General features: G+C 38.2%; 6 protein-coding genes across 22 annotated transcripts; 2 read left to right on the top strand and 4 right to left on the bottom strand.

Moving 5' to 3' along the window:
• Positions 1-18,116: 18,116 nt before the first annotated feature.
• Positions 18,117-23,220, bottom strand: LOC311067305 (uncharacterized protein). 2 transcript variants are annotated; one of them, XM_084089067.1, is made up of 3 exons: positions 22,889-23,220; positions 21,827-22,322; positions 18,134-20,928 (listed from the first exon to the last, which is right to left on the bottom strand). In XM_084089067.1, exons 2-3 carry the CDS (start codon positions 22,305-22,307, stop codon positions 19,526-19,528), a joined length of 1,884 nt encoding a protein of 627 aa, XP_083945193.1. In that variant the 5' UTR covers positions 22,308-22,322; positions 22,889-23,220; the 3' UTR covers positions 18,134-19,525. The 2 variants fall into 2 exon arrangements, with proteins under 2 accessions (XP_083945192.1, XP_083945193.1); XM_084089066.1 differs by having other exon boundaries at positions 18,117-20,928; positions 21,827-23,202.
• A 388-nt stretch (positions 23,221-23,608) lies between these two features.
• Positions 23,609-54,051, bottom strand: megf8 (multiple EGF-like-domains 8). The gene is made up of 44 exons (XM_084088800.1): positions 53,606-54,051; positions 51,878-52,138; positions 51,163-51,326; positions 50,648-50,863; positions 50,268-50,448; positions 49,627-49,715; positions 49,314-49,527; positions 48,861-49,041; positions 48,228-48,373; positions 48,010-48,120; positions 46,884-47,035; positions 46,212-46,313; positions 45,925-46,072; positions 45,466-45,629; positions 45,035-45,238; positions 44,734-44,937; positions 43,149-43,391; positions 42,896-43,014; positions 42,612-42,743; positions 42,040-42,153; positions 41,852-41,935; positions 41,518-41,775; positions 41,214-41,398; positions 40,910-41,123; positions 37,358-37,598; positions 37,101-37,233; positions 36,347-36,591; positions 36,118-36,228; positions 35,908-36,026; positions 35,586-35,823; positions 35,326-35,497; positions 32,841-33,004; positions 32,562-32,697; positions 32,246-32,477; positions 32,021-32,147; positions 31,477-31,687; positions 30,336-30,550; positions 30,050-30,245; positions 29,352-29,520; positions 29,066-29,258; positions 28,402-28,572; positions 28,176-28,306; positions 27,162-27,294; positions 23,609-27,072 (listed from the first exon to the last, which is right to left on the bottom strand). Exons 2-44 carry the CDS (start codon positions 52,047-52,049, stop codon positions 25,588-25,590), a joined length of 8,619 nt encoding a protein of 2,872 aa, XP_083944926.1. The 5' UTR covers positions 52,050-52,138; positions 53,606-54,051; the 3' UTR covers positions 23,609-25,587.
• Positions 54,052-56,935: 2,884 nt separating this feature from the next.
• Positions 56,936-62,372, top strand: trim35-28 (tripartite motif containing 35-28). Its single transcript, XM_084088556.1, has 6 exons — positions 56,936-58,239; positions 58,386-58,481; positions 58,579-58,809; positions 59,532-59,554; positions 61,131-61,249; positions 61,337-62,372. Exons 1-6 carry the CDS (start codon positions 57,814-57,816, stop codon positions 61,870-61,872), a joined length of 1,431 nt encoding a protein of 476 aa, XP_083944682.1. The 5' UTR covers positions 56,936-57,813; the 3' UTR covers positions 61,873-62,372.
• A 1,144-nt stretch (positions 62,373-63,516) lies between these two features.
• Positions 63,517-77,097, top strand: epb41b (erythrocyte membrane protein band 4.1b). 14 transcript variants are annotated; one of them, XM_084088550.1, is made up of 27 exons: positions 63,517-63,916; positions 64,724-64,841; positions 65,161-65,265; positions 65,377-65,419; positions 65,518-65,593; positions 65,723-65,941; positions 66,031-66,118; positions 66,470-66,622; positions 66,753-66,850; positions 67,085-67,236; positions 67,361-67,462; positions 67,760-67,843; positions 68,788-69,384; positions 69,521-69,646; positions 70,097-70,387; positions 70,475-70,678; positions 71,288-71,518; positions 71,619-71,882; positions 72,808-73,002; positions 73,081-73,344; positions 74,112-74,348; positions 75,011-75,205; positions 75,313-75,485; positions 75,587-75,616; positions 75,713-75,790; positions 75,869-76,057; positions 76,540-77,097. In XM_084088550.1, exons 2-27 carry the CDS (start codon positions 64,785-64,787, stop codon positions 76,594-76,596), a joined length of 4,308 nt encoding a protein of 1,435 aa, XP_083944676.1. In that variant the 5' UTR covers positions 63,517-63,916; positions 64,724-64,784; the 3' UTR covers positions 76,597-77,097. The 14 variants fall into 14 exon arrangements, with proteins under 14 accessions (XP_083944676.1, XP_083944671.1, XP_083944667.1 ...); XM_084088545.1 differs by having other exon boundaries at positions 63,776-63,916; positions 66,756-66,850; positions 72,793-73,002; XM_084088541.1 differs by having other exon boundaries at positions 63,776-63,916; positions 75,713-75,781.
• Positions 77,098-85,701: 8,604 nt separating this feature from the next.
• On the bottom strand, positions 85,702-98,044 carry l3mbtl1b (L3MBTL histone methyl-lysine binding protein 1b). Of its 3 annotated transcripts, XM_084088157.1 has the most exons (22): positions 97,588-97,788; positions 94,602-94,715; positions 94,308-94,497; positions 94,130-94,200; positions 93,990-94,033; positions 93,790-93,904; positions 93,629-93,680; positions 92,843-92,937; positions 92,528-92,632; positions 92,278-92,413; positions 91,744-91,835; positions 91,482-91,633; positions 91,326-91,402; positions 90,893-90,978; positions 90,379-90,489; positions 90,133-90,247; positions 89,943-90,042; positions 89,628-89,864; positions 89,483-89,544; positions 88,453-88,598; positions 88,288-88,350; positions 85,702-87,322 (listed from the first exon to the last, which is right to left on the bottom strand). In XM_084088157.1, exons 2-22 carry the CDS (start codon positions 94,713-94,715, stop codon positions 87,194-87,196), a joined length of 2,292 nt encoding a protein of 763 aa, XP_083944283.1. In that variant the 5' UTR covers positions 97,588-97,788; the 3' UTR covers positions 85,702-87,193. The 3 variants fall into 3 exon arrangements, with proteins under 3 accessions (XP_083944283.1, XP_083944281.1, XP_083944282.1); XM_084088155.1 differs by having other exon boundaries at positions 93,990-94,200; positions 97,588-98,044; XM_084088156.1 differs by having other exon boundaries at positions 85,708-87,322; positions 89,961-90,042; positions 93,990-94,200.
• A 514-nt stretch (positions 98,045-98,558) lies between these two features.
• sgk2b (serum/glucocorticoid regulated kinase 2b) lies at positions 98,559-103,149 on the bottom strand. The gene is made up of 12 exons (XM_084089411.1): positions 102,957-103,149; positions 102,604-102,652; positions 102,203-102,257; positions 101,905-101,945; positions 101,764-101,821; positions 101,593-101,676; positions 101,380-101,511; positions 100,272-100,384; positions 99,919-100,138; positions 99,678-99,833; positions 99,477-99,566; positions 98,559-99,170 (listed from the first exon to the last, which is right to left on the bottom strand). Exons 1-12 carry the CDS (start codon positions 103,021-103,023, stop codon positions 99,021-99,023), a joined length of 1,215 nt encoding a protein of 404 aa, XP_083945537.1. The 5' UTR covers positions 103,024-103,149; the 3' UTR covers positions 98,559-99,020.
• Between the last annotated feature and the right edge of the window lie 448 nt (positions 103,150-103,597).

Genomic DNA, 103,597 nt, shown 5'->3' with positions numbered 1-103,597 from the left:
AACAGGATGACTAATCGATTCTTGGGATTTAAGAATTGATATCGGAATCACCTTGATGTGGTGGGAACTGAGTAGCCTGACTGACAATTGTGAAACTGTGAGTTTAAAGCCCTGTTAACCAACTGGGGTCGAAATGTGGGCATGCAGCTGTGTGCTTGTTTTCAATGGGTAGATCCTTAAACTTTTTTGAAGTACTGTGTAACAAACAAAATGGAAAAAGATTGTTTTCACAGAATGTTGTCAAAATATGGGGGGTGGAAAGGGTTGCCATTAAGTAGTGTGTTTTTTTCTTTTTTTTGGGGGGGTTGTATAAGGTTTTAGTTGTTTAACATAAAATGAAACTGGAGAACTGTTTCATTTCCTGTAAAATGTAACATCCTTGATTCTCCAATAAAAAGATATAATAATAAAATAAAATAAAAGCATTGATATCGGTTCGTAAAAATGAGAATCGATTAAAATCGAGAAATCGATATTTTTTACCCAGCCCTAGTGGAGGCCAGGGCTTGGAGGCCTGAGGTAAAGCTAGAGGATTCTCACACCAAGGCAGAGCTGGAGACCGAAAAGTCAGCAGCAAAGCAGGAGACTTGAGGCTTGGCAGAACCAGTAGCCACGAAGGAGACTTTGGGCTGGGCAGGAACAGCGGCGACGAAGGAGACTTGGGGCTGGACGGAACCAATAGCCCATGAAGAAGACAGGAGCCTGGATAGACATTAAACTCTACTAAAATACCCTCAGGCATAGACGTTGGTGCTGGCTCACACATCTGGTCAGACTCCATGATTGGTTCGGGTTCCTGGACGGAAATGGATTCCGGCATTAACTCGGGCTCTGGCTTTGTGGTAGGTGCGGGCTCTGAGTCTGCAGTGGGATCTGGTTCATAATCCATGATGGGCATGATAGTGGGCTGGCAAGGCTATAGGTCTGAGGTGGGCTCAGGGCCAGTGTTGTCCTCCTCCAATGAGCAAATGGTGAGGGGGATCCACAATGCTCAAGCACCCACTCAACAAATTCAGCACAACTCCCTCAAGGACCATTCATGGGCAGGCGAGCCTTGGACTGGAGTAGCAACAAACATGGAACAATAATGTGGCAATAATGCAACGCCTCCTCTTAAGTTTGTTTAATTGAGTCTTGACATCTGAAGAGGTCCATCGGAAAGTAATCACCTAATTTCACAGATTTAAATGTTATGACAAAACTAGGAAAGGGAGACTTCCAGGTTACAGGAACAACAAAGTTATAAAGGTCAGATCTATCAAGTTTTTTTTCTGTCTCACTTTCATCTTCTTTATTTCTTCAACAACACACTACAACAACAACAACAACAACACACTCTTCCTATCAATCCCTCCCTTTCCACTTTTCCTTCATCTTCACTACCAACCTTCTCATCTTTCACCATCCCTTCATTCTCATTGCTTGTTTCTGTCCAGCCACTTTCCCCTTCACTTATTCCCTGTCCCTCCCTGCAACACACACACACACACACACACACACACTGTCCCTTCCAATCTCCCTCTTCCTCTTGCTCTCCCTCTCCCTCACTCACAGAACGATATTATATATTCCAGTCTGTTCTTTGCATGATTTGGGGAGTAGATGAAGCCATATCCCGCTCTCCTCCTTGGTCTCTCCCTCCCTCCCGCTTCTCGCCTTGTTGTTTAATGTTTCAATTTGGAGGAAGCAAACATTCAATCAGACAGATTAACTGTTTAATGCATGTCATCAGTCAAACTGTCTACAAGAGGGGGACCCTTTGCCTCTCCCCCCCATCCAAACGCACATACATATACACCCCAACACCCGCAGACTGATGCTCTGACCTTCTCACTCCCAGGATTTCTGTGGCCCATGCAGACACTGTCTACTCTAATATAAATACACACACTCAGCAAGACATGCACGGCTCTTCCTCAGTTACTCTTGCATATATAAATTCAGATTAATATAGAAGAGAACTAGAGAGAAAAAATCATGACTGAGAAGGGGGAGTCTTGGTTTATGAAGGTGACATTATGTGGTAGCAAATAATTAGAAATTCATCAAATCAGTCACATTCAGGTTCACTGAGATGCAGTCTGCAATTTATGCATATAAATTGCGCATAATTTTTTATGTCATATGTATAGACCACAACAACAACAGCTGTTTGTGAATACAAACATATTTTAACAGTCTGTCTCTCCTGCTCTCACTTACAGACTCGCACAGACACAAACACAGAGAGCACAGGCCAGTGGATAGGGAAATCAAAGTGACAGGGTGGGAGAAAGAGGAGGGAGTGAGAGATTAAAGGAAATGAAAAGAGTAAAAAGGAAAGAGGGAGAGAAGGAATGAGAGGTAGAGCGTGGAGAAGGTGGAGTGGACTGTAAAACAGGCGCAGATAGAGCTGTGCGCCGTAGAAGTGACGTATATAGGCACACATTGCAAAGGTCACTGCAAATATGTCTGTGAAATCACATATTATTATAAAACCTTGATGGGTTATCACCACTTTTTTGTATAACTCACATTTAATATTCATTGATTAAAAAATATTCTAATAATATAATAAAATAATCACATAAATCCCTCTCTCATTCTTCATTCTCATCCAGCATGTCTTTTTCCCCCACTCTCAGTGTGTCTGCTTGATGACCGCAGCTCTCAGGGTGTCTAAACCAGGTAAGTATTGACAGCTAGCTCAAGTGACTCGCAGTCCAACAGTCAATATGCACACAGAGACGGGGTCCAAAGGTCAATGACAAAAGGAGAACGAGAAGAGGCAGAGAGACACAGGGAGAAAAGACAGCGTTTTGTGTGATTACTGTTATTTCATACTAAACAGTTGAATGAATTGCCTAAAATGCGAATGCTAGATTGAGGTGAGACTACGATACTGAAGAGGAAAATGGCTGTCGAGGGTTTTTCATCACATGTTTTTACAACATGGTTTGGGGGATTCTAAAACATAGTGTTATTTAGAAATATGCACCAAATTAGAGTTTTATTAGATTTAAAGGAGATATAACATATAAATGCACTGAATTAGTTTTTACTGGGCAAATTATATATGTATATATGTATACATATACCCTAAGTTTCAAGTGTATTCAAACATACGGTACAACAATTCTTAGAGACAAGTTACCTAGATAGTGTGCTTAGAGGAGACACGCACACTTTGTATTGACACTGAGGGAGTGTCGGTGTGTATTGAATGAAAGGAGTAAATGAACACCCACCCCACCTTCTTTCTCACTCTGTCCATCTCTCCCACTCCCTCTCTATCGGCTATCAGTCTCTTTTCCTCTAATCATTTCCTTCCTTCTGGCCTTCTTTTCTTTCTAATGCAATTACCTTTCATTCATCTCTTCCTTCTCTCTCTCTCTCTCTCTCTCTCTCTCTCATTCTCAGTCACTTCATCCCCCTCCTTATAATCTGGCTCTCTGTTTGTATTACTTCACCCTATGGGGTATTGGTTTCCTTTACTTACTCTGAAGTGTTTCTCTCTGATTCACTTCTTGTTTTGTGACAGGCACCGCTGAAATTCCGCTGTGTGTGAACGTCTTTGTCTCCCTCTTCACACTTTACTCAACTTTTTCTCCACCTGCACCACAAGGTCCTGAAAACACAAATAAGTGAGATGCTCATTAATCTATCATACTGACATACTGAGTTATTCTATTGCATACAAATCTTTTAAAGAGTATGTTAGAACAGATAGATAGATAGATAGATAGATAGATAGATAGATAGATAGATAGATAGATAGATAGATAGATAGATAGATAGATAGATAGATAGATAGAACTGATTTAGTTGCTCATCAAAGTTTTAAGAGACATCTTGAGGTGGTGTGTCTGCATGACAAATGATAGATCTATCTAAATTATTTCTTTGTGTCAAACTTACACTGAATGATTAAAATGCATTTACTTTTCTTTAGACAAATACATAAAATCTTGTTTGACTTTGTCATGTGGTCATTTAGCACTAATGCATGGAAAGATTTAACATAAATGATTTTCACTAGCTATCAGGAAAGGTGTGTCAAATGTCCAGTCCAGATAATTACGGAGTAAATAGTGCAAAGGCCTGTTAGGTGAATAAGGTGGATTTTGTTTCAAAGAGTGACAAAAAAGAAAAAGTGTTGTGTTAAGACTCGGAATTGCAAAAGGAAGGATCATGGCACTTTGCCAGGAAAGAAAAAAAGGAACAGGAAAATAACATGTATTTTCTTACCTTCTGTTCCTTCTCAAGAAAAGTGGGAGCGAGAATGAAAATAAATAAAGTGGTTCACATCCACGGTAACGACCTTACTGGCTGACAAACACCTTTCCCTCTAAAAATTTGTGAATTCAGCTTCCTGCCCCGTGCGCATAGCTCTGCCAGAAACAGATGGCTGCCGGAATTGTCCTCAAGCAAGTTTCTAAAAGTGTTTGCCAAGAACGTCGCTGATGAGCAGCGAGGGCATCTAGTAGCACGCAATGCATTTTCTGTTGGAAAAAAAACGCAAAAAACAAAGTCGCATGCATGTCATTTGAGAAATATTTTAAAACTTGCAAATGTGAGTGAATGTAAGCTTGTGCTCTGCAAAGAGCACACAGGCTGTTCTGGTGACTACGTAAAAATGACTAACTAAAACTAAAACGACAAAAAATAAAAATAAAAATGAGATGTTTTAGTTTAGGCAAAATGGGTGCGCTGTCCATGGTGCTTAAATTTCCAGGTTAAGCCAGGGCCACTGAAAACCATTTGCAGTCTCTGAAGTTCTTTGATCTGATTTATGTATATACTCAAAAGCTGACTAATTTAAATTGACACATTTTTAAATAAATGTGTAATGTCAAAGTTCAATATTTGATGTGGGAGATGATGCACGGGCAGTGTATGGCCCGGACACATCTCTCGAGTGAACAACAGAAGTATTTGAGGCCTCATTTAGCACTCAGCTTTAGGAGCATCCATTTCAATTAGACTGTTGTAATCTCCAGCACTTTGCGGTTCTGTGCTCTGCTTGTTCTACCATGATGCCAACACTCAATACTTTGATCTGGACTCGGCAACCCTGACGATCCGGCCCTTTGGTAAAAAGCTCATCTGAGTGACCCTGCATGACCTTGACCACCTACACTGCGGCCTTGGGTTTGGACGGCCATGCCCCGGACACAGAGCTTTCCCGCGAGAGGTCTCTGGATCGTTTCATCAAACGCTGTCCATCAGCACGCGCTAACTAACGGACCTCCCACTCCTAACAGCAAGCGCGAGAACATCAATAGGATACAAAGATCATTTACAAACACTGCCAATCAGCATTCATTGAACAAGAACTTCATATTCAACACAGATATTAGGGAAGCATTCACATGAAATGGAGATGAAGGAAGACCCATGTCGATGTGTGGACGGACAGATAAATGGATGAATGGATTTGTCTGCATGGGTGAATAGATAATTGGATAATATAAAGTTTGCATTCTAAAACAAAGGGAGTGCTGAGAACCGGCTACGCTTGTTGTCACTCAGTCATTAATAACTGCAGGCAAATTAAGCTGCTCTTAATTGAGATACTGGGCTTGTATAATTATTTTTGCATACATTGAATAAAATTATGGTATATGAGTAACGATGATGTATAGTTAGCACAAGGGAACTGAAACGCTCCTGATTTAGTGAGTACAGGTAGCCTTAAAGATTGCCTACATAGGGTGCGAATAATGATTTGATCCCTAAGGTGGCTTAAAAGTGTAGGCCTACAGTCTTTTATGAGTAGCTTTTTAGACGCTTCAGCTGGGGTTTCAAATACTTTACTAAAAGTTAACCCAAAGCGCCTCTTTTCACCTGGCGGTAAAAATAAAATAAAAACTATAGTGATCAAGTCACTTTTGTCTGAACCAGATTGCAACCATAGGCCTGCGGAACTTAAGCACTTTTTGGATCATTATCGCATTATTTTTTGCATCATACAATTTTACATTGCCAATATTTATCAACTGATTGCTTAGCTACCACAAAACATTTTATAAAAACTGTTGGGAGAGCCGATTGTAGGCCTACTCCTCTTTTTTTGTTTTGATCCCCCTGAAATCATTGTTTAATTCTCACACTGCCGATACACAAAAACATGAACGAAACAACACAGAGAGACTTACCCCCTCCTCCCGTACACCTCCACCGCTACCTCTCTTCACTCTCTCCACTGGAGAAACGGCAAGGAACCGCGACGCGAAGGGCCGCACATAGCTGATCAATATTCGATTTAGTTGCTAATTTAGGGCCTTTCTATAGCTGTCATCCCGTGATGTATGAGTCCTAACCCGAGGTCGCCGTGGAAAAGAAGAAGGAGGAAAAAAGAAAAAAATATCAAACACCAGTCAACTTTTCACTTAACAATAGACCGACTTGAATATTATTTATGGCCGAAAGCGCCACTTTATGGGTGAATTGCTCCTATCGCGGGCTGAATGATGAAGCGGGCCTGTAAGTAGCCTACAGGACATATAAGCACACACACACACACACACACAGGGGTGAAAATGTATAAGCACGCAGGATTGAATGAGAGCATTTACAGGGGTCGAGGAAATATTAATTTCCAAAGACTTAACCGAGTGGCCTTTGCATAGCTGATAGTGCGTGTGATCTTTCTATTGCAGGCAGCGGCTTCCATCTCGAGAGAGAGAGTCATGTTCACTTTTAGTCGGCGCAGGTCAGGGACAAAATATGTAAGTGATTTCAAGCACTCAATGAGAAACTTTCCGTTAATAGGTTACAAAAATGGATGGCAGAGTAAGAAAATTAGATCTGACAAAAACACACAAGGCATAAAATACAGCGACATTCACACAAACTCTCTCTCTCTCTCTCTCTCTCACACACACACACACACACATACACACACACACACACACACATATCTGCTTTATTTCGCCTCTTAATGTCTTCCCGATCGATCACCGTTCTCAGGATGTTATCAATAATTTGAAAGCTTGATTAACTTCAACGTTTCCATAACAATTCTTCGCGTTCATACTCTCCAGCATTTTTAATTAACACTTGCTTAATTAGCTCGAGATGGTATTGGACTATGATGGGTATTTGTATGGGGGAGGGCGGAAATTAACATAAAACCTCTCCTGATAAATTGATATATTATCAGGAAAGCAATGTTGTAGGAATTTCTAAGCGGAACGAATCATAAACAGACATCAATCAAAAGCAAGTAGCTCAAGACAACGTATAATTCTTTAAGAAAATTATTTAATTATTTCTTGCACAAGGCGTTAATTTCACATGGAGAAAAAGATTAGAACTAAGGCAGAAAAGAGTTTGTCGAGTTACCAGAGTGGAGGAATAAACTCTCAGCAAATAAAACACACATAAAACATTATTGTATAACAAGAAGAAACTAATGTATTACCATAGTATTTGATGTAGGCCTACATGCTTTTGCAAGGTTTTTTTTTTTTTTTTTTTTTTTTTTCTGATACACTGTGGCCTACAGTACACCCATGCAGCCAATGTGTGGGGAAACTCTATGACTAAATGGCCACACTGTCATTGAACCTGAATTGTGATTAAGGTGATCGTCTCATGTTTCTTAATTACAATGTACATCACATTTACAAATCTCCACAAGTGCTCTAATGACTATAGAAGTCCATTCTGAGTGATTAGGATGCCTAGGCAAATCAATGCCAGCTCTGAGTTTTGAAGTTCTCTGCCTGGGTGGAATTTGTGGCTTGTTTTATCAATAACTCTTATGTAAAGACTGGCAAAGGCTAATCCTTATGGGGTTAAGGGGCTATAAATGACCAATACCATATGTTATGCTGGAAAATAATGGCCTGCATATTAAATGAAGCATCAAGGTCTTAATGTCAATAACTACAACTGTTTTTTTTTTTTTTTTTTTTTTTTTTTGCATTGTCATATATGAACATTTTCAAACATGAATGTAATTTAAAAATCAGCTCCAGAATCCATCATTTAAAGTTAAATTATGTATGCGAACACAGTTGGATGATTAGAAGCACTTACTCTGTGTGTATTAATGTGATATCATGTCTCAATATGACAAACAGAACCGATCTCCTGCTTTGCATATGACAGGCCTATAGGGGCCCAGCTGAGGCCTCCTGCATGGCTCATTTGTATAATGACTTGAATGGGGTTAATCTTTCAGTTATTTTAAGCAGTACAAAAATATTTTTTCCCACTGGTCATATAATGGAATCAAAGCAGCATGTCCAACATGTTCCTCGAGTTGAATAAGCCTTATTAATAATAATGTTAATCCATCCCATTTAGTCTAATTTTGCTTTGTTTGTGTATACTTGGATTTCCTTAAGCTTTATTGTAGGCATGTTATTTATCAGACCCTTCGCTAGGTAATTTGTATTTAGTAACATACTATTATGCAAACATATGCAAAAGTTGCAATACTGTGAAATTTTTTATTTTAACAGTAAAATATTAAAAATGCTATGGAAAAAACTGTTAATTGGTTAATGGTAGGCCTAGAAGTTTTCTTATACAGTGAAAATAGATCTATCAGGACATTGCGTGTAATTATACAGTAAACTATTATTAAATACAGTTTTTGGAAGTAAAATGAACACGTCATCTATTTGTGCTTCAAACCAATGTGTTTATAATTATGAAAGTACATCAATAAGAAATACCAGTTTGCAATATTAAGCAGCACAATGAGTTATTTTCTATACAGTTAAAAATAACTGGAAGCGGATGACACCAGAAGACACAATTTACAGTGACAAAATGTAAATCAACATTCCCAGAATTCCCTGGGTGACATTTATTTGATGGTATTTCATTTAAATAATTGTGTTTCTTATTCATTTTTGTTATAAGTTACATTAGGGTTTCATATTACATCTTATGTTGTTTACCTCAGTTTGTAGAAAAGCTACTAATGATGAACTTTGATTATCATTTGGCTTTCTCTTTACCGCCTGTGTTATTATGGTGGTTGTCAGTATGTTAAAGGATCAGATCAGATTTTAGTTGCAGCTTGGTTATGCAACTAAACTTCAACAGAAAAATGCTGTTGGATTTGTCATATTTTACTATTTCCAAACATGTATGACTTTCTTTCTTCTGTGGAACACTTTTACAGTGATGAACGCTTAGTGTTCCTTTACAAACACTAAAAAGTGTTTTAAAAGTATGATCCCCACAATATGACTCGTAGAGAAGTATGGAGGATGAAAAGAGTGAAGAGAAGAAAACCAAGTGGGATATAGAGACTAAAAATGTATAACAATTTACAGTGATGATTATCAGGGTCGACTGACCTCTGAGTCCCGTCTTCTTGACTGACAGCCAGTAAAAGAGCAACAAAAAGAGCATAAAGATGGATACAACAGTGAGAGATAACAGAAGCAAGACAATGAAAAGCACAGAAAACTAAACTTAAAAACCGCACAAGTTGACAAAATCAGACAAAAGGGGATATATGCTGAAGGGAAATATGTAAACACTCATAACAGCTTCTAAATCAGTGGCAAACATTAGAGAGACAAGAAACCAAAGGGCTAACAGGTCCCACCAGACAAATCTGAACGCCCTCTGTGCTGCTCCCTCCCTGATTTCCTCCTAACCTCTCCTTCCCCTCATCTCCCAGTTCTCCACAAACATCGTCCCCCTAAACTAGCTGGGCTCTGGGGACTTCTGAGGGATGACGGGAGCCACGGAAAGCAGGTGAGAGAGTGAGTGCTTGCATGAGAGAGAGAAGAGGGGATAAGGAGATTGAAGCGTTTCTAATTTGAATAAACCCTTCGGCAGACTAAAACTGGCAGCCGGCTTCCCCTCTGTGCACAGGAAAAGAAAGCAAAGCAAAGAAATGGAAAAGGAGGTAGGGCAGGAGGAAAGGAGAGATAGATGGGGGATATAGAGATGTCTCCACATGCATTTGGCTCTGGAGAATGAGAGTTTGGGCTGGAAGGGGGTGGAATTAGAAAGAGATGTTGGAGAACAACAGAACTAGATAAGGGAAAGAGATTGGACCACAACGATGGAAATAAAACATTGAGATGGGACTTTCTAGGAGTACAGGGCAGGGGAGACAAAAAGTGAAACAAATTATGTGATTTAAAAAATTACCGGATCCAAGCCTTTCCCTGTTGGTCAAAAGTCTGTGCGCTACTTCACCTCTCCTCTTTCTACCTCTCTCTTTCTCTCTCACACAAGTACTCTCTTGAAAATAAAGGTTCCAGTTAGATACAAAAAGTGTTTTATACAGCCCAATGCCTGGAAAAAAACTTTTCTCTCCAGTTCTTTAGGCCTATGTGCCAGTAGCCTATTTAAATAACCCCAAAACCAACAGGCGGATTTGTAACCTATAAATGTATAAGAACTTAACCATGAAGAACCAACTCAACCCAAAACAGAAAGGTTCTTTGATGAACCCAACTTCAGAGAACTATTGAAGAACATTGTATGACTCATACAATTTGTTCATAAATTTTAATTGAATATTAGGAGACTTGTGTCTTAGTCTGTATTTTGTTATGCTATTCTGCCTAATTGAATAGATCATTGCAAAAAGGACAAAAATATAAGTAACACAAAATGTTGTAGAAACGTAGGATTTTGACGTCAATGTAAAAGGTTGAGGAATAGCCTACACCGCGCATACTCGCGCAGATGATGACACGATACGATTACCGAGGCGAGAAACGCATTTCTGTTTAACTACACTAGTAGGTCTAACAAAAAAGGAGGAGATAAGGAGGGAGAATGTCTCTCTAACACCTACACACAGCGTAAAACAGAGCGACAGGGAGAGAGAGAGGGAGCGAGGGAGAGAGAAACACACAAGAACTGGCTACGGCTTCAGCGGCGCTGAAGTGAAGCGGCGACGCTGGGAGAACCATAAATCTTCATATAGAGGCTGTTTTGATTAATGCAGCCGAGTCGAGCTAGGGGGCTGGACCTATCCCATTACGCCCTAATGGAAGATGGAGCGCCGCTGTCTCCACCACTAGGCCCCTGTCATTTGTTCCACTTTGCAGTCCATTTGGCCGAGAGACTACAAGCCACTCCATCAAAAATATTTTCAGAGTTAATTTCCGCCCGCTTAATTCGCCTTGATTCGGATTGCGTATCGAATGGCAGGATCGATTTTCGCCTGGCGTCTAAATTAAATAAAAGAGGGGGGTATACTTTAAGACCGCATTTTCTTTCTTTTCTCTTTTCCATTCTTTCTCTCCCCCTTTTCCAGCAATCCTTCACTTTAGTCCATCTCATTCTTTTTCCCTTGTTGCATCTCATTTCCCTCTCTCCTTTGGCTGTTATAGATATTATAGGGGGTGGGGCATGACAGTGTATTACACATAATCCGAGATCGAGGGAAAGACATTTGGAATGGAGTGATAGATATAGGCTATGGATCTTTCCAGAAACTGTAAACTGGTATATCAAGCAGGACAAAATGAAAAAGATGTTTTAAATTGGAACATGCAATAGGCTACAACTTGTGCAAATTATACGGGGTCGATTTTTTTTTAAGGAATGCTTATAGAAAAGTTTGTTATGCAAATGCATATTTAGATAAAATAATGATAAAGCATATTTCATCATGCAAATGAGCGGTTTGCAATGGTTACCTCCAGTCGTGATTTCGCGATTTCGTTAGCACATTACGCGCTAAAGTTCTATATAAACCATATTAAAACGGGTTATTTTAAACAGAATATATAGGCTATTCATTGAAAGGGATTCATTATCGCCATTTCGTTAGCACATTACACGCAAGTTCTATAAAAAACATATTAAAACGGGTTATTTTAAACAGAATATATGGCTATTCATTGAAAGGGGGGGGGGGGGGGGGTCGCGATGTCAAAATTAGAGTTACCTATTAATAATTTAATTGGAACAATAATTATTGTTGGATAACAGATCAAAGAGAGAAAAAACGGGTAGGCTACGTGTTTTGAAGACATGGAAAAAATAATAAAGAAAAAGTCGCCAAAAGAAATGGAGAGAAGGGAAAAAAGCGCGGTGACAAATTGGTCGAGTGTGTCGCGAATTCCCTTTTAGATTTAAAGCCGCATGTAGCCCATCGTCATATCTTTCCAGAGTAATTTATTTTCCCATTTCTCTCTCTTCCTCAGCCCCTCTCTGTGAATTTATCTGTTGGCCCCCGCGCGTGCTCCAGTCACGTGCGAGTGAAGAGGGGGGGAAAGTCAATAAAAGTCTCCAGCGACAACTGTTTCCCCCCTTGGGCTCTTGCACTTCTGTACTCTTTCTTTTCCTTATTTGTTTCTATTTGTTTATCGTCAGAAAACCTTTACAATTTCTTTAGACTCTTACAGACCAATTGGTAAAAATTACATTGAATATAGGGATTCATATATAGGATTAATAATATTACAAATGTCAGAAACACTATTTTCATTCAAATAAAAATGTATGGGACATTTGGGCAAGTTTTCGTCAAAAGCCAAAGTACATTCAACATAATTATGCTGAAACAATTGATCAGTTGATCCTGTAACTAGAAACACCAAATCCCTTCACAGCTGGATCGTTTAAACACACAAAGTAGCCAAAATGTTGAATTATCTGGTACATCTTCCCTGACAAACGTTGACCGTATCTAAGGGCTTGTCAGTGAAACATGAGGTGTTTCAAACCCCATGAAACTACAACAAGGTTTGACTTTGCAGCCACCCCATGGAGACAAAGACGATGGTTAAGACAAACCCAGATGTGACCATATCGACTCGTTTCAGGCCACCAATATACTCTCTCTATCTAAGTCCACACATCAGTTATTGTCTGATTCTTGAGAAAAATGCCCCAACCCAGAATAATGAATAAATACACAACGTACACAGTCAACAGGCCTCTGGTAAGATACACACTGTGTCAATATTAATCTCACTGACAGAAGATCGAAATATAGCAACTGTCACACATCATCTTTCCTCTCTCCTGTCTCTCCATGGAGTGGGGGTTCAGACAGAAAAAGAGTGTGAGAGAAATAGTGAGAAAGATACAAAACATGAAAAAGAGAGAAAAGCCGAAATGTGGTCAACACAGAAAGTAGGAGAGACGGAAAGAGATGTAGGTATTTAAACAGGAGGGAAATTAACACAGCAAAAAAAGAACAGCACTAGGAATTTTAACATGCTAAGAGCTAACTGAGGTGTTGGAGATAAAAAAGGGGGGAAAGAAGGAATGACGAGAGGAAAAGTGGAGAACACACAGCGAGGAAAGAGATATAGAGGGCCCACTAGGGATCGTTTTACGAGCATCCAATTGCTTTCATTGGGGCCCTACTCTCTCTGTCAATTTCCTTATCGTGGCCTTGATTTAATTTATAGACCTGCTTGAAGCCTTTCAGCTCATAACAATGTGTAGCAAGCAGTGGCATAAGTCAACAGAAACTCTGCAGTCGAACTACGAACAGCCTACAGTCCTATCATTCCTATTTCTTATCCCATCTAAGTCAAGAGTCTTCAACCTCTTTCAGCCTAGTACTCCTTGGTGGATATAGAGCAGAGACCCCCGTTGCATAAACTACTGGCCAATAACAACATGAATATAGTACCATAATCATGTACTTTAAATAATTGTATGATGTTTATTTTGTGAAGCCATTAAAATCATTCAAATTGATGGACAGAGTCATCTCTTATATTTTAATTTTGAAACATTTATTTTCCACATTTACTACCATTGTAGTTTCTTAACTTCCTTGATCTAAATTATTAGCAGTCTGTATGTTAGTAAAAAACTATCATTTCTGTATTTGTTGCAGAATTGCATACACGCTCAGTGTTTTCAATAAGCCTTGAGTGTGAAGGGGCAAAAGCTAAATGCAAATATGAATACAATCTGTCCTTTAGTCTTTGGGAACGCAGAGGTCAGACACTGACCATAACGAAGACTAGAGGGCAATGTACACGGTTCTTATTGGCAGACAATTGGCTTTGAGTTAGCAGCTATTAGTGCCAATTATGGGATATTAGTGTACTCAGGCTTAGTTCATTACAGGAGCCTTTAATTACAAGTATTCCAACCCTTTTAAAAGGTGCTATTGAAAAGGATATTATAACTACATGATATAGGCTGTGATTACTGTGATATGCATACAAATTAGTTTAGAATATTGCAGAATAATCTTAGATATTGTTAAGGCTCTGATCCAATAATAAATTAAATTTAAATACGGAAGTTTATTTAAAATGTAATAACATAAAATTGAATTAAATTTAAATACAGAAATGTAAATACTGAAGTTTGTTGCTTCATAACAAAAATATGTACATGTATGTTGTTTAGGCTGAAATCAATAAAGTAGCTGGTGATAAACCACAATAAAATATTAAGTACAGTAAATAAATATGCTTGTGCAGTATTTTATCAAGTGTTTTTAAGACAATCTTAGCAATATAGCATCAAAACATGTCACCGTATGTTGTATGCATGTATGTGGATGGATGGATGGATGGATGGCCCGTTACATAAAAAAAATGTGTGAACTTCAGTACCCAGTTCATACAGCAACACACGCAGGAATGATCATAAACTACTGTGTACTTTTACCTTTAGTGGTTTAATTAAGATAGCGAGTGGTAGTGTCTGACTGAACACAGGCGATAATGACTCTGAAGTCAGCATCTTAAGCTCAGTCACCTTTGGTCTCTGTGGTCAGTACCTGTGTTCAGCACTGAGGATTAAAGCCTTATCAACTGGAGCAGAGTTGTCAAGATCCACACTCACAGCCAGATTACAGGTTGTGATCCGTTAATAAGTTCATTCACTGCAGATCAAAATGAGATTTATTCATTACACCGACCCCAAGCACACCTTTCTGTCCCACTTTCTCCCTATTTCTGCCCTGTTCTCCTATGATCTGCTCAGACCTACACAGAATTATCACAAACACTTTTTGATTTTAAGCACTTCATCTGGTCACACTGTCAGGTCTCTGCTCTCTCTTCTTCACTCACAGTATTTCAAAAGGCCTGCATCTTTTCATTCTTTTGATCCCACTATTTGACTCCTCTAAACATCACGTCTGCTTGTCTTCTTTTTCCTCCCGCACTCGCTCGAGTTGTTGTGTTATTCTTGTCTTCCCCTCCTTACTCTCATCCCCTCACTCTCTTCCTCCTCGCTCAGGCCACATCGTCCTAGCCGGTTATCCCTTTTCCCGCTCTCTCTCCTTCCCTCCCGCGCTCTTTCCCTTGTGATAAATGAGGCTGTCTGTAGGGTGCAGTTCATATTTACTGAGTAGGGGAGCGCACACTGTCAGTCTCCCTCACCCTCCACATCTCTATCCCTGTGCTAAACAGACACCCAAAGCCAAAGGTTAAGATAAGAGGGTGGACTGGGGAGAAGAAGTAAGGAGGAGAAGAAAGGAGCAGTTGTGGATTGTAGATTTGGGGATATAAGGAGAGCTGGTGCTAGAAGCCACACAGCAGATTAAAAGATGTGTGCAGTGACTCTAATCAAAAATGAGAAGCTCCTCATTCTGAGTTTGACAGCACTGACCTAACTCGTTTTCTGTGCTAACCAGCCTCCCCTAAGCAAAACTCACAGCATCATTTCTCCATCTTTTGTGCGCCTGAGTTTTCAGGCACATTTTGTGCACTTAATACGTGCCAAGAAAGTACCATGACCAAAAGAATAAGAAAAAAACCCTAAAATACACAGTTTCATCTACGCCTACATAAACCATCCCTCACGCACGGCTTGTGTTGTTCGCAGGGAGTGGAAAGTGGTGATTTGACCTCTGTTGTAACCCTTTCATGAATGAGAGAAGTGGATTTGGGCTTGGCTGAGCCCAATGGGACACAGACGCAGCCGCCCTAAAGCCCCCTGAAGACCCCGAAAGCCGGCGGCTCTTCCCACACACTGACCTCTGAGGCCAACAAGCACCAAAACCACTGCAGCGAGACGACACTGTGACACCGGCACACCAGAGCCAACAATGTGTTCCTTCAGCAAATTGACAAGAGTATTGAGAGAAAATATGGTGAAAATTGGATTGTTGGAATTACATATAAAAAAATTGGAGATAGGAAAAAAATGTGCAAGAGGGCTCTTATTTAATTCAACATTGTAGTAATTCAATTTCATATTATTCTAGAGATGGTCAGTCAGAGAAAAGCCTGTAAATAAGGGTATTAGAGTTTCAGCACTGACCGTTGATGGAGCATTTTACAAAAGAACATAGGTCATACATAAAAGAGGTTAAAGATCAAACTATGATCTCAGGAAATAAGTCAACACATTTGTTAGCATAGAATGTAGCGAACTAAAGGCTGGACTACACTAAATGACTTTTGCACAGATTTTCACCATGATTTGTCTAGTTGTCGAAAGTCTGCAGATTTTGAGCAGTCGGAAAATCGCGTAGTGTTTCATGGGCACAGACTTCCATCCATTCAGAGGGTCTCAAACATGTTTGATACTGTATATTGAGCTGAGAACACACGTTTTCATCAGTCGCATGTTTCTGCGTGAGTTTTTTTTTTGCATTTGGAACTAGCCTACTCGAAAGTCTGGTAGTGTGTAACCTCAGTCGTTTAGTGTTTGATGTTCAGTTTTTATGTAACCATTTACAATATCGACAAGTGTATGATGCCTATGTTTTAAAATCTCTTCAGATTTTAAAAGTCGTGTAGTTTCTGTTTCCAGCTTTAAAGTTGGCATGAAACGGAAGTTTGAAATAGTATTTTCTTTCATATTGTGATATGTATATGAAAAACGTAGGGTGGGACATGATTTCGTCTATCAGGAATGAACTGGATCATTGGATCATTGTGGTTTGCTATTGCAGTGATCTCATTTGAGTGACAGGTTGTCCCGCCCTCGCGCCAGTAAACAAGTCATCAGAGAAGAGATGTCACTGCAAGAGGGACGGGGGAGTTATTTTGATTAAAGATTACAAGATTTTAAATTTTTAAAAAATAATGATCTGCATGGATAAATCATTTATAATAAAAATACGCCAATATTCTATAAAAAACAAGAATTGTCTATTTTGATTTCATGGTGACTTTAAGAGCTAGCTGGTCACATAAACAACGGTCTTTCATTTAAAAACGTGAGACGCAGCGCAAGAAAAAGAAAAAGAAAAGAGTCGTGACAGCCAAAGAGGTCTGTCTAGCACATGTTTACATACAAAAAAATATGTAAAAGCAGCACAGCGAAACACAAATTCTGTTTGGAAAAAGTTTGATTTTATAATCACAATTTGACACGGAGACAAGGGAGTAGCGCAAACATAATTACATGTTACGCATTAGAAGCCGTTATGATTTTTCACTTGTTTGTGTGAAATAACCCAGGAGGCAGTGTGAAGAGTGAGAAACACAGGAGACAGATGGCACCAAAGCACATCCTAATTCCCAAAAGCACACATTGACAGATATCTGTTTCCCCCTGGTGCCCCAAAGGAGGAACTGCTACCAAATTGAAATGTTTGTTGCAATTTATAAAAATGTACAGTTTCTATTGTGGGACTTACAAAGCCAGTACCATTCAAAAGCAGTATTTGGAGAGTGTATTCAAAAACTCAAAAATGTTACCCATGTTACAGTCTCCAATGGTCATTTCTCTCCGTACCCTGTAAGACAAGAAAATCATGTGAGGGGGAAAAAAACCTGTCACATAATCTGTCTCAATTTTCAAAATCTATTAATTTTGTGCGTGGCTCACCTCCCTATCAGCCGATCTTTAGGAGCCGTGCTTGTTCTGACAACTATTATTATACTACAGCAACAGAGAGAATTAAAACACGCTCCCTTCCATACATCTCCCTGACCCTCCTCTCAGACAAGAGGCTTGCTAAATGAAAAATGGACATGCTTTAAGAAGTATTGATTCCAGCTTTAAACAAAGGTAGACTCAATATTATTTAGCCCTAAATACATCTTTGTTATCTGTGTTGGTGCACCAGTCACGCTGTTGTCCTCGTAATCGCAGACATAAAAATAATAGGGCTATTCCCCCAACATTGACTGAAGCAGACCTGTTCGGGCCCTTTGACCATGTGATCCATCTATTGGCTTTAAGCGTTTGCACAGACTGCGCCAATGCTTTGGTAGTTTCTGCACAAGCTGAGAAGGAAAGACAAAAAGACAATGTTTTAGACAAAATGGCCATGGTTAGTATATTGTATTTTACTCTTTATTTAAGATAAGACGAATACAGTTTAAGATGCACAGTTCAAGCCAATACAATGACGAAACCACTGAGTAAATTTTAGCGAACAGTCACAAGTCATATATTTCTAAATTAACAGAAAAATCATGAACTTATATCATAGAGCTTCATACTGATTTTTATATTACATCAGTATGACCAAGTTATCAGTGCTTCAGGCCATTAAATCATCTTAACTAGCCACAATAATAATTATTAAATTATCTTACATTATCTTACTTTGGCATTGAACAGTAACAATAAATGGAAGGATTTTAGGATCAACTACAACAATAGACTGTAAAATAACCCACTCATTACAGTATTTACTTGATGAAAATTCAACACACAAAGGTAGATATACAGTGCCCTCCGTAAAGCATTAGGATAGTAAAGACAAAATTGCTTTTTTTGCTTTACACAAGGTATCTGAACATATTAAAAGATGAATACGAGGCAAAAGTGCATGTCACTTTTATATTAACACAACTGCTTTTACACTTAGTTGGCAACAACATGTGCCTCATTCATCTTTTAATCATATTTTCAGATGATTCGAGTGTTGAGCAAAAAGAGAAATGTTGACTTCAATTTATAGATGATGAAGCCTTTAAATGCTTCCATCATAAAGCTCATAGATTATTATTATGCCACAGCAGTTTTTTTAATATATATATTCTTGTTCATTATTATGAACCAACAGTGTCTTCAAATGGTTAAATATGAACTTTAAATAATTTTACAATTTAATCTACAGTGCTGCCAACACCTTTAAATAGATACATTGAAGCCAAAGCACTGTTTTTCTGGTTCTTTTTTTCCAGACTTAATTCCCAAACTAACAAAAATAAATGTAAGGCATTAATTCTATTCATTTAATGTCTCCAATGGAGTTGAGCATGCAAAATAACTATATGCTAAACCTTTAAAGGAATAGTTCACCCAAAAATGAAAATTCTGTCATCCTTTACTCACCCTCATATCATTCCAAACCTGTATGAATTTCTATTTCTGCTAAATATAAAATAAGATATTTTGAAGAATGTCAGTAACCAAACAGTTGATGGGTCCCATTGACTTCCATAATCAATGGAGCCCATTAACTGTTTGGTTACATATAATCTTCAAAATATCTACTTTTGTGTTCAGCAGAAATAGAAATTCATACAGGTTTGGAACAACTTGAGGGTGAGAATTTTCAATTTTCATGAACTATCCCTTTAAGGGCAGTACAGAAAGGAAGACTATGCACCTGGATTCAGATACTTTTAAGAAGTAAACTAATGTCCGATTCATCAATAAACACCCAATCCATTTCCCCAAATGAAACAGAAATGGTGCAGACTCCTTATCCTCATATATGCTTTTCCATGTGTTGAGAAAGATGGTGTGAGCGAGTGAAGGTGCGGAGACACCGCGGGCAGCTGTAAGGCCTCTCGCCCGTGTGCGTTTGCTTGTGTAACTTCAGGTGCTGGGGCAGAAGAAAACTTTTCCCACACTCCGTACACTTGTAGGGTCTGTGGCCCGTGTGGCTGCGCCTGTGCTTGCTGAGGTCGCCTGAGTTGTTGAAGCGACGGTCGCAGTCAGAACAGGCGTAGGGTTTTTCCCCCGTGTGTCTCCTCATGTGTTTGGTCAAATCGCCGGATTGGGCGTAGCTGGAGCCGCACTGCTCGCAGCGGTATGGTTTCTCGCCGGTGTGCGTGCGCATGTGGTTCTTCAGGTGTTGGATACGGACGAAACGCTTGCTGCAGACGTTACAGTAGTACGGCCGCTCGCCCGTGTGAATGCGCAGGTGTTTCTTGAGCACGTCCTCCCGTGTAAATGTCTTTGTGCACTCTCTGCACTGCAGCATTCGCTCGGAGTTGTGCGCTCTTTGGTGGACCTTCACGTACCTCAGAGCAGAGAACGTTTTGCCGCAGTCGGGGCACGGAAATGCTTTTTCTTTGGAGTGAACGTCTTGGTGGATCCGAAGCGTCGATCGGTGGCTGAAACTCATCCCGCATTGGGGGCACTGGTACGGCCTTTCCCCCGTGTGGGTTCGCAGATGGCATCTAAGGTGACCCATCCTGGCGAACTCTTTATCGCATTCGGGGCACTTGAACGGCCGGATCCCTGTGTGGATGACTTGGTGCTTCCGCAGGCTCCCCATATCAATGAACCTACGGCCGCAGTCTCCGCAGACGCACGGCTTCTCGCCCGTGTGAGTACGTTTGTGTATCGTCAGACATTGAAGCGTGGAGCAGTTCTTTCCACAATCTCGGCACAAGTAGCCACGGTCCGTGCAAACGGGTTCGTCGACACCCACTGTGGGTTTCTTCTCGTCCTCTTCGTGGCAGTGATGTGGTCCGAGACCCCAGACTCCGGCAAAGCTTTTACCGCATGCGGCACAGCTGATATGTCCATCTTTACACACCGTGGCTAAGCCATGGCATCGGCGGCAGTGGTTTTGCAGGTTACCGATGTAATCGAAGCTCCGATCACACTGCGGGCAGGTGTAACGCTTTCGGGTGGGTTTGGGCGTGGGAAGGTGGGCCTTGCGCATGTGGGTCTCCAGCTGCCTCTGAGAGAAGAACCGATAGTGACATGACGAGCAGCTGAGCATCCCAGAGGATATTTTAGAGCAGTTGTAGACTTTGTGTTTTTTTACCCAAGCCAGATATTCACCTTGATGGCACCATTTGAGGTGTTTGTCCAGGTAGGTAAACTCAGTGAAAGTCACAGTGCAATGGGGGCAAGGAAAAATCAGAGAGGAAGAAGCTGTGAAGGGAAAAAGAGACAGAAAAAAGAACTCGAAAGTCAAATGTCAAGTCTTCTTAGGTTTAGGTTATGATCTCAAATCAATTAACAGGCAGTGTTATTAATATTAATGAAAACAACAACAAAAACATAGACTGAAATCAACGCATATATAACTGGAAGAACTGAAACTAAATCCAATACATTTTCTTAACTCAAAAACTATCTAAAATAGCACTACATTTTTTGTCTATATTTTTTAAATAAATGTTACATTTATTTATTTTTATTCATTGTCCAATTATTGTTTAACTTCATTATAAAACGTTTATACAGTCGGTATCCATTTTTGATTCGGGGCAAATTGTATAACCCACCTTCATTAAGCCATATGTCACTAACAGGAAGGGTTCACTGTCAGAAACTCAATGAAAATGTAGATTGAAATAAAAACTTGCATAATTGAAGGAACTGAAAAAAAATTGAAATACATTCATTAACTTTTATTTAAAAAATCAAATCTAAATAAAATGTAAATTTCAGTAATAATCAGTTGTTATTTAATTTCATTATATAAAATTAAATATTTACATTATTAGTTTATTACTTATTGATGGGCAAATTGTATAACCAGCCTTCATCAAACACAAATATGCCACCAGATAACACTATGTAAATTATACAATTTACCACACACTAACTTTGGCAGCATAAAAATACTAAAATAATTACTATTAAAATTAAAATACTAAATAAAAAAATAGATAAGCTCTAAAAAACACTTGAAGAACATTAAACTATACTATCACCCAAACTAAACTAAAATGAAAGGACAAAAAAAAAAAAAAAGACGCATGTCTCCACATTTTGTAAATTTTTGTAAATTATAAGACCAGGGCTTATTAAATAAATCAATTACCTGTGTTTTTCTCCAGGCCAGAAGCACCCACAGAGATTTCATCTGGTGTCTCAAGCTTCACTTCCTTCCAACTCTCATTTTCCTCCTTCACAATCAAGGCAGACTCTCTCTGCAGCACTTCATAAATGCCAGGCTCAGTTTTGACCTGAAAACTGGGTGGGTTTAAGGGGACATAGTCTGGTTCTGTCTTTGGAACGAATGCTCTGAAAGCAGGAGGATGAGGCTGTTGCTTCTGTTGTTCAGATGACACCGTTAGGACTCCCAAAGCCTCCAGCTCCTCTTGTTCTGGTCTCATCTGTGTGACCTCAGGACAGGTGTCCATAACACAGTCCTGAGTGTCATTAGATGTTTTGGTTTTATCCGTGTCGATACTGATGCCATCACTATTTGATGGCAATGGCTCTTTATCAACATTTTGCAGCTGTTTGGCTATTTTCTTTTGTCTGGATAACATTCTTTTCTTTAACATGTTAGCTTTCATCTTCTTGTGCACAACCTAAAGAAATATTTGGGAAGGACAATAATATAGTCTATAGCTTTACTTACAAGAAATACCTGGAATAGCATAAATACTATGATATTATTACTATTATAAGTACAATTTCTACTTTTAAATTATCACCCAAACTGATAGGTTGATGTTTCTGTTCTCCAATCTCAAATTCCAGCAGGAAGTAAAGCATCTGGATTTGAACAGAATTTAGCTGAAAAATCTATGTTTTGGAACATGGTAGCTGGTTAAAGGTGGTCTAACAGTCTGTACAAACTGGTCTGTCTGGTTTCTCATATGGCCAAGCATGTGTTTACTGGTCTCTCAGTCAGACCAGCTGAAAAGTGTGCAAGACTCCTCTAAAACCAGCCAAGAAGACTGCCTAACCAGGCTGGGACACCTGCTACTAAAACCAGGAAACCACCTCAGGCTAGTTTATGTTTATTAGCAGGCATATTTAATCATGGAGGTTCATATAGCTAATGTGACAGTGACAGTATTAGCTGGTTGCAGACATGCAGATGTAAACATGAGGGTCGTATTGACTCAAGTAAAGCACAAAATCATCTTACCGCAATTACTAAACCTTTAGTTAATCGGTTGCATTTAGGCGGCAATGAAAATCCGATTGTACTGAAGATTGTGTTGGTTGTCTAAAGGATTTTGACACTGACACCCTTTAGTGTACAGCATCCTAACTGTTACACCTTAAACAGGCGTCTTGTACATCCATCCACCCCTAAAATGACACCACCAACACGTCTAATTATACTAGGAGATTAGGAGTTTAGCTCTCAGGGACATAACGCAGTTTGCGATTGAGTCCAGGTCTGAAATACGTTAAAACGATACTGGTTATAGATAATATCAATGTAAAGCCAGCAACGATGATACATTTCAAAATAAGGTAAACGCGGTAGCGGTTTTCAAAATAAAAGTTCGTGAACGCTTGTTTTGTATTTATTCTCTCTTTAAATAAAAAAAGACATTTAAAAGACTTATTCCCAAATAAAATAGATTTTAAACTTAATAAAATAAAAAATGATGATAAAAAATGCTTTGAGGTCAGTTTTCACACCGTTTTCTATGCATCTGATCATAATAGAACCTAATCAATATATTACAGGAAAGATCACTGTGTAAGAGACCCAAGTTTAATCATACCGAAAATTTTATCAAATGTGCAGTTACTGTTTTTTCTTCCACACAGCGAGTCATTATTTTTTATAGCACATCAAATTTTTATAAGGAGAAAGTTTTAAGTCAGGAATAAAAACCAACACAACAAACCCTGTTAATTAATGGATGATATTTTATTATGGACAAACTGCTGTTAAGCATCAAAGGCATGTGCATCAACCACAGAAAAAGCTGCAAAAGCATTTGAAAGTGACTGAATAGAACACAAAACTTTCAAACCTGATTTAATGAACAAATAACAAAATAACCAATTTTCAGCTGAAGATTGCTTTATCCCTTGTGCTGCAGCATCTGAGATAAACATATGGCTTCTCCTGTTGTGTTTATATTATTTACATTAAATAACCATTATGTCAAATGAACACTTTTCATAGTATCTTATAATTCACCAGGACGCTTCAATTCTCAAAAAAAAAGAAGAAGAAAAAAAAAGAGAAAATGTAACTTTCTACATCAACCTACATAAATACCAGTCAGAACACAGTGGAAAATAACAGTCCATCCTCAAAACACAAAACAACAAATAAGCAAAACAATGGTGACTCCATATAAATGGCAATACAAACGCCAAGAACCATCATACATGTAAAGAGCTAACTGTAGTATTTTCTTCTCTTTATTTTATTACCTTGTAGTTTCTCACCAGGAGCATACTATATTTTAGGTTTAAAATTTCCATTGCACTTTTTGTTCAAGAGATCTCATACATCAGGCTAGAACATGACCCATCAGAATGCTGCAGCAACCCAGATTGGGCAATACAATTTAATTGATCATCCCACTGTCCTACAAAGATTAAAGTAATATAAAATATTCAACAGTTGTTGAAACCGAAGTAGTGTAAGGAGGGAACAGAAAAAAATAGAAAATAGTATATTTCATTTCCTACGCAATGTGATTTTTTTTTTTACTTTTCTGCATAGGCCCTTGGTTAATCAGTTTATTCCTTCATAAAACTCACAATTGCAGCACTAAAGATTAATGGCCTAAACTCAATTAGAAATTCAGTCCTAAATTTAATACAAAACGTCTTGTCAAGGCAAAGTGAGTAAAGGCATTTCATCAATGCAAACAAAAATGACATGTAAGCTGTTGATTGACAGTCTGAAATGCATCTTCAGTCTGAATCAATATGTATATAAAAAAGCCAATGGCTCACCATGAAACTATTGACCTATTGACTAGATTCAAATCTGCTATATTACAGGAAGCATCAATCAATCACAGCCATGACAAAATACCAGTAACAAAAGCATTACAACTACATTTTTTACAACATTTGTCCACGTTTTTTGCAGACAATCAAAGTTTTGCACATTCAAGCGGACATGTTGCACCGTCTCTTGGTTTGGATGGCAGTTCAGATTGTCACATGAAAATATAAAGCACATTGGTTCAGCTGCAAAGACAACTTTTTCACCGGTTGATATGTCATGCCGTTGTCATCGTCTTGTAGAGCTAATTCAGTAGTGTATATATAGGACGCAGTAAAGCATGGAGATAAAAGTAGGGCATTGCATAAAGGTTGCTGCCTTAAGTCAATATAGGAGCTTGTTAGGAGTGATAAACAAGTAAACAACACTTAATTAATTACAGTATATGTACAAATCACATTTCCAATGATTTACCTTTTTTCTCTCCTGTAATAAATACATCCCTTTTGTAGCCCCAACAAAGCAAACCAAAACGAAAGGGATAGTTTACCTTGAAAATGGTAATTTACTCACCTTCATGTCATTCAAAACTTTTATGTTTTCTTCAGTGGAACACAACAGAAGATATTTTGGAGTGTTTTTTGTCCATACAATGAAAGTCAATGGGGTACAATTTCATTTTCTTTTGCTGTCTTTCTGTTTTTGACTTTCATTGCATGGACAAAAAAGTCATTCCTGTAACAACATAAGGGTGAGCAAATGCTGACAGAATTTTAATTTTTGGGGTAAACGGTCCCTTTGAAATCTCTGCAACTTCCTTTGTCCTTCCTTTTCTTGCTCATGAAAACTCCCTTGATTGTTTTTTTTTCCTTTTCAATATCTTTCTCCCATTCATTTCCCATCTCATTACGTTCTCCTCACATGGCCATGGTGGTTAGATGCTGGTGGCCCAGCAAGCCTTTTCGGCCCCCCCCAGCACCAGGGTGCGTTCCTGCTCCACCATGTCCACAGTACTCCTGCAAATTCTGTCGCAAAGTGACGAGCGCCGAACCCAAGCAGGCCCGGTTGGGTGCAAGGATGCCTCCTGGCAGCTGTATAAGCACAGTGGCCACCCCTGCCATCCCGTCGTCTGTGGGCTCCAGAGTGATTGGTCCGACTTTGAAGGACGAGTATGAAAAACCCATGAGTTGAGAAAGGAAGGGGTCGGAGCGGCAGAAATGCTGGTAGCTGCCATGCGAGGACGGATGATGGTGGTGGTGATGCGAGGTCGGGTTGGCCGTAGAGCTGGGCGCATAGTGGTGAGCGTTCAGGTAGTGCAGGGGAAGGTGCTGTCCGTTGGTGCCTCCACTCAAAGCGAGATGGTGGTGGTGGTGGAGGTGAATAGTAGTGCCAGTGCTGGGGTCGTGTTTGTAGGACAAAGCCCCAGGTCGCCCCCTCTGGCCCATCACCATGCCACCAAGCTTGCCTGTCCGGACCTGGGCCAGGGATACGGTGCTGCCCCCTCCGGCAGAGGGCAAGTAAACCAGCTGCGGCTCCTCGGGCTCCAGAAAGACGGTGAGTTTGGCGAACGGGCGAGAGGCCATCTTGGTCATCTCTTGAATGTGGCGTCGCTGCTCTCGGCGGAAGTCTAAGAACTGCTTGACTTTCCAGAGTAGCACGCAGACGGACAGGAAGAGGAAGAAGCAGGAGAAGAAGACAGAGAAAAAGACAAAGAGGTCAATGTGGGCCTGGTCCTGTCGTAGAAAGAGGAGGCCTTGAGACTCTCCGTTATGGGTCTCCGTGCCAACGCCGCGTAGGGCGATATAGAAACGGCTGGACTTGAGCGAGTGCACTTCATGCGGGAAGGTGATGACAACGCGGTCCCGTACACCGCGTACTATTAATACTGTCTGTGGCTTCCACACGGTGATGTAGGTTATGAGACCTTCGGTTCGTTCTTCCCGCACCTCACGATCTGTACCTTGTGACTTTGTAGACTGCAGAGTGCCGAGTAATGCCGACGAGGAGTTCGCAAACACCTTCATGGGCGACGGTGGGGCAAGAGGAACCTCCTTTTCTCCCCGTGAAGCGGTCGCAGAGGTAGCCTCGTCCTCAATCTTGATGGTATGCACGCCGGTCTGGCGGTCTACCTCCACAATGAAGGTGTCATGCGAGTTGGATACATAGACCTCGACCTCTCCAAATGTAACGTCAATGGTGACACGGATATCCACGTTAGTGAACTTGGGCTGGGCAGAAAAGAACACTGTGCGGCCCATGAGCAGATTGCGGATGTTGGGCTCATGGAAGCAGTTGACCTGTGACGTGGGATCGAAGCAGCACTCGCTGTCCACGTTGAACTGCCGGTAGCACTGCCGCCCATTTACTGGATTGCCATTGAATGAATCTTTGCACTTGGCGCACTATAAGCACAAATAGGATTAATGCATGCAAGGTCTTATTTGTGAAATACAGAATAAAATGTCATAGGTTGTAATGAATTGGCCATTACCTGTTGTCTGTAACACTCTTTGCGGTCATTCTGTGGGCTGCTCAGACAGGATGAAGTTTCTGTGTTGTTCTGACAAGGACAGCCAGTGCCATCATGTTCATTACAGGTGTCTGCATGGGCATTACACTGACATCTACAAGCAAGCAATAGAAAAGAATGGAAGTCTAACTGGATCTGAAACTTTGTATTTTTTACAAAGTGACTTTTAAAAACCTTAAGATTGAGTCACTCTCTTATCTCTAACATGGTAGACAACTGCCAACTTTTTTTTTAATTTTCTGTAAACATGCCCTAACTTTTGGCAGTCAAATTAAATAATAGCACCTTTCACACAGAGGTTTTACTAGTAAATTACCAGTAAATTACCAATTCAAAAATACCGGTAAGTCAGTTCTAGCAATTTCCCGGTATGAGAAGTTGTAACATTACCAGTAAATTGCTGGTATGATGCTGTGTGTGAACAAAGAGTGAAGATTACCAGTATGAGCACATGAGGTCAGAATGCGCTGACATAAAAAGGTTGCTTTAGGCCAATCATAAAGCTCTGGTGGATGAAGAAAACGCCTCAGTATTTAAAGGTAATTTCCCATGATTGACATCAAGAGTTTACTGGTATTTTAGTACTGATGTGTGAATGGTATCTTACCAGTAAAAAGACTGAATGCCATTGCTTGTGTGAACAGCATATTTGTGTATTTAATGGGGAAATTGTTCTGTAATTTACTGGGATTGCTGTGTGAAAGGGGCTAATGAGTCAAGGAATATGCTTAAAAATCATAAAAGACAATGCTTCCAAGTCGAGAGCATTGCAGCACAGTTTACTGTAATTTTACTGCACATTTAAAAAGTCTAAACATCGTTTCAGGTTTTCTATGCATACAACAAAAAAAATCTGCATACATTGCACATTATATATAGTGCATTCTACTTTCTCACAAGAATACAAGCATGACAAATATCTAATGAAATATAAGAGAACAATAACAGACAATGCTAATTTTCTGATCCACTCACTTCTCACACTTCCCTTGCAGCAGGAAGTAGCCACTGAGGCAGCTCTCACACTTATCCCCGACACTGTTGTTCTGACAGCTCACACACACAGCATTGTCCTCAGTAGGGCCCTCTGTTGCCCATTGTTCAATCTAAGAAGCATAAGTATACAAAGAAGGACTCAGGCCCTGCAACAAAACTTTATCAACTGCATACAGAGAGAATAGATCTCCTAAACACTGCTTACGCTGTCACGGTCCAGTGGATAGTCTTTGGGATTTTCCACTGCCCTCCGATGCTCATCTTTGGACAGACATACATCACTGTTCCCTTTGCAGAACTCGCGACATGGGCGACACATCCCACCTCCCACTGCTGAGCCCACAAACAAGGGCTTACACTTTTCACAGTGCTGACCCTAATAAGAAAAAAAGACTTTTATTCAGCAATGGCAAATTAAATTGATAAAAAGTAACAGTAAAGACATTTAAATTGTTACAAATGATTTCTATTAATCAAAGAACCCTTAAAAAAAAACACAAAAATATTAAGCAGCACAACTACTTTTAACTGTAAATCAGTGTATTAGAATGATTTCTGAAGGATCATGTGACACTGGAGTAATGACTGCTAAAAACTTAGTTTTGCCATCATAGGAATAAATTATACATTTTAAAATATATTCAATTAGAAACTATTTTAAATTGTAATAATATTTCATAATATTACTGCTTTACTGTATTTTTGATCAAATAAATGCAGCATTGATGATTATAAGCGTTCTTTCAACATGAAAAAAAAAACCTTACCAACCACAAACTTTTGTATGATTATGTAAAACGAAAAGGCAATAATTCTTATAAGGATCTATTCATGGCAACAACAAAAACCCACTTGAACCTTCTTATTACCTTTGTGTTATTCTTGCACTCTAGACAGGTGTCCAGCTGAGAGATGCTTTTACAGTTACTGTGTTTGTTACAGCGGCACTGAGAGGAGCAGTTTTCCCCAACAAACCCAAAGTGACACTGACAGACTCCTGGAAACACACAGGTCCCATTAACACAGCCTTGAGCGCACACTGGTTCACACTGACCCGACACACTGAGAAAAAGAGAGAGAGGAAAACATACATTAACTACTCAACCGCTGGAAGGTCAATGATACTGTTTAAGAATGAAAGCTGTTAAAAAATACCTGCTTAGTACGTAGCCCTGTCTGCATGTGCAGTGGTAGCCTTCAGGCTGATCATGGCAGTCTTGAGTGATATTACAGTGGTGATGTCCATTGGCACACTCGTCCTCCTCTGGGCAGTGCAGGAAGGACCAGCTACTGTTCCACTGTGGGCACAGAGGCTCACTCACGCCTGCAGAGTATGAAGACAATTAAGTTTTAATCCCACAGAAAAATAGCTAAACGAGTGAAATAGGTGGGATGTAACAGTTCAGAAGTTGTCTAGAGAGGGATGTTGGGTCTAAATATAGTGCAAAAGTCAGTTTCTGGAAGTAAGTCACAGTTGCCCCCAATGTTGTGGTTCAGCTCTTAGCTGGTTGGTTTGGTTTGTAGCTTCTAACTCTTTAAAAAAAAAAAAAACTTTGTTAAAAATCCCAATGGGGAAAATACCAAGGCTGCTGATAAAGTGAACAACTATTGAACTCTACAGATTTCTCTGGAATACTTGAGTCTTACAGGTCAATCACGACAATGAGTGCTCCAATACATTTGTATAATGACAGCAAAACCAGGTCTCTCCCTTTCCATACCCCGGCAGGGATATTTTCATAAACCGAATACAGCAGGACTCTAAAAGGTTTATACCTTATGAATAAATTCAGTGTCATCCATTTTTACATGACTCAAAAGCTGAATCTGCAGAAAGACATAAAGACATGTACCATTCAGCCCTCCCTGAAGACAGCGTCCTGCCCCGTTACCACCACGGGCAGCACACCAGCCACACTGTGGCCTGGAAATGCATTGGGAGCACTGAGTAAGCTGGAAGCACTGGGGAGAGCAGGAATCTTCATCCGTGAGCAAACGGCCGCACTGACCCGCCTCACAGCGCAACGGAACAAAGGAGGGACTCATGCACTGAAGAAAAAAGATGACAGATGACAAGGTTGCGGGTCAAATTCCTTTTAGAAAATCATCAAGTTAGAAATAACTTTGCGAAAACATTACCTGCTGCAGTGCCATGCTCCATACACAGCGCTGCCAGCCTCCATCAGAGCCACGGGAGCTTAAACAATGGTTGCAGGTTTTGATTTCATGGCAGGGTTCAGGACAAGGCATTGGTGGAGAGGACTCCACTTGCATGGGAGACACGTTAAGCAAGGCGTAGCTGAAACACGTCCAGTCGTACGTTGGATTTACGCTCAGGATACGTCTGGTCTCACCTGGACGGTTAAACCAAAAGTAAAAAATATTAAATGGTTAGTTCACCCAAAAAAAAAAAAAAAAAAAACTTTATTCAACTATTCATTATCTTCCGTGTGGGCCTCTGATGCGAGAGCGCCACGATGCATGCGCGAGAACTGAGAAGATGATGCAGATGGATCTCGATGTAGTGTTTAAAATGGTTCTAAAGTGTGCATTTCCTGGATTTCCGAATCGTGAGGAACCAACGAAAAAACGTAAAAGTGCCTTACCAATGCCACAAAATGAATGGCTTACCTTTCACACTTTCCCATCAAATGATTGCGAGCGTCATCTTCTCAGTTCTCGCGCATGCGTCGTGGCGCTCTCATAAACTCACTCAGACGTCCACACAGAATAAAATTAATAGTTGAATAAAGTCGTTATTTTTGGGGGGTTTTGCACACAAAAAGTATTCTCGTCGCTTGATAAACTTAAGGTTGAGCCACTGTAGTCACTTGGACTATTTTAACAATGTCTTTACTAAGTTTTCTGTGCTGGCAGATGAAATTACCTAGCAGCCTATGAAGGAGTGAACCAGCTCTCAGATTTCATAAAAAAATATCTTAATTTGTGTTCCGAAGATCGTTACGGGGTTGGAACAACATGAGGGTGAGTAATTACTGACAGAATTTTCATTTTTGGGTGAACTAACCCTTTAACTACAAGCGGTTTTGCTGATATTTGTATAAAGAGCTGTTTAAATCTGCAGTTGCCAAGATAAACTTTGCATTGGCTCGTTTGTTGGGGGAATGCAAAACTTTTATTTTAGTAATATATATTGGGTTACATAACATAATAATAAAGTTATATAATAATTGTTCCTCCCATCTCATATTTTTTCCATCAGCATGTCCCCTTAGGGGCTCCGTAGAATCACTTCTGCTCATTGTTTGGTCACTCTCACCTGTGCGTTTGAACTGGCGTGTCCACATGCATTTCCCAGAAGCTGTGCATTTGGGGCAGTCCGACGCCTCACAGCTGGTCTCAGTGCAGTTACTGGACAGGAAGATCTCTCTCTGGTTTATCCTGCAGTCATGCTCTGATGTGCAACTTACTAAGCTGCTGATACATGCTCCCTCAGGACAGTTTGTGCACCACTTACACTGCAGAGCAGGCTAAAAGATGGAGAGAATTTCATGCCATTTTTCCAATTCTAAGACTGGCTTTAACTCTAAATTTTTTGAACTTTTCTTCTTGATATTTGAAATTGTGACCATACGTACACTACAATTCAAAAGTGTTAGGTCAGTAAGTAATATACGTTTCCTTTAGGCTTTATAAACAAACATCCTATTATGCACAAATACAGTGCCTTGCAAAAGACAGGAATAAATGTGATGGTGAGCATAAAAGACAAAAACCCACCCAAACTTTTGAATGGCAGTGTACACTATATGATTTATTTTTACTTTGTAAAAATACTTTGGCTTGTGATGTGATGATCTTACCTGCATCGGGCTGGAAAATGTTTTAGGATGGCGGGCCAGACACTCACTGCAAGTCTTAAGTCTGCGACACTGATCAGGAGAACGAGGAGTAGGAAAACAGGTAGACTGACCAATGGTACAACCCAATCTGTTAAAAAGAGAAAGAGAGACATTGTCATTTAGAAAAAAGTTCTGGTGCCCATAATGGCCTACTGTAAATTAAGATACTACTAGTTCCTTTAATACCTCTCTGCAGTGTCCGATGAAGCACAGGTGCCTCGGCACCACACACAGCTGCCAGTACTGCTGTTACAGGCCTCAGGAGTAGGCAAAAGGATGCAAGGGTCAGTGGGCAGGGAAAGAGTCAAAAGTCGCCCTAGAGTCACTCCGTTAAAACCTCCAGACAGGAACAGGCGACCACCCCACCCAGTCATCGCCAAGGAAACTGAACGGTTTACAGGTTCTCCCACCGAGGACACTAGAGAAATGAGACCACACCATTTGAACTAGTGCTAACGAGTGTATAATTAATATACTGGATCCAGATACTTGTAACGGTTACCTGGCTGTATCCATGTGTTACAGTTGATCTGATAGAGAGAAACCGTGTTACTGTAATCCTCTTCTCCTGTCCTGCCTCCTACAATTACCATGGTGTCCTTCATTAAGGCCGCAGCATGGAAGAAACGAGAGAGAGGCTGGAGACAAAAAAAGAAAAGAAAAAAGATTAGTGTCATCTAACATTTCTAATTGTAATCTACCAACTGCTAATCTAAGTGTAATCTACCAACTGCTTTTACATACATCATTCTGACCTCAATTTGGCTTTCTTTACAGTTACCTTGTTTCCCTGAGAGGGGACCAGTAAGGACCAAGTAAGATTGGGGTAATAAAGACTGTAGAGTTCTCCAGAAGGTTCTACAGCTTCAACGTGAAAACGGTAACCACCAAACACGTACACAGCATCAGTCTGTTCATGATACACAGCTGAGTGGCCATAAAGACCTGAAAAGGTGAAGGACGGAAAAATTATTGAATCAATATAAAGCGGTTTCACTTCATTTTAATACTGGTGTAATAATGGCAAATACTTTTTGCCCGCTAGGGGCAAATAAACTGAAGATTTTAGGATAGAAATATGATACCATTTATTAGTATTCTAATATTCATAACAACAATTATTAATATTACTATTATTATTATTATTATTATATTCAGGTGAAAGGAAATCTCTTAAGTGGACCCATTACTGTACGTTCACACCGCCGCCGACTTGAGCTGCAAAGAAGCTCTGGCCGCCCTGTAAAGGACGCTTGTCAAAAAGTACGAGGAAGCTTGTTGACGCTTTGGCCGCTCTGACGTAGCAGCATTCTATGGTCGATCATGGGAGAAGAGAAGTGTCACACCATGAAATGTGAACAGAATAAACAAGCAAAACATTGACACTAGAAACCTTTTATAATGACAGCATTTGTATAACCGTTTTGGTCACATTTGGTCGGGAAAAAAGAATAATTAGCTATTATCATTTATTATTATTAATAGTGAATGCGCGCGCGCGGCCGGGACTCTCTCTCTCTCTGCGCGCCCTGTTAAACTGACAGGACTTGAAAACACATGCAAATGATAAACTTTCACTATATGATGGTTAAACTGCAATTAATCCGATAATTATAGGAAACCCAGCAACGGCGATGATCAGCTTCTCCTCCGTTTTCTCGGAACTAACGTTTTGGTAGGAACAAAAGTTTACATCGTATGTTTCTCCGGAATCAACCAGCGCGAAGGACGTCTATATTCCGATTGGTTGCTGGCGTTTGCCGCTGCTTGCCGCTGAACCGCGTCATAGCTCATTACCATAAAGTTGAGCTACTTTCAACTTTTCAAATTGACGCTCAAAACGCCGAAAACGCGACGCCGAAGGATTTGACGCTCCTTGCAGCTGAGAGAAGCCAGCTTCCATTGAAAATGAATGACTTCCGGTAACTTTGGAAGCTCAAGTCGGCGGCGGTGTGAACGTACAGTTAAGAGACATTTGTAAAGATTTTAAAATCTTACTAGTTACGCCAACATTCAACAGTTTGGGGCCGGTAAGATTTTTTTAATGTGTCTCACAAAAGGCTGCATTTATTTGATTCAAAAAATACAGCAAAAACAGTAATACAGTGAAAACACTACTACAATTCAAAATTAATTAAATAACTGTTTTTTATTTTAATATATTTTAAAATGTAATTTATTCCTGTGATGGCAAAGCTGAATTTTCAGCATCATTACTCCAGTTTTCAGTGTCACATGATCCTTCAGAAATCAGTCTAATATGCTGATCTGGTGCTTAAGAAACATTTCTTCAACATGAAAAAGTCATGCTCCTTAATATTTTGTAGACATCGTGATACATTTTTTTCAGGATTATTTGATGAATAGAAAGCTGGAAAAAAGCCCTTATTTAAGACAGAAATCCTGACACAATATAAATGCCTTTACTGTCACTTTTGATCAATTTAATGTGTCCTTGCTGAATAGAATTAATATCTTTCAAATAAAATCTCACTGACCCCAAATTGTTGAGCATAGTTGTTTATAAAGCCTAAATTAATATTTTATTTTAAATTATGTGAATAAATGTTTTCCTCTTAATGTGTATGGGTATTAAGCTTACACTCTCAGTGAACTAAACAGTCAACTAAATTGTTAAGTGTAATTATTTATGACAAACAGTTAAAATTTCTCAATTATGCCAGTCCTAGGTACTAGAGTTCTCAACGGGTCGGGTCGGCCTGACAAACCCGACGGGACTTGCGGGTTCGGGCCGGGTTCGGGTCGAAAATGTAAGCAAATGACTCGGGTCGGGTCGGACCTCGGGCTTAATCTTTTCCGCTCAGTGAAAAAAACAAAAAACATTTATTAATCATCGCTGCTGTTCACCGTAAAGAAAGTCTGGCTGCTGCGTGCAACGTGCATCATGGAGAGGGGCAGGGGCAGACCTGACGCCGCTGCGTGCACGCCTTTAGCCTGGAGAAGAACATGGAGTTGGTGAAAAGTAAACTTGCCGCAGGTGAATTCACCGTCGCTACTACAGGAGTGAGAAAATCAGAGGTCTGGAAAGTGTTTGGAGTGGTGCTGGATTCTTATGGAAATTCTACAGGTTATGTGCAATGCTCAAAATGCAAGGTGCTGATGAAATATGACAGCAAAAAAACAGGGTCGTCCAGCCTGAGCCGCCATACATTAAACTGTGGGCATTTGAGTTATTTTTATTAGTAATTTTCAGGCCCGTTGAGAACTCTACTAGGTACAGAAAAAGTATAGTGCTCTATCTCTACCTGTAGGGGGTGTGCCAGTATGTGGAGCTATAGTCCAGTTCCCAGACTGAGGGCTGAACTCCAGCAAATGATGGTTAAAGCCATTCTCTGGCGAGTATCCACCAATCAGTAGCACAGATGAGCCTCTTCGCACGGTTAGAGTGTGTCCAGCCACAGGGGGCAGCATTGAGCTCTAAACACAGAAGTCAGAGTCAGTTTGCACTTTTAACACAACTGAAGAGAACCCTCGGAGCACTATAAGCATATTCAACATGCAATACCTTATACTGCTTCCACACCAGACTGCTGAGGTTCAGACACCATGTGTCATTGGCAACACCCTTCTTTGTGACCCCACCAACCACCAACATCAAACTGTGAGTGGCTGTCTGGGAGCCAGAAAATAGGTCATGATTATACACCAGAGCAGAGGCGTGATGGTAGCGGGGCAGGGGCTCTGAACTTTCCTCCACTGAACTGGTCAACATCTGAGTCCAGCGACGATCAGCCACAGAGTACCTGGACCAATATATATAAACATTTATTATCAAATTTTTTATACAAATTATCATCAGTTATCAAGTAAAATTCACAAGATTATACCTGTAAACATTTCCTAGAACACCCTCGGAGAGTGAGAGGCCTCCATACATCCAAAGAGTGCCCTGTGACCCAGACACCAAGGAGTGGCCCATCCTCTGGAGGAACCTGTGTGCCTTATTCTGTGGGAGGAAAATAAACAGACCAACATTCAGAGAGATTGTAAGAACAGAATCTCTTTTCTATAGTCTTGAAGGAAAGAGTTAATCTAACCGCAGAGAGCTGAGTATCGAGCAATGTTTCCCAAACCAGACTGTCTGGGTCTGAGATAGAAGAACAATCTGATCCAGTCCAGCCTTCTGTACACACACAGAGGCCAAGGGTCTGTAAAAGTATATGCAAACATGTAAGTTGAGAACTGTGGGACATGTCTTAAATGCACTTTAGTACACATCTCATGTTATTGAGCATCACAATTGGCCACGGTAGGAGTGTTACACACCATGTTGCAGGTGCCTCTGCTTTCCTCTGCCCCACAATTCCCTGGGCAGACAGGACGGTCACATTGTGGACCCCCAAAACCATGGGGACACTCACAAAGGCCGTTTACGCACTGAGCTCCTGCTTGGCATTCAGCTGTACCCTCTCCAGAACTTCCATTTCCACATCGCTTCACCCAGAACGAGGCATTAAAACCCTGAGCACGTCCTGAGGTGACATTTGCCTCAAAATACACAGATACCACCCCTAGAGGAGAAGAAATTAAGTAAGTTATCATGACAATATATAAAACTGTTCAAAGGTTTGGGGTCAGTAAGAATTCTTTTTTTTTTTTTAAAGAAATAGATCATTTTATTCAGCAAGGCCGCAACAGTAAAAACATTTATAATGTTACAAAATTTTGGCTTCAAATAAAAGCTGTTCTTTTGAAACAGAATCTTCTTATCCATCAAAGAATCCTAAAAATAATCCATCACAAATGTACACAAAAATAAAAAGCACAACTGTTTTCAACATTGATAATAATAAGAAATGTTTCTTGAGCACCAAATCAGCATTAGAATGATTTCTGAAGCATAATGTGACACTGAAGACTTGAGTAATGGCTGCTAAAAAAATTCAGCTTTGCCATCACAGGAAAAAAAAAAAATATTAGTGTAAAATTATTATATTATTGTTTCATTAGTGTATTTCACTATGACGTAAATTCTACACAATTCTAACACAATTATTCTGTCCTTATTTTTGTCATTCACCTGATGTAGCCTCAACAGTAATTGGCTCCATTCTTGTTGTGCCGCAGAATGCTCCAATGAGGTTGCGGTCAGAGTGCACAACACCGTTGCTGAGGAATCGTGGCAACCCATCAAATACATAAACATAGGAGTTCTGTAGGATAAATAAATGCAAACATTTCCGGCCACAGTATTACCTGGTAACTATATTTACATGCCACAAATGCTATTTTTGACAGTAATGAATGCAGAATATTGATGTGGAATAATCTACTCACTGTGCACTGGGTGTGTGAATCTGGGTGCCAGGTCAGGGCCACAGGTGGGCATGATTGCCCTGGCATGCATGGAGCCAAATCCTGGGACACAGAGAGGACCCACAGGCAATGAGACAGCCCACCATGGCCACCGACTGCTCCATGCCACCCCAGAGAGGAGGAGAGGGACAGGGGTACAGAAGAGGAGGAGGAAAGCAGAACAGAGCGACCCTGACACTGCCTGAAACAGGTACCATTGTTCCTGTGAGGAAAATGTGAATTTCAATGTTACATATTGTATAAAACGGAACAGCTGCGGCTCATCTGTAAGGACAGGTGGGGCAGTGCCCCACCAACATATTCATCCAAAACATAGACTTCTATATAAACTGAATCAATAAATTGTAAATGATTCAAAAAATACAGCAAAATTATTCTGCTTGTTCAACCTCCTGTTTTTCACGCAGACCCGTGTCTTAACAGCCAACCCTGCGGTAGCTCTTTCAAATTTAGACAGGTCAGATGAACGGATGTTCAACAGGCTATTAATAAGCTTTCCAATAGCAGTGGTCCTGGCCCTGATGGCCTTGAGGGTAAGTTTATTAAATTTGCCTCGCATGTACTAGCACCCCCACTAGCTGTGCTTTTTAATATGTCATTTGATACCTGTGAAGTGCCCCTCGCTTGGAAATGTACTAAAGTCATTCCTTTGCACAAAGGTGGAGACTTACAAATTCTGAACAATTATAGGCCAATATCAATAATTAATAGTGTGGTTAAAGTCTTTGAGAAAATTATTTTTAATCAATTATCTGATTATCTATCTGATAATAATTTACTTACTCAATGCCAATCAGGTTTCAGAAAATACTTCTCCACTACCACTGCTCTCTTAAAACTCTCTAATGATATATTTTCTAGTTTTGATGATAATCTGTGTACCGGTGCCATTTTCTTAGATCTCTCCAAAGCGTTCGATTTAGTTGATCACTATCTTCTATTGGATAAATTGCATGCTATTGGCCTCTCGAGATCATCTTTACTCTGGTTTAATTGTTATTTTCATCATCGTCGTCAGGGCGTGTCCTACAGGGGTTGTCAGTCTGATTATACAGGCATAGTGAAAGGCATCCCTCAAGGTTCTTCTCTGGGACCTTTATTATTTTCTATCTTTGTTAATGATATGCCCTTATGCTGTACAGACTGTAATATTCATCTTTATGCCGATGATACAGTCATTTACTGTAGTAAACCTACCATCTCCGGGATAAACCTCTCTTTACAGCACGACTTCAATTCTGTACAGCAGTGGCTATTGGCTAATAAACTTCTCCTTAATAAATCAAAGTCCTACTCTTTATTGTTCCATAGAAAAGCCTTGGATATAGGTGAAAACAACCTTAAACTTTTTTTTCTCGACTCCTCTCCTTTAGAGTCAACTGAGACCTTTAAATATCTTGGTGTTTGGCTGGAAACTGATTTATCTTTTAAAACTCATGTACAAGCAATGACAAACAAACTCAACTCTCGTCTTAAAATACTTTATCAATCTGTTAACTGTTTTAATTTTCTGGTCAGGAAAAGAATAGTCTTAGGCGGCGTTCACATATCGTGCCTAAAACGTATAGAAAACGCTAGGCGCGCCGCGTTCTCCTTTTTCCAAAGCGCTCGGGTGGTTGCGCTCCGGAGGCGTCTGTCGTTGCTAAGCTTGGTTCTTGTCACGTGACCTGCGGTGCGCTTGCGGCATTCTGAAAAGTTGAGATGTTTTTATCTCGATGCGGCGCGGACGCGCTTGGAAAAAACGAGCGCGTCGCACCGCGACCGCGTCGCTTCCATTATGAGCGTGCATACTGCGCGTCTACATTTGAAATAACGAACTTGCGCGCGCAAAAGACGCGATATGTGAACAGGCCCTTACAGCTGCTCCTGCCTATTTTGGACTATGCCGATATTATTTATCAGAACACTACTGCTTCTTGTTTGCATTCCATTGATGTGGTCTACAACAGTCTTTGCCGTTTTGTTCTCCGCTGTCCCTTTAGGACACACCGCTGTGTGTTGTACAGACAGTTGTCCTGGTTTGCCCCTTCTGCCAGGAGACAGTATCACTGGCTACAGTTTATTTTTAAAAGTTTTTACTTTAATTACCCAGTTTATCTCAAGCAACACTTAGTGCTTTATAATTCGCTATACAGCCTGCGACACAATGATCAGATCTTTTTTGTTGTTCCTAGAGTTAAAAGACAGGTAGGGAAATACGCATTTTGTTTTAAGGCTCCATATGATTGGAATAATCTTCCATTTTCTATCCGTTCTTTAACTTCACTTACAGCGTTTTGAAGGGGTCTCGGGGAACATCTTAGGAACATTTGTCTTTGTTTCTAGTTTTGTTTGTTTGACCTTGGACTTCATTGGTCATGTGTTTACTATTTCTCATTTGTATGTCCTCATTTTTTATTTATTTATTATTGTTATTTGTGTTCCTCTTAGTCCTTGACCTTGTGCAATGCTAGTCATGTGGTTGTTTTTCTGTCATGTCACTTGTGGGGTTCGTGTTGGGTGGGGTGGGGTTGAGCATTGTGAGCTGGTGTGTGTGTGTTGTTGTGCTTTGTTGTGCTGTCTTTGACCGTGATATTTGCTCTGCTGTTTTGGTTCTTTTTTGCTTTGATGTACTGGAGGACCCCCTCGAAAACGAGATGTTTCATCTCAAGGGGTTAATCCTCGCAATAAAGATATGTTAATAAATAAATAAATAAAAATGTGTTCACAATTGTGAAACAAATGTTCTTTCACATTTTCTAGACTATGTTAAGTTGTAAAGTGAGCAGGATATATTAAAATTTAACTTATGGCTTCAGCAGATACTAAACTTATGGCTTTAGCAGATACTATTATGATACTAAAGCGTTGCAGGGGTAGCCTGAGTCCTTTCCAGCTCTTTAGTGCCCCACAATTTTCCAATGTAAATTAGAGGTCTGCTACGGGTTTCGGGTCGGGTCCGGATTAATGTTTAATGAATAGCCTCAGGTTAGGGTCGAGTTCGGGTTTGTAACTAAGAAAAACTATATAGAAATTTTATATAGAAAAACTATATATATATATATATATATATATATATATATATATATATATATATATATATATATATATATATATATATATATATATATATATATATAATTTAATCCAAGTCTTCTTAAGAAACAATAACTTTCTACGATGAACAGATTTAATTAAGTTATTGTTTCTTAAGACTTGGATTAAACTGCTTGATTCATATGCTTTTAGGTACTTTTTAAAGTGTCAAAGTTTTGGTGGAAAATACTTTCAATGAAGGGAACGGAGAAATTTCTCAAGTTTCATTCAAACTTGTGCCTTTGGAACGACACGAAGGCAAGTAATTGATGACAAGATTTTCATTTTTGGTTTGACTATGCCATTAACTTTGAGGTCAAACAAAAATCTGCAGACCCCCTGCTGAAAACCCATGGTTTACATCACATTTTCATCTATCCTCACATTTGAAGACAACTTTCTCACCTAATCAGAGTTCGTCCTAAGTGTGATACTCACCTAGGGTCTCCATAATATCCAGGCAGGCAAGACTCACAGTGTGGGCCTTGGGTGTGGTGGGTACAGTAGCACTGGCCAGTCTGGTTATGGCAGAACCCTTGTAGAGCGTCACCGTGGCCGTTACACTGACAGGCAATGCAGCCTTCACCCCCTGCCAAAGCAGAACCAAAACTACCAGGCTTGCAGTGCTCGCAGTGTGGCCCTGTTGTCCAATCTGGAGGAAAAGAAAAATATAGTAGGAAAGGGCTTAGAACTTGCTAAAAGATGGAGAAATGGATGTTTTAAACTCAGAAGGGTTCTTTACCTTGGCATTGGTCACAGATCCCTGGAGCCGTAATACACGTGCTGTGGAAGTTACATCCACAATCCACATCACACTCCACTCCACTCAGCACCAGAGTGGCCGGGTCCGAGGTCCAACCCAAAGAGCACTCGCACTCAAACCGTGGACTCCCACTGCACCGGCCCTGACGGCACTCGTTATAACATCTGAGAGAGAGCATGAACATTATTACAAATTACAAGGCAGAACTATGAGCTGTAATAACTAATGGCTCGAGAAAAGAAAAAACATCCACCCCTGCAAACAGTGTAACAGGAAGTCTCACGTCTGGTTGCAGTGGTGCACTCCATCTCCTGTGAAGCCCCTCTCACAGTGACACTCATAGGAGGTTGGAGTGTTGACGCAGGTAGCGGAGGGATGGCAGGTATGCAAGCCCAAGCGACACTCCTCCACATCTGGACAGGATGGATAGGACCAAACAGCATCTCCATCTCCTTCCATACCTTCTAGCAGCTCTAGCTCCAATTCCATCTCCATCTCAAGCTCCATCAGCCGAGGGGGCGATAAAGTTTGAGGCTCAGGGCTGATGGAAGATAAAATCAAATAACTATCACAAGACATTTGCTCATCCACTAAGGTATAAAGTGTTTTAATCTCACCTGCTGGCTTTCACCTCAGCTACAGCCATACTGCAGTTAACAGCAGAGGGATCATCCATCCCACCCCAGTCACCTCTTAAACACCTGAGGAAAAACCAGAAGGGCAGGAAGTAATGCAAAGAGGATAAAAGAGAGATGAAGAGAAGTTTTCTATGAGGTTAATTCACTGATATATGCTTCTATCCTACCTGCCGATGGTTGGGTTGTTGTAGTCTCCACACCAGCCGCACTGAAAAGTCTGCAGACACTCTGAACAGGTGGCGAGAGCAGAGCACTGCTTACACTGAGGGACAGAGTGAACACTGGAGAGAGAAGATCAGAGAGGAAGATTTTCAGCAAAAGCAACGACAAGCTGTGTGGTTCAGTACAGCAAGCACAATTTAATTTCTGAAGAGGGAGAAATTATGAGAGAACTATTACTACTACTGTACTGTAATTTATATTATTTTTCTCGTTATTGTTATTATTATCATCATCATTAATATTAACAACAAAAATATATTTATTATTGAATATATTTTATTTTACAGTATAATAATAAATCATTCAATCAAAATTCAAATTAATTAATCTTATTTTAAGAGATTTTTACATTTCTACATTTTAAGAGTTATAATACTAATAATATTATTAAATATTATTATTACATTAATAGTTATTGATATAAATCACATTGTTTATATTTATTTATTATTATTATTATTATTATTATTATTATTATTATTATAATAAAGTCCCAGCAGAAGCTGCAAAATCCTACCTGTCATACCAGTCCCTGCACTCTCCATATGGGAACTTTGTGAGGTACGCAGCAAAGTAGAAACAGGTCTGAGCAGATTCACACCATGCACACTGACTGGAGTTAGACAAACATTCTCCACACGTCAACCTCCTGTAAAAGAGAGAGAAAGACAGAGATAGAGAGAGAGGATGGAATATGAAAAGAGAACCTAGGTCGATATCTTTTTGAGGTCCTTCAGTCTCATCAGATATTAAATTCACCAAACAAATAATTCATAGACAAGTTTATCACTTCAAACTTACTGGTTGCAAACTTTAGGACACCCTCCTGGTTCCCGGATAGACCCCTCTAATCTCCCACGGCGACTGCACAGATAATCTCCCTTCTTGCTGGAGTTGATCTGCCACTCACAGTAGGGGTCCTACAAACATTCAAACATGAGACTGAACTCTGCTGCAGTCTAACAGAAAACTAAAGTTGGTAAACAGACTGCATGCTGCTCTGGATCAAAACACTCGTAGCAGTCTCTCAGACACGTTGATGTAGATGCAGTACCTGAGTGCAGGAGGCACAGTCTCTATACTCCTCACATAGTGTGCAATGCTGAGGGTTGAGCAGTAGGTGGCGCTCCTCTCCCTGGGGGTCAATGCAAGGCTGCTGACTGATGTCAGAGCGCAGAAAACACAGGTTCATGGTGGGACACCAGCCACAAGACTGATCAGACAGGCAGGCCAAGCATGAGCGGTACTCTGAACACGAATTGGAACGGAAGGGTTCGAGGAACAGGAAAGAGATCTCCTGGAAAATGTTGGAAATTAAGGACAGGATGTAAAAGTGCAATGAACCGCATTATATGATACTACATCAATATTAAAGCATATTTTAAAAGTTTACTATATAGTAAATCAGTGGCGGCTGCTGGTCTTTCAAAGAGGGGAAGCTCATTTTTGGCCTACATCATAAAAATTGTCCATTTATTTATACGTAAATTCACCCCACGATGCTAGCCTAGCCTACTGTATGAATGAATGGTGAACAAACGATCTAAAAAAAAGATATTAAACTCGACGGAGGAAATGTGGGAATTGTGTGAAATGTATGATGAAAATTGGCTAGCAATTTCGTCAAGCAAATATCAAGAAATAGGTTGCAGCAGTTTGTCTTTCGACTGCACTTGCAAAATCCGCGATGGGACTGAGCTCGAATAGCTTCAGCGTCAGCTACTTTTTATAGTACAAAATCGCTGTCAATCAAAAGGAGATGCAGTCTTTTGACAGACCCTCCAAACATCACGCAGAAGCCCGGAGTCCAGACCATCCCACTCCTCCATTCACCCCAGAGACGTGGGACATAATCGCAGCATTTATCCAATGACCGTCTAGTTTCGAAGCACTGAAAAAAACAGTTCAAAGGAGCCCCATTGAAGTCAATGGATGCTAGGCTTCAACAGGGAAATCCACTGTGACGCTACTACGGGAATGTATGAGAAGGAAATCGAGTCAGCCGACCTGCTATATGTAGCTGATTCTGAACGAACTTGTCTTCGAGATTAACGTGTTCCAACGCATTTTTAGTCAATAAAATGTTAACACAATACTACATATTTGACCATTCATTTTTTGACATTATAGGGGAAGCCGAGCTTCCCTTGCAGTCTTAAATAAATCCCCACTGATATATATATGTAAAAATATAATACAAATAATTAAGACAGGTCATAATCACTTTGATCAAAAACAACATTCATTATATAATAATATTTATCAAATCAAAGGGGATAATAAACTCAAAAAGAGATCAAATCATAATAAACTTATCTGGATTGAAATCTGAAATCCTATATGCAACATGTATAAGAAACAATATTTTTATATGAACAATTATATATAAATATACAATTTTTGAATAAACATGAATAAAACTGAATAAAAATAAAGATTACTACAGTTCTGCGTTTTTCAAACGGTGGAAAATGTTTCTGCAAACACTTCATTTATCAAGAATAATGAAATGTAACTGGTATTGCAATAGTTGCAGCGCTAAAAATTAAAATGTTAAAAAGTTAAATCTAGCATATTTTGCAAGTCTGATATAATATGAGACTTATTTTAAGCTGCTCTGTTAGGTAATATGCACTTACACTGCCTCCAGGTAAAGCTGTGCGGTTCCAGGTAAGAGCCATCTCACTAGTCTGTCCCGACGCAGAGTTATTTAGGTAGCCCTCCGCCTGGATCAGGTACCAGTTTCCTCGTGTAAGATTCTGGAACAGACGGGAACCATCCGGCCGTGATAGCATACGGATCTCCTTCTCCTCCTGAGCGGACCACCGTCCCAGCACATCCGTCTGCACGAAAGAGAGGTTTAAAAGCCTCAAGAGGCTGTAACCCATGACACAACTTTCTTGTCTAAAAGAGGAAACCTGATTTTGTGATATTCCATACCAGTTGAAGAGAGTTGGGTCCGGCAGCCATTTGAGCAGTGAAGTGGAGCTTCTGAATTCGAGCCCACATGGCAACAGTTTCCTGAGGTGGAGCTGCAGGAGGAGGGGCGCTCCATAAGGGATGAATAAATCCCCGAAACTGCAGAGTTACATCCATCTCTGTAGAGGGATTGAGGATGATGGAGGTACTGCGCAGGATAGATACCTACAAAGAAGCACACATGAGTGTGAGAGAGAGAAGAGCAGAGGTGGAGGGTGCTCAGAGGAAGAATAACATCAATTTAAGAAAAAACTTGGAAGAAGAAAATACAGAGATAAAATAATAAAAAAGTGATAGCACAAGAAGAGTGCATAAACAGAAAAAACAGAGGTGAGAACCATATATGGGTGCAGAGCTAGGGTCATGAGAGCTCAGGATTGAACCTGTCATACCTTGTCAGGCTGTGATTGATTGCGTGGATGCTGGAAGGTGAGCAGGTGCAGTCCCGGGACATAGTTCTCGGTGCGACAGAAGGGGAGGGAGGTGAGGAAACGCGTGCGCTCCCCCCACCAGCCGTACGCCCCAGAGATCTGGTCCACGCGGCATGCACTGCGCTCTGCCAGGGGTCAAAGTGTACAAAATATATACACATGATATGCCAAAGGATTACATACACACACAGGTCACTTGACATTAACGTATATTGTGTACATGAGCTTAAAAACCAGTGAAAGGCACAGTATGTTAACACAGCACAACTAAAACTGATCTACAAACACATGGCACTCAGTAACACATTATTTCACAGACTGTAAAAAGTGTCCAGAAATAAAGATTTACTGAGCAGTGTGTGGTCGCATATCTACAATGTTTTAAGTCATGTTATGGTCTGCTCTCTCCTCTCTCTTTACCTGAAACAGGCAAGCAGGACTCATTTTGCACACACCAGCCAAATTCCCCAGAGACTTGTGGTAGAGAGTTTGGCACCCCACTGAACACCAGACATGACTGGCAGTCCGACAAGAAACGAGCTAGGCCCAGACATCCGGTGCTGCCACACTGTGTAAAACGCACACATAAATCAGATGAAGCAGTGAGACACACAAGTGCAAATGATTGTTGGCATTAGAAAGGCATGAGTGATCAAAAGCTCATGTGATGAGCTGAATGCAAATGAAAAAACCTAGAGAAGTATTACCGGGTTGGTGGGCTGGTATTCCCGACAACGACCCTCACACCAACTGCACTCTGGATTCTTTAGGCACAAGCTTTCATCTGGAGCTTCGGCGCATACTGTGTCCTGTTACACAACAACACAAACACACATGTACTCAAATTCACACATTTATTCAAAAAGGACCCATTAAATTGATCAAAAGTGACAGTAAAGACATTTATAATGTTACAAAAGATTTTAGCTACAAATAAATGTAATCCTATTCTTTGGAACTTTCTACTGATCAAAGAAAAAAATTAACAGTTTCCACAAAAATATTAAGCAGCACAAATGTTTTCAACATTGAGTAATAGTAATAAATGTTACTTGAGTACCAAATCAGCATATAAAAAAAAATTCTGAAGGATCATGTGACACTGAAGATTGGAGTAATGGCAGCTGAAAATTCAGATTTTCCATCACAGGAATAAATTACATTTTAAAATAACAAAACAAAAAAAACATTTTCAATTGTAATAACAGTTCAAAATATTACTGTTTTACTGTATTTTTTATCTAAATAAATAAATCTAAGAGATTCTTTTAAAAACATTTTAAAAATCTTACCGACCTCAAACTTTTGAATGGTAATGCGTGTACACAAACACTTACAGAAAAACAAACCCTAGGAAAAGTGTAATCTAAAGTCTTTACCCTGTCTCCTGGGTCACTGCTTACAAACAGCGGTACTTTATATGCCAAGAGGTCACCACGAGCAACCCCACTGTAACCGCCAGCAACTAGCAGCACGCGTCCCTCCATGACAGCAGCAACATGGGAATATCGGCCTCTCACTGATGCACCTCCTATAGGAGCAAAGAGGAAACAGTGTTAGCATGTCACAGAAAAAATAATATAAGTTCTCAAAAAAACTTTTTTTAAAGAAGAGCATTTTGACAAAGTTGTTTTTTGTGATATCAACTGCTAATTGAGCAATAAAAATGAATATTCTGTTATCATTTACTCACCCTCAAGTTGTTCCAAACCTGTACGATTTGCTCTCTTCTGCTGAACACAAAAGAATATATTTTGAAGAATGTGGGTAACCAAACAGTTGACAGCAGCCATTGACTTCCCTAGTATACCACATTCTTAAAAATATCTTCTTTTGTGTTTAGCAGAAGGAGGAAAAACAGTACAACAACTGGAACAACTTGAGGGTGAGTAAATGATCACAGAATTTTCATTTTTGGGTGAACTATCCCTTTAACTTGGAGCATTCCTTTTAATAGATGTACATTCTTCTATAAATTGCCTATTGAAAATAACTAAAGTAAGGAAACAATAAAATGATGTAGTACAATTACAGAGTTACAAGAATCCCAATATCCTAGAGGGCTGAACTGAAGCATCATTTTGGAATAAAAATTTGCAAAATTACAATTGCAAAAATTCTGACAGGCACTAGGAAGGGTACCAAACCTATGTGAGCTTTCTCTGGTTAAGTTACAACAAAAAATAAATAAATAGAAAACACTGTTTTATCTGAGGGCAGTTTTATTTCTTATGAATCCATTTTGTTTAAAAGCTGAAGGCCAGTAAATCTGCATCAGACACAAGGGCATTTACACAACAAATGACCTCTCAAGAGTAGGTCATAACAAGCCCCCAGTCATACTAAAGCATCTTGCACACGAGTCCTTACAGGCTCTCCTGTTATTTTTTGCAAAGAGTCCTCAGGGAGGCATGGATCATCAATCACATGCATCATCATACTTCATCTCCTCTCTAAAAAACGTATCAAACAGACTCTCTCCCTGACCATTAAAAATACACTTACGCTGACTGAGGCTTTCGCCAACAGACACCCACTGATGGCAACCAAGATGATAAAAAAAGATCTCCTCATCGTAGCACTTCTCTTCCATGTAGTGAATATGCACATTCCCTCCTGAGATAAAAACAGAAACAGATCTCCCTTAATTAATTTGATTCCCACTCATTGAAACCACAGAAACAATAAGGCTGGATGTAGCTCTACAACTCTTCTCTACTTACCGTACACTACCATGTAGTTGCCGATGACGGTGGCGGTGTGGAATGCTCTCTCCCTTGGGCCACTGGCAGGAAAACGTGAGCGGAAGGAAGTCCAAAATCGTTTCTCAACATGGAAAGAATCAGTTGAGTTCACACGCACACTGAACCTGGTTGAGACAGGAGTAGACTGTAACTTTAAGCATGAAACAAAAGCAACGAAACAATGCACATTGTCAGATTTCAAGTACTAGTTTAAACAATTTTCATTTACTCATGCGATATTCCCCCATTTTGTTTTCTGAATAGCGATATAAAATAACATTTAATAGAGAACTCCTGTTTTTACAGACTTTTATGAACTTATGAACTACACACATTTCCAGCCAAACTTTTGTGTATGCTTTAGGGCCTCTCAATGTGATTTGAACAGCATTGTCCAGGAGGAAACCAGTCAGTATCTGGTGTGACCATCGCACACTTTTGTGTTTGTAGTACAGGCTGATTATATAGCAGACACACACACACACATACATATATATATTATATATATATGTATATGTGTGTGTGTGTGTGTGTGTGTGTGTCTGCTATATAATCAGCTTATACTACAAACACAAAAGTGTGTGATACAGTGGTAAGCTGGTGTTGTCATACCTAGCAGTGGTAGGTCTGTGCCCCCCGTACACCAGCAGAGTTTTGGAATGGGCATGATAAACCATGCTGTGTCCTGCGGTAGCAGGTGGTTTTCCGCCCGTAGGCTGAACTGCCTCCCACACTCCATCCCACAACCGGAACCGGTACAGTGATGAGGAGAACATGTCCTCCTCTGTCCTCCCTGAAAACACAGGTCGATCAATTATTCTTAAGGATAGGTACAATTTCTCCTAAGTCCTAGGTACAAACCTTCTCCTAACAAAAAATATAAATATATATAAAAAAGAAGAAGCGAGGATACACAGACAGACATTTGTGGGGACAGATGGCAGGAAAGGAAAAAAGAGATGAAGCATGTATTTTTTGCATGTGTTTTCAACAAAATCACATTAATGCTCATGTTGGTCTTTTTTTAGAATCCTCCATTTAAGAATAGTAATATGGTTTACTCACCCCCAAAAATATAGAGATAGTTGTCTACTATCGCTGCAGCGTGATTTGCCAGCCTGGGTGCCCCTGAAGAGTTTGATTGGCCTAGCTGCTGCCATTCATCTTGCTGTGCGCGGTACACCCATACATCACTAGCCAATGAGTGGTTGGAAAGCTCACCACCATAGATGACCATGTTGCCTTGCCATTCTACTGCTATGTGGGAATGTCGAGGAGCCTGATACAGAGGTGATATTATTTATGGGATCATTAAAATGAAAATATATTATTAGAAATACATAAGATAAGAAAATTCTTAAGAGAAGAAGTTTCTTACTGGACTATATGAATGTGACATCTGTTCCCAATTATTGGTCAAAAAGTTGTAAACAAGAAGGTCCCCCAGTGCTCTATTCAGATCAAACCCTGAAATAAAGAAAGAATTTAAATAAATCACAGCTGTACTTTAAAGCAAGGGTTTTCAAATTGAGAGTTCATGTTCAAGTTAATGTCCACAAATAAGATATTAAATAAATAAACCGAATTTTCACCGAATTTTATAATATTGTTGTTCCATTTTGATTTTCTACAATTGTGATCAATTCATTCTACTGGAAGATAGTCTGTATATAGTTTGTATATAACATTTTAATGTCTATGTAAAAAAATTAACAAAGTAAATATTGCTTTAGTAGACTGATCATGTAAAATACTGTTAAATAATAATTTAATATATCAGGCCTAATATGTTTCTCATACATATAAAGTTTTTATACTTGAAGATACATGGCTGCCTTTATTTTGTAGGAATAACAAGGTTTCTTCCTTTGCAAGAAACCTTGGCAAAAAGTTTGAAAAACCCCTGAATCAAATGATTCAAAAACATTTTTTAAATGAACCCACATCCCAGATTATGAGAAGTGATTAATGATAAGTCAGCGATGGGAAAGGCTGAATAACTTTCTCACTCCGTCTTACCTCCGAACATGTACATGGCTCCAGCGGAAGCCAGGTAAACTCCAGCAGAGGCGGTGCGAGGGGCTGCTTGAATGTCACCTGAGCTCACCTCCCACCACTGTCCTGCCCCACTGTTGTCACGGAGACCCAGCTGACAGTTCTGTCCCACAAAGCCAGGGTTGCAGATACAATGCTCACCCCTCTGTAATCAAGAGAGGGATTCATTAACTCTTTAGTCAAATAATTCAGTTGATATTTCAGTGTTTGCTGCTTTAATAACATGAGAGCTAAAGGATATATTCTGCAGACTCATGCTATTAAGGATGGGTTACCTGGAGAACAATACTTAAAATACTTTTTTACTTAATTTATGTATGATTAAGAGGTTCCCTTTTGCTTACCTTATCACAGCGACCATGGTCATGTTGTGTGCAGACCTGGGAGCAGAGAGGGGTACTGCAGTCTACTCCTCCCCACCCCTGATGGCACTGACAGCGGGCAGTAGCTAAGTCACAGCGCCCATGACCACCGCAGTCCCCAGGGCAAACCGAAAACGTGTAGGTGGCATTGAAGCCCAGCAGGTTGTAGTTGGCATCACTGAAGAGGTGGAGCAGCATCTTGTAAAGAACACAACAAAAAGATGAACAAATTATAATGACTATGCACAAAGAGAGGCAGAAAGTGAGCAAGAAACCAGTCTAGCAGTCAAACTCTGGCATAGTTTCTTATGACTCATGGTCTTATAAAACGGACACACGCTGACACAAATGGAAATACCTAAGATGGAACTTCTCAAAGCAGAATAAAAAGCGTTAAGCAAAAAAAAAGGGAGTGCATTTTGATTCCTTGAAAAGGAAAGCACACAGACTCAGACTAGAGTTGAAAAGAGGATGTAAACTGATACTTTTGGGCTTACCTTACCAGACTTGGCTTCAATTGGTTGTGGTAGGGTGGTGCCACTTAAACTTGCCAGTAGGGGGCTCTGGTAGGAATCTCCATCGTAGACAAACAGATAGTCATAGGTGCACTCCGTCTCCATAAACGTGAAGTTAAGCACAATGCGATGGTTTCTGCTGGGAGCTGAAGAAGTAGTTCAGGAAGAGTTTCAATTACAAATAGAACAAACATACAACTATAACAATTGAGAGAGTAAGTTGCAATAAAACAAAAGTAGAGACAGATCTTTTCTTCCAAATTGTGACATACATCCAAGTGAAACAGATCATCAAAAAAGAAAAACAATGTAGAAGACTTGGTTTTATCTATCGGTTGTTGATTGGATGGAGGCAGATCTGAATGCAAGCTTGCAGAAAGGGGAAGACTTTAGACTTTAGACTGACTAATTATTTGGAGAAGTCTGTCATACGTCACCACAGAGAGGTCTGTAGTTTGAAGAGAACAGAATATCAGGATTGACCAAATTATGAAAATTAAAAAAAATAAACAGATGCATGGACAAATCGTTCACAATAAGATCAATAAGATGTATTTAGAAAAAAGATTGGATGGATTCTCATTTTATACAAGTTACAAAAAAAAACTGAAAACGATCATCCCTTTCATTTCTACTATTATGCTAATAAAGCTTCTTTCATTCATCAGCCCTTTGTTTTGTAGTTTTTGACACCAACCCTTGATGAGCCACTCGCAGTTCCCATTCACAGAGTAGTTTCCCGGCCCATCTGTGACATATCCTGGGACACCCCGGAGAACCTGTCTTTGGCCCTTACAGTCTCCTGCCCAGATAACAGGGATCAGAACCACCAAGACAGGCAGCAGGAGAGTCGGGGTGTGGGAAATCATCCTCTCCTCCAGCCGCAAAGGGCAAAGTGAGAAAAAGATGGAGAAACTGCTGGAGGGTGGGAAGTTGGACTTGCTCACAGTATGGAGACCTATAGAGAAAAAACATCAAATTATATATATGAATTATCCACAAAAAACACAACAGTCAAATTAACTCTATAATATGGCATCCCCAAATAGCCTACTGTATATTAGACCTCTAAATTATCAACTCAATCAACACTTGCAGAAAAACCTCTGCTGAAAATCATCTACATGCCTTCTGCCCTCTGACTGATATTTCATACTTTTTTTAGAAAGTAAAAGGTCTTTTATTATAATTCTACAAATGTCCACCTTCAAGTTCTAGTACATGTCAATGTCAACTTTATTTATATAGCACCATTAAAAACAACAATTGTTGACCAAGGTGCTGAACGCTATATCAAATACCATCAACAACATTTAACACCATATACAACATAAATGACAACACAGAACAGACCAGACACTGCACAAATCAAGTAAAACAGCTACATGTGTACACTTTTTTTCTGTGAAATCTTTAGATTTTTTTTTTTTTTAAAGTAAACATAAGAATATGTTTGTTTATATGTACATCTCTCAATCATTTTATTGCTTTGCATTAACCATGTTTTGGCCCTACAATTAATTAATTAAGTAATTAATGGAATGATTGTAATATTCTAACAATAGCATATTAGCCAAAAAAGCCTGATGTATCAAACATGATACAAAACATGAAAGTAAACTTTTTTTTCTTTTTTTTGTCAAAGTTTCCATTTTTTTTAAAAATAGAAAAATATTAGGCTTTAGAAGGTTAATCCTTATATGAGATACTATCCTTAATACTTATTTGCATTATATATATATATATATATATATATATATATATATTTTATTATTATTATTATTTTTATTAAATATGGTCGTTTTATGTTTTTGTCTTGTCCTGGATAATCAAAGCATTCTTATCTAATCAAAAAGACAACATCTGATGCAAAAGGAATGCTTGCAAAAACCCTAAGCTGTCTTTGGAAAAACTATGCAATAGACCAGAATCACCCATATTTGCTGCAAAAGTAGCACAAACCTTATGAGTAAAAAAAGCACTTTCAACACGAAACTATGTGACATACACACAGAAAATGAACCAACATAAAATCTAAGAAGGAGTGCATTTGGAATTTGATTAATTTACCAATCTTTTTTTCTAATTTGTGCTTTTAAACTAGTATGTATTGTCTAGTGGTTTAGCTGACACAGGTATCATTGTAAGAGCAATGCTGGGCTAACGGTTTACTTAACGTTAACGTTAGCTGTTCTGTCATGACATTTAACCGACTGTCCCCTGTGAAACAAAAATGTATATAGCAATGTACATCCGTCCATTGTCAGTTAAGCATTTACTGACTCGTATCAATCAAAGAGACTGTTAAAACCGACAACTGAGCCAGCGCTTTAGCTGAACAAGCTAACTTAACCGACTAACGTTAGCCATGTCTATCCCGCTAGCTCTCTGGGAAAAGCAAACCGTCCTCCGCTCATTTACTCACCAATTCCCGAGTCTTGGTCTCCATGTTTCTAAAGCATTGATGTATTCGTAACTTACATCCTGTGTCAGGTAGATAAATAAATAGACGCGCTGAGCGACGCAACGCGACGCCCCAGCAGTATCGCTGCGGATATAGTGGTGGTGTTGTTGCTGAGCCCAGCGGCGGTTTAAAGCGCGAGACCACCGCGGATGATGATGATGTGTGAGAGCTGCTGGAGTCAAAGGCCTTGAGCTCTGCTCACAGGATGGCTTTATTTACCAAACCTATCCAGATGTTATTAAGAAGAATGTGCGCTTCCTCTTTGGTTTAACTTCTGGCTAAAAATCCAAGAAATAACTGCTCCAACATCAACCGTGTGCCTAAATTTTTCCTGATGCCCAGGACGCGTCTTGAATCGTGCAGCTGTGTGCTTAGTGTTTGTTAACTGGGGATGTGTGTGTGCGCGCTTCCAGATGGTTGTCAACAACACAAAGCCTTATAACCGTGAGCATGCTGAACCGGTTCTCTGCTGGTCTTTTGATAGTATTGCATTGCAATCTTACATATCAGGGCCCGTATTCATAAAGAATCTTAATGCAAAGAGTAAGTTAGCTCCTAGTGACAAAATTCTAAGAAAATTCTTAGAAATGTGGGCGTTTACTCTTAAAATTAAAGAAAAAATCCGAGTAAAGAAAAAAGTAATTCAGAAAGCATCTTAACACTTAAAAGAGGTCTTAAGGTCAAAATTGTTAGGAGCACTGACGAGGACTTTTAAGAGGCTTAAGAGTTTCTTTAGCTGAGGAGAAAATGGCAGAAAGACGAAGAGGGAGAAGAAATGTGTTGCAGACAATGAATAACAGTGAGTTAATAAGACGCTATAGATTAAATCGTGCAGGAATCATGTTTGAGACTGTTCTTATTAGAGACACGCTAACATCTCCGACACAGCACAGAAATGCCATAGCGCCAGAAATGAAAGTAATCACTACATTACGATATTTGGCAACTGGGAAAATTCCATGTTTGATACATTAAAACCAACATTCAAACCACCACTTAAATAGACACGCCAGCAATCAGTGTAATTGGAAAGAGTGGAAAATGTTTTATCATTCTAAGCCAATCAAATACCTTATAGGAAATTAACAGCATGGTAAAAAAAAAAAAAAGGATTTATATATAATGTGTGTGTGTGTGTGTGTGTGTGTGTGTGTGAGAGAGAACGGTCAAATAGGAAAAATTATGCATGTAATTTCAAAGTGAAGGCTTAGAATTGACCCTATAGTTAAAATCACTTTTTTCTTCCTTCTTGGACAACCAACCAATCACAGTCTTCAAAAGATTGTGTCATACATAGCAACGGGGTCAACCCCGCCTCCTCACTAAGATGAAAGTTTTTGTCTTTTCCTTACTCAGAGTTGCTCTCAGATCGGTCCCGAATCGCTTTTAAGCTAAGACTCCTACGTAAAAGTTTTTAAGCTAAATTAAGAGTTTTCTTAGAGGATTCTTAGAATCTTTATGAATACGGGCCCAGGGTTTTTTAAAACTTTTAATGCTTAGGACAAATATGATGATCCCCTGGCGAGAACCATTGATGTGTCAAAACAATAGCAAGCTTGATATAGATATGATATAGACAACGTATGGAGTGATTTAACAGACTAAAATAAACAATTTACTTTATAGCGAAATTATTACATTTTCGTTTTGTTATTTCGCGCTGTAGGTTATAGGTTATAAGCTATATGTCAGTTTCATGTTACATACATAAATAAATAAATACATTTACATTTATTTTTACTCACCTTTTATTATTTAATATATTAAAAAATAAATGACTGAAAAAAAATCATATATTTGTAATAATATTTATTTAATTTTTGTTCATAAAATGTTGTTCAAGTACTTTTCTTTATATTCAACAATGTATATTGACAAAACATTACACCATTTATTATTTATCACGTATAGAGTGCCGAAGTTATGACGTCACTTTGTAGGCCAAAACGCGGAAGTGAGTTAGCATTTTAGCATTTGCTATTGGACAATTCTCTTTAAATTCAACATATATAATTATATACAACTATTATATTAAATGTTTGGAATTTAACTGTGTTATGCTTGTTCAGAGATTATTTGTATAGTTATCTTAAATACATAGAACACTATTATAACTCCTCTATCTCTCCCTAGTTTTACTTACCGAGACTCGATTAACCTTGTCCCTCATGCTGGCCCTTACAATACCGGCAAGTAAACCAGAATCTAAGATGCACTGTTCATGTCCAGATTTATAGTGGTTCTCTCCTCGATCTATGGTTTTTCTATCGTCTAAGAAAAAGGACTGGAAATTGATACGGCCATAACGTTAGTGCTTCTGAGAAAGCGCGTTTTTTCCTGGCGAATTAGCAAATGGTATGCAAACATACAATCAAACATAATACAGTGAAAGATAATCTTTAAAGTTTATTTGGGGCACAATGATCAGGCATAATAATCTTAATCACAAAGAAAATAATATTAAGGTTTATATAAACTAACAAAATAATAAAAGATAAAAAAAAATCTCAGAGAGGCACGCATAAACAAAATTAGTTTCTAACATTTTTGGAAAAAACGAATGGGCAATATTTCTCATGAAAAAGTGGATAAGTGTTCATACCATAGACTGTAAAAATAGGTTCATACCATAGACTGTAAAAAATAGGTTCATACACAGCGCAGATCATAATGAGCGAGCGTGTTTTTTAAATAAAGTTTGAGGAAGCTTGATGATGACGTTAATCCGCGACCATGGTGTGCTGTAGTCAGGCGGGAAGGAAGTCGACCGGAAGTTGAAGTCAGCCGGGTGCCGACATCTTGTAGCAGAACTTCACTTGCGTTAGCATCCCATTGACTCCCATTCATTTTGGCGTCACTTTGACAGCGAATAACTTTACATCTGAGGCGTTTAAAGACTCCATTTGTCCATTATTTATTTCTAAAGATACACGACAATGTATAAAATGCTCCATTACCTTGTAGCTTATGTTATGGACCCGTAGAAGCAGTTTTTGTAAAAGTAGGCTAACGATTGCGTCATAACCACGCGACTCTCTGTCGCACACTAGAGAGATTACCGTATAGACGGGAGGAGAAGCTCGCGGGCAATCGGGGGGACGTGGAGGCAAAATGACAATATAATTAATCAGAATACCTAGCAAAAGTTTCTCCTGCTCCAAGCTTATGGACAGCTCCTACTCACACTCTCCGTCTCTGCAAGATTCGGAAGGGTAATATTCAGATTTCTCTTGGCACAGCTACTAGAAGACAGACGGGTTGCTCACGTGGTCCGTGTAACGCTTTGCTCGGTTTGAGTCTGCGCGTCAGGAAAGGAAGTGCTAAGAAATCGCTGAAAATGGGCTTCACTTGTCTCAATTGAGTTCCAATGGGGTCGCTGTGTCCATTTCTTTTACTGTCTATGGCTGTAGTCCGTTTATAGCCTACTGTTAGCATTTTATATCTGACGGCTTTATTTAGGCTTCAAAATGTATAAATTTTGGATTAGCTTGTAAAGATTATCTTGATAGACAAAACGTGTTAGGGTCACAACTCTTTGTTGAACACAGATCTTATTTTTTGCGATTTTCCAAAAGTCTATGGGGAAAATGCATTGCTTTTCGATCGAGGGAACCCATGCCGCTAACTTCCGGGTTGTCCTACAAAATGACGTCATAACTTCGGCACTCTATTAAGGTATTATCAATTAATAAATATCACACACGACAAAAAATACTTTAAGATAACGTTAACTGTGCTAGAAAACTTCAACCGGTCATGCCCCGGAAATTCCTGACAGAAATTCATATATCTGTAATTATATATATCAAAAGCCAATTAACTAGTGGTGTTGTTGAGAGATTTCAAACCAATTCTGTATGAAAATGTAGACAAACTTGTTTGACTGTTTGCACTTTTATTATATTTTCCTGATTTTCTATCCCCGCCCACTCCCTCTCTCTCACACACGCGGAAGTTGCAGTGACAGAAATACGACGAAAACAGGTATCGAAAACGCATCGTCCTTAAAAAAATGCTTACTACTTTTCTTTTCTTTTTAAACAACACATTTTAAGCGATAAAGGTTTGCTGTTTTAAACAGCTCAGCGATTTTTAAGCATCTTTTAAACTCCCATAAGAAAATATTTCCGTTTTGCGAAAGTGAAAGTAGGCTACAGCTCGAGTCTAACATGGCAGAATGCAATGACGAGGACATCACAGACAGACAATCTCTTCTCGAATCAGACTTAACGTGTCCTGTGTGTAAAGACATTTTTAGGGACCCCGTGTTGCTCTCGTGTAGCCATAGTTTCTGTCAGCAATGTCTGGATAGCAGCTGGAAGAACCAGACGAAAAAGCAGTGCCCGATGTGCCGAAAATGCTGCGACGGAGAGACACCGATCCCCAACCGCGCACTGAACAACACCTGCGTATCCTATAAAAAGGAGAGGAACTGGAGAACAGGAGGTTCTTCCGATGAGGCCATCTGTGGTTTGCACCAGCGCCCCTTCCAGCTCTTCTGCATTAAAGACGAGGAACCTGTGTGTGTGGAATGCGTGACTCTTCACCCAGGACACGAGCTGGTGCCGATAGATCAGGGAGTGCCTTTCTGCCAGGTGAGCTCAGTCATTACATTTCCCCTCACCATGATAAGTAGTGAACCAAAAGAAACATCCTTCATGTCACAGCTAAAATGAATACTGACTTTTGTTTTTATGGAAATGCATAAATGCACATTTCTAACTTGCAATTTTTTTTAAAGGAGGAACTTAACATGAAAATAAAAATACTGGAAAGCAAGCAGGACTCCTTCAAAAGAACGAAAAAAAGATATAGAGACACAATCTCCTTTATTGAGGTAAACAGTTTCTGAAAACGTTTTAAAGGCCAAAAACTTCAACAAAGTCTTGATCATTTAAACCATATGCTCATTTCACTTCTCTGTTTTGTTACAGGGCCAGACCAAAGAGGCAGAAACGCAAATCAAGCAGGAGTTTGAGAGACTCCATCAGGTCTTAAATGAGCAGGAGACATTTAGAATAAATGCTTTGCATAGAGAAGAAAATGAGAAGAAGCTGATGATGAATGAGAGGATTGAAAGCATCACTCGTGATATTTCAGCTCTTGCTGAATTGATTCAATCAGTAAAGAGGGAAATGGGAGCCGAGGATTTGACTTTCCTTCAGGTAAGATTTTATTGGAGGGGGGTAATAACTTTTTGTGTACCAGATAATGATTAAAACTTACTCTGTTTACCAATTGTAAACAGGACACACATATGCATCCATACATTTTGATTAGACTTACTTAAACATGCTCAGCAGATGTACATTCCAGTGTATGTATGAATTGCACTTTTCAAGTTCAAGTTTATTTATAAAGCACATTATAAAGCAACAAATGTTGTACCTTAAGTGCTTTACAATCAACAAAACTACAATAAATACAAAATGTAACAATAAAAAAGAACAGATTAATAAAACTGGGATATCCAAACCTGCCCCATTCTGGCCTCAACACATCTGCCTGGAAGTAAGACCTTGATTAGCTGGATCAGGCCTGTTTAATTGGTGTTGAAGCTAAACTCTGCAGGACAATGGCCTAAATCTAAAAAAAAATCAGTCAACGGGGAAAAATGAACTTCAACCTGTAAATATTGTGGAAGCGGAAGGAGGAGGAGGAGATCACCAATGTACTGTAGGGCTAAGCCATGCAAGGCCTTAAAACATACAGCAAAATCTTTTTATTAAACCCGGTAACTAAACAAGATATGGAAATTGAGCATTAGTTCATTGACCCCTTACATTTCTAAAGGGTTTTCTCACACTGTAACATAACCAATAACTAAATTATACATGAATCCTTCATTCAGCTCTTTTAAGTGAACTTTTCACATTTTCTTTCTCAGAATTTCCAGAAGCTAAAAAGACGGTATGTGCCTCTCAATTTTTTCTGTTATGCTATGAATTGCTCTAGATATGTCATATTTGCTCACACTGATGCCTTTTTGCCCTTTTTTCCATCTAATATGCTTTAAAGTTGACATGAAATGAAACTTCCCTCTATCTAGTTTCTAAATGCATGTTATAGATCTTAAAGGGTTAGTTCACCCAAAAATGAAAATCAAGTCATTATTTACTTTGGCATTAGTGTTCTAATGCCATATGTCCTTCTTTGCTTTTCGGATCACAAAATGTCCTGCTCATGCTCATCCATATAATGGCAGTGAATAGCAATTACCTCGTCCATTGGTCTGCTGTGTATGACTGCACGTTCACTGTGTAGCACACAAGCGCAACACTTTGAGAAATCAATATCAATAAAAACACAACAACAAAAACACTAGTAAATAATTACTTAATTTCATTTTGGGTGTACTGTATCTTTAAGGTGTGGTCACATTAGCAAAATTCCCACTGTCTATAGCCGCTTTCCGACCGGAGGAACCTTTTCACAGTTCCTAGAACTATTGGCTAAAGTACCCGGATATTGGCGTGTTCGCACCGCAGGAACTAGGAACGATTTTAGTTCTAGGAACTCCATTTGTAGGAACTAATTTGGGTCCTACTTCAGAGTAGGGTCTAAACCAGCACTATAGGAACTATCCGTGACGTTAGTGTACGCTGATTGACCGAACGCACGCCCGCCATTTTTAAAACAGCTAGAATGTAAACACACAGATTATAGCCTATATATTTACTCCATAAACTATTCAAACATGGAAAACAGTGATATATGGGTCTCTAAACCTTTATGCTGAAGAGAAAATCCAACGCAACTTTGAGGGGACCAAGCCAAACATGATTATGTTTATCTGCCCAGCTAGCAACACTGGACATCAACCACACGGCATAGGCTAATAACCTTTTTTCATATACTGTCTACTTTCTATAACAGTTCTATCTAATAAGATATTAAACAGTACTGTTAGACAGATTGCTAACTAATAAACACAGAGAATGCGAGCATTGTTTGCTCTGGCGTTCTCAGCGCCGCCAAAATAAAGGTCCGTCGCGCCGTCAAAATAAAAGTCACCGTGCTTGCGTCACTCCCTTACCCCTCCTACCAGTTCCTATGGCCACTTGGCCAGTGCGAACGCAAACAGCAAAACCGAGTTTGGGGGAGAGTAGTTCTTAGAACTGTTTAGAAGTGGACAGTTCCTAGAACTAAGTTCCTGTAACTACTTGGTCGGAAAGCGGCTAAAGAAGTCATTTTAAAGCCAAGCAGTTTTCTGTTGGTTAATTCGCATGACCAGCTGAACCTGTAGCGAAATTTTCATGGGCAATTCTTTCACCCTCGCAAAATTCTTGATCGCTCGGATTCCTATTAAAATAACTGGATTTTGATAAACAATTGTGAACATAATGTTTCTTTCTTTCTTTTTTTTACCTCAAAATGTCCCTGTCCTACATTTTTTCATTTTTCAACAATCTGTTTCAGTCCATTTCATTGTGACTTTAATGCTACTGTGTGTAAGAGGGTAAACGTCACTTGATGTCTGTCACAGAACCCAGTGGACTGGTGATGAACCAAGGAAGGTTGAAGGAGCTCTCATTAACATGGCCAAGCATGTAGGCGCTTTGGGTTACAAAATCTGGGAAAATATGCAATCTCATATCACATGTTGTGAGTGCACATTTCATCTTGTATACAATATGTGTAATACTAACTCAGAGAACTTTGTGGGTCACCTTAAAATTTTTGTGTCTGCAGTGCCTGTAATCCTGGATCCCAACACAGTCTCGCCTTGGCTCTCTATATCTCCTGATTTTTCCAGTGTGCAAGAAAGTCAGGAGAGGCAGTCTTTCCCAGACAACCCTGAGAGGTTCGATCCCTGTGTTTTTGTTCTTGGTTCAGAAGGTTTCTCCTCAGGACGCCACCGTTGGGAGGTCCGAGTGGCTGACCACCCCAAATGGATCTTGGGAGTATGCAAGGAGTCAGTAGTTCGGAAGAGGAAGTTCACAGTGACAACAAAAGCAGGAGTGTGGACCATCGGCCTGAGTAAAGGGGTCTACAATGCTCTGACCACTCCACGCACTGTGCTGAATCTAGAGAGAAGGCCCGAAACCATCAGGGTAAAGGTCAATATGGAGAAGGGAGAAGTATCGTTCTGGGATACAGGCAACAACAAGCACCTATGCACGTATAATGATAAGTTCAATGAAAAGCTGTTTCCCATCTTTGGCCCAGGGCTCCAGAGCACACCCATCTCTATCTTGCCTGCTAAAGTGAGCATAAACAAACAATAAGTTAACATGCTAACATCTAAGCCTGGTAAGGCTGAAGAGTCTAAAACCTCTTCTAAAGTTGATATACAGTTTGAATTATATTGAGCTTTTGGATCCAGTACAAGTTAAGCCAACAACAGCATTGTGGCATTATGTTTTAATGATTACCACAGAAATGCATTGCACCATGATTCTCCTTTTTCCTTAAAATCTGAATTGCAGTAAGAATCTTACAACAAATGTATAAACTTTAAAATACTGTTTTATTAGTATAGCCACAAGACATAAACAATATGTGCTAACATGATTTCAGTGTGGGAAAAATTACTAACATTTTCTGTCATATCCAATTTTACAGTTTCGTCAATCTGACTAAATAAATACTAAAAACCTATTTAACCACTACAAAAATGATGATTAATCAGCTTTACAGCTCAAATAATGCACATTTTTAAAAAGTATAATTAATGTAAGCACATTTATAAAATTGAAATGAAATATAATTTCATATAATAATAATTAAATATAATAATATAAATATAAAATAAAAAAAGTTTCACGTGTCTGCTTTTAAATCCTCCAAAAACTGGACCCGTTCCCTTCCATTTTAAGTGCAGCACCATAACCTTGATCCTTGATTATTGCTTCTTTTTTTCTTTTTTTTCCCCAAAACTATTTTCTGTGGTAATCAACATTACGCCACAAATGCTGTTGAGCGTAACTTGTACTAATCTTGGAAAACTCCTTTAAATGGAAATTTTATGGAGAATATGCTGTTATATTATGCAAACATTAAGCTTGCATCATAATTTTTCATGTAATATTTGTGGTATTTACTATATGTATTATTGCTGCAGAAACACTATTGATCATTAAGTAGAGAAAGTGTTTTTAATCAACTTTAAATCTTACAATTAACCCTTCTACTGTTGAATGAAAAAAGTCAACATTAAATCAGCTACACTGCTATTTGAACTTATAACAAATGGCGTTGCATTTATGGTCATGTGACTCAATAACAAGAATTTTATCAAGTTATTTTTAGTTAAATATAGTTAACAATAACTCTTTCCGTTTTTATTTGCCGCTCAATTGTGTCAGGTATGTTTATTTACAGATATGCTGTACAATGTGTGCTGTCAGCAGGTGAAAGTTAAAGAAAATTGATTAAACAACAATAAATGATCTCACTTATCAGACTGAATGTGTTTCTTATGTCTCAAACGTTATTTCAGTTTTGCGTCCTCCCATCAAGAAAAAGGAACACCCACATTGGTTAATAATAGAAAAATCTCAGATTGCACTAGACTCATTTAGATTAGCTAAAATTGATGTCCAAATTATTGTGTCATTTAACTAATTAAGAACTAGCTTGACCATAATCAGTTTTGCTTTTCAGCTTCAAATTAGTCCAATCTACATTTTATGTAAGTGGCTTTAAAAAAAAGAGAAAAAAAATATTAACTTGTAAGACTAGCAGTTTATGCAACTGTCCACTGGTCTTAAATGTCTAGACTGTACATGTGTAGAAGTTTGACAGTTACAGTGTTATCTAAGTCTCATGCTTTCCCCTGCACTGAGACAGATAACAGACAGAGGACTGCTCTAGGATTCAATTGCCCAAGACACACATTTATATAATAATATCATACTGCGTTTCCGCTTACACTGAAATATAGTGTTAAATAGAAAGGCTTGCTTAGAAAGACTCCACCATTCCCTTGACCCTACACTGGAGAAGAAGATGGGAGAGTGAAAAGATGGATGGAAAGGCTTAGTTTAATATTAACACCCAAGTGTCCATCAGATCAGTAAATGTGGTTTAGCTCTTTGCAACGTTAAAAATAAAGCTGTTGTCGGCTATGTTATGGGGGGGATACTCATTATTTAAAAAATAGTGTTTGAAATGTTTTCAGTTTTGTTTAAGATATGCTAGGTCTGGTTTCATCTGCACGGTTCATTATCTCAGTACTAACGTCATGGAAATAGTGTTGATCCTCCACCCTCATCATAGACTGCTGGGAGCTGCTACATGAGAAGACGAATGAAGACCTCACAAGCACAGGTAGGCTGATCATTCATGTTATTTTCATACAGACTCATTTCATTTATATTAGGCAATAAAACATTTTAGGACTTAATTTAAGTTAGTTAACAGAAAAATCGGCTATAGCCAAAAAAAAAAACACTGTCTAAGTAACACTGTGAATATAAAAGAATATTCCGATTTACTAAGGACATTTTCACTCTCAAGACGTTCATATAAAATATTAATGTAATAGGCCTGCATACTATTTTTCATGAACCACAACATTATATTTAAACCATGTGGTTGAAAAGTTTAAACCCTGAATACCATTTGACATATAAACAGTATGGAAAGCTTATAGTATCTCTCTTTTTTTAGTTATTTTTGCCCATATTTTGTAATATGAATATAATGTTACGTGAGGGAAGAGTTGCATGAAGATCTTTGGCTACCCCACCCATTCTTATCAGCTTATCTTAGTCAGAAAAGACCGGGTAACATCATATTAAATAAATAATCCATTTATACTGTAGTAATTCCTTCTTGTCTCCTCTTTCTCAAGTCATGATATGATAATAAATAATAAAATAAATATGTTTATGACTGACCCCCTCACTTATCACAGGCATGTTGATGTATTTATGTGTTTGTGTGTGAGTGGGTGAAGGGGGGGTCATATCTTTCTAAAACACTCATATCAATATCACACAACAGGACAGTGCGGGAGGGCAGGGCCTCTTATGATGCCTCATACAGACGTGTGCTGCTTTAGAACCACGGGAACATGAATGTGAACTGAAGTGCAGTTCGAAAGAAAATTGTAAAGCCTTGCAACTTTTGCAGCTCATCGCCTGATGAGACCACCTGAGGAATAAACAGAAGAGAAGAGAGTACTTTGAGAGACATGTTGCAGTGTCGAGTGAATTTCCTGGATGACACCCACTTTGTGTGGGAACTGGAGGTATCTGAACAAAGACTCTCTGTCCTTTTTTTCACATTGCAAAAAATCACATTCTTAATCAGGAATCTTCAAACAAGATTTTTTTTCTTGACAATATATTGAATTATAATAATATTTAATTAAGTTTATATTTGTTTTGTTATAAATTAGGTTTATGCTTTCAAGAAATTCAAAAATAATTCAGTCATATTACCTCAAAACAAGTAAATTCATCTTGCTTTAAAGATTTTTAGATATTTTTACTGTAAAAAATAATAATTCAAAGACAGATTAAAAAGATATAGATGTTATTATTAAAACTCAATTTCTTCTTGCACAGAGAAATGCAGTGGGACAGGATCTCTTCAGTAAAGTTTGTAAACACCTTGACCTGCTGGAGAGGGATTATTATGGTCTGGTTATGTGGGATTCTCCTAGTACCAGGGTATTTATTTCATTTTATATCACACTGGCATATAGAGATTCTCTTATATTCAATCATTTGACAAATAAAAACTCATTTGTTTTAAGCATTATTCTGTGTTTATTGATTCAGGTATGGCTGGACTGTGCTAAAGAGATCCGAAAACAGATAAAAAGTATGAGATTTTCACATATACATTATTAGTGGACGGTGCAGATTCACACATGCTTGCGTTTTCAGCTCTACATTTGTTCCCTGTTTGTTTGGTTTCAGGTCCAGTAACTGAATTCTTTTTCAGCATCAAGTTTTACCCACCCGATCCCTCAATTCTGGCTGAGGACATCACTAGGTACAACAAGAGACAAATGCACACATATAAAACATACACATTGAACTCCTTATAGTTGTGTTGATACATTTGTGCTTGTTTTTCTTTCTTTGTTTACTGAACACTTACTACTCCATGTAATTCTTTCAGATATCTCCTGTGTCTTCAGCTGAGGAAAGATATTCTGATTGGGCGACTGCCCTGTCCATCAGACATCTTGGCTCTGTTGGGTTCATACACAGTTCAGTCAACACTTGGAGATTACGACCCAAATCTCCACAAGAACAACTATGTCAGTGAAATTGTTCTTGCACCCAATCAGAGTGAAGAGCTGGAGGAGAGAGTGATGGAGCTGCATTCCACATACAGGTATCCTGTACCAACAATCATACACACATATATGTACACTAACTCACACACAAAAACACATTTGTACAATTTCTTTGTGTACTACACAGATTCATGAGTCCTGCCCAGGCAGATATGCTTTTCCTTGAGAACGCCATGGGGCTTCCCATGTATGGAGTGGACCTGCATCCTGCCAAAGTAATTTTAATTTGTCAACTCAACTTGTGCTTAAACAGTTTGAAAGTATTTGGAATGTATTAAAGCAGCAGTTCAAAATGTTGTCTTCTGCGAAACACAAAAGAAGATATCTTGAAGAATGTCCAGAAAATGAAAGTCAATGGGGTCAAGTGTTGTTTTTCGACCCCATTGACTTTCATTTTTTGAACAAAAACATTCTTCAAAGTCTTCTTTTGTGTTCCACAGAAAACAGAAAGTCTTATGGCTTGAAACAACATTGAGTGATAGCAGAATTTTAATTTTTGGATGAACTAGCCCTTAACAGGGCATGGACAGTGCACATCTTTAATATAATGTTTGATTTGTTGATAGGATGTCAGCGATGCAGATGTGATGCTCGGCGTGTGCTCTGAGGGACTGATGGTTTACGAGGATGAGATAAAAACAAATGTTTTCCTTTGGCCCAGAGTTCTTAAAATCTCCCACAAACGCAGCACCTTCCTTCTCAAGATGCGTCCTTCTGAGGTATTCATGCACACTAGCTTTATTCTTCATAAACCCATTTATTTTATTTTTGGATTATGCATTGCTCTTGCTCTTTTGGAGTAGTAACACACGCTAATGTGGTCAACTTTTTCCATTTGACCTGATTTAGCAGGATGAGTCTGAGGGTGACATCAGCTTTAGTTTGGCCACCTACCGAGCCTGCAAACAACTATGGAAATGCTCTGTAGAACATCATAGCTTCTTCAGGTAAGCCAGCCCATGTAGCCTATGTATGTTTATTACCTAACCAAGGCTTACAGTCAGTATGTAACAAGGTTCAGACATTTTTTTGTGTGTCCATGTGACCACAAGAAACACAAGGGGGCGCTCCAGTCAAATGTATACATTCTTTGAAACAATTATTCGAAGTAAAACATGCTTTTTCCAACCTCTTTGGGATATTTCAAGAAATACGTCCATACCTCTTAATGTGTTTTTCAGAAACAGACTTCAAGACACAAAAGCAAAACGGCTCTTGACCTTGGGTTCAAGGTTCCGCCACCATGGACGCACTCAGTCTGAGTGTCTGGAGGCCAGTGGCGACATCACGCGAGCTCCTCCACGATTCACACGTTATATCATCAAGAGAAAAGGCAACCTTTTATTTATTTATTTCGTTTTAGTTGTAGTTTATTTGATTTGATATGTAGTTTTTGATTATTTATTTATTTATTTATGGATACAAATGATTGACTTTAAATGTTTGTTTGTTTTCAGCAAATGAAGAAATTCTTGATATTCTAACGCAACCAGTTCGAGCTGAGTTTGACGACTGGTTCCTGGTCTATGGTCCAGACAAATGGCACATTTCTACATCAGGTAAAGTTCTATGGCAAATTGAAATAATGTAATCTGACTGAAATAACTGACTGCATTATACATATTTATCTACTCTCAGTCTCTCAGATCTTATCACCTTTATGATCAAAGAATACTAAATAAATAGGCAGTCTTGCTCTTGCCATTTGACCAAAAAATATATATATATTTGTGTCAAACACATATTAGCCTTGTTTAAACAAATACATTTCACTATATGATTTTGGTTCCTTTTTGAATCTTTGCTCGTTATACCATTAAAAATATTTTCTGATGAACTGCAAACATCCTGTACAGATGATGGGATGCTGGAAAGCCAAAAGCTGCAGGAGTGGAAGCATCATGCAGATGATTGGTGTGTCCTCCTTGACAGCAGCTCATGTAAGTCTTTTCTAATGCTCTCACTGTGTACATCTTTAGAAAAGCCTGCCTAACTGAGCATTAACCCATGCCTAACTGAGCATGCACATACTCTAGAATATATAGTTATATCATTTGGGGAAAATAAATAATTATTAAATATTAAATGATGAATTATTATAACTCCTAAAATATTAAAGGGTTAATTCAACCAAAAATACTCACCCTCATGTTGTTCCAAACCTATAAGACATTGTTTATCTTTGGAACACAAATTAATATCATAAAGTGAAGATCTTTATAAAATTGAAGTTAAACCACTGGAGTCACACAAATTACTTTAATGATGTCTTTAAAACCTTTCTGGGGCTTGAAAGTGGTAGTTGCGTTGCTGTCAACCCAGGTGAAAAAGACGTACTGTTAAATGTATTAAAAATGCATTAAAGTATGTATTGTACTAAAAACATACTCAAGTACATTTTTTATATATTTAATAGTACGTCTTTTTCACCTGGGAATGGAGGGACAGATTTGATTAAAAAGATCTTCATGTGTGTTCCAATGATGAACAAATGTCTTACAGGTTTGGAACGACATGAGGGTGTGTAATTAATGACTGAAATTTCATTTTTGAGTGAACTAACCCTTTATCAATAAAAATATTTTCAAATATTGATAATTGTTAATTGTGATTTTGGTATAGGCTTTATCATATTTTTGGAGCTTGCACCTTACTTATGCTTTTTCACTTCCATCCACATGCCAAAAAGTCAAGCTCTGGTAATAAACCAAGTTTGTTGACATACGGATAAAAGGGCAGCCTGGGCTGACATTTTCCATGACATTCAAGAAGAAACGCACAAGTCCCTCTGGACTGCTCTGCGTAAATAAATATTATAGTTTCCATTAAATCTTGACATTGAAAGAGCTGTGATTGGTTGTCATTTTGGTTTATTTTGTTCCAGTTTCACTATCAGGCGTCCAGCAGCCTCTTCAGATGGAAGAACTGAGAGAGGACGTGGAAGTTGTGGAGGGGTCAGACGAAAGGCTCACAGATGAGCTTGTGATAAAACATAAAGTTCAGGTGGTCCAGGAGGGGTCTGATGTTATCGAGAAAGAACACCAGGAAGTAATGAAACCTCTAAAGGAGACACTAAGAGAGGAAGTACTAGAAGTCAATGGAGAAAGAATACAGAGGGTAGTAATCACTAAACAATGGACACAGGAGGTCAACTCTTTGGTGGAACCACAAGTAGATGTTGAGAAAAAGATAGAGAGGATGGAGATGGTAGAAAGACGTGTTATGGTCACTGAAGAGAGGAAATTTGGTTCTGGAGACACTTTTGAGAGACTGGAAATCATGGAGCAGAGACTGGAGGAGGTTGAGGCTATCGAACGAAAGCTAGCTGAGGTGGAAGAAATGAGGGTTGGATTACAGGAAGTGGAAAGTTTGGAACAAAGGTTGCGGCAAGTTGAAAAGGAGGAGCTTCAACATGTGGAGACAGATGATTGGTACATTTTACTAGATCGCAGGCCATTGATGCTTACGCCTACTCCCATAGGTATGTCATGTGATTTTATCATGTCTCATGTCATATGTTATGAAATTTTGTCCATTGCTTTTTCATTAAATATATTTCTAAGTTAAATTGAAAAGCTAATTGAAGTGCCTAAGGTGGAAACATCATATTTTCTTAGGAAGAGTTCAGGAAGAGTTGCAACAGATAGTATATATCCCCCCCAAACTAATGAAGAAAGACGATGATTGGTACATTCTATTGGATGTGCTCCCACAAACCATGGAGATATCGCATCTTCTTTCAGGTATCTATAAAATACTTTTCTGTTTTAATTACACGGCTTTCTGAAATACTCTATTCTGATTGGTTGTTTGCGCCATCTAAATAATGTATAATAAATACTGCAATATTCCCTAAAAAACAAGAATTGTCAATTATGATTTCATGCTGACTTTAAGGGCCGTTCACACCAAGAACAATAACTATAGCAACAAAGTTTTAATAATCGTTCTAATTTAAATGAGAATAGTGAAGTCCACACCACAGCACTAACAATAATGACACAGAGGAACAATATCATTGGAATCTTTTTCAGAACAACTTTTTACAGCTGATGAACGATAAAATAATTGACAACCAATCAGAATTAAAGACAAAGAGCTCGTAGTGGAAGAAAATAATGGATTTTTTTATATTAATAATAATGCTTCTCAACAAATGTCAACAAACCACTCAAATGGATTTCTGCTACCAGATGTGAGCAGCTCCGTTCCTGAAGAATATCAGGCTGAAGAAGAGAAGAGAGAGGTAGAAAGGAAAATACAGCAAGAGCTGGTGCCACCAGAGAAGCCTAAAACACAGACTACAGAGGAGGTGATTCCGAGCAGAGTGGAAACAGAGGAGGTACAGAAAGAACAACAGAAGCCGGTGACAGTGGATTATGGGAGACCACAGACAGTTGTTCTTGAGCAGAGAGCGGCAGAGCCTCAAACAGATGAAGACGACGACTGGTTTGTCGTTTTGGATGGTTCTCCTAAAAGATCAGGTACATGCTCTCACACAATCACTATCATGCACTCATGTAAATCAAACAAGAAATCAATATGTGTGTGATGGATTGTGTTTGTTTCAGCGCCCTCTGTTGAGCTGTATGAAGAGACCAGAGAGGACATGATCCGGAGAGGAGTGAAAACAGAGCAGATAAAACAACAGGAGCAGGTGGCAGAAGATTATGGGAGACCACAGACACTTATTCTTGAGCAGAGAGCAGCACAACCTCAAAGAGACGTGGAGGACGACTGGTTCATCATTTTTGATGTTTCTTCTAAAGAATCGGGTACATGTTGCTTAGTGTGAATTTCCTCAGTGTCATCAGCCTAGAACATCATATAACAATATTCCTATCAACAATGACAAGTGTAGTTTATGGTTAGGATGGGTGTTGATTCAGGAGCACATCTATACCACATCAGGTTTGGGCCAAATTCAATATTAATGATTTGACACATTTCATTAGTTGAAACTTGAATTCAACTGGCCATACATCACAGGAAGTTGGGCTTTTACTGAAGTGAAAGAAATTCATAACATCCACATTTATTAGACTTATTCGTCCAACATTCTTTTTAAAACAAATGATTAATAATTGCTCATTTAATACTTTCTAATTATGTCTCATTATTCCCTGATATGAATACTTATTTCTCAATAAGTTAAATATATTATTTAAAACAATTAACAGATTGTATTTTTGACATACAGCATTACTAAATGTCCACCATATTGTTCCAGACAACCATATACATATTGGCATTAAAATGTTTATACATATACAGTATATATGTATGTATGTATATATATGTACAATGTAATATATGAATTAAAAACAATTTGCAAACACAAAATCACACAAATCAAACCATACATTATGCATTTTGTTTTTTAGAGCCCTTGACTTTTCCACATCTACTAAGCCCATCTGCAGACCTGAATGAGGAGATCAGAGAGGAGGTGATCCAGAGCAGATTAAGAACAGAGGAGGTGCAGATAAAACAGGAGCAGGTAACACTGAAAGATAGGAGACCACAGCCAGTTATTCTTGAGCAGAGAGCAGCACAACCTCAAAGAGACGTGGAGGACTGGTTCATCATTTCTGATGTTTCTCCTGAAGAATCAGGTACAAACATTTACATGTTGTACAACAACAATCACACACACACACACACACACATAAGCACACATATCTAAACATACATCATGGGTTGTGTTTGTTGCAGAGCCCTTGTATCCACAGCTGCAAGGTCCATCTGTTGAGCTTTATGAGGAGACCAGAGAGGAGAAGATTCAGAGCAGAGGGAGGACTGAGGAGAAAGTGATTGAGGTGATGACCGTGAGCACTAAAGAACAAATAACAGTACCAGAGAAGAAGAGGACAAGCATCGTACAAACCCCCCAGTTTCCAGTGGTGCCCAGGGAAGTTGATGACGACTGGTTTCAGCTTTTTGACAAAGTGCCTTATGAGCAGAAGAGTTTTTCATCAGGTGAAGTACTTCTTTCTGCAAGCATATTCACAATCAAATTCACATTTTAGAATTCTGATATTTGTGTGATAAAGATTCAGATGTAAGACAGTTCACCCATAAATTCTGTCATCAGTTATTCACCCTCCTGTCACTGTATGATTTTTTTTATAAACCGCTATTTTATAAACCGGTATGATTTTTTTTCTTCCATGTAACAAATAAGACGTTATTAAGTAGAATGTCCAAGCTGCACATTTCTGTAAAACAAACATGAAAAGTAACTGTGGCATTTATTCAAAAAAAATTATTAAGATTAATAAATTAATAAGATTATTAAAAATCATTAGAAATCTATTAGAAATGTTGCACTGGCAACTAAATGAAATAGGTTCAAGTTGAAGTATTACAATTACTAAAAATAAAACCGAAATAAAAATAAATTAAATCTATATAGAAATATATATATATAAAAAAAAGACTATAACTTTAAATTTATTTTATATGAAAATATAAAAACACAAGCTAATTATAAAATATTATTAAATATATAAATAATACTTAAATAACACTGATACAATTCAATTATACTACAAAATAATAAATAAATAAAAATATTTAAATTATTAATCAGTATTTTTAACAACAATAATTTTTCTCAAACCAATTTTTTGTCGTTGTAAGCATAAATCTAACAACCTTTCGTGAGATTTGGGCTTCAAACAAGAAAATAATTTTTTTTTGCCAGTGTGTTAAGAAAAATAATCTTTGAGTACCATGATGGGGGTGAGTAGATAATGCTAGAATTTGCATTTTAAGTGTTTTATATTGTGAGAAAGCTAATGGATTTTTGCGATTACTTCTGTTTACTACACTTCAAGTTCGTTATTGTGGTAAATTTCATTGATAACAGGTCATTTCTAATTTTTAGTGTCTGTCACTCCAGAGACTCGTGTTGTGTCTGTGGCTCCTTTGGAGGCTGAAGAGAAGAGAGCTGTTGAGAGGAGAAAAGAAGAGGTGCAGATAAAACAACAGGAGCAGGTGACAGTGAATTATAGAAGGCCAGAGCCACTTGCAGAGCCTGAAAGAGACATAGAGGACGACTGGTTCATCATTTTTGATGTTTCTCCTATAGAATCAGGTACACACACTCACACACAACCACAAATGCACACATGAAAAACACATCGAAACATTCATCATACATTGTTTGTTTCAGTGCCCTCGTCTCCACAGCCGCGAGGCACAACTGTTGAGCTTTATGAGGAGACCAGAGAGGAGAAGATTCAGAGCAGAGGGAGGACAGAGGAGAAAGTGATTGAGGTGATGACCGTGAGCACTAAAGAACAAATAACAGTACCAGAGAAGAAGAGGACGAGCATCGTACAAACCCCCCAGTTTCCAGTGGTGCCCAGGGAAGTTGATGACGACTGGTTTCAGCTTTCTGACGAAGTGCCTTATGAGCAGAAGAGTTTTCCATCAGGTACAGCACCACACATGCCTTTAAACACTATCATAGATGTATAGCAGTAATAACAAAGATAATAAACTCAATGAAAGGTAATGGAAAACCACATACCAATACATTTTAACATGAAACATTGTATACAATAACATTTAACAAATATTATTAAATGCTTTAAAAAACATGATACATACTATAGTAATGTTAATATACAGTATACAACTTTACTGTAAACTGTATAATTCAAATAATGGGTAACACTTTACAACAAGGTTCCATATGTTAATATTAACTACATCAGATAACATGAACTAACAATAAAAATGCTTCTAAAGCCTTTATTAACCTTAGTTAATGTTCATTTTTAACATAAACTAACAATGGACAGTTGTATTTTTGTTAACTAGCATTAACAAAGATTAATGAATACTGTACAAATGTATTGCTCATTGTTATTTAATGTTAGTTAATGCATTAACCAGTGTTAACTTGTTAACATATTGTAAAGGGATACTAAATTAGGTTTTTACTCAAGACTAGTATCAAGTATCATTATTACATGCTTTTCATAAAGATGAGTTTTGTGTGTTTTTTATGAATCTGTGGTACAAATAATTTAACAAGCTTCTCATGAAGCAAATCCGCTACAAAAGTGCACACAAACTGCATTGTTTACTGTGCTTTTTTTTTTTTTTTAGATGTCAGAAGCACAGATTTTGAGCTCTGTTCTATCCTGGTATTGCTTCAGGTGAGAGGCATATTGTAATCAGAATATGTTTGATCAGTTGTTTCAGTGGCCACTGAAGAGCGTAGGATTAAAGAACAGGAGGACAGAGACAGACAGCAGGAGATGAGAGTGAGAGAGGAGGAGAAGAGGAGACTTAGAGAACAAGAGAAGCGAAAACAGGAACTGGAATCCAGAAGAGCTCAACCATCTATTACTCTGGCAACAGAAGTACAGCCTCAGACTGAAGCAGAAGACGACTGGTTCATTCTTTTTGATGTTTCACCAGAAGAAACAGGTACATACACACTTTATATATATATATATACACACACACACACACACACTACTGTTCAAAAGTTTGGTGTTGGTAAGATTTTTACTGTTTTTGAAAGTCTATTATGTTTACCAAAGTTGCAATTATTTGATTAAAGATACAGTAAAACAGTAATATTTTGAGATATTATTATAATTTAGAAATCCAGGTTTTATTTAAATATATTTTAAAATGTTATTTATTTCTGATGGCAAAGCTGAATTTTCAGCATCATTACTAAAGTCTTCAGTGTCACATGATCCTTCTGAAATCCGTCTAATATACTGATTTGGTTCTGAAGATGCATTATGCATTATTATTATTAATGTTGAAAACTGTGGTGTTGCGTAATATTTTATAGAAATAGTGATACATTTTTCAGGATTCTTTGATGAATAGAAAGTTCAAAAGAACATATTCATATTCTATTTCAATCTTTTGCAACAATATAAAAATCACTTTTGATCAATTGAATGTGTCTTTGCTTATATCTTACTGAATACTAAATTTTGAATATATAATCTTTTTAAAAATATGTCCCATTTACATACAAAATAACAACATACTGTATTTGGGACAGATTTCACTATTGCACAGTTGGCAGTCTTTGTCAAAAAAAATCGTATTCTCTACTTTCTTTAAAGTTGTCGCAGATTACCTTAAAGTGGACAGGAGGGCTGAGGAAGAGAAGAGGAGAAGGGAAGAAGAGAGGAGGAAACAGATAAGAGTTGAGGAAAGACCAATAAGGCCATCGGTACCAGAGAAAAGACCAGTACAGCTGCAGACAGAATTGGAGGACGATTGGTTTACCTTTATGGGCATTTCCCATAAACATTATGGTATGTATCACAAACAGAATCAAAAACACTTGATTATAAGAAATTAATATTTTATAATGTCTGACAAACCTGTTACCATGTATTCCTGAACATCTCTCTTTCTCTAGTTCCCACTCTTCCACACACACCTGTTATTTCCCCAGTGGCTCCGCCCAAACCCCGCCCACAGATCCCAGCTGACCAACCACTGACTTCCACTCCGACCGCACAACCTGTGTCCATTACAAAAACCCGTCAGGAGAAGACAAAAGACATCCTGAACATCACACTGGAGTCTGAGGTTACAAACACACTCATACTGTAAACTTCACATACACACAAAAGAACATGTGAAAGTTTCAATCCTCTAAAAATCATCCTTCTCTCTCTTAACACTAACAGGCTGAGACTGAGTCCATGCTCATGAGGAAGGTGAGACACTCATCTATTTCTATCATCTTTGTCATGTTCCTTCTTATCCAGAGCATATTAATCCATAATCGTGTTTTTTTTATTATTTTTTTTTAGTCACAGATATGGACAAAGAAAATTGAAGGAGAGAGCATTTACGTTCGTCACAGCATTCTGATGCTGGAGGTTTGTGAAGTGTGTGAAATTTATATTGGCTTGTCTACTTTAATGGTAATCCTATACTAAATTAATCATAATATATGCTCTCTTTAGGACTTGGATGTGTCCCAGGAGATTATTTTAAAGCACCACGCCAGCATTACTGAACTTAAGCGTGTCTTTATGGCGGTCAAGGAAGATTTCGAACCCACTGAATGGGACAGACGTCTCTCGTCATACTCACCTTCTGGCAAAGCTCAGCTCCCCCATTTCAACGGCGAGATACTCGTCAGAATGGGCTTAGTGAGTTACATACATACATGTATACACACACAACTGCATATAGTTATAATGTGCTTAACAAGGAATTGTTAAAAATAGCAGTGGCTCTCAACCAGAGGACTGGCCCCATTAAGTATAATTTATTTAAATTTAAGTCTAATTCTAAAAATTCTATATGTACAACATTATGTGTTTTTTTTTATTATTATTATTATTACAACAGAAGTACCAGTGGTACATATCAGCTTAGACAGGAGGGCCTGTATATTGTCTTGAACAAAGGGGGCTTGGAGTCAAAAAGGTTGCAAACCACTGATCTACAGTATCTAGATGTGAGAGGAACACAGGGATTTAGGGACGGATCCAACCTCAAACAGCTTTATTGTTCCACCTTTCATATTAAAACACACTCCTGTCTTTAAAGACTTTCCAAAAAGAACACTTTTAAATGCTTTTTAGAAAAGACTGTGAACCAATTGTGACTGTAAAATCTTCTTTTGCAGATTGAAGATGATGAAAAAAACAACTTGCTTCGCCAACAAGAAACAATATATGTTTGAATTCAAACTGAGCATTTCATTTCTACGCACTTGCATATAATCACGGCTGAAACATTCAAGGATGTGAATATGTGGAAAAAAACAAATACTTTGCATGTTTTATAGAATATAATCCTCTTTTGCAGTTTTCATCAATTTGATCAGTGTAATTTAACATTGTTGATAGTTGTTTACTTGTACACTGGTAATCATGTCCACAATAGTATATCATTTGACATAATTGAATTTTTATAGACCTTTAAGCTGAAAATCAATACAAATCTCAAGCTTTAATTTAGTTTATTTTAACTGCTTACACCTATTAAATTATAATCAAAAGGAATAAAAGCTGTCATATGCACTGCCAAATTTGAGATGTGTTTATTCTGAGTATGTTCAGTATGTGGTACACTGTCGATTTCTAAACATGTTCAGCGATTTGTTATATATTTTTTAGGCATAAATCTAAGAAAATAATAGAGAAATATGAAAAATAAACATAATTCAAGTCTCTGAAAAGAATTCAACAAAGTTAATTTATCTTGTTTTAAGGATGTTTAGATATTTTACTGTAAAACAAGACTAAATTACTAATAAGAAAAAAGTTTTTTCTAGCACATTTTAGTCTACACTCTGAGCTCTCATGAAATTTGTGATTATTTGGTGGCTAACGTGAATACCTCTAAAAACATTGTTTCTGTTCCCTTTGATGTTTGTGATTTATAAGTTCCTTGCAAAAAAATGTATTTAATCAGAATGTACTTTTTTTTTTTGCCTCCAAAATACTGCAGTTACATCATCCACAGAGCAGGGACTCATTAAATCATGATAACCAACCAAACCATCATCCCTCATTGTATACTTACTGACTACTGAGATATTGAAAAGACTGTTAATCCATGTTTCTAAGCTCTGATGCTGGACCAGACAGCTGTACTGGTTTTGCAGCAGTCGTACAGTTTGGGATTAACCCACACTAATCAAAACAGAGCATTACTCACTGCTGTATGACTGCATGTGACTGATACCCACTGTGAAGAAGCTTGTTTTTCAGGCCGTCTCTAACAATTTAGGCATGTCGTATGCAGAACAATTAAAGGTGCAGTAAGCAATTTCTGAGAAACATTGGTGATATTTGAAATCACCAAAACAAACACGCCCCTAACCAAAAGGATCATCTTGATAGCTCCGCCCCCAGATACACGAATATGCTATGCAATACAGGAACCTCCCCCCTAATGAGTGTATACATGAGTGTATTTAAGTATACTTTAAGTGTAACAGTAGTATACTTTGAGTACACAACTAGTTTACAACTACGTTTTTCATTTGTACTGCAACTATACAAGTGAACTTATAGGTATACTGAGTTTACTATTTACATACTTGTAGCACATGTTTTAGTTTATGAAAGTACCCTTTGAAGTATACTCTCAGTAAACTACTAGATTAGTAATTTTATACTGAAAGTATACTTGTAAGTTTTCTTTAAGTGAAATTAACATCATACTTATAGTTCACTATTTATATATTATTTTTGCACTTTAAGGGTACAACTATATTCCTATTTAGGTATTAATTTTTATACTTGAAATATACCTTTAACTGTATTTTAACTCTTTCCCCACCAGGGTTTTTTAAAAAGTTGCTAGTCAGCGGCAGCATTTTTTTTGATCATTTTCATATGATAACATTTTTTCATATGATAAAACAGCATTTTTATATGCTGTTTAATGTCTGATGATCGCGTTGGATTACATGCACATAAGCAATGCTTATATAGCTTGGCTTGATTCTGCTGCTTCTTTGGAATCAGCTTTTTTAAACTTTCTGTACTCTTTCAAAAGATGCGTAATAGTGCCCCCCTACCATAAAACAGTTTTCCATCAATGGTGGCGAGAGTTAAAGGTGCAGTTGGTGATATGGGAAAGGCTAACGTTAGCCTGCTAGCATTGAAAGCATACAATCCCACCCTCCCTTCATATCACCGTTCAAAGTCACGCCTCCTCCAAAACACATGAAAGCACACACAAACAGCTGCTCTCGGCAAAGCGTCACAAAAGACGGCGTTAAACTACCTCATGTCTCAAAGCACATAACATTACAATAATAATGAATGCAAACAACTTGTACCTGACTGCTGCAGATTCATTGCGGTGTTGATACTGTTGACATGGAAACGCATAATTCCAAGTCTGAGAACAGCTCCGGTTGGAACGCCACGGGTTGCCATCTCTTAATTACGGTAGTTATGGCATGAACGCAGCATAAGCTCTGTGTTTTGGAGGAACTGTAAATGGTGGCTGCTGTTTGTTTGCGGTGCTCCGTGACCGACGTCTCTCTGCATAGCATGAAACGCGTTGATGACGTATGATGTCTGCGCGAACAGGGTGCATGGTGGTATGTAAAAACAAACGTTGACAGGCAGGTATGATATTGTATTGTTTCATTCAGACCGAATATGATGCTTGAATTTTCATTTTATGTTCCCATGCCTTCCACAGACGATATATATTTATAAAAACCGTTTAACATGATTGCTATCAGGATATGAGGAGAATTTCAACCACTATAACAAAAAAAAAATTCTGTAGAGAATCACCTATTGCACCTTTAAGTAGATTTGAAGTAAATTCTTATGTACACTACCAGTGGACTACACAAAAATTCACATACTCAGAATTAGGAACACATCCGTTTTCTTTATAAATCAATATTTTCAAACTAATCTTTTGTACTGGATGTCAAGACATGTAAGCTTATAAGATAGTATGTAAAACTATGTGAAAAAAGTAGGCTGTTTAATCAAACACACTAGTATAGGGCTACTTAGAATACTTAATTATACTTTTAAGTATCTCAATCAAAAGATTCAGTACAAGTATGCCAAATATATGTAGACTTTTCGGTAAGTGTAAGTATACTTAAGTCTAATTTTAAGTATATTTCTGAGTTGTACATAAAAATTTGTGTGAACTTATACTTGATTTTTTTTAGTTTAAAAGAAGTATACAAATAGTACACTTGAATAAACTTGTTTTTTGTAAGGGCAGGACTAGGAGAATCTGTCTGTGTGCACACATATCTATTTATGCGTCTCACAGGTGGCCGCCTTTCATATTTGATCTGACATTTATATGAACTATAAAGACCAGCACAACAAACACAATGTCACATAGTGCAGTCTCTATTCTTTTGAGCTTGTGTGGGTGGGAACACAAAAAATAGGATCATATATAATTGATTAGGCCTACTTAAAATCCATGTGAACAAAAATCTACAAACAAAGCCTTATGTCACTCTCACCAGTCAGATTACAATCTATCAGTCAAATAAAAAATAAAAATAAATGCACATGATAGCAACAGCACTGCATAAGCGTTTTATAAAACCTCTTAGAGACCTTTTAGAGATAAAATCTCTATTTGAGATTAGCATCTTAACTGATCCCCAGTACAAGGTAAAACATGAAAGAGTTTTCAAATTTATGTGACAAGAAACCAATGTCTGGGTAAAATAGAGTTTCTGAATAATTGTGATCTTTTTTAATGATTCTTAAAATCTTGATTGATCTTTTACTCAAGAATTTTAGAGCCATAGTAAAAAAAAAAAAATATATATATATATAGTTGCGCATGTAAATTCTGTATACTGATGTAATAGAAAGACTGTGTAGGCTACTGTGACATGACGACATGAAGCGACTATAAACAGACGGAGGTGACGATATACAAACAAATGACTCTTGTGAGCCGGTTTTAGTAAATCAAAAACCTGCAGCGTGTTCAAAAAACGTTACCAGGTTGAATACATTTGAAAAACTGCCCAGTAATAATGACAGAATTAGCACAGAAAGAAATGTAAGAAAAATGCATAGGCCAATTACAATGGAAATATACCCAAAAGAATTAGAATTGAATTAAAAAAATAGGAGAATTTGTGAATCGGAATCAAATTTGGAAATCTATCTATTCTCAGCCCTAATATCTTTATTAGTTTGACTTGAATAGATATTCACATGTAAACCTTTAGTGAGGACAACAGATGTAAAAGACTACCGATCCTTTAGCTCTTCTTTGCTCAGTGTAATAAGAGATGAATCTGCAGGATTAACTTGTGTTAGCTCCACATTTGTTATATTTTCCTCTGCTATATTTTTCCGGTATGTCCGTTCAGGGAGAGGTGGAGGCTCTGGGTCTGAGGGGCCAATCAGGCAGTCATTGAGTTTAATGACTGGCAAGGCCAATGTTTCCATGTTTCTGTGATCTCCGAGGGGTGATCCATTCTCCAAGTTAACCTGACTGGAGCTACATGAGCCAGAGGATGGGGAAGAGCACTTTAGAGTGGGAATTCCCACCCCTTCTTCTAAGCAATGAATGTTGATTTCAGACAAGTCCAATGTACGCATGTTTGTGTTCATTTCCATTTGTGAGAATCCTTTTGAATGATTATTCCTATGAGTTTGTACTAGTGGCAGGATCTCCTGGTCGTCTTTATCTCGATCTTGTTCATAACGTTTTTCTCGGTCACGATTTTCATAGAGAACTGTATTGGCACAAATAAATATGAAAAGCCCCACCCCCATGATGACAGGACCAATCAGTTTCAGTTTCTCTGAAGAGGTGCGTCCAGTTGAAACATGATGTGGTGTTTGATGTCGACGGGGTTGACTGTTCCAATACCCCACCACAGCGACGCCGATTCCTACTATCAGCAAAACACCAGCAAACAACAAACAAGCCCCTGGTGCAGATCGCAGGCGCAGTCCACCAATCGCAGGCCCTGGATCCGTCCATGGCGGTGGAGTCTTTGACTCTGGGACTGTTACAGCGACTTTTTCTGTGGGATTTACCTCAGACATTCTCCTGGGAATAAAGGCAAAATAGGCTAATGGACTCCAAATACTCAAGCAAATCTCCTGCAAATCATATATATTAAAAAAACAAACATTTTAAATGACAACATTGAGAGTCTTTGCATATTGAATGCATGCATCATTATAGTAATCCTAGCAGTTTCTCAGAAGCATTTATTTGTGGGGAAGACAACTAATCCTTGACAATCCTTTTATAATCCTTTTTTTAAGTTCTCACAGGTTTACTGCAAATGCTGTTTGACATTTCATCTCTGCTCAGTAAGGCAATCTGTGTAGTTTCATCTTTACTTAGCTGTTTTCTTTTTATATTTGAACTGTTCTATAGGCGCAATAACTGAAATCAACAAGTAATAGGCTACAATACCATTTTATTAAATGTTCCCAACTTGAAAGCTGCTGCTCTAAAAAATAGAGCTGTCCGCTCAGGAACTACTGATAATCTAGTTTAAGCATTTTCTTTGCTGCTCTACCATTCTGTGTATAGCCTATAAATAGACACATGGGTAACACATATTGTCAACAGGCAAACATTTTTAGATGTAGGCCTACTACTGAAATATAAGTGTTAAAATCATGGGTAGCACATTTTAGCTATCAGGATGTGGAACCAATGGAAACAATTTCTTAAGAAGAAGGTTGTTTTTACTACCACCAGCACATCCAGTCATGCAGTTTAAAAATAGAAATTTTGACAATAGCATTTATAAACATATTTTTAAGATACAATATTTTACATTTTTCTTTTCCACTAAGATCATTGATATAAGGTTCATTTGTAGGTCACCCAGAGGCCTAACTCGTCATATAGGTTCCCTCAGACAGTAAGATAAGGTCAGTAATTAACTTTACTTTAAGAGACTTTCAGTCTGTTTCAAATCATAAATTAAAAACATACTGCAAATGTGTGTGTGTGTGTGTGTGTGTGTGTGTGTACAACATAAAATACGTCACTCGAGATTTTTTTAAGCTGTTACGTGTCTTGAAAAAGGTGGTTGCTAACAAGTGGATAAATGGAACTACAGAGGCTGTCTGGGACATTAAACATCATCACGCCGTACAGGTAGGCTATTACAGAATTGTTATGGTTATAATTGTGCTCTTGCAAACTATTCTAACTCAACAAACGTTCTGGGGAAATGTTTTAAGATAAAAACTGAAAGAGTTGTCGGAAGCTTAGTGATGGTGACGTTGAATTCGTGGGACCGTGGTGTAGTTCGTTTATAGTCTACCTTTAGCTTTTTACTTCTGGTGACTGCATTTAGGCTTCAAAATTCATAAAAGTTGTGTTCATCTGTGATAATTATCTTGATGGACAAAATATGCAAGTATCATAAACTTTTGTTGATCACAGAGCTTGTTTTTAGCGATAATCCAAAAGACTATTGGAAAATCCTATTGGGTTTTTGTCGAGGGAACCAGTGTGATGCTAACTGCCGGTTGGCCTACAAAGTGACGTCATACCTGCACCACTCCAGCTTTAACTTGGTCACGTGTGCCTTGACAACCAATCACATTACAGCCTTGCAGATCTACAGTCATTAGTGTGTTTGACTTGAAGCAGCGCTGCGCAGACCGATCGGTGTATCAAGTACCGCAAGAGCGATTAGAAAGCAGAGAGAGGGTTTCGTATACGTTTGTGAATACCAATGAATGAGAAGTGCCGAAGTACCTATCACAAAACGTTTTTTTTCAGTGTAAACTCTAAAAATATGTTAATCTAAAACTAATAATGGCAAACATGTTAAGTTGATAGGCAGTCGATTAATTAAATTATAAGCTGTTTTTCCACAAAAGCAGTTCATTCGGCATAGTGAAGACTCTCCTCAACTGACATCCATTCACAAAAAGGCCTTCTCTACCGCAACATTTGCGATAGTCTTTTCTTACCCATGACGAATGTAAATCTGAATGAACAAGAAAAAAATGTAGGGCAGGACTTGATTTTAACCATTTAAATTGGAATAAAGTGCAACAGACCCGCCCTCACGCCAGTAAACTTCATCAGAGAAGAGAAGAGATGTCTTTGCAAGAGGGAGGGAAAGTCATTTTAATTAAAGATTACGAGGGCACGTGAATAAATAAAAAAATATGTGCATGGATAAATCAATTACAATAAATAATGAAATTTTGAATAAAATAAATAAGAAAAGTCAATTTCGATATCATGGTGACTTTATAGTGGCCTTCGATTTGTAAAAAAATAAAGGTGGAGTTTGTCTTCCATTGGTCAGACATACAGATAGTCCCGCCCCAAACACATGCCATTGGTTGGGCCAATGTTGCTAGAATTGGGCTGATTAGATTCTCAAACAGTATAATCTTACAATAGCGCCACAACATGTACACTTTTGCAGGGAAATCAACATGAAAATGGCTTATTTATAGTTTTCCTGTAAAACACTTCACCTTTAAGGTAACAAACTTTATGGGTGTGTATTCAAAATGATGTATCCAAGCAGTACAACGCAGTACGTGTAGCATGTCTGTTTCAGAACACACTTGTTTCATACTCATCATGAACGTTGAGCTATATCAAGTCGGGACATCAGCACCTGAAGTTAGTACCACTTAAACTCACCTCAGTTGCTTCTCCACTGGAAACACATGATTGGCTATGGTCCGTTTTAATTGCTTCAATGACGTGAGAGCGCGCGCCTTGCAACGAGTCTAGTAATAACCATGTCGATGAAGACGCGCAAATCCATCAGTCTCCAGCCATAGCAAACGCGCGTATCATGAGCGTGAGGGGAGGCGCATTTACTTTAAACCGGCCAGTGACGTGGGAGTGAGTGAGCGAGCGAGAGAGATACTGTGGTTAGAGGGTCATGGGAACATGTGGGCAAGCCCTTTGGGTCCCACGGCGGGCAGAATAACCTATTCTTAGAGTCTATAGGGAGTCTTTAGGCCCAAATTCAAGGTTTTTTTCTCACTAACTCAGACTGTTATTTTGTATTATATTTAGTTATTTAAATATGTATTCATAGTTCTATGACCAGATAACTGTGGGCCATCATGGAAGTTCAGTATGCAAGATTCTTTCGGTTATGAAGTGGCCAGTTTATGGAGTAACTTTGGCGTTTTCATTATGCAATCAAACATACTGTCTGAGAGCAAATGTGATAATATTGTAATTGTATATAATGATATTGTATTATTAAAAAAACAAGCTTTTTTATTACAAAAATAATTGATACTATGCTAAATAAACAAAAGTTTTAGACCTGCAAACAAAACAGCAGAACAGAGCAGAAAATATATGGGTGCGTAATGAAAAGTGTGGGAACTGCATAAAGAAAAAGGAAGTTTATTCATAGTGCAGTTTTTATTTTTAGCAGTTGCTTTATTTTTGTCATTTAAAACAGCTTTAAGAAGACTTTTTATTTGCAATTTTATTTTTATTACAATCTTTATTTTTGCTCTTAAACCCAATATGCATAATTGCATAAAAAAGACACAAAAGTAACTCCATACTTGAGCCTCTGTTTATAAGCATGAACTTAAATTTCAGTTTTATGCAACCGTTAAAGAGGTGGTTGATTATGATTTCACTTTTCTAACTTTAGTTAGTGTGTAATGTTGCTGTTTGAGCATAAACAACATCTGCAAAGTTACAATGCTCAAAGTTCAAAGCAAAGGGAGATATTTGCTTTTAAAGAAATTGTTTTTTAAGGAGTACAACAAACAGCTGGTAGGGTCTACACGACATTCCTCTCGGGTTAGTGACATCACACCAACCCTAAAATTTACATAAACCCTGGCCCCGGGAACGCGATTTATAGATATCATTACAGAATATGCTAATCAATGACTAGAAGATCACTCCACATCAGCTGCATAAATTCTTCAACTAACCATTCAGAAATGTCCTGTTGCTTTCTACATGTTGTCACTTCTACTTAAGTCTCTCCATCATTGTCTGACTCCGGTTTGAACATAAAAGGCTAAAAGTTTAGACATTTTCAGTGCATGTCTGTGTGAGGTAAAAGGACACAAACTGTTGAAGCTCCGCCCTCTGTGCTGGGAGCAGCAGCTCATTTGCATTTAAAGGGACAGACACAAAAACTGTGTTTTTGCTCACCCTCAAAAAGTGACAATTTTAACATGCTATATAAAATATCTGTGGGGTATTTTGAGCTAAAACTTCACATACACACTCATACATCAAAGACTTATTTTCAACTTGTGAAAAGGCCATTATTCCACCCCTTTAAGATCGTTATGAATGAAAACAAAAAATAAACAAAAGAGTTCTGTTTGAAATCCTTATTTATTGTCCTTCGCTCTATTCATTCATCCATTCGGGACTGGAACTCAGAAACACACAATCTGTCACACATAAACAGTCTGCTTAGAGAGACATTTAATCTGCAAACACACACACACACACACACACACCAAAGAAAACAATCAAAATCTGATACAAACTCATCCTTGACCCAAACCACTGTGATTAGGATTTCCTTAAATCTTGATTTTCCATCACCATCCAAATGCCTACTTGTAATCAAGTCAGTAATCTACAGACTAATATCTATTTTATTTAGTATTTTAGCTTTTGAACAACCATTTTCCGAGTCTTCAGCTTCTCCAGTTTCGACCCTAACTGGATCTATTATCCTGACCTAATGCTATAAGAAGAACCTGCATATGCATGTGTGTATAATGACAACTTAAGCACTGCTAAAGCCAAACCAATGCATGGAAGTGTAGTGATTCCAACATGGCTGAGTAAAATCAGTTGCAGCAGAGCTGAGAATTACAGCTGTATTATACAGAAGGTCACGGATGTGCAAAAAGCTTTTGCTCTGTGAATGACAGAACAAAATGTCTTAGTACTCAGGAATGCTTGTACAAGGCAAAATGTCAGGGTCTCAGAAGCTTAAAATACACACTCAAACACACCCGCTCATTTCTATTTCTATTTTCAGTGTCTAGTGAGTCAGTCACACTGTCCAATTCACTTCAACAAATGTACAATTTCTTCAATTTACAAATGCATTTTACAAGATCACACATTTCAGCTGAAGTAAATACAAACTTGAGACATTCAATTCCAGATTTGCCCAGAGCAAGAATTCCCTGACATTAGATGCAAGCACACATTTATACATTTTTCTCTCACAAACACGCTTGCAAAAGTCTTTCTCTCACACACACACACGCACGCGCACACGCACACGCACGCACACACACACAAAGAATCCTGCTGCCCTCTAGTGGTCTCAAACAGGATCATTTGGATTATTTTGGATGCGTGTTCAATTACAAACAAAGGTCTTTTTGCATTTAAAAAAAAAATTACATTTCAAGTAAAAGCTCCACCATCATGCCTTTCAATTGTGCTCTGGCACCAAATGCAATTAGCCGTCATTTTAGCAACTGTAAAAGCATAAATATCAACAATGAAACAGTCCATTTTAAGCTTTCAACATTTTAAGGTGCCTCAGTATAGTGTACTCACCAAGAGTCTAATATGAATCAAATGATCTATTTCAAAAGAGAATATCAGACCTAATTTAGAGCGAGTGCAGGGTTGGAAGGGGAGACATCAAATATTGATCAGCCTTAAGAGATGTGATTTTTCTGATCACATACAGTTTGTTGGATCGGCTGATTTTCAATGTCCGTCAATCAAAAATGAGACCAATGATTGAGCATTTTTCAGTCCGCTGGACACATCGGTGGAGACAAGAGCAACTTTCAAACATGTTGTTTGATGGAGCAGCAGTTGCTATGAGGTGTCTACTCTTCATCTGCGCTCTTCAGCATGAGGATAGAGTTATAAATCTTGAGAGCGGGGCCGAGCTTGATGCTCAGAATCTTTACAATGTCTGACTGAGTAAGGAGCAGGAAGGCCTCGCCATCAATTTGCTGGAGGAAAAAGAATGGGGAAAAAAACATATTCACTTAGTCTGAGAACAAAAATACTCGAATGCTAATTATTGTAATTTGTTCAACCAACATTATCAATTAAACCAGGCCCTGAATTTCATTTTGGAAAATAGGGGGGAATTCCCCCTTGGATGACTCTTATGGGGGGGATTTTTTAGACATTTTTTTTATTACAATTATCTCAACTAAATGTTTGCTCACTCTATGTATTTGTGCTTTTACAATGAGGTCATTTTTTTCTGCAATATAGCTTACACACAGCACAAGGAATCTTGATTTCAAACTTTGAATTGAATTTACTAACCAACAGTAAAATAAGAACAAATACATTGTGCAGTAGCACAAATAAATACAACAGAATAAATATAAAAAAGTTTTTTTCAGAAGCAATGTGTTGCTGTAAAGCCATATATAAAAGCGATAGCGAGGGAGAGAAGTTGGAACCACTGAATCACTCACGCTCTTTTCAAATTACTGATTTGATCTCTGATATTCTGTGTGTATTAATTTACTCCTCTCGAAATTCAGGCACTGATTAAGCATATATTCTATTATACAGATATTTGTGGGGAAAAAAGTTCCATGACTTTTCCAAAACTTTTTGGGTTTCCAGGCCATGAAATTGCTATTTTTTAATTCTTTTCCAGGTTTTTCATGACCATACGAACCCTGCTGGAGTAATGGCTGCAGAAAATTCAGCTTTGCCAGCACAGGAATAAATTACATTTTAATACATATATAAAAATACAGTTATTTTAAATTGTAATAATATTTGTACAATATTACTGTATTTTTGAACAAATAAATGCAGCCTTGTTAAGTATAAGAGACTTCTTTCAAAAACATTGGAAAAAATCCGACCCCAAACTTTTGAATGGTAGTGTATATAGGGAAGGTACGTTACATTAATATTCACAAGTAAAGTTGATGTTTTAGTTATTTACCTCCTTCCTGAAGGTGGCAGCATGCTCTCTGCAGCCAGGCAGGCCTCGTACAAAACTTGAAACCTGAAAGAACAACATTGTCAAATAAGATGCAATAAAAATAAATATGTTTAGAAGACCTCTTTTAAAGCATAAATGAACTTTTCCAGAATTATCAAATGCCACCTCTTCAGTGTTCCACTTTGCCACTCTCTTGGCGGTGAGGCCCAAAGCTTCAGGCAGCAGTTTGCCATGCTTTTCCCAACACAGCTGAAACCTCGGTGGCTCCCATCCACAAAACACAGACTCATGCAGGAACTGCTGAAGAGAATCTACGACACAAATAGAATTTATTCATGACATGCCTTGCAAACGTTCTCACATGTCAGTCATTGGCAAATAAGAGTGTCCAAGATAAAGAAAAGGTTACTAGTTAAAAATACAGCTGCCAAGTTCTTAGAAATGTGCTTTTTGTATTCAGGTAGCTTCTTATATGGTTGAATTTTTTTGAAAAGTTTAAATGTAGTATAACCATCAGTAAATGTATTAACATTTTTCTTACACCCTGAATACATGCGAGTCTATACATCTTAATCATTATTTGCACAAAAAAATTCAAGTATAATTTCGAGGCAAAAAGGTTTTTTTTGTTTTTATACAAATATCATGAATTATTAATTCATAAATATTTCACAAAACATGCAATTTTACATATAATGAACTAAGCTTGTCTTGTTATAAAAAGGTCAAATTACCTTATTGACCATGACAGCATGCATTTCTGATATCATTTTCTGGTCATGTTAGTTGTCATGGCTTTGATGGACAAAAGTGAGTAAAGTAGTTTTGTTAAGATATTTTTTTGTGTTCTAAGAAATAACAATTATTGACTGTCAAACTACTTATTAAATATGTCTTGAATTAAAACAAATTTAATAAAGCTTTTTTTCTTTCATTATGTTATATGTTTTACTTTATTTCTCCCAAAAATATCAAACTCATTTTAATTCAGAAATTAAAAATATGCACTTCATAGATGAAGTGTATTGAAGTAATTATATCTATGAATTTTTGTATTATTATTACACATCCAGGCAAAAAACCAAGCATCGCTTCATTGACCCATGTACAAAATTCTCAGAGGTTATGGATTATCCACAAAAAAAGCAAATTAAGCCAAAAAAAAAAAAAATCACAATATCTGAAGGATCTATACCTTTCCCATCACCTTCCTGCTTCACCTGGGGTGGCTTGACACATTTAGGAGCGCTGCCAGACCTGAAGGAATGAGAAAGAGATAAAAAGTGAGTGAGTGTGTGTGAAAGAGAAAAGTTAAACTGTACATCACTGCTGACACTCACACAATGTGCTCACGCACTGCCCGAGCTTGTGGACAGGTGTCTGTGGTGGTGTCAGGGGGGTCTGGGGTGCTGGCGCTGGGTGTGGGCATGGGTGTGGGAGGCTGCGTCTGAGTGAGTGTTTCAGCACGGCGGTGGCGCGGGGGTCCACTGAGCGTGACTGGCCTCTCCCCGCTCAGTCTGTCTGGAACCAACCCGTCTTTATTCAAATTCAGATCTGAGTATGGACAACTCACCGCCCTAACAATGGGAGAGAGACTCGTTTGCATTTGAATGCGCATTACGAGTTGTGTTTGTAACAACATATGTATAACTTACGTGTAATGTGTCCCATACCGAGGTCCTCGAATGTGTCCGACTCCGTTGCATCCTTGGGTTGGGCAGCCTTGTCCTGGGGGGACTGGAGAATCTCTGGGACCTGATAATATTACCATTACGAGTTAGATTATGAGTCTGGTGTGGCCATGTGCTGAAATACTTAATATTTGTGCATCGGACAGTATGTTACCGTTGGGGTGTTGTAGAGGATGACCTGTTTTCTGACACCAGCCTACTGGGTGCAGTTCAGGGCTATCGGCATCTAGCCAATAATCATACTCGTCACTCCAGCCATCAAAATGGATCTATATATAAGTAAACACAAAGATTTAGTGAAGATATACTAGCTGTACAAGCGTATTAAATACTATATGTCCATGTTGGCTTCTAATTAGAGTAAGCTAATTAGACAAAACGGATATATTTGTGTGTAAACCTTGATTCTGTGGTCTTCTATATCAGAGATGGTGGAGACACGGATGAGTACGGCATTACGTTTGTCCACTGCCTCTAGCTTCATCCCAACTTGGAAGCCATGTGGTGGTCTCTGGATGGCCAAGGATCAATATGTAATCAATAGCCTTTTAGGGAGTGTTTCTCACCACTGTCACCTTTAGCTTGTTTGCTATTTTTCTACATTTATTTGTTTATATTTATTATGAAGAGAGCTATACTAATACATTTGAATTGTGTAGAAGATTCAATTAAATTGTTTAAACAAAATATGTATAAAACAGAACATATGTCTTTTATATTATCATATAATTAATTCAGTTTTTTTTATCAAACTGCCCACTACTTTGAACCAGATCAAATGTGTTTTATTCTTTGTAAAAAAAAAAAAAAACACCAACTACTAGGACCTTTCAAATGACATTTTACCAGTTATAAATTATATTAAATGATTTACCTACACCTCTCATGGTTCATTGCAATGATTTAAACCGTACCTGTTTAAAGGCTCTAGCTGGTGCAGCTTGGGTTCCAGTTTCTTCAAGGTACTTTTCCCAAGAAAAACTCTTTGGGTGCTTATACTCTAAGAAAGACATAAATAGACTTCCAATAACTTTAAAACAACTTTTCATGCACATTAGAGCTTGTTAAAAAAGAAAAGAAAAAAATAATAATTCTGGGGCTTTCAAACTGGGGTCCAGAGTAAATGGGGTCCGTGGTAAATTTGAGAAAAAAAAAAAAAAAAAAATGTCTAGCTTGTTGTTGTTTTTTAATAAAAAGTGCTATACTTATAAATGTAATTGAATAGAAGATGTTAGATACATCGTAAATTGTAAATATTTTCCAGATCATTTATTTTGACTTTAGTACAACGACACATAAAAGCTACATATAAAAGTTAACAAAGAAAAATATTAAAGGGAGTCTGACCTGCAGGTGTGGTGAGTGTTAACTCCACCTCCTCACAGTACCCGACTGGATGAATGTACGGACTGCTGGCTTCACACCTGAGAACAAACAGAATGCATTTACAACCACATGCACATGGGGACACTTATATGGCCAGTACTCTGCTCACGATCTTACCAATAATCATACGTATCGTCCCAGTTGTCAAAGTGAATGAGGAGCCGGTTGTCGACAGCAGCAGCAATGGTTGCTACGCAGATGAGTGACGGGTTCTTCCTGTCCACGGCTTCCAGCTTCATCCCAGCACGGAATCCTGACGGTGTGACTGACTAAATAGGGCAGATAACACACGGTTAAAGAAGAAAACTTGATCTCCTGGAACAGAAACTATTGAGATATCTCCTATTCTCTTGAAGTGTGTGCATATGAAATGACATACTGTATTAAGACTCTTGAAGAGATGTTTGGGGGCCAGTTGACCCCTACAGTTCTTTACATATGTGTTCCAGTTAAAATCTCCATCTCTGCAACCTGTTAAATCATAGTAAAGAACAGCATATGCAATACATTTTACTAGCAGCATTTGCAGCAACTAAGAGTGTCCACAAAAACACTTTTTTAAACAACATGAAAACTATGCTAACATAACCATGCTTTATTAAATAAATGATTAAATTATATCTTATATTACATTTAATTATATTTATTATTATTTATAAATAAATTACAATACTTGTAATTACAATACTATTACATCTATGTTGAATATCAGAATAACAGCTAGTAGACCAGTTTGTCATCACACAGTTCAGAGTGAATATTGAGTTTAAGTAGTTTTAACACATAAAGAAACATCTATAAAACAGATCTACCATGTTACAGAAAACAAAAGTAGCATTTTGCATGGTTGATCCTTGCCAACAGTTTTTTTGTTTGTTTTTTTACAGTACATCTTTATTAGTACATTAAGCACCTTTTGGAAGCAATAGCTTGAGGCCGGTTTTCTCACACCAGCCTGGCGGCTTCACATCCCATGAGTCAGCATTTACCCAGAAGTCATAGCACTCAGGGTAACCATCAAAGTGAAGCCGAATCCTGTAACCTTGCACCTGGAACAGAGAAAATACATCTAACTATAAGCGCAACCTAAAAACTATATTTAGTTCTGTGCTCCTAATAATCACACATCAAGTAACATCACAGAAACATTTGACCCTGGTTACCTCTGCAACAGTCAAAACACAGAAGAGAGCAGGGTGACAGGGGTCCAGTCCCTCTAACTTCATGCCAACTTTAAATCCATTCCTACTCTGCGGAACAGACTGGTGCTGTATTGCAAACACACAAAAACAAAATTATTGAATTTCATAGATGTCATGCTTTTAAAAAATCTCTCTGTTTTCTTTCAAGTAACACTTTTTTCTAATGACAAAACTGAATTGACATCAAACTTACCATCCTAATCAGGATCCCAACCATACCATGTTATTTATATAACCGTGAACAGATATACAAGTTATATATGCTGTGTTTCTCACCTCCTTAAAAAGTTTCAAAGGAGCGGCAATGGCTCTCTCTTCCTCTAGATAAGCTGACCAACTCCAGGTTTTCTTCTTAACAGGAGGTGCTGTCACTATGGAAACAGCATCACAGGCACTTTAGATGGCTTAGAAAAGCGTTTTTATAATACATGGAAAGGATGAGTCTGAAACTGACTGAAATGATACATGACACAATCTGTACAACCTGCTAAAAGACTCAAGTTGGGATGCACCAATTTAAAAAATATTTTGCCAACACTGATCCAAAATAAAATAAGACTAAAACTCAAATCAGTCAGTCATTTTAAATGTAACCAGTGAATTTAAGCATCACAACATTATAATATATAGTATGAATACAAATATTAATGCTGAGATTTGCCTAAGATTACATTTAACAGTGTTATTACATAATTCGTTTGATTTTTTTTAAATAATTATGTTATTAAATAATTAAATAATTAATAATTGTTAATTATGTGATTGTAAGACAGCAAAGGTCATTTAAATTTAAATTTTTAACCTTAATTAAAAATATTGGGAATTGAGCATGCACAATTAAATATCAGATGATATATATCCAATATCCTAAAATAAAAAATAAATAATCCCTAATATCAGATGATAACTAATATGGCACCAATATATTGTGAATCCCTAGACATAAGGCATGAGATACTGTCTGGCCAGAGTTTATATTTCCGTGTATGTGTGTGTGTGTGTGTGTGTGTGTGTGTGTGTGTGTGTGTGTGTGTGTGTGTTAGCTAAATGAAAATTACCAACCTAGTCTAGCAACTTTAGCCGCTCGTCTTCCCTTCGAGGATTTAACCTTCTCCTGAAAAAAGAGAAAAAAATAAACACTGATCAATGCAGTAGTTCATCCCTGTTGATATTGAATATATGCTCTTTTCTGTGAGATGTGTGTGTGTGTGTGTGTGTGTTACCTCTTCCTCCTCTATGTTGTCCTCCTCTTCATCTCCAGATTCCATAAACATCTTCTTCTTCTTTCTCACACGTTTACCTAAACGCTCTCCTTCGAATGCCTCAGCTGGGGTTGACCTGCACACACAAAATAACTTATAAATTCACCATAAACAGTGCAACTGGCAGATCTGTGTAAGAGCCAAAAACACCTGAAAACTACCTGCCACTGGTAGGCTGCACACAAGGAGCACTGCAAAATTTGCCCTGTAGGAAAGACTCCTGTGAACCAGAGTGACCACAGGACCTGCAGTTTGCAGTGGCCTCAGTGATGGGAACAATCACATTGGGCACTGTACTCACGCTGGGGCTTTCCACAGTGCTGGGGCTCCTAGTGTTGATGCCCCCGGCCTGCCTGTGGGGGTCAGTGGAAACTGAGAAAAAAAAAGGAAAAAAAAGCGAGAGAAATTGAGTCCTCAAAAATAAATTAAAGAGCAAATCATTCCTCTATTTGGTAGAAATATGTGTTGCATGTACTCACCCACAGTATTTGTCTGATGGTCTGTATTCAACTGGGGCTTTGCAGTCTGATTTGAAGTTTTGTTTTGCTCAGGGGAATTACTGTTGTTGGTGCTTGTAGTTTGAGGTTGTGGACCTGTAAGCTCCGCCTCTTTAACTTTGGGCTCCGCCTCTGTGACGATCTCCAAGGTGCCAAATTCAGTCATCCGAAACTAAAAAATGACCAGATTTTGAGATTTTTCATCAGCACATTAAGAATAGTCCAATATGTCCCTTGCATCACACTTTATGCATCAGATACACTTAATATTTGTACCCGAATGTCACTTCCAGGCAATGTGGCTATGCCGTCCTTCCAGTCAAGAGCGCTCATCATGTCAAAATCGGCTCCAGTGGCAGCAGGACCACCACTCGTAGATGTCTCTGCCATCTTTTTCAACAAAAGAGAAGAACATATTGTTACAACATGGACAGATGACAGAAGTAAGCATCTTAAAGGGTTAGTTCACCCAAAAATGAAAATTATGTTGTTCCAACCCCTTTCGTTCAATTACCTAGCGGCCTATGAAGGAGTGAGACAGCTCTCAGATTTTATCAAAAATATCTTAATTTGTGTTCCGAAGATGAACGAAAGTCGTACGGGGTTGGAACAACATGGGGGTGAGTAATTACTTACAGAATCTTCATTTTTGGGTGAACTAACCCTTTAAAGTTAAAGGGTTCACCCAAAAATAGAAATAATCCCATAATTTACTCACCCTCAGGGCATCCTAGGTGTTTATGACTTTCTTCTTTCAGCCAAACACAATTGGAGTTATATTAAATAATATCATTCATTGCTCTTCCAAGCTTTATAAGGCTGGGCAACAAACTCAAGCTCCTCTGACATTTCTCTTTAAAAATTCATTTTAAACTTAACAGTGTTTTGTTTTGCTCTATCCTCTGCGCTTCCACGTTCATCAATACATCTTATGTCGGGTCAGAGGTCACTCTTCTGCAAGAACTAGACTTGCGTGCGGCCGTTACCGAAGACCAGTCATTATAGTTTATAAAGTTATAATTATGGATAATTTTCATACAAAAACACATAACTTTGTTTCAGAAGGCGAGCCATATGGATTACTTTTAGGATGGATGGATGGATGGATGGATGTGCTTTTTTGGGCTTCAAAAAACAAGGTACCATTCACTCCCATTATAAAGCTTGGAAGAGCAATGATATTATTTAATATAACTCAGATTATGTTTGGCTGAAAGAAGAAAGTCATAAACACCTAGGATGGCTCGAGGGTGAGTAAATTATGGGAAATTTTTCATTTTTGGGTGAACCAACCCTTTAACCAAACTGTCCAAAACACCTCTAAAGGGGAAACAATCCTTTAATGTAGTGGTTCTCAACCGTTTTGACTCCAAGACCCCCTATTGTCCACAACGATATCTGAAGGCCCCCTAACCCTAATTTTGTTTTTGTTTTAAACTTATTTTAATCTATCTACACACTTAGTTTCTTTAATTAAATAAAAAGGTTTAAGTTATAATTAAAGTTAAAATAATAAGATTTCAGGATTCAAGATTTTTAAGATCTGAATGTTCTTTAAGGTTTAACCAATTAACTTTTCCAGTCATTCGTGATTTACTGGATATGGATTATAGATATAGATATAAAAATATGCTCTACTTTTTTCTTTAATTTTTTCCTGGTATTTTTTCCAGACTTTTCCAGGTCTATAAATCACACTTTTACAAATAGGCTTCCCCATCCAGGATTTCCAGGACTATGGGAATCTTGGTTCTTCAAAAAACTGTTTCAGAGGGGGTGAATTAAAGTAAGTAATATCTTGATTTTTATATGCTCGTTATTTTCTGCTTTAAATTATTTTAAGTCTTGAGGGCTTTTAATTGTTGAGGAAGACTGCTGAGCCCCCCGGTTGAGAACCACTGTTTTAATGCATTCACATAACTGCACTTTGAGAACCAAGCATCTGCTGCCTGTGAGTGTCATATAAATATTAGCGCACATTGTTTTAGTAAACGAAACAAAACTGTCGTTTTCAATATTGAAATACGACGTTCTCGTTTCGAAAACCGTGTTTAGACTGCGGCTGATGAAACGACCGCAACTTGGGATTACGAAATAGCCGCGCGTCGCTTGTAGTTCCAACCAATTCCGCTAGAGGGCGACTGTTGCTCGCAGTACGGATTGCACCAAGCACTTAAACGAGGACAAAAATATGTATTTCTACATTGTTATGATGTTATTTTTTATGGACTAGCTATGTATATAAACTCTCACTGACACACTTAAACTACTTTGGTGGTTATTAATGGAGGAAAGCGATTAAAAGTAAAGTTAGACGAACAAGTTCAGCTTTTCCTTGTTTTAAAAGAATCTCGCTAAATCTGTGCTTTTAAAGAAGGCGGATAATAGCGATGACAAGTTAAAACGTACATACTCACAATGGATTAGTTTTTGAAGAAGAAAGTCTTTATTCAAGCACGTTATCGTTCGTATACAGTAGGCAATAGTGTTTTAACGTTCTTGACCTGTCGTGAGTCTTAAATCAAAATATTATCAAAATCTCAGACTGTACAGTAACGGTGCCCCGCGAAGATCACCCAAAAGCTCGTCTGGTTTAATACAAAACGTTTGTTTGGATATTTCAAGTGATGACTGAATTTATTCTGAGCATAAATAAAGTGCAATGCGCGAGCGCCCATTATTAGCATTCGACTGACACACAAAATGGCGGAGGATAGCAAAGGGCCGCCGACACGTCTAAAGTATGTAAATTATAACAGTTTTCTGGTCTGATTCACGTCGCTCGGACCTTCAAACAACACGGGAAGGCCAAGTGTACAACTTGTTTTATTAAAACGCAATGTTTTCCCCTCCGTCAACAAACTCCTTACTTTCCCCTTGTCACGGAATGTCGTTAGCCCGACTGATAGCCCCGGCTAGCTGTAACATTAGCAGGGCACCCTACAATAAACCAAATCAACAGTTTCACGCTCATATCCAAAAGAAAAACATTTCCCGAGGTACTTTGAATGAGTTGTCATTTATCAGTATATAAACATAATAACTCGGGTGCATGCAGACCCGGGGAAATAACAAATTGCATGCTTTTAGTTTCTTCTGCACAAACTTGACTTCTAATTATCTTTACGGTTTTTGAACCTCGTTGAAAATAGTCGCAATGGTTGAAAACTGTTAAACAAGAAACGCACTCTGTGTTAGTATCGTTGTTTACTGCGTGGGTGACGACATTAACGTCATATTTATTGATAAACGTGCAACTCACCTCGTTTCTCTCTTAACTCTTATTTAGACCTGGATGGTGGCGTTATTGCGCATGCGCCGGTTAATATGTGTCTGTCCAACTTCTACAGCCCCGATAAACTTCACCACAGCATATATTTGTGAGTGATTATCTTAATGTAACGGAGAATCAGAGGAACTGAGCCTTATAGCGTCCTTACATGACCCCAGCATTGACTTGTCTGCGATACCCGTTTCAATCGGTGCTTGTTGCGCTAAAACAATCGAAGGCCTTATTATTACTGATATAGAAAATGGTTTTGATCCCCTTTACGTTTTTACGCATTTTAAACAAAAAGAGAGCGCTTTGTAGTGTTCAAACGGGGTCACAAATGATTCCATTTTAATGGAGTCCTAGTGCGTGCTCACTGAAACGAGCTGTTTTCAGAGTGTGATTTTTGTATCTGTTCAGTTTACAGTCAATGTAGCGGTGATCCTCTGATTTGATTTCCTGTAACCATCACGTGTTCAGGTTTTACTCCGCAAATCTCTTTTGAAGGGCATACTTCGCCATATGCAATAAATAGAGAAAGGCAGAACTTATTAATTAAAACAACACTGCGTCGTGCTTCAAACTTAAGTTCGTAATATTTAAATACAGTGTTTTGACAGCCGCATTGTTGCAAAAGTGGCGAAAAGGAAGACAGCGAACTAAGCGAAGACGCCACAAGATGGCGCTGTGAGCTTAAAAGTGGAGGTTTCTTCCTAGACTCGAGGTTGGCACGTTGTTTGTAAAGTAGGTCTGAGGCAAATACAGGAAGCAGATCATTCCCATTTATAAAAGTAAAGTAGTGGCAAATTATACATGTAAATGATCTGTGGATGACAACTGTGTTCTTCTTTGTGACCCATGTCTCGATTACAGTATAGCGCAACTGTGAATTGTTTGTGATACCTTATTTTTTTAAAGCACGTTAACTACTTTCACAATAAAACATATTCAATAACCGCGCATTAGCTTAAAATAATTTAATTGTTTCCATTCCAAAAATTAGACATTCTTTACTGATCAGACAATTTCATTACAAACACTTACCAATGCAATCTTACTGTACACATTAACATTCAGATTGAATATTCTTTCGGTCTCACAACTTTATATCTCTTTTATAATCAAGCATCTGATGCAACCTGTCTCAGTCTCACTAGTCTCACTTCATCTCATTACAATATAGTACAGTCAGCACACCATTAAACATTGTATTTCTTTACAAATAGTTTTTATCAAATAGGGCTAAAAAATAATTAAATAAGATATGAATGTTAGGAAAACACAGTCACTTTTGATAGAAACTCTGTAGTCATGTTGCAAAAGCATTGGTCCAGCTAACATAAAAAATGAACTGTGTTTACTTAAGTTAAAAATAATTAGAAACATGTTCCGACAAAATGTATTGGTCTGACAAAAAAATTGTCTTAGTGTCCACAAGTCAGGGAGAAAATGTTTTCATTGGTGTAGGTGAAGCCAGGAAAGGTTGCTCCAGACTCCTCACATGCTCCTAGCGAGTGTGGAACAGGAAGTTCTGTAAACCGAGGGTCAATGTTCGTGAGGTCACCAGGGCCAGACTGAAATGTAAACAAATACAAATTAATATCTATATGAAATAAGCTCATGTCCTGTAAGCACACTCACATTTTTTTCTTCTGTGGAACACTAGCAAAATATATTTAGAAGAATGTTTTTTTTTTTCTGTACAATGAAAATTTGGATCCCATTGACTTTCATTGTGTGGACAAAAAACAAAATCTTCAAAATATCATCTTTTGTGTTCCACATAAGAAAAAAAAGCCATACTGGTTTAAACAGTAAAACAATTTTTTTTAGGTGAACAATCCCATTAAAGACAAATGTGTCAATAAAAAAAACCTCACCAGTAAGGGAACGAAAGGTGGAGAAATTTTCTTTGTAACAAGGTCATCCCAATGAATAGATGAGAAGAATGGATGAGACTGCAGCTCGGTCTAAAAGCCAAAAAATGGGGCAAAATGACATTTAGTCTATCGTTTAGCAAGATAAACCAATTTCAGATTGTGTGATTGTTTGTGAATGTCTCTGTGTGCTTGTTGGATTACCAGGTCACGTTTGGCTCCTAGTCTCTTCGTCCTGTCCCTGTTTAGCAGTCTCTTCAGCAGATCTCGGCCTGCACTAGACACTCCCGTTTTTAGAACCAGAGGCTGATAAATAATATTTCTGAGCATATCAAGACGATCTGCACTGTAGAAAGGTGGCTGGAATGAGAAAGAGTTTGTGTAAAACACACCTGTCTACCTGTATTATTTATCTATCTGAGCATTCATTGGTGGGTTTGTTTACCAGGCCGTAGAGCATTTCATGGAGAACAGCGCCCAGACCCCACCAGTCCACAGTCCTGTCATACTCCTTCTGCAGGAGGACCTCAGGTGCTAGGTACTCCGGGGTTCCACAGAAGGTTCTGGTGGTGCCATGTCCACTCACGCCCTCCTTGCACAGGCCAAAGTCGGTCAGAACCACATGACCCGCAGAATCCAGCAGAATGTTTTCTGGTTTCAGGTCCCTGTGAGCATGTGAGAAAGATGGATTACTGTAAATCTGCTGAAAGTTGGTGATCATTTTGTTCTTACTAAAGCACAAACGAATGAGCTTATCAGCATTACACAGGCACAGATATTTCAGAAGAGTGTTGTTACCTATAGACAATCTTCAGGGAGTGTAAGTATCCTAAAGCACAGGCAATCTCAGCAGCATAAAATCTGGCTCTGGGTTCTCCAAACACCCCCTCTCTCTGCAAATGGTAAAAGAGCTGCAAAAATGAAAAATAGACATTCATTAACACAATAATACATACAACATAGTATTATTTGGACTTTTGTATCATATAATTTATATGAATATTTGATAAATTGTTCTGTCACTTAAAACAGTGATTCTCAACCTTTTTGACTTGAAGGCCCTACGCTGTCCAACAGAATATTCGAAGTATGAACAGAACTATAAAATAATAATATTAACTATAATGTATTATTAACACTGGGATACTGGGAGTGCCAATATATAATTTGTTATATATCAAACTATATTAATTTTAATTAAGTTTGATGTTTAAATATATGAATAATATTCATCTTAATAATATTTATAATAATATATTAATCATATTGGAATAATATATTAATTATCCCTTGGAAGTTTGCTGAGACCCCTATTGGGCTCTGACCCCCTGGTTAAGAACCACTACTTAAAAAAGTTCAATTTCAGTCAGACTTTTTCCTGAAATTGCTAGTCTGGTTTTGCGAAGACGGACTAACAGATCTAAATAGCGTGACTGTAGGCTTCGTCCACTACAATTGGCCTCAGAGTTGTGTTTTTTCTTAGTAACTTTTCGATTTGATATTCAATTACACATTGTATATTCAGACAGAGAGATAAGAACTATGCGAAAACCAGCCGTAGCACAATTATAACTTTATTATAAATATATTATAAACTATTTTATAAAAATATCTTATAATCTGACAATAATCCTGTTATTGGCCTCTGACTTGAACCTTTGGTCTAGATTCAAAGCTGTGTGTACTTGGTTGTGTCTATATACCTTCTTAACTATATTTCAGGGATGAATATGTACTTAGAAGTGAGCTAAATCTGACAAAAAATACTTATGGAGTCCTCATTTGTATAAATGGTATAGAAATATAGTACATAAAGTTTTTTTTTAATTGTATAAAAGCCAACGTTTTCTGTTAGGGTGTGATTTAGGGTTAGATAGCTAAGTGGTAGATAGCTAAGTAAACATACCTCTCCTCCACATGCATAGTCCAGCACTAGATAGAGTCTGTCCTTAGTCTGAAAGCTGAAGTGGAGCTTCACCAGGAATGGATGATTGAGAGTCTTTAACAACACCCTGTGCTCACACATGACATTTATTTCCTGTAAAAAAAAAAAACACAATTAATACATACAGACACGTTATGAACCAAATAATTATAGTATACTCCCAGTCATACTCGCCTCTTTCCTTGTTAAAATAATGTGTTTCTGTAGGACTTTGACTGCGTAGTATCTGCCATTTTCCCTGTGTGTGGCCAAGAACACCTGAATAAAGACATTCAAACCAGGTTTAAACAATATTTATACATTATTGAAAATACAAAGCAGAGTGGGTCTCTATAAACATTATACCTTGCCAAAGCTTCCCGTCCCGATAACCTTCAAGTAGTCAAAATCAGCAGCAGATACCCTAAAATCATATAGAAATAAATATTTATGTGCAATTGTATGTGTTTGTGTCCATATAGACTGATAGTTGAGCACCCTGTTTACCGAGATTGTGGCTCTTCTGTTAATGGATTACTGTAACAAACCTAGGAAAGAGATCGGGGAGAGAGTCAGCAGCTTACTCCAGTGACATATGAAACCATACCACAGATCACTTCACTTCCTGTTACATCTATAGATTACACAGGTCAACCAGTACAGCAACTCAAATCAGTGCAGCTGACTTGACGTTATGTTTCTGAAAGGACTGGAGACCTTTATTAATACTTTAAGTAAGATATTGCCAATCTGTATGTAGGCCCAGGACATACAAGTGGACATGAGCTTGTTAAAGTTCACTTACAGCTGCTGCTCCGTCATCCTCAGAAAGACTACCCTCAGGTCGCAAGAAATCCATCCTGGAATGAGAGAAACCATATCAGAGAAATGCAGCTGTTTTTAACAAATGAAAATCTTTAGTTCTAGCTATTTTCTTATAAAATTGCCCCAAAGTCAGCCAACACCTATGCAACAGTACTTGTCTACTGGTTTCACGTTGGAATGTTGCTATAAGTAGGTCATGGTCTTAAAGTTGCACTGGTGGTCAGTCTGAAACATGCAGTGCAACTTCAGTCATTCCTGATTTTTCAGCTGATCTTTGCAGAAATAATAAGACAATCCTCTGAACTCTGCACTAGAATGCACTCAGAGCCATGTGCTGCTTTACTTTTAGCTCACGCAGTGGAAAATGATGACTAGACTCACTGTCGATAGATTGGGTGGCTGGATCCAAGCTTCTTGTCCTTGATCAAAGCTGAGAAAATAAAATATTATAAGATTATTTTTATTTACTGAAATATCTGCTGCATATGGTGGACATAGAACAACCTTTGTAAGACTAAGCAAATATGTATATTTAAACATATTTACCATTACCTTCCAAATATTGAATTTATATTTTAATAGATAGATAGATAGATAGATAGATAGAGTAGGAAATCTTTTGAAATATTTAATTTGCTGTGACAAATAGGCTACGTTCTGCGTTATATCTTACGTATCTAATCCCAAAAATGTCTCTTCTTATTAAAGTTTGAGGAAAAAGTATTTGAGCTTACCTGTAAAATATGAAACTATTCCCTTCATTTTTGCATAAGTGACGGGACTTTTGTCCTTTTTCACCATGTTTTCGACGAGAAAGAAAGCCCTGGCTTGCAGCTGTGAGTTGTGAGTCCGAAGGTAAGTCTGCTGTTTTACCGGTCAGTTCTGGTTGAGCGCTGCTTCATGTCATAAGGGGAACCGTCCGTAACCGGCTATTTTTTGCAGGACACGTGGTTCCTTCCAAAAGCTGTGACGCCACTGCGCCCGTTTTTGTCAGATAAGACACGCTTGCTTGGATACTATAGCGCCTAGCTGAGCTCTCGTTTTCCCTTTTCAACATACTGCGTCTGATGATGACCCCCTTAATTCAACTGAACTCAAAATAAATATAAAATTGCCACAAAAGTTACAAGGTTGTTAGAGGGCGCTAAATAAACGCGAACGAAACGTTAGACTGAGGAGGTAAAATACATTTACAAAAGCTTTGAGAAGAGAAGAACCGATTTGCACTGAAATTTAGGCCTATTGACAGGACAGAATATTTTTTTAAAGTCCAAATTCCTCTTTCACATTCTACTAACATACATTGGTTTGTATTTAAAGGCACACTGTGAAACTTTTCAACCTTCATAATATATTTCCAAGACCCTTGTGATGG

The sequence above is a fragment of the Abramis brama genome (genome assembly GCF_963993115.1).
Source record: "Abramis brama genome assembly, chromosome: 17".
NCBI classification, from domain to species: Eukaryota; Metazoa; Chordata; class Actinopteri; order Cypriniformes; family Leuciscidae; genus Abramis; species Abramis brama.
The sequence above is the reverse complement of the archived record's forward strand: the minus strand, read 5'-3'. Positions and strand labels throughout refer to the sequence as shown.

What these genes read in the sequence shown, in the direction of transcription:
- trim35-28 (XM_084088556.1), top strand. Translation starts at nt 57,814, where the DNA reads ATGGCAGAATGCAATGACGAGGACATCACAGACAGACAATCTCTTCTC. An exon ending in AGGGAGTGCCTTTCTGCCAG is followed by an intron (nt 58,240 to 58,385) that starts GTGAGCTCAGTC and finishes TTTTTTTTAAAG; the next exon opens with GAGGAACTTAACATGAAAAT. An exon ending in ACACAATCTCCTTTATTGAG is followed by an intron (nt 58,482 to 58,578) that starts GTAAACAGTTTC and finishes GTTTTGTTACAG; the next exon opens with GGCCAGACCAAAGAGGCAGA.
- LOC311067305 (XM_084089067.1), bottom strand. Translation starts at nt 22,307, where the DNA reads ATGAAAGCTAACATGTTAAAGAAAAGAATGTTATCCAGACAAAAGAAA. An exon ending in TGGCCTGGAGAAAAACACAG is followed by an intron (nt 20,929 to 21,826) that starts GTAATTGATTTA and finishes TTCCCTTCACAG; the next exon opens with CTTCTTCCTCTCTGATTTTT.
- epb41b (XM_084088544.1), top strand. Translation starts at nt 64,785, where the DNA reads ATGTTGCAGTGTCGAGTGAATTTCCTGGATGACACCCACTTTGTGTGG. An exon ending in GGGATTCTCCTAGTACCAGG is followed by an intron (nt 65,266 to 65,376) that starts GTATTTATTTCA and finishes TTATTGATTCAG; the next exon opens with GTATGGCTGGACTGTGCTAA. An exon ending in TCAAGATGCGTCCTTCTGAG is followed by an intron (nt 66,623 to 66,752) that starts GTATTCATGCAC and finishes GACCTGATTTAG; the next exon opens with CAGGATGAGTCTGAGGGTGA.
- l3mbtl1b (XM_084088155.1), bottom strand. Translation starts at nt 94,715, where the DNA reads ATGGCAGAGACATCTACGAGTGGTGGTCCTGCTGCCACTGGAGCCGAT. An exon ending in CAGCTAGAGCCTTTAAACAG is followed by an intron (nt 90,490 to 90,892) that starts GTACGGTTTAAA and finishes TTGGCCATCCAG; the next exon opens with AGACCACCACATGGCTTCCA. An exon ending in GCAGTGCGTGAGCACATTGT is followed by an intron (nt 89,545 to 89,627) that starts GTGAGTGTCAGC and finishes TCATTCCTTCAG; the next exon opens with GTCTGGCAGCGCTCCTAAAT.
- megf8 (XM_084088800.1), bottom strand. Translation starts at nt 52,049, where the DNA reads ATGATTTCCCACACCCCGACTCTCCTGCTGCCTGTCTTGGTGGTTCTG. An exon ending in AGCCATGTACATGTTCGGAG is followed by an intron (nt 49,716 to 50,267) that starts GTAAGACGGAGT and finishes TCTTTATTTCAG; the next exon opens with GGTTTGATCTGAATAGAGCA. An exon ending in TGCAGGGACTGGTATGACAG is followed by an intron (nt 42,154 to 42,611) that starts GTAGGATTTTGC and finishes TTCTCTCTCCAG; the next exon opens with TGTTCACTCTGTCCCTCAGT.
- sgk2b (XM_084089411.1), bottom strand. Translation starts at nt 103,023, where the DNA reads ATGGTGAAAAAGGACAAAAGTCCCGTCACTTATGCAAAAATGAAGGGA. An exon ending in AATAGTTTCATATTTTACAG is followed by an intron (nt 102,653 to 102,956) that starts GTAAGCTCAAAT and finishes TTATTTTCTCAG; the next exon opens with CTTTGATCAAGGACAAGAAG. An exon ending in TAGGAGCCAAACGTGACCTG is followed by an intron (nt 99,567 to 99,677) that starts GTAATCCAACAA and finishes TTTGGCTTTTAG; the next exon opens with ACCGAGCTGCAGTCTCATCC.